This window comes from Pyxicephalus adspersus, chromosome 11 (genome assembly GCF_032062135.1).
Source record: "Pyxicephalus adspersus chromosome 11, UCB_Pads_2.0, whole genome shotgun sequence".
NCBI classification, from domain to species: domain Eukaryota; kingdom Metazoa; phylum Chordata; class Amphibia; order Anura; family Pyxicephalidae; genus Pyxicephalus; species Pyxicephalus adspersus.
This window is the reverse complement of record NC_092868.1, coordinates 24,963,132-25,078,478: the sequence shown is the minus strand read 5'-3', so window position 1 is coordinate 25,078,478 and position 115,347 is coordinate 24,963,132. Positions and strand designations below refer to the sequence as shown.

Genomic DNA, 115,347 nt, shown 5'->3' with positions numbered 1-115,347 from the left:
CTGTGTTAACAGACTTTTGTTCCCTTCAAACAGGTTTTGCATAACTGCACAAGTTTATGTATTGGTTTATTAGTATTATTAGGACCTCACAGGGGGATGAAAATTGAAAAATAAAAGGAGGCTTACTATTTACTGGTAACATAAGCCTCCACTGTAGGGGCTTCCATATACTATGTGTTTAAAGTAGTTGAGCCCACTCCAAGTAAAATTAATAAATTTTACTTCATTGGCACAGTATACCGAAGGAGACATCCAATGTTTTTGGGGAACTTAGTGTCCTCCTTCACCAGTCTGGTGTTCAACCTCAAATTTAACCACTTCAGGGGAGACGCTGAAAGCCTTCCTGTGGCAGCCCCCAGAGAATGAATGGGGGCCGCAGTGAGCGCTCACTCCTGCCAGCTGTGGTGGAAGTGACCAAGCAGTCGGCAAATTGCCAGCTGGCAGGTGCCACATAGAATTGCTCAATCCAAAGGCAGGTCTGAACCTGCTTAGAGACAAACAGCAAGGTATTCTCTAAAAGTCTATCCACAACCTTTCAATAGAAGTGTGGATGACTAGGCTGAAACTGTCTTACTCAGGACATAGTGCTTGGAAAAATTAAAGGTAAAGGAAGCAGATGACCAGCACTGGATGAATACAATCATAGAAACTATGAACATGCTAAGCTTTGCTAAAGCTGAAGTTAATTATGCCTATGCTCTGCCTTGCCAGAAAATGAGGTAAGTTTTATATAACTTGCTGCAACTTTTAATTCACACTTATATAAGCTTACAGAGTTGCATCAGTGTAAGCAATTTCAGTAAAAAGTAGCCTGTACAAGTGTTCTAGACTGAAAAAAGGCTGGAGTTCATCTTTAAGAGTCAAAGAGATGACAGATTGTATTGGAAAAATCATGTGTTCAGCAGTAATTTAATCAGAATATGTCAGGTCAGCTATATATTACAACATCATATGTAGCTCTCTGGGATGCCAATGCAACACTTGCAAAAGCAGTGCACCTGTTTGCCGAACCCTGCGGAGTAACACACCTTGTCTTTCTGGGAGTCCGACATGGAAAACCACAGCTGTACCAATTAGGCCTTCTTCATAGGTATGGTCTAAAACAGCTTGGTCAGACCACTTTTAGGGGCATCCAGGAGCAGTGTTTAGAGTCGACCTCAGCATTTGGTGAATACTTTGTCATGTGGTCCTGGTGCACTTCTCTACACTGCAAAGGGTTATGAGCTATCTCTAGGAACAACTGCAATGCAACCATGTTCATCTGCAGCTTATTGCTGTTGTAATGCGTTCCTGTTCACATCAACAAAAGTGGCAACCAGAAGCTACATGTTGTGTACTTGGGCCATGCTGCAAACCACTGCAATGCAATGTGTGCAAATGCATGGAGAAAATGGTTCTCAACTGCTCTGATGCATTGAATGGAAGCACAGTTGAGTGTATGGTAAACTGCTGTCTGAACATCTAAAATAACCTTAACAAACATACGGCAATTTCCCTTAGTAAAGTTTGTGATTTTTACATTTTTTAATTTTGTCCAACACACTTTCCCCTACGGTCTGCGCAACTGTAGCTTCCCTTTAGTTACTCTTTATACAATAAAGCCATTGAAATTCAGACTGAAAAATTAGCACACAGAATCTCAAATTATAATGAAATGATTAGTGCTCATTTGGGTATGATTTAATGGAATGTATAATAAGGAATGCAAAATGAATATGTAATTGCTGATTAGTTAATCAGTTCATCAACTGTCTTCGTTAGTCAAAGACCACCTCTGCTACAACTTGTTTATTCGATGTGCATATACTGAAGAAAAAGAGACTTACTTTATTTTCTATGGGGGTTGGTGTACCATGTAAATGAGTGTTTATTGTAGCATCTACCCCTCTGTAAGTTGTAGGTGGAGATCTTGCTTGGAATAACTATTCACAGCACAGATCTGTAGTAGATATGTCGTTTCTTATGCAGTTTAGAATTTTAAAGCTTTACAGCCACTGTATAATTGGATGCTCTGGGCCACAATTCGACTTTGCTTTTCTCCTATTTCCTATACAGAACACTTAATCCAAACCGGTCACAAGGACAGGCGTTTGACAATGAGCATAGGATGAAAGTATGTAGGAGCTGCAGTTTCCAAAACAATCAAAATGATCAAAACATCAAGAGATAACAGCAGCTAGATTTATATGAAAAGCATAACTTGTGCTGTAAATGTTGAACAAAACCACCCAAACAAAACCAGCAAACACCCGAGTTTCCACTACATTTCCAGTCTACATTTGGATATACAGATATTTTTTAAATCTGTTTTTACTGATAATAACCCTACTTAATATGTTCCAGTAAAATCAACAGTACAATGCATTTTACTGCAGTATTACTGCATTTTAATTCATTGTGTATGTGGGTGGCTATTTATTTTGTATGGGACACTAATGCATGCACACTGCACGTCTGTGTTACAATGCACCAAAATCTGCTTTGGAGTCAAAAAAAATTGTGAAAAAAAGTGAGTAAAAAATTGGAGCAGAAAAGATTTAGATCCAAAATAATGAGCTGTTATAAAGAAGTATGTTGTAACGCATAAATAAAATTTTCTATACTGTGGGAGGGCTACTCATTTTCTTTAGGAAGTCTAAAGAGAGACAAGAAAATGTTCCTTACACCATTAAACTGCCACTAAAACTATCATGAAGCACAAACACAAGGCAGAATGGATCTATGCCTTAAAGCTCAAATTCTAACATAGTGAATGTCACAGCAAAAATCTAAATTAATTAATTTAAGCAACATTTTTCTAGAGCTTCACTTGTCCAGTGTTACTCAATAGTTGTGCTTTACTGCTCCTTCCCATAATGGAAGTCTATGAGCCAGCTGACTCATTAACACTGTACATCCTGTAAACAGTCTGAGAAATTCCATTGGGTTACTAAGCGTTTCCTCAATTAGTTTTTCTACAAATATCTGTATTAGGTACAATACCAAAAATATGGTAGTCCCATAAAAGTTTTCTTTTAAAGAACAACGTCAATTCAAAACCCCTATCTACCCCTCCCTAGCCCCCTTACTACGCTACAATGAATATCCTCCATCTAAGTCCTTACTATTGTTTACAGGAAATCTAGTGCTCTAGATTTGAATGAGTGTTGCTCAAATAGTATGAATATGTCCTATTTTAGTCTACCGTGTTTCCCCGATTTTAAGTCATCCCCATTAAATAAGCCACCCCCGATTTTTGAAAAAATAATTAAAATAAGACACTCACCCGTGAATAAGACATCCCCGATATCCGATCCTGTGTGTGTCTCCTTGATGCTGGCTGCAGCGCGTGTCTCCTCCTGGCTGCAGTGCAGAGCCAAACTGAAAGTAAAAAGCCGGCACACGCGCCCCCGCGATTCTGAACCAGGAAGCACGCTGCTGATCCCTGCCCTAACGGACTTACCTGCCCTAACAGAGATCCCTACACTTAATTACCGGTAAGTGAACAGAAGGGGACAATCAATGGCATAGAGTGATCAGAAGGGGACAATCAATGGCATAGAGTGATCAGAAGGGGAGATCATGAGTGACTTTCAACAATAAATGTGTACTGTAGTCATTCATGGAACTTCATGGAAAAATAAGACATCCCCTGAAAATAAGACCTAGGGCATATTTTGGCATTTCAAAAAATATAAGACAGTGCCTTATAATCGGGGAAACAGGGTATGTAAAATGAATGCACTGGAAAGGGTGGGACGGCCCCAGATTTTGTTAGCTGGGATAAATTCAAGCAGAAGGCCATTACAATTGGGGAAGGTAAGGAAGCACCTGGGTGGAGAGGATTTCAATTTGTGATAGTTTAGGAAGTAGAGAAAGGGTAGGGGCTAGGGTAAACTTGTTCTTTAAAGTAAACAGTATAGTAATACTGTATACTAAAACATACATTCACGAAAAATAGACCAATAATGTCTCCTAATAAATTTCATAGATACCCTCCTCTACAGCACTTTTGTATAAAGTGGTTATTTGTGTAGCTATGTACTTCCTTTACCTTGAACAACTGACCATTTCCTTTGACCGCTTTCTTTATTGAATCATATTCCCTCAAGGTGCTGTTTAAATACTTTGTATTTTATAATATGCTCCTAAAACTCCAGTGCATGAAATGTATGGAATCTACAGTTTTGTACATTACACTGAATAGCAGAACTTGGGTATTAAGTGTACCAAATGAAGTGTCCACCAAGCAGTTTTTTTCCCTAAGAATCCTTAGTTTGTCTCCTTTGTTTGACCTTCATTATAAGATTTTCTATTTGTTTAGTAGACCAGGGACTGAAACCCACGATGAACTATTGATATTCACGCTTCAGTATGAGGGTCTTGCACTGTGTTGGACAGATATTTGTCTCTTGTGAGCATGCATGATGCAATGTCATTTGTCAGGGCACCAAACTGTCAGACAGAAACATGAGAGAAGAGATAGTACAGAAAAACTAAGGCTAATACAATGGGTCAATGTATATTCAACTGCATATGCTTTGCAGGTTCAGGTTCCTCACATGTACTCAGTGACCAAAAACATTTTTGTTAACATAAAGAAAATAAGAGTAAGTTTTATAGATATTATTTAGGTCATTTTCTAGAAAATAAAAAAGATTTGCGTTTCTTTTCGTCACTTAAAGCAGCATTACAAGGCCACAGCAATCAGCCTAGGGTTCATGTATACAAAGAAAGGGGTCTATTTTTTGTTGCTCCAAGGCAGGGTTATTGGTATTGCACAAATATTTATGCAGAGGGTAAATCTTCCCAGTGGGACACAGACAGCATTAAAAAAATGGACTTTTGGCCTCACCCTTCAATATGTCATCTAAAACAATTAAAACAATTTTTTTTAATTGCCTTTACATACACTCCTATTTTTCATAAAAAAGGGCAGTGGTACTGAAGAACTTTTAGACCCCCTTTTTGGAATGTACTTTAAAACTACAGTGTGCTCTAAAGGTTGTAGGTAAAAACAACTGATATACTGTATTTAGAATAATTATGAGGGCTGATGCCCCATTTGTCTTGCCACATCATTACATTTTATTAAACAAAACAAACAGAAGAAATTTTGAAAGAAAGAAAACTTTTCTGTATCAGAACGGTTGCTCTGTGGTGCTCCTATATTTAACATACAGACTCTGATTGCTTTTACAGCAATCTTTTATAAATAATTACACTTTTGTGGTTTACCCATCCTATATTTACATATCTACGAAAACCCTGAGATAAGGAAGAGGAGAACTTTTTTAGCCCCAGTGTATATAAACAAAAAACAGAACCCTGCCCACATTTTGGGGACCATAAAAATAAATACGCAAAAATCATTACTAAACAAACAACTATTTTATTCACAACTATTAAAAAAAAGTTGGTATGGATTTTTAAATTAACAAATTGAATAATTTAAAAGCTGGATGAAAGGTTCATTGCATAATCGGTCCTTCTAATTCAGCGACAGTTTGAAGGTATGTAATGACATCAGCAAATGTCGATACAAATGTCAGATAGGATGAGATTTGCTGTGCCACTGTTTTTTTAGTAGCTTTGCTATGACTATAAATATAACCTAAAATAGAACATGGACGTTTCAACATAAATTTCTCATGGTATAGGTTCAAGGCTTAGGGAAAGTTGGTCTGCATAATGATTTCTTTCAACTTTTGAGTACTTCAGAATGGGGAAACTACATCAGAACTACAAATCCAAATATTGGTATGATGCTCCCCTGATGAATTTTTCATAATCTGGGTCAGTGGTCTAGATATAAAGCAATAGGTTTCAAGAACTGTAACTGAGTTGTAATACCATGTTATGCCTGCAGATGTGGCTGTAGGAGATATTTCAAAACTTGGTCCCAATGGCCCTAAATCAAAAGAGCAGTGTAAAGTAAAATGAAGAATTCCCATTGTAAATAATTACAGAAGCCAGAAACATAAATGGCAATTCCTGACTGGCTTTCTAAATTATCGGTATAGTAATGCTAATCAATGTTTAAAGTATATTTAACAACTTACCTTTTATTTTTCTATTTCAGATACAGTTGGTAATAGATAAAATAATTGTTACTGCGCATCAAACTCTGACCCCCTATTATTTGCTGTTATGATCTCTTTTGACTTCCTTACATAGGGGTTTTCATTGGTCTTTATTGAAGTGTTTTTGGGGGGATCAATTGTATTGGTAGCCGTGCATTTTACTGTATTAACATTTTGCAGTGTATGTTATTAAACATTATTGATCTTTTAATATATACATGTTTGTCTAAAGTGTTGGTAAGCCACCAGAAAAAGTCCCATTATCCTAAGGATATTAGCATGTTACCATAAATCCTTTTCTTTTTACTTCTGTGTTCATTTAAGGGAATGGCTTTTACTGCTATTGGTGAGAACCACTCAATACCTTTGTAAAACCTTTATCTGTTTTTCTTTTGTCATATGTGTCCAGTTAAGGAGATTTCACTTCCTGTTTACTAGATGCAAATGAAAAAGTGTCACCATTGAAAGATTGGGAAAGTAGAGGATGGAAAATCTTGATTTAAAGGGGTGAGCACAAAGCCTTCCTTGTTCCTTCTTCCTTTGTGGTTGGTAGGCAAGGACTAAGGGCGCAATGACATAAGTATCATGTTCAGGAGCCATGCTAAATCATTGGACTACATCATCAGCAACTGCCACTGAGGAGGCACTATGTGAAGGGTCTCGCAAAGCAACTGACAGGATCAATAGGTGCATTTATTATTTTGTGTTTTGGTATTTTTTATAGTTCACTTCTTTTTCTTCTAGTGTCTCAGTTTTAGCTATACAATTTTAGGTCTTCTTTCTGATGGAGCGTGCGTTCTCCATGCCTGTACACTACAAGGCTGTACTTAAATTAGGAATGATGGAAAGGACAAAAAAAAAAGACAACTTTAAATTGGACGAACATGAAAAAGATTAACTGAAAATTAAAACCATAACATTTTTCTAGCGACTATTTTCGATAGATATTTGGATAGAATGTCAATCAAAACTTGATCAGGCAAGATGTTTTTTTGGTAGTTATTTTTCAATACAGATAAGTTACAGAACAAGTAGATGATAAATATTTGTAGTTGATCACAAAGGACTGATTTTTACACAAACCAAAATATATCAAACAAAAATACCATTGAGAAAAAATCTCATAGTATACACCTAACAAAACGATGGCAGAAAAACTAATGCTAGTTCTGACTTTATGATCTGCATCCTTGTTCCCTCAATGAGGAAAAGACACACCACTCACATTCTTAGCGGGTCACCACCATATTTCTGTCAGTAAAGGTTTCTTTAATAAAATATTTGTTCTTAATGTAAAATTCATTATAAATATCAAACCATTTAAATGAGGTAGATGCAGATCGATGTCCACTGCAGCACCATTTAGCCACCCTCACATACTTTTTGAAATCATTCTAATATAAAATTGTGCTGTTTTGTAAAAGTCCCTCTAGAAAATTAAATAAAAATATATTAGAAAAAAATGCAGATGTACCCTTTTTACAAATGACACACCATGTGAATGTGTGTAAAATATTTGCAGTTCTTCAGTGGTCAAACATTTGAGTTCCATGCCACTTCCTGTTCTGTGAATGTCAGTGACCAGTCTGCAAATGGACATTTGTGAAAAGTGTAATGAAGAATTAACACACCGAAATGATGTGGAGCACTGGCAATTATCTTAAAAAAAGACTTTTGCATTTCTGCTGATTGTTTTTTTAGTTAAATTGCAACAACTTGGAAAATCTGAGGCAAACCTATAACCATTTCACAAAAGGGCAGAAACAACACGTGCATGACCATACAACACATTTATCACATAAAATGAGAAAATAAATAGGACACAAGTCTGTGGCACATTTATGGATGCAGCTGATGGTTTATTGATAATAATTCCCCATTGTGTGAGGATCGGAAGTCAGAATGCCAGAGCAGAGGCTTTAATTTCAAGGAAGTCTGATTCAAAGTGAACCTGTCAGCTATTTTTTATATTAGAAACTAAAAGCCTTGGCTATGAAAAGGCACCCCATGGTATTTGTTATTACTTATTTAGCCTGATAGCTTTAACAAGTTAATGCTGTTCAAGTCACTGGTCCAATAAGTAACATTCAGATGAATATCCAACTACATGACCCTGAGCCTTACCAGCAGTTTTAATCCAGTACAGCAGCAACATTCTAATGTCTTTTGTTACTTCCCACAAAATGGACAACTGCATTAAATGCAAATGTAACAGATGCTCCATTACCTGATATTTATCCTACAACAAGTGGTAAGTGAAAAAAAAATATGCTACATGTCACAGTAGAGTAAATCTACATTCTTGACAGTAGTACATAATGATGAACAGAAGAATTTCAAGGTTGTGTTATGCTGCTGTTCAGGCTCAGACATAGAATAAAAAGCCTTGCTAAACAGTTTTGACCTTGAGGCCTTGCATTTGCCTGGAGGTCTGCTTCTATTATGAAAGTTACAAAGTATTACATGTTCTGAGGTATTTGCATTGGTAATTGAACCTATTATAGGTTACACATAAAAATGCACTCTGAATTTTACCAGAGGTCCTCATTAAAAAAAGAAAAGCGCGTTATTGAAAGCAGTCTTTTATCTCCCTTGGGGAAAACTGAAATGTACACTATACCAAGCACAGCAGTTTTGAATTATATGTATATCTTAAGTCTTCAGCATATTGCTTTTAATATTTAAAAAAGTACATACCGGCAGACTGATGTAAAAACCATCAGTTTAGCTCAAATGTGTTTTAGTGGGCAACTGCTTAAAGAGGTCCATTATAAAAGTTTTATACACTAACCACATACCTCACATAATTTTCTGCCACCCGCATTGCTCAGTGCTGCTCTTGTGCAAAGGACTGGTCTCCTGGATTGCACTGGTGAACCAACACTTCCAGGAGTTTCCATGCCCATGGTTCCTCACTGCTAAAACCTCAGAGCACCACAATATGGTCTGCATTTTGCTTGATAATAGACCCAGCTCTTGTTGTCTTTGGGAACTGGAACTGAAAGTAGATTTGACTTTCTACCCAATAGAGTGCCACCTGTAATGTCAAAGCTAGGGTGCAGATTCCTGATCGGAGTGTCACTTACATTATACTACATGTTGGAGGGCAATAGATAATTGTATTTTGCTTCACACAGTGTACCTAGGTTTAGGAAATGACAAATACATTACTATAATGTGACTTTGGATGTAGCTAAGCACATTTATATTAGCTATAGATACAATAAGTATAGTCCTACAATCTATTGATTTAACTTTAAAAAAAAACAATTACCTGGTCCTGATCCTAGCCTATTTTCACAAATTTGGAACTATTTGCCATGTTTCTCAGAGCCAACATTTGAAAGATTTCCATAGCAACTGACAAGATCAGCACAGAGAAATTAGTAACCAATGCTTCCTTCACAGAGCAAACCAGCAATTTAGCTGTACAGATTGGATCTACATACTGGGCCTCATGCTGGACAGCATAAATGGAGGTATTGCCCAAAATATTTAAGCAGGTATAAGCCTTCATCCTAAAAATCATTCTGCTACCACAAAAAAAGCATTGACGTGCAACAGTTCATATTTTTGCAAAGCCAAAAATAGTTTTACCAAATGCATTCATTTTCTTAGTAAACAAATCAGTAAGGTGTTTAATGATCTGTGTATTATTCTTGGCTTTTATCACTATTTGATCAGAATTTTAAGCCAGTTGCCTCCTTTTGTTATAGAGTTTAAAATGACCTAGTGAGTCAGTCCATTGTGGCCAATGTTTGCCTACTGACCTCCCCACTACAAGTGCAAACCTTATCTTTTAAAGAAAATACTAATTTCTAATGTGCTTATTATTCCGTAGATGGAGAGGTTTACTATTCTATTAACCTACTATCTGGCCGTCAATCAGTAATTAGACCACAGTAATAGAACAATCGGAGTAGCTAAAGTATGTAATTTTTAAATAACAGGTGGGCCAGTGTGTTCTCCTGCTCTTCTCTAGGTACATTGGCTTCAGTTGGACTGACCCCCCAAAAAATGAGATTCAATAAACACAAAACTTTGCTACTATATTGTCAGTTTTACACTACATCTATACCAGGTCAGCTGGTCTTATCTCTGCAGTCGTGTTACGTGTTTTAAGCTCAAAGTATTGCTTCAGGAAATCCATTTACCATTGCACCATGAGTTACTTGTACTAACCTGAGTTAAGGTTATCCATCTAGTTGTTATTGTTTAATAATAACTAGAGATATAGGAGATATGTCAACCACACAAGAGATTTTCATGTAAATGACACAGTGCTGCACAACCATTATATATTTCAGCCTATCTGGGCCTTTAATATGGAGAGACCACTATTGCTGATGTTTTTATGGTATACTTTATGAAAAAAATTGAGATATAGAAGTGGTAAGACAGACATGACATTATCTAAAACATGTTGGATACATCAGGTTATTAGTTAACAAGAAAATTTGACTTTGCACTTGCAGGTTGAACAGAACACGTTACATTACAGTGTGTCTCAGCATGACAGCGCGTACTAGCTGGAAAATGCATCATGTTTTCAATAGATGAGATGGTTTCTACACAAGTATGCTTATTCATATTCTGTTCCCCTTTTAACATATCTGAAAGAAAATCATGTTCCAATATAACGCAATATAAATACATTTTGAAATGCTTACACGGGCCTCGTGATGTCCAGGCTGTGATGTCCTCGTGGTAGCAGGCTTACACGTTGAGCTGGCCTTGAGAGAGGGGATTGATATTTTCTAGAGCTAGCCCTTATAATATGTAACATTTTTAATTGATTAAATGACTGACAAAACTTTTGATCAATAAAAACAATTAAGTTAAGAATAATATTTATTACTGAAATCTTAGAACAATGTTGATCAAAAATTGATTGGAAGGAATTTTTTGAAGCTATTGGTTAATTTTCATATGAAACCAAAGCAACTTTTTGTGCTACAAATGGTATTTTGATATATAACATAAATGAACAAGAGCATTGTACATCAAATACTTGTAGTCAATCACAGGGATTAATTTGGATAGATCATAGCTACAACTGTAATTTTATTCAAAATAAAACTGAGACAAAATCACATACATCATAAATCACATCATAAAATCGAAATAGATGCCTAGCATAAGGCCAGAGTTTAATTTCTGTTCTTTATCCCATACTGACATCTGGCTTCTTCCTTTTGCCTAAGTGGCTACTAACATTGATGCCAAGTGTCTTCTGCATAGGTGTGGTTACTGTTTCATAGTAGGGGATGGTTTGAACAGATCTTTAGACAATGTACACAGATGGCAAATAAAAAAACAGGGCATTCTGTCACTGAAGTTGTTTGTAATCTTTTTTGAAAATAGTTTTTAGATAACTTCAGTAAATTACTTGGTTCATGATCTATTCACTGGACCAGATAATAAAATATTTTTCCCTCTGGCCATACAGGTCAAGGTAAAGGTCATTAGCCTCTCTGCCCCTCCCCAGCATTACATACTTTCCTTACCTCACCCACATTACTCTGCTAAGGCTCTAGGAACAAAGTTAGTATACCTGGCATGTTAGGGTATGGGATAGTCTGGACATATCTGCTAGCAATGTGGAACTCAACCAACCAATACAAATGACTGCCCAACTGTAAATAAATTGGTCAGAAAACACTGCACTGCACATGTTTGTGCAACATTGTTTTCCCTTCCAGAAATAAAGGCTCTAACTGATAGGTCTGATGTGTGAGATCCTTTGTACAGATGATACAACATTTGAACTGATCTGAGTGACGGATCTGTTAGTAATAACTGTTTGGAAGTACATTTGATTCCATTCAAATTCTGATCCAATTGTATTATCAGATCTGAAGTTGACCGGAGGTAAAACATTTGCTCATATGTACCCAGCCTAATATGTACCCTCTCTTTTCAATGTGACAGGAACTGGCATCTCTTCACTGGCTTAGCACTACCACATACCACTAGGGAAGGAGTTCATAGCTTTGTGTTAGCTCCAAAATTTTAGTTTGGAGTGAAATGAAATATTAGTCAGTGCTGTTCAGTAGAGTGGGGGGTTAAGTGATTCTTAAATTTTTCCCTGCTTGGGTAAATAAAAAGGGTCTGCTAACAATGTACCTGTACTGAGTAAAAAGTACTCTGTAAGGCAGGGGTCGGCAAACTCCAGCCTTTGGACCAGATACGGCCTAGCCTACGAAGCCGCGGGTTGCCGGCGGATCGGCCAGGGGGCATTAGGAACTACTGGAGCTCCGGTGCCGCCCCCTTGCAGTGGCTCCCCTATTTAACGCGGTCGGCCTTGATACTTCCACCGTAGCAGTAAATAGGGAAAGCTCCCTGAAGGGAAATCAATGCAATGCATACAGAGGAGAGGGATTTAACTTCAGGGGGGGATCCCTGGTGGTGGGCGGAGCTATTAGGGCAGGTCTGGCCTAGTGTTCTCCCGCCCACCCCATAAATGGCCCAGTGGCCATAAATTTTTGCCGTCCCCTGCTATAAGGCATAAAAATGGTTAGTAGATCATAAGCCTTTCGACAGGGCTACCAGAGCTTCCTAAGGCTCCTGTACAACAGACACTTTCCAAAAACAGATATTTATTATATTATTTTTTTTAGAGCACACAGGCTATATGTTGTCAATAAGACAGTGGTAGGGATCATTTACGGAGGCAAAATGTGGTATTTCAGTAAGCAAAGACACACCAGCCATTCTACTTTTATCCCCCAGTATTTGACCTGGCAGTAGTAGAATATTTTTCATTGCAAATAATTAGTATAAAAATTTAGAACATTTGCAGAACAAGTCTCTATAATATAGGCATGTGCATGTTGTTATTGAATGCACATTAAACACATGTTGTTTTACATATTCACATCTGTGCACTTCTAATGCATTATAACATACGATCATTGCAGTGTATTGTATTAGTGCTTTGGGGTGTTACTGAAAAACTGCAGTACATGAGTTGCTGTGCTTTTGCACAAGGCATTAACAATACACATGTATGGGAAATCAGCCTTAGGCCCTCATTCTCACTATGAGCAGTGCAGTGCAATTCAATGTGCTTCACATAATATGCGATACACAAGGACATCAGACATCGCATGAAGAGCGTTAGATTTACAACACTGTTGCACACATTTCTGTCGATTTGTGTGTGCTTCCCCATTCAGTGTAATATTGGGGTCAGCAATACAATGGACAGCCACGCAGGTGCTGTGTGTTGCCATGTGTTGTGATGTAACGCTCAGCAAGTGCAATTATAATGGAAACAGGGCCTTACTCTTAACAACTTTGCATGGATCTCTTGCTTTATTTAAATGATTAAATTATAAAATTAAACTAATTTAAACTGAAATTTCTGAACTCTCTTTAAAGGTTGCTAATTGCCTGGATGTAAAGCCGATCTTTTGGATTCATAATTATCAATCACAGACCTGAGACAAGCATTCAACTAAATGTGTAACAAGCTGTGTGGCAATTTGCTGAACACCCAAGCTGCATAGTCATTTTGGGTCAGCGTTTTAAAAGGTACTGAAGGCAGGTGATTTGTGCACCAACCAGGCAAGCTGTGTGTGTCAGGTCAAAAATGAAAGTTTACATAATCTCCCAGTAAAGGGCTTCTTGAAATGACAAATTGTGATGTATTCTGACATAAACCACAATGGCTATCCTGGGTACAAACACAGAGGTTGTGACAGGGACAGCTATTTTTATTTATGAGCAGACCAGTGCTTGTGCAATAGCTTCAAATGTAGTTTTTCAGTGTTATGTGTCCACATGAGGTTGCTCTCTAACTTCAGACAACTGTGTATAAATGTGGCTGATGGAAAATTAGCAAATCTCAACACACTAAATATTTCACAGACGTGTACTTGCTCATGTAAATACATTTTAGTTGGTAATGTCACTGCATTCTTGTAAAAAACAAGAGGAAAGTGCTGACCATATGTCGGCCTACTGGTTAAAAGGACCATAGAAGAAATCTAATGCAGAAAGCAAAAAGGAACTACGTGCAGGGTAAGGGTAAATCATCAGGAGTACACAGTATTAGCAATTAATGTATAATGGTTCTCAATGGCTACACTAGTGAAAATAAGGAGGGAGAGAACATATTGCAAGCCTGAAATTTTACTTTAATGTAATTTAAAAGCCATTCCGTCACTTCCTATTATAGGGTGACAACTCCAAGTCCAAGTATTTCGATTGTGCTTGTGCATTGTCTTTACAGAAGATTACACGTGGCATTTTAACAGACATAGCCCCTGATTCATCATTAAAATCCGCGATCGCTGGAAGCGCGAACGTACGTGCGGCCAGCGATCGCGGATTACCGCGGTCCAGACTCGAGTATGCGCGTACACCCGCCTCACTACCAGCCGGATTCCAGCCTGCATGATCGCCAGTAAAAAGCTGTCGGATAAGCGCGGCTCCGTGCGCGAGCTTTTTCCGTTGCTGAATAGCGCGACCGCGTACGATTCCGGATCGCTAATACGAATGCGCGACCGATAATCCGATTCTGCTTGATGAATCAGGGGCATAGTCACCATCAGGGGATAAGTGACATTCAGATGCAGCAAATGAAGACAAAGGTGAAAAAAGCAAACTGTTTATGACAAATAGTGCTTTGGAAAACTTTGTTCATTTAGAGTTTTTCGTCTACTGTAAAGAAAACTTGTACTAAAATAAACGAAGAAGGCAATTCTAATGCCTGATTGATATAATTCAGTCAAATGCCACTTATTTGCCATCGATATTTGCTATCGACAAAATGACCCACCTCCTTCATGCCTTCATTTTAGGCTTTGCAGTTGTTTATTGTTTTTTGAAATTAAATTACACAATATTCTTTTTCTCCAAATTTAACTCCTTTGAAATTAAAAGTAGCAGTTCTGACATTTGTGCCCTGCAGGGGGATAAAGGATCCACAGCCTCTGCAGCCCCTAGGCACAATGCTACTGTGCCTTATGCTAGCTCTGGCCCAAATCCCAGCCTATTGCCTCACTTTTTTTTGGAACTTATACAAGTTTGTCTAAAACTCAGCATGAAGGAGTTTTTCTCTGCCACCCAGGCAGCCACAAACAACTTAACTGCACAATCAACCCACTCCATGCAAAAAAGGTTTCCTTTAAATTGTATAAGCTACTCAGCTCTCAAGGATATGAGTCACTGTATTAGCCCATTTTCTGTACACTGATGTTCAGTTATGCAACAAGACATGTTATAAATTCATAAGAAGTGCTAGAGAATCACTAGATCATTGTACTCCTCAATGAAGTGCTAGATTGAAAAATGTCTAGCATATATGTGTGTGTATATGGGGATGTACTGTTAACACTTTATAATAATGTCACATCCATCCCTGGTTTTCTAAATATTACTGCCACCTAACGCTTTAGGCAAATACGCATCTGAAATACATACTGAAAAGTGTCATATTAACCAAAGCATTTGTAATTGTGTCCAGCCACTTTACCTATATCAGACAGTCAACACAGCAAAAGAGTGAACACCATTTTCATTGTTGTGAAAAAGTAATTTGATGTTTGCAGACTAATGATTAGAAAATTAAACAACTGCAACATATTGATGTCATCTCCCTCCTGTCAGTGCGTTTCCTGACGGCATATCTGCATGCAACAGTCTGATTAGATCTAGCGCTGACCCTGCTGCTCCTCCCTCTCCAGTCTGAGTGCTTCTTTTTAGGCGATGTCAATACTTAATATCAAGAAAGATTAAAGTGTAAATAAATCCTAATAAAGTACCTTATACTTCTACTTTCCCACATTCAGTCTGTTAAACAGGAACTATACAATTTAAAGGTTTTTGTTGAATCTGTTGGATAAGTGCAGGAAATAATTCTTGATTATTTTAGAGTTTTCCTGTGTTCAGTGCTCAGTAGTGTACAGTTTTTTCGAGAGTATCTACTCTTCCGAGTTCTTTTTGGTACTACAGAATGAATACCCTTTAATTTGTGTAGATAGGAAATTAGGTGGGCCTGTGTAGTTTAGCAACAGAAAAATGGACAAACATAACAACACGTTGCAGCTTGTTGTCAGCCCAAAACTTAGAAAATGTGCATGTTTTGCAGATATTTACAGCATGTTTTTGTCTGGAATACAACTGATTCTGTACCCCCAGTGTTTTGGTCATCAATGGCCTAAGCTAGGAAGTAGGTTTGACCTTAGTGACTTGGTAGTGAGCCTGTAAAGGGCACCATCATAAAGGATGTGAGTATTGCAGCAGGTGTTTTCTTTGCTTGTACTTTTTTTTTTAAACCTTAAGAGCAAGCACCTCAACATGTAAGCATGTACAGTACCTGTAACTAGTGAACTCTGAAAGCTACATGCATTAACTTTGTTCTGATGTTCAAGCTTTGGCATGTAGCCCACTGGCAGTCTGATCTGCTTATAACTCACCTCTTAAAAATGCTGGAGATTTTCCAGACTTGTCTCCCACATGGATACTCTCTGGAGCATTGAGAAGCCACAGAGTGATGACATCAGTGCAAGTGGAAAATGTATGAACAACAGCAATGTGGAATTGTGCTTGGATTTCTCCAGTTTTTAACACAAAAGATTTGATCTAAAGCTATTTTGACACTATGAAGAAATATAATCCAGTCTAGTAAGGTCAATTCACAGAAATAACCAGGGTCAAAAGAGCATGAAAGTTGGAATTTTTATCCAATAAAGGTACTTTATTTAGTAATTTATTTAGGTAATTTAGTGTCTTCCCTTATGTAGGTCATTTAGTTTTTGAAACGGCTAACAACGTAGTATAAATATCTATTTAATATGTGAACAAAGCCACATTTATCATCAGTAAACTTCAGTGAACTGGATTTGATTCATGAACATATTTTATAGACATAGGGATAAGGAAAGTATCCTTAAAGTCAGGGCCTAGTAGTGCAACTTTGTCTGGCTAGGTGATGAAATGCTGGGCAACTTCCAGCCACGTGGGAATGTTGTAGTCAGTCTGTGGTGAGTAATAAAAGTTCTTTTACTTTACTATGTCACTCCTCTTCAATGACATACATATACAAGTATAACATTCATGAGCAAGATTGTGGAATTGTAAATTTCCTTTTATAACCAGAAAAGGATGTGACTTAGACATATCATTGTGTAATAAAGTAATATAAGCATAGTGATATTACTTTTTAGATGCTTGGTGTCTGATAAAATTATCCTTTTTGCTCTTCCCCTCATCTGTATTCCATGCCTGATGCACCCCACTCCTACGCCTCTCTTTTTCTCCAGTAATCTCATCTTCTATTAGTACTTCCACTACCAGAGGCCTTCCTCATACCTGTACTGTACATGCTATTTCCATTTCCCCACAAGTACTATTACTCTTGTCCCTTACCTTTCCCAAGTAATGCCACCCACATGGTTCTCCCTGACGTACTCCCACTCTAATGGTAATTCCTTTCACCAGTGACTTATTGACCTTTCCCAGCCATCACCTTTAGTACTTCAACCCCAAAAACCCTTCCATCCATCCATGACCACTATTTGTAATCACAACCTCCACTGACAATCATCACATACCCTTATTTTCCTATTTATGCCCCACACTGATAGTTCTATCCTCTCACCTTCATAAATGTTCCTGTCCTCATAACCCTTCCACCCAAGATCAGTTATTCCCCCCCTCTACTAATATTGCCCTTAGTTTTCCCCCAGTAATCTCTCCATAGTCCTATCACATTTACTTATCTTTCATGCTAGCAAACCACAAACTGAGCTGTATGGCACTAATATAATTCCCATTCCCCTCTGCCACACCTCAAATCCCTTGCCCTATTCCCAAGCACCATTCATTACTGTCACTATGCCAATTGGCTAAAATCACATTCAGTCTTTTTTCTCCCCACTAATTGGAACTAATCACTGCCATTGCTGTTGCTTTCACTACAGCAATTTTTTATTGTGCATGAACACAGGACAAAATAAAATGGAAAATAATCATATTACAATTATTTTCCACATGCTATGTACCTACAGAGTATGGTTTATTTAATTTGATATCCTCCTTGACCTGTGCAACTATTGATTAAGCAGGATATATACATGTGGTTTGTGTTAGCATTGCTAGTCAGTCATTACACTAGATTTTGAAAGAAGCTGTAGAATAATACCCTGTGGGCTCATCTAGTGGATGATCACTTGTAATAAATTGTCAATAATGTGGTTGATCCGTGCAGTGAGATGTTAGCATAAAATATACTGAATTTTTTAAAAGGAAAATTATTTGAGCATTTCTTCCAAACCTAAAAAGAAAAATTCTGCTTTAAACTGGAACTAAACAGAAAAGTAAAAAAATAGGAGGACAAATAAAATATAAAATAAAAATAAAAAAGTTACCTACACATTTGCAGTTGTTTAACTACATTCACTTCTGCTCACTCTGTCAACATCATCTTCACTTGGTTCTTTTTCCAAGAGCACCTTTCCAGACTGCGAGCTTTGTCTATCTTGATTACTCAGGCTGGAATGATGTAAAGATGTAGTTTCTGCACATGCGCTTAGGAGTTTATTCATTCCCGGCAACCATGTGTGCCAGGATCCTGGACTATGAAAAAGCGCATCCCCAGTACATTAAAAAGAAGATGGCTTGTCCTTTCTGTATTATCTGCTTAATACTTAGTTATATGCTTTATAGTAAACTTGTACAAATTTAAACATGAAGGTTGGCAAATACCTCCTTTGGCTGCTTTGTTTTCTGTCTCTTTAGTTCTGCACACCATGGAAAAGATATATCTGAGTGAGTAACCATTCAAGCAGGCAGGTCATCCAGGCAATAAGCATTTTCACAAGATGTCAACAATAGCAATATACATGCATTCCTTAGTAAAGGTTCCATTTACATGTATTTGTTCTAAAAAGACAATTTTATTAAACATAAACATGGGGTAACTATATTTGCCTATTTCTTATATGCTAACAATGGCTCCCTTAGGTACAAAATTATAAAGTTGATGTCATCACCACCTTCTGCACCATGGACGTCTGCTTATCACTGGGGAAGAGGTGAAGAGGACCCATAACTTCATGTGACTGCCCTGAAATAATTTGGATTGGCACAGTGGTTTAGTTGCTGGCATTTTTGTCTTGTTGGATAGTCAAGACACTATCTGCATAAAGTTTGTATATTCCCCCCATGTTTGTGTGATGATTCCTACTACATCCCAAAAACATGTTAGTTGGGTGATTGGCTTTCCCCCAAAAATGCCATTGGACTGTGGTGATGACATTTAATTGTTAGCTTCTGTAAAGGAGAATTAGTGACATTAATACTAGGGGATCCTAGAAGGGTTTAAGAAGGGGGTTGGGGCAGGACCTGGCATTGGGCGTTAAATAATGTAAGGTGTAGGTCTTTCCTAAAACCTCTATCTGAGCTAAATATGAATGCATATTTAGTCATTGGAATGGCTTTATCCACTCTTGAGTATTAAAAATTGCCTCAGAATTTTTGGAAAGTTTGATTTCCCCAGGCAAATCAGTTTCTTAGTAAAGCCACTTCTCTTCTTACTCATTATAGCCCGAACCTCTTTTGCAAGTGTCTAATTACCATCTGTGCTGGACCAGCTCCTAAACCAATCCCTGCAAAACCTTTCAAATAGCTTCTGAGTGCCACTTGGCTTACTTCTGGTGCTTCTGACATCATATCTGAAAGGTAAATCCAAGATGGCAGCATACAGCAGCAGTATCAGGCCTTTAAAAAGGCTTCATAAGAGGACATTTACAAGTAAATTACATACAAATATACAAAATAGCATACAATACATTAAATTAACATCAACCATAGGAAAGAGTTTTAATGAAATGCATGGCCTGGCAAAAGAGTCTCATTAAGCGATATTTATATATTTAGTGAAATATGACTAAGATTATTGTGTCACATTCCTGGTGTAGAGTGTGTGGCCCTGCCTACACCATCCTGTGTGTCACCTTGGCATGCCAATCTTTAAGCACAAGTACCTCATCTGCTATGTTGATTATATGATAAGTAATGTTTTCCTGTTTCTATGCTGCATAGACCCAAAGGGGGCTGCACCACTGCTGCATATTTGACATAAAACCTAAATCAATACCATTTAAACAAATAATTAAAATTTTACCTATCAATAAATCGCTACTAAAACTAGTGTACAGTGATCCCTCGTTTTTCGCTGTTAATGGGGACCAGAACCTTCAGCGAAAGCTGAAAAACCGCGAAGTAGGATTTTCGTGTATGCGGGTACAAGAATGTTTTACATACAGTAATAAACATTAATCAACGTTGCTTTCTGAGAGAGGCGAAGAGTCTTGTGTTGGTGGCGGAGGAGAGGTTCTCACTTGACTCGTAGAAGCTTTAGGCTCACTTGGAGACTCTTCTGCTGGAGGCGCTGACGGTAGAGCCGGGGGCTTTACCTTGGAGAGAAACATGGTGATGGGTAGTTGTTGTCTTTGTTTTTTCTTTTCCTTCAAAATTCCCCTGTACAAGGACATAACCCCATCAACGCGATTGCTGAAATCGACAGCTCGAACCATATTGTCGTCAATGTCTTGTGCAAATTGTTGCATCGCTCTTGCCATGTTGCACAATTGTTGCAGATTCTCCAGGGTAAGGCCACGCTTTTCAGTTTCTTCTTCGTCTTCCTCTTCGTTTTCTTCCTCACTTGCAGACTTTGTCATCTCAAGGAGGTCTTCATCGGTCAGTGGGTCCAAGTGGCAATCGATAAGGGTGCTGATGTCTTCTTCCGTCATGTCGACAAATCCTTCATTCCTTATGATGTGAGCCAGCCTCACCGCCTTCTCCACCGCTGAGTGATGAACTTCTTCAGGAGTGAAGCCTGGATAGTCGTGCACCACGTTCGGCCATAATTTCTTCCAGCTAGACTTTATGGTCTCACTCTTCATGTCCTTTAATGCTTGCTGAATATTAGACAAACATGAGGCAATGTCATAACTGCGCCAGTATGCTTTCAAGGTGAATTCGTCATTGGCATCGTCAGCTGCCGAGATGAGGCCCTCCATCGTGGAGCGAGTGTAGAGTGCCTTAAAGGCACGAATGACACCTTGATCCATCGGCTTAATTAGAGATGTAGTGTTCGGGGGCAGAAACTCTATCTGCACACCGTCATATTGCAGGTCCGCTGCATGGCCTCCTGCACAGTCCATCAGGAGAAGGACCTTAAAGGGGAGGCCCTTTTCAGCCAGATACAGCTTCACCTGGGGAATGAAGCAATGGAGGAACCATTCATGAGCTTTCGTTATCCAGGCCTTGGAATTATGCATCCAGAACACGGGCAACAGAGCCGTATTTTTGTTTTTTAATGCCCGTGGTTTTTTGGCTTTATAAATAAGACCTGGCTTAAGCATAAAACCTGCAGCATTGCCAGCCATGATGACAGTCACACGGTCTTTGTGAGCCTTGAAGCCTGGCCTCTTCACTTCGTCCTTGAAGAGGAATGTACGCGAAGGCATCCTCTTCCAAAAAAGGCCTGTTTCATCCATGTTAAAAACTTGTTCAGGGAGGTAGCCTCCCTCACTGATGAGGTTAGGAAACTCTTCCTCCACGTAACGACAAGCAGCATTGTTGTCAGCAGAGGAAGCCTCACCATACATCTTTTTTGAAATTTTTCGAACCAGCCTTTGCTGGCTGAAAAGCCTCGTCCTCGAGGAGGCGAATCACTCCTGGCAGCGCTAGTACTGGCTTGAGGTTCGTCAGCACCTTCTTTAGCCTCTTCATTGTCGTCATCGGGCAAGATTTGGTCATAGAGAGCTTTGGCCTTTGTCCTGATCATATTAGTGTCCAAACTCACTGTCGTTTTCCTGCAATCAGCAATCCACAATGCCAGTGCAGCTTCCATTTTTACAATTCTCTTATTACGCGGAGTTACCACACGTTTCGCTTCTTTATTGAAGGTTATTGAAGCAGTTTTGAGGATGTTTGCTTCCTCTTTCTTGATGTACCGCACTGTAGATTCATTCACCCCGTAATGGCGTGCTACAGATGCATAACTTCTGCCCTCTTTGATTATATCTAAAAGTTTCACTTTTTCGCTGATGGTCATCATCTTCTTCCTCTTGGGCGCCCCGGAGGAAGCTTTCGCAGGGGCACAGCGCTTAGGCGGCATTATAAGGGCTAAATTAATAAAAAAAGTTATCGCTTAAACAAAACAAGTTATCGCCAACACAACACTAAAATACAGTATGCGAGACAAGACTCGTACTCTCATTGGTGGATGTCGCACCGGAAACCAATCACGCGCCTTTTTGAGAGCCCGTGGTATGTACAGTATGTATTTTGGAAAAACCCGCGAAGCACTGAAGCCGCAAAACATGAAGCGCGAAGTGGCGAGGGAACACTGTATACTCTAAAGCCTCTTACAAAATTAATAAAGTCATTCATGTATGATTGTAGGTGAAAATCTTGTACATAGCTATTGTTTTCCATAGAACAGAACAGTTCTGTCACGTCTTCATACCACACTCTATCACTAACAATTGTGTCTAGCAACTGAGCATGTGTACCCAGCTAAAATCTTAAAATCACTAAAAATTAGATATCAAAAGAATTTATCACCATTGAAGATATCAGCAATAACAAGTCTATACATTCACTCTATTGGTAACAGACTGCCCTGAGGTTCTGCTGATATCTACCTCTATCCACCTCTATTCATATACAGTAATTTATATATATTTTGCATTGCCTCTATTATCATTGATGCTTGGTCGTTATGTAATATTTATAATTTCAATAAATATTTGGTGTTCATTATTTAATGTATAATTTTGACCCATGATGGTGAATATTTAGAATAGCAAAATATATCTTTTTATATACCCAAGCCCCTAAATGTATGTATATTCTTTAACATGGCAATGTCATTTAGAAATTAACGTTAAATCTTTTTGAATTTGTAGCTTTTATTACAAAAACCCCTTTGGTGTTTTATTTAACAAAGGTTCTTGTTATAATGTTTCCTGGTATAGAGTGACAATGTTCAGTCCTTGTCCCCTTGTTGTGTTCCTGTGTTGTCATCATATCACATGCTCTATCATTGTGGAATTCAAGAAATCCTTTTAGCAATCATGACACAGGCATGGTGCATGGTTGTTAGTATCAAGAAACCCATTCTAAGAAATGCAGCCATCACTGGAACTCATGTAAACAGAAAGTGGCAGCTAAAAACTGCAGGACATCATCAGCACTGGGAAGCGGCAATAGCTTATAAACTTATTTTACTTTATTGTTTCCATTTATTTATTGAAATTAAATTATGTTTGATATCTATAAACATGTTGTAACAGGTAACATCTTCTTTGTTTGTTTATATATTGTTGGTAAGGATCTGTATCTTTTTGAGCTGTGCAGTTTTTTGATTTAAAATCATTCTTTGGAATGATACCTCTGTGCTGCAGTAATGTCTGTGTCCCTTAAGCCTCACAATAATTATATAGTATGAGAAAAAGAGAACACAATCTCTCAGTTTATTGTCTGAGGTACAAAAATATGTCTGCTTCAGACTACATTCTACATAGCCTGCATTCTACACAGACATTGGGGTTGATTTACTAAAGCAATTGGGTCTGTTCACTTAGCAATGTGAATTATTATTTAGAAAGGGATCATTCACTTAGTTTACTAAATGTAGGAAGAATAATGAGTCAAGTGCAAGAAAATATAAAAACAGTTTGATATATGAACAGCCTATATGCCTGTCAATAAAAACTGAAGGTAAAAACACAGAAAATTAGGTATTTAAATTGCTTACTTGTAGTGTTTTACCTTTTTAATTATAATGCATGTAGCTGCTGTGTCATGTAGGCCAGCGGTCACAATCCAGTCGTCTGTGAGAAAATTTTGGTGGTCCGCTAATCTGGCCGGTGCACCCACCAGCGAGGTCAGGAGAAGGACCCCGCTGGGGGGCACACTGGCCAGAGCCGCGGTCCCCTGAACAGACGGCAAGCTCAAGGAAGTGGGCAGGTTGTGTTACTCTAAAATATCTTAGCTCAAGCACAAATTATTTTTTGGGAAAACATTTGTTAAAATGATTTTTTGGGTGAAATGTTCCTTCTAAAATAAAATAAACTTACCTGTCTGATCACAATTTTTTAAATGCACTTACCCGTTCTTACTTTATTGCAGGCACTGCCACTTTAACCCAGTCTTCTTCCAGGTTCAAGATCTTCAGCCATCTTGATTGGGCAGCCGAGAATGATGTAACTCTCGGACATGTGCACTGGAGTTAATTTGTTACTGGTATCCAGGGGTATGCTGCGATACCTAGCATAGTACCCTGAGCTTCATTGAAGAAAAAAATATAGACAGGCAGGTGAGTTTATTTTATTGCAGATGAGACATCCCATGTCCCTTTTGCAATAATGAACCTGCTTGTTTCCATTTTTTCCTTGTTATGTTTAGTTCCACTTTAATATTAGAAACTATAGCAATTTCAGTAATTTTTTTGCCCTATAGATTTTTAGACTATTTTACACAGTTTTTTTATAAAGTGTCTTTAAAAACATTTACAGATAGTTAATTTAACCCTTTTGTCAGTTTCTTAGTAGAGCCTCTTTTCTTCTTACTCATCATAGCCCAGTCCTCTTTTTCAAGTATCTAATTACTATCTGTGCTGGACCAGCTCCCAAGCCAGTCCCTGCTAAACTTTTCATGTAACTTCTGAGGGATTACAATGAGTGTCACTTGACTGACTCCTGGTGCTGATGATATCATATCCAAGATGGCAGCATACTACAGCAGTATCAGGCCTTTAGAAAGGCTACATAAGGGAACTTTTACAGGTAAATACATACAAATATTTAAAACATCATACAATACATTAAATTCACAACCAACCATAGGCAAGAGTTTTTCCTTTGCGAGCTCTAAGGGGGAGTGGTCTGGGTTTCACAGGTAATTTCAGTTCCTGGCAGACTCGCCTTGAGCTTGCTTACTGTTTGGCTGGTGAAACAAGTGTTTTTTTTATTCAAGTGGAGTTGGAAAAAACAGGAGTTTGAAAACAAAAAGAGGTAAATCCTTATAATAACCACAAACTGTAGGTAAACATTTATAACTCCTTGTAAACAAACAAACATTGTAAGTGGGAAAATGAGTGGTAGCAAGGTGGAAAGTTGGTTCAGTGCACATTCTGCCACTTGCACAAATGAAGCAACAGTTCCTAGGTGAATACCGCTGTGACAGATGTGAGAAAGTCACCCTTCTGGTATCTCGCATTGGAGAGCTGGAGAAGCGCATTTCAACACTGAAATCACTGGATCACCTTGAGAGGGGTCTACTGCTCACTGAGCAGGCAGTTACTGGCTTAGATGTGGAGGGTGGAGAGGTTAATCAGTATGAACACGTAGGGAGATGTAACTAGAGATTGTGGTAGGGGTTCACAGAAAAGGAAGCCAACTCTGTGTTTGAGCACCCCAACACGTTTGCAAAGTTATGTGAAGATGTGCAGGTGGAAGACCCAGTGGTGGCAACTACATTTGTTACTGCTACCCATAACAGCCGAGGAGCAGCCCATCTAGTAGTGGTGAAGAAAAACGCTGTGATCAGGAGGACAAATAGAATAGTTTGTCGCCTGGATCCCTTCAACTGAATGGTTTGCTGTCTCCCTGGTCCCAATCAGTTTAGGGAACTAGGTTTTAAGCTGAAGAAAAGGACCTCCAAGGCTATGTCCTCTGGAATATTGCCTGTACCATGCACAACACAGGAAAGCCTAGACAGTGGGAGCTTAGACAGCTAAACCCATGGCTTAAGTTATGTTGCAAAAGGGAAGGGTTTGGAATCATGGAGCACTGGGCTGACTTTTCATTGGCGTACAACCTGTATGTCAGAGATGGTTGCACCTAAATGAAAGGGGGTCTGCTGTGCTAGGGGAAAGATTTAGGGGAATGGTGGAGGAATATTTAAACCAGGACAGAAGGAGGTGGGACAGTCAAATAGGGTGGCAGAAAGGTTAGTCAGGGATCAGACACTAGTGGAGGGTGGATTGGGAATAGTTGGGGGGAGGGTTATGGATAATTGTAAGGTGCTTCCCATGTTACAAACAAACATTGGATTGTGCAGTACTAGTTGTACTAAAAAACAAAATTATTTGGCAAACAATGATGGTAAAAGCAGCATTGGTTTAAAAAGCCTGTTCACCAATGCTAGAAGTCTAACAAACAAGATAGGGGAGTTGGAAGCCTTAATGAGTGATGATAATTTTGACTTAGTTGGTATTGCTGAATCCTGGCTTTGTTCTTTGCATGACTGGGCTGTCAATATTCCTGGGTATACTCTCTTTCGTAAAGACTGTCAAACAAAAGGGTGGTGGTGTCTGTCTGTATGTGAGAAGTGATCTAAAAGTGAATGTGAAAGAAAACATTGCGCATGGAACAAGCGATGAGGTTGAGGCATTATGGGTGGAGTTGAATGTGGGGATGAATAACACACAATTAATTATTGGAGTCTGTTATAGCCCTCCCCCCCCTTAAGTTTAAGAGGCTAAAATTAAAACCTATGTGGCTCACAGCTGATTAGTTAAAAAAGCCATAAGGAACAAGAAAAGGGCATTCCAAAAAAATCAAAAATGAAGGATCACCTTCATCATTTGAAAATATAAAGAATATAACAAAGGAAATAAATAAAAAAAATAAAAGGAAATAAAAGGGAGATAAAATGTGCAAAACTTCAAAATGAAAGACAGATTGCAAGAGAAAGTAAGGCAAAAAATTTTTTCAAATATAATATCAAAAAGATCAGATCTGAGCATGTAGGACCCTTAAAGGAAGTCGCTGGGTTGAGAACTGGGGATAAAGACAAGGCAGATTTACTAAACACTTTTTTTAGCTCTGTGTACACAAAGGAAAATGGCAGAGCTCAAGTCCAAATTCATAATAACAATGTCAATGCGTTAAATGAGTCACAATGGCTCAGAATTGATATGATTGAGAAACAGCTGAGAAAAATTAGTGTTGACAAAGCGCCAGGACCTGATGGATTACATCCACGTGTCCTCAAAGAGCTGAGCTTGGTTATTTCAAAGCCATTATTTCTAATTTATAGAGACTCTTTTGTCACTGGCAAGGTACTAATGGATTGGCGTAAGGCCAATGTGGTTCCTATCTTCAAAAACAGAGCAAAGTCATTACCAGGTAACTACAGACCAATTAGTTTAACGTCCATAGTTGGAAAGGTCCTAGAGAGTTTGATAAAGAACCACATAGAGGAGCTTCTGCTAGAAAATAATATTATAAGTGATAGTCAGCATTGCTTCAAGAAAGACAGAAGTTGTCAAACAAATTTACTCTTTTTATGAGGAAGTAAGTAAACAGGTAGACAGTGGAGTAGCAGTTGATATAGTGTACTTGGACTTTGCTAAAGCATTTGACACTGTACCCCACAGACAGTTAATATGCAAGTTAGGGTCAAAAGGTTTAAAAAAGTCAATCTGTAAATGGATAGAGAACTGGCTTAACTGCATCCAGAGAGTTGTAATTAATTATACTTACTCTGAGTGGTCTAAGGTTATTAGTGGTGTACCCCAGGGTTCAGTTTTGTGACCTTTACTGTTTAAAATCTTTATAAATTATATAGAGTTTGGGTTTAAAAGTACCATTTCTGTGTTTTCAGATGACACCAAGCTATGTAAGGGAATTAAGTCCATACAGGATGTCTATAATCTACAAGCAGACCTTGGTGTACTGTTCGATTGGGCAGCCAAGTGGCAAATTACATTTAATATAGATAAGTGTAAAGTTTTGCACTTGGGAGCTAACAACATGCATGCTTCATACTGTCTTGGGGGAATACATTTGGGGGAGTCAGAAAAGGAAAAGGATCTGGGGGTTCTGGTAGATCATAGACTTAATAACAGCATGCAATGCCAAGCCGCAATATCTAAAGCTAGCAAAATACTTTCTTGTATTGAAACAAGAACAGACTGCAGAGATGGAGACATAATCCTGCCCCTGTACAAAGCATTGGTCAGACCACATCTGGAATATGCAGTCCAGTTTTGGGCACCAGTTCACCACGGAGTCACCCACCGTACCACCCGATTCGGGTAAGCGCAGGTATCGGTGGGTGGCTTATTTGCGGGGGGGGGGGCCTTATTTTACATTTTTCTTTAAAAAGGGGGGGCTGTCTTATTTGATGGCCCTGCCTTATCATCGGGGAAACACGGTAATAAAATAAACGGCCTAGCAAAAGAGTCTTATTATGCTAGTGATTATTGTCAAATTCCTGGTGTGTGTATCAATACAGAGAGTTTACGTGACCCTGGTGTCACTTCGCTTTAAGGGTCTTCAAAAGGAGTCAGATCTGCAGAGGGCCTTTGCTGATTTACTGGGCTGTTTCTGTACCTAAAAGTCTATACATATCTATGTGGAAGAAAGGAGATACATTATTCATTTGTCCTATTAAGCCATACAGTTTTGATAAATATTGAGTCCTTTCAAGCAACTTTTCAGCAAAGCAGTTAAGATAAGCCTGGTTAACACACACACACACACACACACACACATATATATCTCTAACTGTTGTCTGGATGAAAAAAATTGAAATTTTCAAATACATATTTACCTAAACCCCAAAATATTTTGTCCTTAATTTAAAAATATAAACTTAAGTTGCCCTACTGTAAAGTAGTAAAAAAGATTGGCAAGCAGCCAACCTAGCATGGATAACTTACCTTCGGTGAGCCTGGGTATCATGAATTGCTCCCTAGGCAGAGTGATCAAGCCATCATGGTTTCACAGCAGAATATTGCATTAACATCAGTTAAGTTAGTGCCATTCTATGCAGTATTCAATACTGCCCACTGCCATCACAGATTGAAGAATACCCAGGACATGATGGAGGCAATGTTATTTTTATATAATTGATTTTAAAAGTTATTTTATATACATTATAATTATAAAGAAAATGTAAAAAATAGGGTAAGACAGGAAGCCACAGAAAAAATTGTATAACGGGTGACTAGTGTCTTTCCTATATCCTTACAGGGCACCTGCAAAGTATTTTTTCTGCTTAAATTCCCCACTTCTATTTTCCCCACAGCCAAAACTCCATTCTCCATAATGTACAATAAATGAAAAATTCCAAGAAAGAATACATTACTCTTGTAGTGGAGGTGGAAACTGAAGTCTCCAGAAAATATTAAATAAATAGAAGCTGACCGAACTCTCAATCATCTACCCAAAACTAAAATGAGACCATATAAAAATCATGCTGTAATTAGATTTTACTTATTCTCTGCAATGCAAAGCTTTTCTATTAAGGATAAATTTGCTGCAAAGTGCTGCATTACAATGTTCTGGCATCATGGTACTCTTTATGCTATATAACTGCCCAGGTAAGGTCATTTTGCTTGTTTAAGGTTTCCTGAAATGAAATAATATGTGTTTATTCCAAGTGTTCAATCTGGACAAGAAATCAATATACATGTTCCATTAAACTTGTATATACATAGAATTCCCTAGTTTCATATTGACATTTCCATTCTCAGTCCATGAGATGATTACATCCCACACAAATTCTATAAACATAAATACCTATTTAACTTAAAATACAATAATATTATACATCTTTATAACAAGCCAAATAAAACACTCTTCTATTGTGATTATACTGATTAATTTACCTATTATGTTTAATAAAATCTTCAATAAAGGCATTGAAAATGTATAACCACTTTTTGTGTCTACGATGTCTACAGCACTTCACAGACATTAATAATGATGTATTTTATGTCCATTGCAGTTACAAACGAGACATCCACATAAATACCATCTTTCCTCACCTAGACACAACAGAGACCTGGAGCTCCCAACGGCTTCCTAGCCCAGTTCTGTTTCTTCCCTCTAGGGCTGCTATTATTATTATAGAGAAGCAGCTTGCCTCTCTACAACACAACAAAAGGAATAGGGATATACCATGCACAACTAAGCTTGTGAAACTTAAATTTAAAAGCAGGATTTCAGGAATATTCAGAATATTTTATACATTCTCTACTTGTTCTGTTATATATATATATATATATATATATATATATTACAACTATTTTTTTTTATACAGTATTACCAAGCAAAAAGTTAAAGCAATCAATGATGAACAACAGCTATATATGGCTACACTTTGTCTATTCTAAAGTCACACTCATTATTCATTTCAGGTCTTGTTGGACCCTTTTTTGTGGACAGTAAAATGAGAAATGGCAAATTGATGAGCCCATCTTTCATCTCCTATGAGCTCTGGAGCACATCAGCCTGGCTCCGTGGTTTACTTCTGGATTTCCCAAACTGAGGTCTACCATAGGTGTTCTGCAAGAGGTTTCTACCAATTTAATCCCACACGTGCAATTAAAAATAATTTTGGGCCACCTTTACATCTTTGCAGTGCTCTGTATTACCGCATACTCATTATTGGGCATTATGTTTTAGGCAGCCTCCTTTTGGGTGGACCTCTACAACAACCCAGTGTGTCATAACCCTGATATGAACTTTTTTTTTACTGGTGTAGCACTTCACAAAGAATGGTGGCACATTTTGCCAAAAAATAGTAAATTACTTTTAGGAAAGTCTATCTTCTCCTGTCCTGGTAAACTTTAAAAAAATTAAGCCCAATAAGTCAGAGTAAAGCTGCATACAAACGTGCAATAATTGTCATTGGAAAGGATCTTTCACGATCCTTTCCAACGATAAGAACCACACAATGCATGAACGAGTGCTGTACATACCGCACTGTTCTGCTCTATGAAGAGGGGGGGAGAACGACGCACCCTGCTGCGCACTCTTCCCCTTCCCTTGCATTGGGATTGCTCGTCATTCATCGTCCCTGGATCCACCAGAACGAATCCACGGACGATAAACGATGCGAGCTGTACACACTCCAGATTCTAGCCCGATATCCGTCGTGAGCCGAATATCGGGTGAGAAAAATTGGATGTGTGTACGTAGCTTAACTGTACTGAGGAATTAAGAGCTCCCTCTAGTGTCTAATATACAAATATCTATGTTTAATACAATGACAAAAACATGGAAGAGCCCATTTCAAAAACTCAGTTTAAGGTAAATACTACAGTAAAAATCTAAATTATAAAGGAAAGTACACTATATACTTAATATACTTATTATACTATACTTAACCATACTATACCTAATCTTTCATTGCTTCAGGGAGAACCAAGCACCTAATCTACGTCTCTTCCAATAATGGCTAATTCCAAATTATTGTATTTGCAAATAAAGTTGCGACAAATGGAGGTTGGAGACAAATTGCAACATACATGTGTAACATGGACCTTTTCATCAGCTATATTCAGTCTGAAGCTTTTTAAAAATGGGTAGACGTACTGTACATAAATAAGGCAATATTCAAAACAATAAAATATTTTCACAGCACCCTTTCCAGCTTGCCAGCAAAAAAGGTAATACTGAACTGTTTCAGCTTTAACCACCAGAGAAAGGTTTTGTTATTTTTTGTATGTCTCCCTATTTCAAACATTTCAAACTGATCAGAGCTATGACAATAATGCTTTTTTGGATTTGCTGCTGACACCTATGGAAAAGCCTTCAGCTGCCTTGGGCAATCCGGTGTGTTTCTATGCATATAATGGTGAAACTATTTGTATATAATGGGGAAGGTATAACCCTTGTCAGGTTTAAACTATGATGTAGGAGAATGTTGAAGAGATTATCTCTCATTTCCTGTCCTGCTAAGATAGTTTTACCAGACCTCTATAACTTTTTTAAAGGGAAACAGGCAAACTTGTTTTCTTTAGAATAGTAGCTGAAGTCTACAATCTCTGTCTGTGTCCTTGTCTCCTTACTTCCTGTCTTTCTTCCTCTTTCACGGAACCATGGATAGCTGTGAACATCCACAATGATTTCTGGTCTTGCACCACACTATCCAAAACTAGATAAATGGTTTTGGATTGATAAATACTTTAAGTGCTATGTACACACTTCAAATAATTGTCACTGGAGATGAAAAAAATGGGGAAAAAAGCTGACATGTGTACTGTGGTCCCCAACATTATTCATCAATCCACCATGACAGATTGACGAACAACCAGTTGGAAATTACCGCTGTTTACTCCTATGGAGGAGACCACAGCAAGGTTCAGCTTGCTTGTCCTGCCCCTCCACTTTCCATTGAACAGAACAGAGCTTTGTGTACAGTGCTCGTTCATTCATCTGTTGCTGAAAATTATCACAAAAGATTGTTTCAGGGACAATCCCCTGATGCCCACTGGATGTCTGTACAGGGTATAAGGGTTGCCTTCAGATAAGCCTGTTCTCATTTTGTGCATTGCTATAAATGCACCATACCACAGCATAACTTAGGAACCAGGCTTATAAGAGGTGCATTGACATGGCAATGTAAACAGCAAATGCTTAAAACATTATATGAACAATTCTTGGGGCCCCAACGAACCTGTCCTTTATTTCAATGATTAAATCTGTTTAATAAGGCACACTGTTATCAGAACAAAAAACAAAAAAAAGTCTGTGTCTATGAGAGTTGAAGTTTTACAAGCTCTGTCAACATGGAGATCCCCATTCTTGGGCAAACATGCTGTAGAGGGAGCCAAGGATTGCCACAATTGGGGAAAGATATTGGGCCAGCAGCTTAGTGGTGAAGAAAGAGCAGTAAGCAGCAGCACAAGGGCAATGGGCATGGATAGAGGGGCAGGGGCAGTGCAGGTGAAGCAATTTTGGTAAAGGGAGTGAAAAAAGCAGGGAATATATTGATGTAAAAAAGCCTTGGTCCAAAGCCCCAGTCAGATTCAGGCAACATTTAATGAAAGTGCCATTCAACACCTGCTAAAAGAATCTGTAAATATCTGGCAAACCTTTCAGTATGAGCAAGGCCTTTACCTAGACCTGAATTGAATAATGTGTTGTTAGCTAAAACACTTTGGGGTCTATTTACAAAGCAGTGAATCTAACGCCCACTGAAACATTGCCTGAATATCAGATTCACTGCTTTAAAAATACATCTCTTTGTGTAATCTTTCGCATTTTCAATTTTTTTTGAAAGGTTAAAATACACGTTTAACCTTTTGGTATCTATTTTCTGCTGGTCTGCAGCTCATTGCACCCTTTTGCTATTCACATGCATGAACTTCAGCAGCATCTACATGCTCACCATGTCACCATGCTACCCATTGTACCGACTTCCTTCCAATGGACCTCCTGCCTTGTTTGGGGTGAATGAGCTCCTATCCAATGGGCTGATTAACCTTCCATGAGCTAACCTCCTGCTCTGTTCCCCCCATCTCCATGTCAGTAGGATCAGCTTCTTGATGGTGGCAATAGTGAAACATGCACATACAATGATCATAGGGACATCAGATGTGTATATTTAAAGCAGTATATGTGACCTTCACCGGAAATTCCCTGATGGTAAATCACTCACTGTTGTTTAAAACACATGCAGCTGAAAGATTCAACACCACTAAATGTTTGCTAAATGTCACATTCACATCTTTGTTAAGTCTTCATTAGAAGCACATATAAGTGGGTAAATAAAGTGGAACTAAACCCGAAATACTCACCAGTCCCCTTTCTCTCGCAGCGCACCGCCATCTTCTTTCTTTTCTTCCTGAAGACCATTTTGATTGGATAAAAGAGAAGCCATGAATACCAGGTTTCGCTGACAACTGAGCTGCGCATGCCCAGCAAAATTTGACAACAAGGCGCGAATCAGGCAGGTTATTGAGAACAGTTTTTGCAAAAGGGACATCGCCTGCCCTTTCTGCAATAAATATCTGCCTGATTGTGGGTGTCCAAAGCGGGGCTTTAGTTCCACTTTAAATAAGAGTGTGTTTGGATGACAGGGAAGGAGTCTTCCAGTTCCCCCTGTTCTTTCATGATTGTGATAATGGGACCACCAGGTATTATTTTCAGTAAAAGCTGTAGAAAAAAAAATGCCTTTTAAATTTACATTAACATGTTAAAGATTAAATTTTAGTGACTGGGTTTAGATCTACTTTACATTGCATTTGTTTCGCATTTGCACCCCATTACTAATTAATGCATAATACATTTGCTTTACACTGATGATAGCAGGCTAAATGACACAAAAGGCAACATAGATAGGCTAAATGACCCAAAAGGCAACATAGATAGGCTAAATGACCCAAAAGGCAACTTTATTCATTTTTCTATAACATATAATACTGACATACTCCCTATGGCATATGATATCCAGCATCTATTAGCTACATATAGCATGCATTGTATTACTGGACTAGGCCTGCATGTTGTTGGTACATATCTGCAACTTGCATTTATTAAAATGAACTTTTTGCCACATATCCACAGCTAGAAGTTATTAAAAAGAGACAATTCCATCGATTTTGCTACACATCTATGGCTTGTATTTATTAAATTGATCATCTTGCATTATTTTTTTTACTAAATATGTGTGGCTTGTATTTATTAAATGGATCATGTTGTATTCTTTTTGTTGCATAGCTGTGGTTTGCATTTACCAAAAGTAACTATTGCATCTTAACAAATCTGTGGTTTGAATTTGATGAAGGTAACCAACATGTATCTTTGTTACATATCTGTAGCATGTATTTTATTCCTGGTCTAAGCCTACAAGAATATGCTACATATCTGTGGCTTGCATTTAATAAAAGGAGCAAGTTGCATCTTCTTTGCTGCATATATATGGCTTGTATTTATTAAATTGATCATTTTGCATCCCTTTGCTACTTATATATGGCTTGTATTTATTAAAAGGAGCAAGTTGGATCTTTTTTGCTATATGTCTATGGTTTGTATTTCTTAAATTGATCATCTTGCATCTTTTTACTACATATCTATGGGTTATTTTTATTAAATTGATCATCTTGCATACCTTTGCTACATATATGTGTCTTACATTCATTAAATGTATCATCTTGCATCTTTTTACTACATATGTGTGGCTTGTATTAATTAAATTGATCATCTTGCATCTTCCTTGCTACATATCCATGGTTTGTATTCAATACATTAATATTCTTGCATCTTTTTACTACATATATGTGTCTTGCATTTATTAAATGTATCATCTTCTATTCTTTTTGCTGCATAGCTGTGGTTTGCATTCATCAAAAGTAGCTATTGCATCTTTTTGCAACAAATCTGTGGTTTGAATTTGACGAATGTAACCAGCCTGTATCTTAGCTACATATCTATGCCTTGGCTTCAATGAAAGGAGCAAGCTTGCATAATTCCTGTGTTTACAGGACTGATTGTCTGATGATCACGTTTATGTTGATGTGTAGCTAGTGTAAGCAGAGATGGCACCTCTGTGTGTGCATAGTTTGCAATGTCTATTCTCCCAGTGAGGGTGAATGTGGTGGCTGAGATGTAGTGTAATTTTAGCCTGTCTCAGCCCCCTTCCTCCTCCTCCTCCTTCCCCCTGGCTCTGTGTGGTGGCAGGAGGGGAGGCTTACCCTCTCTGTCTGCCTTTCTCTCTCTCTTCTGCCTTCCTCCCCTCCCCCTTTGTACAGTTCACTGAAATGTATGCTGGGAAGCTGAAATAGACACATAGAGAGACTGCAAAAATGGCTGCACCATGAGAAAAAAAACAAAATACATCTGCCATCCAGAGACACAGGGGCTGCTCACTGAGCCTTCTAGGGGGCTCGCCTGTTCTCCTGCGGGGTCTGCACGGGAGGCACCCCGAAACAAACTGATTATTTGATTTCTTGTTTTTTTATTTTCTGGTTGATCACAGAGGGAGAACAGAGAAAGGAAGCTGAGGCAATTATCAAGCAGGAGGGCGAGAAAAGAAAAAAAAAGAGCAAAAATTGATAATAATAAAATCCAACAAAGAAATTAATGGATAGGAATTATCCAACGGCTGGATTTGGAGATCCTTTGGGGGCTGGTACAGGATGGAGTTACGAAAGGACGGCCAAAGCAAGGTAGGAGGAAAAAAATAATAAATAATAACATAGAAAGGGGCGTCTGGGTGGGTTAATTATTACAAAATATATTGCATGCTTGGTGGGTGTTTGATGAGTTATTCTTGTGGTCACATCGGGTCAGCTTTGTGCTGCTTTCATATTGCATGTGTGGATTGCAAACTGCACAGATTTTGGCCCTGGGTCTGCCAAAGAGGGGAACTAGATGAGACGATACAGGCAAAGCTGTGGCTGGATTTGCTGCTCTCATGTCACATTTTCTATTTTTCCTTATTTATTTAGGGTGCACAATGATTGCACCCAGACATTCCAAGTGCAAACAAGAGGCGCCCTCCCGCATCAAATTCCTTGATGGTTGCAAAAGAGACCAAGAGGGAGGGAGGGAAAAAAAGAATGAAGCCAGCCCTGTCTGTAACAGGCCTGCAGTCTGCAGCAGGGAGCACGTTGCAAGCAAAGGGATTTCCTTCCATTTTGCCTCATTCTTTCTGCTGCTGGGGAAGAGATGAGGGGGGATGGGACTGTGGAAACACAAAAAATGGGGGGTGCAATTATGGAAATAAATATAATAAAGTGGTCTCAGACACTGCTGCAGCTTGTAGGAGCTGTGTGATCCTAATTAGCCTCATTGTATGTTGGTAGTTTTGCATTTTTGTAGAAATGCTAGTGGTGTCCTAATTGATTAGCTGCAAGGCAGGAGAAAAAAAAAGGGGGGGGGGGTTGTTAAATCTCCTTGAGGGGTCTGACAGTGATGTGGGGCAGCCATGTATTTTGTGAATGCAAGGTTTGTTTATTTTTGCATATTCAGTGCAAAGGCCAGGTGTGAGGGGGGTGGGGTCTAAGTGGCCATGCTCCCTCCCCTTATAACTAAGTATTAATTGCAGGAAAAGCTCACATGCCCCCTGCTTTCCTAGCAGACTGCGGATTTGGGTTATAACAGGGAAGCTAGCTATAATGCTGATCTGCAGGAGGGAGAGGAAAGATGGAAGGCAGGAGGGGAGAATTGCAGTGGAGGCAATTAGTATCCTGAGATTGTGACAATGGATGCTTGGAAGGCAGACCGCTGCTATGTATTTTAAATAAAAATATTTCTAAAATATAAAATATGATGCATCAGAGATGAGTTTTACAAATCCCCTTCTTCATTAGCTAGCTGTACCCTGATTTTTTAGGCCTAATCTGCATGTGAAACAGTAAAGTGTCCAAGCACTGAATGTTCTGATTGCCCTGCACAGATATTTAGTGCAATGCTCACATGTGGAATAGGAAATGACAACATAAGTACTGGCGTTGGGGAAAATAGATTTTTTTTCCGGTTTGCAAATTTAGAGGATGTCTAATATTTCAGTATTGTCACACCTCTATTATTGGCTGTCTGCGTATGCCTGTTTTCTTATTCTTTTTTGCCCCGCTGTTATTGTTACACATTTTGATGGTTATTATGCTTGTTTATTGGCAGACTAAGCATGACTGGCTTTTTGCAATTTTAGTTTGAAATAAACATTTAAAAAAAAAAGAATATTTTCTTGTGTCTTGAAAGTAATATTATAATAATAATTAACATAGGGGTCATTTTTTAAAGCTGTGTTCACTAAAATATTCCCTGGTGGAGAATCTTCCAGGTCCATGTGTGTTAATGTCAATAATTGATTCTCCACCAGGGAATGTTTCAGTGAATGTCGGCATCATTGCTTTGTAAATAGATCTTATAATAAAGCAATTATGTAGCATGGTATTAATAAACCTCTCACATCTTAAATAATTAAGACCAAAACCTGGTTCCCATCATTGACAGACGCTTGTATAAAAGATCAGTAGATCAAAAGGGTACAACAGCAATAAATATATGCAAATCTCATATATTTACTGAAAAAGTTAAGCATTTTCTCACCTCTTTCCACCTTCTGAGCCTTTCTATTGGCCAAAATGGTTATCCGTCACATTAATGAGCAATAGGGAGGCTTAGGAGGTTGGAGTGGGTGGGACCAAGCTTTAATTTTACATGAAAACCGAAGAATTGCATACATTGTAGCTTACTATAAAATAGGATTGATTTTTGATCAACTTCTTAAAGTCCAGTGACCTGATGATTCCTACATATCTTCATTTAGTTTTCTTTTAGAATTTAAATATATATCTAACAGCTTTTTTGAAATCTCTCAAGGCTGCAGCTCCATAGTTAAATTTTTGGCCCAGCATCTACTGCATGTACTGCATTGTTAGCTCTTCAGGCCAGATTCAAGTGTATTCTCGTTCCAATGCCTGCAATTGCAGTTCAATACCTGGTGTGTTGCATTTTAGATGGCATCCACTAAATTGTGATGCAGGTACACTAAAACCTGCATTGTTATACATGGACGGCCTATTTAAAATGTAAATTGCTACATTATAAAATGCGCCTTCCTGGCCTCACTAATATTGGTCACAGGGCAGGATGTTGTTTCCATAATTGAGGTTCTATCTTTTGCCATGCTTTTTTTAGCACATGAACTGATTGGCTTCTTGTTCTGCTTCCTATACTCACTTGCCAAGCCCTGCTGTACAGGAACTGCAAAGGGCTGATACCAACTCAGTTGAGTCACTGCACTTCCTGCATTTAAAAATTATGTAAAAAGGTGAACATTTAGTCAAAGATTTAAAAAGTAAAAAGGCTTTTTTAATGACAAAAGAGACTGTAATTTTTTTTATGACATGAACCCTCGCACCTGCCTGTCAGCACTTTGTTGTTTCTGTCTGTACAAGGACCCCTGTATACCTGTGTATTGCTTTGTATTGTATGCCTCAACCTAATCCCTATCAAGTGGTATTCCAAATATTTTTATCTGGTTGTATGCAAATCTTCTGGTGTAGTTATATTAGCATCCTTCTTTCCCTGGCACTCTTGGTGACACAGTGCCACAGTGACTCAATATTTGATATAAAGGTTTTGTTTGGGGCTTTGCAAAAACAAAGATTAGTTTTGCGTGTGGGAAATGCATTCCATCGGCATCTAGATACAGTTTTATATTGTTCAAAAATTATATTCAAGGGTGCAGATAATGACACAGTATAAGGGTGGAGGTGTGGCAGTGGTTCTGTGCACTTAGGTACATATGGAATATATACTGATTGGGCTGCCTTCTGTTGATGTACAGACACCTTCCCGTTGGGAGGTTTGTTGAGGGAACCGTGGTGGTGAATAGGCCTGTGTGGTGAAAATGCTTTGTTAAGCAGTGGTGTGCACTGAGCACTTTGGCTGAATAAGTTGCTATAAGCCTGGTGTCTGGTGCACAATTGGTGGACATTGGGAAAGTACTTGGTGTTCATTCGGTACAATATTGATGAGTCCATTACTGACTTTTCAGTTTAAAAACACTGGTTTCTTGTGCTGTCATCATGATCCAGTGGCTTGAATATTTTTTGTAGATAGTGAATAAATAATAAGCTTCTCCTATTTTCTCCCTTCTTGGTCTACTAAATATGTGTCCGTCCTTGTTTTTTGTAAAAAATCTTGAGATCTAATAACTTCCTATATACAAAAAAGTGTACTAGGGATCTGTGTTTGTAATCCATCAGAAATGAATTAGACAGGCCTGACCTTATCTGCTTAGGAATTCAAAGCTGTGTTGTCATGTCAAAGAGGAAGGAACGAGCATACTGCAATTCTGGCACTATGTTAACTTTTGTACTCACATGGTATTTAAAGGTAATAAAATATGGAGATATACAAAAGGTGTTTAGAGTTACAGTTTTCCTTTAATATCTGTATGTACAAAATAGACTGCAGGAATTTAGTCTGGGCATACACAAAGAGATATGTAACCTCTCCATATATAATTTTAGTAGTAAATAGGAGCACCTGCTCTTGTAGCATGAGCTAGGTCTATTGCATAGGAGCAACAAAATTAAAGTTTCCCTCAGTACAGTAAGCATCAAGAAACAGCCTGGCAGCATTGCCCACCTCCTGCACACTCTGTGTATATTACCAGACATTCTAGGTCTAAAGAGCCAACCTGGTAAAGAGCCAACCTTTCAAGTTTATGCTATAAAGGTAAGCAGCATTGAGGGTAGTTGGATCATATCTGCATGTCTGACAACTGACATATATATATATACATTAAATGTGATCTGCCAGACAAGCAAAATGTGCCATCATCTACATAAAATTAGGGCCTACCTTATCTACTAATAACTGTTTAGTATTTTTTTAACCTTCCTAATCTGCAAAATCTTATTTTATAAAACCATCACAATCTTCCCTAGGTAAGATTTATGAGATTATGCACTTACATAATAATTCATTATAGTTCAATTATATTTTTTACTTCTACAACAATTTCTTAATAATCAAGAACTCTCCCATCCATTGCAATTAGAAATCATCATAGAAATCATCCATAGTAGCTATGACCTAAGATGTTAAGAAGGCAGAGAATTTTGCCTAAAACCCACCAAATTCTGCAGCTGACACATAAGACAATGTTATGAGTCATTATTATGTAATAAATTGAATGTACCTGTACTACAGAAGATACCACTGTTGTTCAGGAAACCTAGCAAGCTGTGACTTTACATGAGATCTGTGAATTACACAGTTATTTCATTTTTACTTTTCAATTTAAGATGCATTGCAAGTAATAAAACATACAGGCATTTCTTGTGTTAGCCAGGTAGATAGACAATATGGTGAATCTGGTTATGACAGCAAAATCTCCATTTGGAACCTCTAGCAGAGTGGCTTTGACATGGCTTAAGCTAATACTACACTATGCAATATTTTTAAATCTCCCATTAGGTAAAAATTGCCATTTTTTTAAATGCTTGAGTTTACAATTGGTTTGTGGGCAGAATGTTGATTAAAAAATCATTGGACAAGGCATTTTTTGTTGATTGTTTAGCCATCATATAAAAATCAAAATGACTTCAAAATCATCAATCAATATTTCGGTTAGGTATAGTGGTAAAAATAATTATTATACTGGTTGACGTGGATGGTACTTTGAATGTTTATATTCGATTTTACTGATTAAGAAGAAGCATTGAGTGAAAATTGCATACCTAGTGTTATCTGGTCCTGTTACTTTGGTCTTGATGACGCCATTCAGCAGGAGTCTGATCCATCCCTTTATTCTGAATCTGAATGAAACCATTTTTCAATATTTTATTTGATGCCATGTCACAGAAGTGAAGAGGATGAAATTCCAGTTACTTTTCTGTATTTTAAGGTACATTTTAACATTTCCCATTGCTAGTCAGATGCCATTGTCAGACTTTTACTCCTGTAGGGTTTTTATTTGGGTTGCCCTTGTACAATAATTGTTTGTCCACTTTCATATACTGCCTGACATATGGAATATGAAATATGTTTTGCCAAGCGCCCTGCAGTTGAGTGGCCTAATTGTGTGTATTGAACCAGACACGAACACATTCGGTAATATGGTGGTAATAGGCATCAGTAAGTGTCGTAGCTGCTGAAATGGTGGATGCAATTTTGGGGTTGCAGCATTGCCTAGTTTTTTTTCACTGCTTTCTAATATCTGTTTTTTTAGAAATTCGGAGCCATGTTCTATGTCGTTTGCACGCTTCCTGTTTGATAGGCCCTACAGATTCTAATTATCCCCCCTAGTTGTTGCCTTAAGCTACATACACACTCCAGATCATAGACGCCTGAAATGAATGATGTGCTCGTTTTGGGCAAAAACGTGTAGTGTGGACCCCCCTACCCCCCCCCCCCCCCCGATGTCGTTAATCAGTCTGCCTTGTCGGGTTGATGAACGAATGGGAACTAATGCTGTGGATTTCTATGGAGGAGAGCATGGCAGGGTGTCGCTTGTCCTTCCCCCTCCCTTCTCCATAGGACAGAATGGCGCTGTGTGTATAGCAATCATTTGTTCATCTGTCACTGGAAACCATCACAAAAGATTGACCAAAAGACTGCAGAAAAATTGGACCTCATGTTTTAGAGATTAGGATGGTGGAAGAGAATCAATAGTTTATGAATTTACACCTGGGTAGAACCTACATAATAAAGTTCACAAAATGCTTTGTTTTTAACCCACAGCAAGAAATTAGTAGCCAAGTGTACTGCTGATAAGTCTGGAGGTAATTTAGGTGAAATCTTTTATGGTGACTACGTAGATATAGGCTGAGCTGCAACTAAAAAGACACAATGGTTCAGTTAAAAATGTATCAGATTTTTGTACTATTACTACTATTAATACTATTAATACTATTACATATGTCAAAAATCATTCTTGGAAACTGCAGTAGGGTAAATGAATTTATGTTATTGTTTTTATTTTTATTTTGACTATTCATGTGAGAAAGATCAGTTTACTGCTTTCCCTTGGGTCTATTTACACCTATGTGGTTTCCCCCTTAAGGCAATTTTCATTAAAATCAATAAAAATGCATTAAAATGTGTCTGTGTGTTAACATGTGTTCTATGTTTTTAGCATGTGTTGCAGTGCATTTTTAGGGAATGTCAACACACACTCTAATATTATTAGTAGTAATTATTATTAATAATATTAGTAGTAAACAGGATTTATATAGCGCCAACACATTACGCAGCTCTGTACATTAAATACTATTCTGAAATTGCAGTTAAATACAAGAGGGCAGGCATGATGGTCTTGTTGATTTAGTTATTTTTTTCTAAAGTCTCCCAAATAGACTGTAGACTCTCTTAAGACATAAATCACCTAAAACTCTACTGGTAGGTTAGGCTGCTTTGGAGTCCCCCAACTCCCACCCTAGAGGGACATTGATAATAAATCATAGCCCACTATAGCATGAATTCTGGATTGAGACTTGCTGGATTGGGGTGTCTGGCCCCTTTGGGCTCCATGCAGGCTTGATGTTTGCCTGTCATTTTGTCCATCATGGGTTACAGCTGGTGGATGACAAGTTGAAGCCATTGATACACAGGGCATTCTCTGTTATCTTGCATATTATTGGTCCTGCCTTTAGATTCACCCAGCTTTTATTAGGGATGGGCAGAAGGAGATGAGGATAGAAATGCTGCCTAGTTGCCTAGAGCTTGGAGTGTGAGAACCAGGCAGGTCTCAAACAAGAATGTATCAATATTTACCAAGCACCTGACCAAATTACCATCTGTATAGGGTTTTATAACCTTTTAAAGAGAAACTTCAGCTCAAAAATAACAAATAAAAAGTCCATTAAAGAAACTGCAAAAAACATTTTTTTGTTGCAACTTTCATATTCAGTTTAGAGATTTTACCCACGGTACTTTTTTGTTTTCTGACATGAGATGTTCTCAGTCTGATGGACAACATTGTTCAACCCATTTTGCCAGGTGTTTTCCAAAATGTAATAATCTGCAAATGAATTATTATTATTAAATATATTACTTGTGTATTCTGCCATGATGGCTCTTGTTTAAATACCTAAAAGAAGACAACATGTTTCTGCTGTCCCCCAGTTACCCTCCTGCATAGTCATATAGGCTACAATCAGCTGCTTTAGCACACATATTAAACAAGCATCAGAAGCCATGCCCTGGGACTTGTATAGAGTGTAGGCTACAAAAAAGTTGTAGGGGATCAGCAACATCAAGATGCATAAGAATTTAAAAATGTGTATTTTAAATAAACATGCATTTATTTATGACCCACAGTACACAGAGAAACCTTTCAGAGTTACCATCATCTTTTACATGGCTGTTTTTGTACTTGTATGTGTAAAACATGGCTTTGTAGTATGGTCCAAACTCAAACAGCTCTGTGTGTGTGTAAAGTACACCTAGTGACGCTTATAACAAGCACTGTGTATAATGTGACCTTGTCTTTCTGACAATGTCAGGTTCCTGAGTAGGGCTGACAAAGCTGGTTACAAAGGCGAGGAAACCATATTTTTGGCTGTATGTGGTTATGTGCTGTAGAGATAATGGAAAGGAAAGCTTGTGGTTGTAGAAGAGCTAGCAGAGTTATGTTTTCATTATTGGTATATTACTTAAAATCTGTTTATTTAAATGGGGAGGGATGGGTGTTATGTGAGGCTTGGGTGCTCTTCTATAACAATTGCCTTCTTGGCAGTCATTGTATGGTAAGATTTTGGTTACCACAATTTTTAGTTTTGAAAAAACTTATGAGCACTAATTATAGATACTAAATGCTAAAACAATTGGTCTAGAGATATGGACTACTTGGATGCAAGTTTTGACTTTTCCTTTGGTATGTTTACTGTTCTTGTCCCCTCCTATCTTCTGAGACTTTCTAGCTCAGGTTTGTGGTAGGATTTATTTTTAACTTTTTTCTATTATGTCACTCGACATTTCACATGCTTGTCGTACCATAGTTCTATTATTGTCCCATGTGTACTGTATTGATTTGAGGATTGTCCCACCCTGCCCAGCTACTGTTAGGATGATGTCTCATCCACATAAGAGTGCATTGTTTTCAGGAAGAATAGTCTGGAGATACAGTACAGCTGGCCACACACCTTCAGCATACTCGTTCTCTGCCCGATTGAGCGCTTCTCTGGTCTGCTAGTCCCCAACTCCAACAGGCTAAAATAAATCAAATGGCAATGCTTCCTAATATTTACCAGCCAATGGAAGTTTTTGTAAAAGCTGTGCTGTGATCGTAAAAGCAGAGAACATTCTGATGAGCTATTTATTTTAGAACCCTTACCCACTGACTTACATTACCTTTTGGTGTAGGTGGCTGGTTGATGGTTGTATGGTGGTTTTGCCAGGTGGACAATCAATTCAATAATAATTGTTCAACCAGGTTAAGGGGGATTGTATGGTAAGATTGTGAAGTGGTGCGCTTTAAGATGCACTGTGCGAATTTCAGTAGTTGGAAATGATTGTTTCCAGCAACAGTAGATTGAATGAGCACCGTACAGACAGCACTGTCCGGTTCTATAAGGAGGGTAGGATGAGAAGGAAGGCGTCCCACTGTGTCCTCTCCTTTAGAACAAGGAGAACTGTAATTCCCACTCATTCATTTATTGATCGGCAAAGGCAAATTGCTAAACAGCATCAGGGGACTGTTGTACACTCACTAGATTTTCACTTGGAACTATCACAATAATTAGTCTTTGCCGACAATAATTTACCGTTTTGGTTTCTATACTACAATATGTTTAATAAATCTAAAGCTACGTACACACTTCCAATAATTATCGTTGGTAAATGAACGACGAACGATCCTGCACGATATATATATATAAATATACATACACACTCTATTGTGTATTTGAGTGTGTATATATAAATATATATATATATATATATATATATATATACACACACACACACTCATAAACACGATACAGCCTGTATCGATCGAACGTTCGTTAATCGCACATGCTCAGACCATGCACGATCACTGAACGACCGTACACACGATAGATGGTCAAGGATCGTCGTCCAATCCGATCCGCCGGTCCGGTCGTTCATTTCCAACGACTATCCTCGTTCGTCGGCGTCGTTGGTTACTTTTTTAACGAACGATTTTTGGCCAATCGGTCGTTCGTCGTGCATTTCCAACGATAAAAATTGGAAGTGTGTACGCAGCTTAAGGGAGATTGTTCAAAAGCAAGAGAAGCCTTCATATGTAACTTGTAAAAAAATTCTGCCCCATGTACATATATAGTTAGAAACTATAAATACATGTTTAAGTCATGAAAGTCACTATATCTACCCATATCCTTTATGCTAGTACAGGTTAGAAAAAAAAGGTTAGCACATAATTGGTTGACATGCTTTTTACCTTTTCTATTGTTCTAGCTCTAGTTGTTTTGTTGATTGCTAATGTTTATTTTCACTCTCAGTGTTTATTTTTACACTTCCGTATTGTAACAGGTGAACAGTTTGTATTTATTATTCAAAATAGGAACTCAAGCAGGAACTCCTGTGACTATTTCTCTGTGACTATGTGACGATTTCTCTGCTGTGAAAATTCTACATTTGTGAAATGTTAATAATTCTTGTTATACTTTTGTAGGCTTTTTTTCTTGTTTATATTATAGTAGAGGCTTTGGAGGCTCCTACCGTTTATCTAAATAATTTGTATTTCTCAGGCAGACATGTTAACTTTTTATTTGTGTTTTCAACTGTATGATTGTATGATGATTGTATGATTTAACGGGTTAGCTTACATTATAACAATAGCCTTTTCTGCAATCACTTGGACAGGAAGTGAAGGAAGGTTTAGTAAGTATGTAGCCTTTTAATGCTTCTTTAGATTAGATGTGCATATAAAAGGCTGTGATGTCACAAGCCTCATAAATATTTTGTAATGTTATATTTGTATTTATGTATAAGTGCTACACAATTGTTGTCTATTGCCACCCACAGTGCAGTGAATTAAAAAAAATATATTAGTTTAAATTTTATTTACTATATATTAGCAATTATTTATATGTTAACAATTATTCCTATCAATATTGTTCCTGGCCAATCGCGCTACACTTGGTTCTGGGGGAGCCAAATAATCTAACTGCAATGTTTTTGACATAATGGGGTCCTCGGGTAGCCCACATGAACAAGGTGAGACCATGCACTGTGCAGTAATGTAATGTTTAATCTAACATTTGTGCCTATTCAGACATATGCACTACTCTAGTGCATATATGTGGACTTGCATTCATGTCACACCTTACCATGGGCTGCAAAATAAGCTGACTAAAGCACCATAGTGGTTGAGAATCCAAACTTTATTTTCCAGATTCTAACCCTATTTTCAGTAGCACAGAATGCTGGAGCAGGTGATATTTAGAATAAATGGTGCATACTGTAGTAATGGATGTTAGGTGTATTCACATACAAATGTAAACAGGTCCATATAACTAACTGGTGGCAATAGATAGGACAGTTTCTAGCACTGACTGATATGTGAGGTTGGATAATAGAGCAGGTGTGTAGCAAGGGTGCAGGGCCAGGATCCCAGTGTCTGCTGGCTGGAGACTTGTCATCCTGACCCAACACTGCACGGTTGCTAGTAGATCTGGTAGCAGGAGGATTTGCAATGTTTTTTGGCAGGCCTATAGAACAGGTGTTCGTATCTTTCCTGATCTGCCATCACACTTCCCCCCCTGCAAAAAAAGATCCAGTTTCACTAACATATTACTGCCCACTCTGTTTTACAGATCAATCATACTAATTAATAAAACTGTTACCAGACCTTCCTGAAGCCTCATCTATACCAATACCAATGGAAAAAAATCAATTTATTGGCAACAGTTCAAGGGCCTTCATTATTGTATATGAAGAATTTGGGTAACATTTTGTACCCATCAAAGTGGCCATACTGACGCTTGCCACATAATATACCATAATAATCCTATATTTAATGAAATTATTTTTTGAATATTTTAAAGTACTGATTGACAGCCAGCCCGATTTCTATTGCTTTTATCCACCTCTGCAGGATTGAATCTACAAAAGATTCCTAAAGTTTTTATAGTTTATGAGCAATCCATTGATTGCAGTCCAATTCTTTTATTTCAGTTTTTGTTTACCCCTTTCAGTAACCTACGGATCATCTGTGTTCTCTGTAAAAAAAGATCAATGTTACTCTGGGTAAGATAAGATAATTGACCAAAAAGGTGTCAATGTAAAAATAGACAGATGTTATTTAGTACAGAGGTAATGACAGTTCCACTTTTTTGTGCTTACTCCATGCAGACTGGAGACACAGAGCTGCTTACCCAGCTAATCATCTTCTCATTGCTGTACCCAGTACTAAGCATTTCTGAATTATTCAGACTAGAAGAATCCTCAATGGTCCAGGGCCTACAGAAGAGCAAGATGAGCCTGGGACCCAGGAGACTGGAAAGTTGCTTTTTTCCAGGGAATTTTACAGTTCCAGTTCAAATCTGACTGACAAAAAAAGACATTTTAAGTGTTTTACAGCCAGAACTCTTTTTTTGTTTTGGATATAGTGACAGAGAAATATAATCTCTGTTAGAGAGTTTTGCTATCATGATGACAACAATTTCAGACAGAAAGTGAAAGCAAATACTTAACATCATCATCGACATCTATAAAAACCTGACTGGGGCTCCAATCCTGCCCTCATTAATTTGTTTCTGCCAGATTTGTGTTGCTGTTGATGATTTTCCCTATTCTTCCATCTTAAACCCATAATGCATGTTTACATTCTCTCATTTTGGACCTGATTTATTAAAGCTCCCCAAGGCTGGAGAGGATACAGTTTCATTAGTGAAGCTGAGTGATCCAGCAAACCTGGAATGGATCTGGTCCAGGATTCAAAATGTTTGCTAGCAAATAGCAAATAACTTCCATTCCAGGTTTGCTGGATCACCCAGCTTCAATGATGAAAGTGTATCTTCTCCAGCCATGGGGAGTTTTAATAAATCAGGCCTATTGCATCAGCTGATCTGCCAAACAAAAGACACAGAATAGGAATGCATAGTTTTGTAAGGGTTGAAAAGGGGGTTTAAATATTTGGATTATTTTGTAAGAAAATAAAATAAAATGGTAAATGTTGGTTTGCAGCACAAATTTTGAACATTTTTAGTACATCGGATATGTATCAGTGCCCACAAACCTTAATGTGACTTATGATTTGGTGTGCTGCTGCAATTCTTTAAGAATCATTTTGTCATTAATTGATTGTCCTATTCTCAGATTTAGGATTTCAGAATTATTTAAATGTTCCCCCTCAAATGATTTATTTTTATGTAATAATACTTGCATGACTTCAAAGACAAATGCTAAATGTTCACCCTGGACACTCATATCTAATTCAGTTATTACAGGATTTAGATTATAATCATTTTATCTCTTGTTCGGATTTGAACTCAACCTTTAAGTCAACCGGGGAGGAGACTTTCTGACATACTTTTCCATGCACTTTACTATCAGTATGAACAGTTTATAAAAAGCTAGCAGACAATTGTATGTTAGACTTCCTCACATTTTACTCCCTTGTTCCTTCTAGAACAATCAACCTGTATGACTGCTGTTAAACATTTAAGTATATTTATTAGTGTTTCTGCTCAAGATTCACACATTTTCAACTCAGATTCATTTAGTTGTGTAGCAAAAAGGATCCCATATAGTTCCAATAAATAGCCTGATATACAAAAGTAATACCTCCAAATTGGCCTAAGCTTGTAATATGAAGGCTGTAGAAGATTTAAAAACATTTTAAAAGCTTGTTGACCAATAAGCAATTGCCGTGTTTTCCAGTTGAGAAGGTGGCAACCCTTACATAGATTGGTCATGTATGATCTTGCTGCATTCTAAACGAGATTATAGGTGCAGAGAAGACGACCACTTATATTGATAAAGTAGGTTTAAGAGGCCAGTACAGCGAAAACTAATATTTCTGTATATTGGTGGTTTCTGGATGATAAAAGTAACTCTGTCATGAAAGAAGTATGCTTAGATGTCTGGCTGAGTCTGACCTCAGTATGTTTCATTCATAGCCCTCAAAAAACATGTGGTGATGAAATGTCAGGAGAGTGTTATAACTCCTTATTTCTTTACTTGTTCTGAGTCAGAAACTCGGACATCATTGAAATCTAAGTTGAGTTCAGTAATTGCAGCCTCTAAAGCTACGTACACACTTCCAATTATTATCGTTGGAAAACGAACGACGAACGATCCTGCACGATATCTACGAACGATCGTATAGCACCGATCCTGCACATACAGATAACGACACGATCGTTCGTAGATATTGTACACACAATAGATACGATCGTTTGAGCGATAGAGGAACTATGTGCACGACAGGAAGTGAACGAACGTTCGTTCATTACGCATGCTCAGACCATGGACGATCAACGAACGATCGTACACACGAACGATGGTCAACGATCGTCGTCCGATCCGCCGGTCCGGTCGTTCGTTTCCAACGACTTTCCTCGTTCGACGGCGTCGTTGGTTACTTTTTTTACGAACGATTTTTGCCCAATCGATCGTTCGTCGATCGTTCGTCGTTCGTTCGTCATTCATTTTGAACGATAAAAATTGGAAGTGTGTACGCACCTTTACTCTCCCATGACAGTGTCCCTTTAAACCACCTGATTGTTATTCCTATTGCTCAGGGACTCTCTTACCAATATATCTGCAATTTTTCTCATATTGGTTCCCCTCTGCTTATTGGATTTTTTTATTCATTTTATATTGTATAGACTGCAACCAGTGATGCTCAAACATGCAAAGGTATTCAGGAACACCCAAAACAGGGAGAGTCAGGAATTATCAAAGGTAGCTCTTACATTTGAAGCATTCAATACTTTTTAAAACACAAGGGCTTACTCAACCTGGAATTCTGTACCTAGGGGTAAAATTTTACTTTTGGGTTAAATTACCCTTCCAGGAGATTTACAGACTTCTTTTTTATGGGTCAAAATGTGGTCTTATCTACTCCATTTACCCGAGGCACAAAGAAACAAGCAAATGCTGTTCATGGTTGAATTTTTAGCAAAGATTGTCCACAGTATACTGGATGAATGTATGTAGACAAATGAGTGATCAACATGCTGGCTATTGTTTGACCTAACAGGCATAATATTTATGCTCATAGCCCTCAAAGGAGGGCAATGCTGATTCTTATGTAAAGGTAAGAATTTGGTCTCTGGTGGCCCTCTAGAGGGCAGAGAAAGAGAGTCAAGGCTTTCTCCATGTTTCATGTTCTCAGCTGTCTCTTTCTGCCCATGTAGAAGTGCCATGATTTGGAGGAGGGAGTCATCTACCAGTTTAAGACTGTCTCTATTGTGATGCAGAAGCAGAACCCATTACCATTTTAACTCTCTTTTAACACACCCATGTTCCTTTCAGGTGCACTTTGCAGAAGTTAAATGCATTAGTGTATACCGCACTTTAATTCACAATGAAGATTAATTACCCTTTAAGTGCCCCACAACAGGTTTAGTTAAATGCAAATGCAGTCCAATCACTAGTGCACATAATACAAAAGGAACTTAGACACACTAGATAATCCTCATTTAAAAAAAGACTTTATTAAATAAGCATTTGAAAGATGAAGATCCACCATGGTGCCCGGGTTCAACAAGTGATCCATCTTAAAGGATTTGTTCTGGAGATCATCTGTCATCCTTTGTCATGTGTGTAGATGTCATTAGACAATAAAAACGCAAACAACTATACATGTGGGATTGGGAGGTGTGTGATCTTTAAATGATTGCTACAGTCTACAGTCAGTACAGTGATCTGCTGGGCCCTGCACATAATCCCATCATTGACATATGTATGGTCTTGTGAAAGGTTGTTCATCAAGAATCAATTGTTTTTTATTTTAACAACAAATATCTAAAATGCTTTTGTAGCTTTAGGCTTAGTCTACACGGACTGTTTCCCCAGCGTTTAACCTGAGGCTTATAAAGCCCTTGTTTGAAATCCCTATGCATTACTATGGGTTATTCTACACCAGGACGTTTCCTTGAGGTACGTATATGACATGTATCTTAAACGTTGCTTGCAATGTTTAAAAAAAATAAAAACGCTGGAAAAAGTCCATGAACGCGGGTAAACGCTTGTGTTGATTTCAATAGGACGTTTTCCCGCAGTTTCCTGCGTTTCCGAGCACTTAATATGCAAATTAGTTAAAACGTAGCATGGGCATTTTCCAGCATTTTAAAGGCAAGCTTTAAAACGCTAATAAAAGTGCATAAAAACGCATATAAACGCAAAAGGAACCTTTACATGCGTTTTTAAAAAATGTCCATGTAGACAACGACTGTTAGTTGGCCAAAAAATAAATGCAAAAAGAAAATATTGTGTTCACATTTTTTTTACCTGTTCACCTATTAACATTTGTTCACCTAATATAGCAGGTGTCTTAAAGGACCTTCATAGCAGATTGGCAGGTGTTATTTTATGAGAGCTGTGGATTTAAGTGTGATGAAAACTACTTTTGAAATTACATAAACACAATAAAGAATATACATAAATTTAGTGATTGTGTCTGGTCATAGGTCTGATGAGGTCTACATTACCCCTAGATGTTGCGATTCCTTTAAAGTCTAAACAAAACTATTATTTTAGGTATGTATTGGTAGTTTATTGCTTTGCTTGTGATGGGAAAGGTAGAAAGAAAATTCGGAAGGTTTGATGTGAAGAGGATAATTCTACTAGTGGTAAATTTAGCAAAATAAATTAGTGGGTGACTCAGCTCTCCAACATCTGCATTACACCATCAAACCTGGAATGGATTTCTTTAAAATCATTTGCCATTTGTTAGCAAAAAGGTTTTCAATCCAGGATCAGATCCATTTCAGGTTTGCTGGATCACCCAGGTTCACCAATGAAAGTGTATCTTCTTCAGTTTTGAAGGCCCAAAGTGTCTGCCTGCCTGGAATGAATGACCTAAAGTTAAAAAAAAAGTGGAATAGACAAAAATTAATTACATGTTAAAAATAAAATGTTAAAATGACTACAATGAAACATTAAAACAGAAGTGTCCAGAAACAGAAATTTATGTGGGAGACGAATGCCTGCATTTCCACAATTTCAATTTTCAGGATTAATTATTTCAGAGTGAAGAAGAAGAGCAGCTTTGACACACAAACTAATTAAGACTAATACCATGCGAAAGACAGGTTATAGATCCACAGGCTGGAGATTTGCAGTAATGCACAGTGAGAGAGCTCTTCCTGATCACTGAAGGCTGTAACACTCATTTACACACCATGGCTTTAGTATCCAGAAGTGATCCCAGTAAATAGGCTGGAGGCCTGCATCAAGGGACTACTAGCACAGGCTGGAGTAGAAAGATTTGGGTTTGCTTTTAAAATAAAAATCCAATCAATACTGTTATGTTTTCATTGTAAATATGTTAAATGTTTTTTTAAATCTGTGTAAGCATATGATGTAAGAAACTTATCATCTCCTGCACCTCACTCAGCACCTAGGCTACTTCTAGGGAAAAAAAAGGCTTTGCTGATATGTATCTTTGCCAACAGTGAGGGGAGAATGTTGTACTGACCTCATTGCGTGGGAAAACATGTTTGTGATGGCAGAAGTAACCATTACTACTCTTTAAGTGTACCTGTGCCCAGACTATGTGCATTAAAATAGTTACCTATTCTTATCGAGCTGTAAAAAAAAAGCTTAAAAAACAAAAATCACTGACCTTTGTAGCTGTTTTTATTGTGAAGTTATTAATTTAAGATTAAGATTATACATGACATCTACTCCAAATACAATACACACTTACTATAAATATGTTATCTTCTCTTTAAAGGTATCTTGTACTGCACCTGTTTTCACAATGGTTGTTGTTTATAAGGTTGTGTCCCATAACAAGCACAAAAGGAAACGATGTAGAATTAGTCCAAGTATTCATGATGTAGGCTAATAGGTCAGAGTAATTATTTGCTGGTGTAAAGCAACGTTTGCTGAGTGTGAAAAAAAATGTTTTGGTTACCAGCATTTGTAAGACGTTAAATGCCACTTAAGACATTAGAAGTACAAATGTATAAGGAATATATAGGTAGGAAAATAAAATTAAAAAATTATGACAAATATTTTAGGATCTCCAGGTAAATTTTAGTTCACCATTATTATTACCTTGTATTAGCACCAACATATTACGCAGTGCATTACAAAGTCATATCACTAACTGTCCCTCAAATGGGCTCACAATCTCATGTCCCTACCATTGTCTTATGTTATTAACACCGTCTAAGGCCAATTTTGAGGGGAAGCCAATTAACCTAACTGCATGTTTTTAGGGTGTGAGAGGAAACCTGCAAACACCAGGAGAACATACAACACTCCTTACAGTGTCCTGGACAGGATTCAGACTGAATGCTGCAAGGCCAGAGCTCTAGTCACTCGGGCAGCCATGCTACTTGTTTCATATTAGACTTTTATGTTTATTTAGTGTATATTTATATATTTCTCCTTGTGGCTCTATAGCATCTGTGTGTCATGGGAGAGAGACTGACAGAGAACATTGGAGCTTGTAGTTCACAACAGCTGCAAAACCACAGATTACCATTCTTGTGCCCGTATTACCCACAAGAGATGCCACACCCCTCCATGCGGTGCCAGCTTTCTCGATGACATAATGCTATTTACGCATGCTTGAGTTTTCAATCAGATAAACAGTAGATAATCTGGAAGATGATGATGATGAATATAAAGAAATGATTCTCAGTGGGCAAAAGGGACATGTTGCAGTTCATTCTTGTAACAAAAAGTTTGCTAAAGGTCAAAAGTTCTTCAGTTGTGACACATCAAGCGCATAATAAATAATAAAAGTATTTTTCTTCATTGCTTTACTATGGTCAGGTAGATGTGAGATTATTATTTATTTAGTAAAGTCAAAATAGGTTTGTTTTTGTTTTTCTTGAAATACTTTCCATTGATTGAAATGATCAAACTGAGTGATTGCTAAATTACTTAATGACACAGTGGACAAGAATAGGGGTACTCAGGTTCTTTAGATGTGGCGGGATACCTAATCAGCTGTCAAGAAGTACTGCTGGTCAGAAAGTACTTGTTACCTGACCCTGCTCTGGCTTCAGTACCTCTTAATCACAGAACACTCCTATAATACAGAAGTATCAGAAAAAAGTTGAAAGTTTGTTATCTCTACACTTGTTTTACGTCAGGGATTCAGAAAGCATTAAGGTGCGTACACACTTCCAATTTTTATCGTTCAAAACGAACGACGAACGAACGAACGACGAACGATCGATTGGGCAAAAATCGTTCGTAAAAAAAGTAACCAACGACGCCGACGAACGAGGAAAGTCGTTGGAAACGAACGACCGGACCGGCGGATCGGATTGGACGACGATCGTTGAACATCGTTCGTGTGTACGATCGTTCGTTGATCGTCCATGGTCTGAGCATGCGTAATGAACGAACGTTCGTTCACTTTCCTGTCGTGCACATAGTTCCTCTATCGCTCAAACGATCGTATCTATTGTGTGTACAATATCTACGAACGATCGTGTCATTATCTCTATGTGCTGGATCGGTGCTATACGATCGTTCGTAGATATCGTGCAGGATCGTTCGTCGTTCGTTCTCCAACGATAATAATTGGAAGTGTGTACGTAGCTTTAGGCTACGTACACATGTGCAATATTTGTCATTAGAAAGCGAACGAATAATGACTGATCAACGATTATTCACGATTATTTTGAACAATCGTATAGTGCACGATCCTGAACATGCTGTAACGATACGATCTTTCAAATATAATCCACCAATAATGTACACACTTTATTGTGTTTGAACCATCCACGATCACTGAACGACACAATCACTGTCACAATCACTGTACACACAATAGATAGCAAAAAATCGTCGCCCAATCAGACCTGCCAAGACGGTCGTTCGTATCCAGCGACATTCCTCGTTCATCGGCGTCGTTGGCCAGTTGTTGTGCACTTTTTTGGTTAACGATTATCGGACAATCGGTCATTAATCGTTCGCTTCCAACGATAATTATTGCACGTATGTATGTAGCCAAAATGTCAAAACATCAACATAGATAACAATGCATTTCAAAAGATCAAGGTCAATGGTGCCTTACATAGCAAGCGTCTGGGAACACCTAGATAGTGGCCATGCATGCAACACAATTCAGCTAGTGAGGCTCTTTCTTACAATTATCAAAAAGTGTGCAAAACTCCAAAAAATGTTTATTTCGGGTTATAAAGAAGGTTGAATAAGGAACATCTAAGTGTTGACATGTCTTGGAAGGGTATGGGGGTACAATAATGGTCAACTAGAAAAATCCATGTCAGTTGATCGCTTATCCCCTTGCAGGTTCTAGAAAAGGACGTACCAAAAATATAAAGTTAGGCTTGATTTTACCAGTTAGGTCTCCAAGTATTCTAGCTTTTAAAGTAAGTGAAACCCAAAATATTTTAATTAAGCTTAATTAAAATAAAAATACATTTCTTCCTGAAACATTTTCTTTTCCTTGGGTGACAATGCTTACAACGCAGCTTGAAAAAGCTAAAAAGTCTTCTCCCTTCCACATCTCTGCTCTCTGCATAGGCTATGTACCGTACATCATGCTATTGTTGTACAAGGTCATATTTTGGTTTGCAAAATGTATGGTGCACACAAGGTTGGCTTATATCTATGTGTGGGTATTGAGGAATATAAATGGCTTTGTGTACAGGGCATCCAATAGAAAATCTGGCAAAAAAAGAAATGCAGGCAGAGTCCTGCAGTATAATCATTAAGCAATAGTGTGATTCTACGTGCTGTGTCGGTGGTTTGGCTGAATTTTTCCAGCCTGTCCAATCTTATGTCTGTAAATCGGATAAGAAATTCACCTAGAAAGAAACAAGTATGTTCCTTAGCTGTGTGGGTCACGTCCTTATGTGGTCCCTGTCTGCTCCATTAGGCCTCAAGCTCAAATGCCAGAAGGAGAAATTCATTGCAGTACTGATTACCAGCTGTTACCTTTGATTGGCTGCATATCCAGGCCGAGCAAACCTCCCCTCCTCTCTGTGGCTGGGATGTATGCAGAATAGTGATAGGAAACGCAGGCAGACAGGCCCGCAGTACCGTCACCCAGCAGTACTGTAATCCTGCAAGCAGCAATGACTGATCACTTCTGTGTAAACAGAAATATGACCTTAAAGACGCGTCTACAGGAATTTTCCAGAGAATTCTGTCCTATTAAAGATGTTACAACAGCTTTTAATTTCAGTAGTGGTAGAACATAAAGTACAGTGGCAGCAGGGGTGTAGTTGGGTTGGCACGGCCGGTAACGTCGTGCCCTCACTTTTTTCAGGAATGGGCAAGCATGCCCACTCTTATTTTGCAAAGAATTCTTTGGTGGTCCACAGCTCAGGCCAGTCCGCCCTTCTGCGGGGTCAGGAGAAGGACCCTTCTGGGGGGCTCATCGGCCAGAGCCGTGGACCATGTCTCGCTTATGGAATTGCAGGCTCAGGGTGGTGGGCGGGTTGTCTCTCTGAACCCAATCTGTCCACTATCCCATCGCAGGCTCAGACCTGTGATGGGAGAGTGGGCAGGTTCTGGTATCATGACGTCACCCTAGGGGAAGTTTCTACCCCTCATAGTGACACATAGGCCGGGGTGTAGTGCGGCGGGCACAGCATCGATAGTACCATGCCCCCTGTTCTTTTTTTATGACTACACCCCTGAGTGGCAGTCTTTGTGTATTGTGGTAGCCTTGCCCAAAAGTTTAGTATTTATATAAAAAACGAACATAAACTAATAACAAAATGTATAATCTTTGATCTGATTTACTTACAGTATATTCTGTGATTTCCCTTGATACCCCTCCTCCACAGTAAGCCCCATTGAGCGGATCAGTAAATCTACCAAGAGAAAATCATGCGTTGCCCTTGCATTTCTTTTTTTTTGGCTAGGGAGTCAGTTTTTTTCTTTTCTGGATCAACTAATATTAATTTATATTGCATTGCTTATACCTGTAAATGGGAATAAGTCTTCCTTTGGATGTCCCCATATCTGTCAAACCAAGTGAGCAATTAGTGACAAGTCTGTCCGGTAGTATTTCACCCTGAAAAGCAGAACTCTGCCCTGAACTCCCTAAACATCCCGCATATCTGAGCTTTCTCTTTGCTCCTCACACAGGTATTGTGCAAATTTTTGACTTGGAGAAGCTTTGATATTATCTATTTCAGATTTTGTTGCAATAGACCTTTATTTCTAACCAATATTTATATGTATAACACATAGCTGTAACCTGTTTAGGTGTTTAAAAAAATGTCAATGTTGTCTATTAGAAAAAAAATATCCAAAACCATATCTGTTTTAACATGCTTTGTTTTTTTTCAGGAATAGGCTCTTTATTATATTTCTATTATATATTTTTATCTACATCTGAGCATCACAGTCTATTCCAGTATATTGGTTTGTGATGGCAAATAGCTATAAAGTAAACTTTATGATCATGCATTTTACAATGTGTATACATATACGTTTGTAGTTTTGCTCGAAGTGTTTATTTTTAGGTAAATAAGAGTTTCCTGGAAAGTGTTGGTGTTTCTATTACAATCCACTTTTTCAGCTTGTCAGGCAAACCACAGTGGCATTCCATCAGTTAGAACTAAATTATAAAATGCAAGCAGACGGGTTCTTCATTGCAAAATGGACTGGTGATGTCTCATTTGCAGTAAACTAAACTTACCTATATGATCAGAGTTTTTTATTTACACTCACCTGTTCTTGCTCAGGCACCACCATCTTTATCCAGTCCTCTTCTGGGTTCCCAATCTTTGGCCATCTTTATTGGCTAGGCCAGAATGCTGCAACTCCTAGTATCATACACTGAGCTGAGAAGTTTTGTAAATCATAACTAGCTACAAGTAGAAATGAAGAAGATTGTTTTAAAAAATACTTGATAAAACTTGCACAGACATTTTCAAGGTCTGTAGTGTGGGAATCATGGTGAAAGGGGTATACAAATGGTATTGACTTCTTTTTCTGCTATGAAGTGAGATGGAGTAGCAACTATAAAATGTATATTTTTGGAGTTTTGGTATATGCGGTACGTGATGTTCGTCACACTGTGGGTTTGCGGAATTAGTCTTCTTTGCTCTGAAAAATGACTTGTCTGACAATTCTATGCATTTAGATTGTGTGTGTAGAAGGCAGAGATCAGTAGGAACACTGATTTACTTGCACATGTGCTCACCATCTGTCTGTTGTGGAGCCTTTCAGCTTTTTTCCACATAACCTCTGTATACTTCTTGACTATGTCGCCCTTTCAATTGAATACGGGTCCTGGTATTTCTCATTTGCAGTCCTATTAGTAGGTTTATTTTAGCAGACATTTTAATAGTAAGAAAAGATCGATGTAAACACTTCCAAAACCTACTTCTTGTTTTGTACAGATACTAATTTGAAGAAAACCTGGAATCCTTTATTGAAAGGACTTGAAAGGAGTTTGAATTTTAGGATGTTCTAGATATCTAAAATATTTTAAAACTTGGCCTTTGTACAGACTGGTGTACGTACGTGGTGTACGTGTGTTTCTGTGCCTGTGTCTTCAGATTGGAGCCTAGAGGTGTGCGCTATACTGGGTAAACATAAGGGTACACATGCACATGCAATAATAAAGTGGATTAATCGATATAGAGTTCTGTGTATTGTTAAACATGCTGTAATATTTGCCAGCCCTGTGCCAATATGGCAGATAAATAAATAGAAATATAAAAATACCCTACTGCTCCTCCAGTCTTTCATCTGACCTACTTTACATACATGCTATATGGCTACCAGTAATATTGTATATGTTTTAAATAATTAGAGATAGAATGTTGGGCCTAAATGTAAAGCTGAGAGATAGCAATGACCTATTTTTACATTTGCACTGAATACAAGCTGTTCACCTGGTGTGGGGGGATCAGGTCCCTATAGGAAGTTGAGGACTTGTTGGTGCTTCAGAATTCCTCTCGGTATTTAGGGGATACATAAAACCATAAAACAGGTTGGGGTTGCCTTCCAGGAACCTTGTTTTGGGTCTAGCATACAGAGGCCGAATGTTATATGATTGTACTGCCCTCAAGACAGGATACAGATCACTCATATGCAATAATAAAGAAGGCTTTTCCTAAGTACGTTTTTGCACAATTGTAAATAAGAAGTAAGTAAAAGAACTACGACCCTAACCTCCTAAATTATAACATCATGAAAAATTCTGCAATCTGTGTAGGAACTGACGGTAGCGGTAGAGTTGAGAACTCTGGTGTTTTAGATCCTCTAAGGAGCCAGTGGATTATTTAATCCATTTGAGGGGAGCTCATCATATATACTAGAGGGGAAAGCAATGATTATTCCTTGCTCTCTTTTCTCTGTATAATTTCTTGGTTTATCAGGCGTTGTCAATTTATAGCAACCCAGCTGTTTTGGCATCCATTCATCTACAAAGGCATCATGGGAAATTTAGTTTGGCAGCATCTGAAATGCTAAAGAGCAGCCACCCCCTACTAGACATTTCACATTGAGCTATGATTAATATCTCCAGAATTACAGGACAGGGATTGCTATAATCGTTAGGGGTGTGCAGATGGAGAATGCTTATTTTTAAGATTTTTCATTTCTCCTTCTCAGCAGATCACAGTGCACCTCTTGCCATCTCCCCATCAAGCACCACTGGGCTAAGCAAAAAAGCTTTTTCTTAAGAGCCCGACTACCAACTGGCACCGTAGAAAAGCAACATTCCATCTGTTGTCAGTTTATCCACTAGCGGAACGCTTATGTGCACTGGCTGGCTCTCTCCTGCCCAAGCCAGAGTTCACATGCTCACCTTCTGATGTGCTGAAGCTGGAAATCAGGCATTGCTCACCAGGGACTTTCACTCACCAGGGACCAGTCACTCTTAACTAGAGATCGCTGGAGCTATTTGCAATAAAGCAGACATATAAATAATGATGATAAAAAAATTGAATACTTTTATTTAATAAAAAGTACCTGCATTCAATGCAGACAGTGGTATTATATGAATATGGATTTTGGATTCTTGTAATCTCCAGTACAGCTACTGAGAGTCAGATTCACTAAAGCTGCGTACACACTTCCAATTTTTATCGTTCAAAATGAACGACGAACGAACGATCGATTGGGCAAAAATCGTTCGTAAAAAAAGTAACCAACGACGCCGACGAACGAGGAAAGTCGTTGGAAATGAACGACCGGACCGGCGGATCGGATTGGACGACGATCGTTGACCATCGTTCGTGTGTACGATCGTTCATTGATCGTCCATGGTCTGAGCATGCGTGATGAACGAACGTTCCTGTGGTGCACGTAACTTCCTGTATCGTTCAAACGATCGCATCTATTGTGTGTACAATATCTACGAACGATCTTGTCGTTATCTGTATGTACAGGATCGGTGCTATACGATCGTTCGCAGATATCGTGCAGGATCGTTTGTCGTTCGTTTACCAACGATAATAATTGGAAGTGTGTACGTAGCTTAAGAGTCAATTAAGTGAAGGTATGCTTACAGTACTAGAGAACAGAGAAGTGACCTTCTCATCACTTGGCTGCTGCTCTTTTACTGTACAGTCACAGGCTAGGGGTGGAGATATGACCTGCGTTGTCTACAGATAAAAGTCAGGTCACTGAAAGTTCAGAACAGGATGGACAGAAATACAAATCCTTTGGCAGGTAAAACTGCACTCATATGTGTATTTCATTTGTGTATTAAATAGTTGTCTGGCACTGAACTTTAGGACCATTGTACTAACATTGAAAAAAAAGAAATTTTGTGAAAGAGTTGCTAATATTGAGCAGTATGTGTAAAATTTGCATTTTAAAACATTCCTAAAGTTGAGTAACATAACATACCTCTTTTATGCATCACCTTTAGTAAATATTTTTGAACACTTTGCACACTCTATGCTGCTGTACATTCATACAATGCAGAACTGATAAGACATCACACTGCTGACAGCTCCTAGGCTGCTAGTTATATGTTATGTGTTTTTGTTCCCAGCAGCCTGATCACTAGCAAAACTTTATGGTCTCAGTTCACTAAGCTATACACATGTGTATCCTGCAGATCAATATTTTTTGTACTGATTATTTTCTTAGGCTTGTTATGGCATTCCATGGCAGCTATAGCTTAGTAAATTGGGACTTATGTATCTGATGTTGCTAAACGTAAAAGCTTTCTTTGTATATTCTGACAAGTAAGGTCACATATATTGTTTATTTTTTTCCCTTGCATTTAAGAATGTGCTTGACTGTTGTGAATGAAGCGTGATTATCAATTCCCTGGAGTTTGGATAACTTTAGTCACAGAGTCACACCAGTTCTAAGTTGGCTCATAACCCTTCCACAACCAAGGCCTTCATCTTAGGAAACATTTGTGTATAATGAAATAATACATTCTGTGTGAAGTCTTGTGTTAATTTAAGAATGCTTTTTGTGCTGAGGCCACAAAGTGCTGAGCTTGTACATCTTCTCTGCTTGTCAAGCATTATACACAGCAAGAGCACAAGAAGATCTTATGGTGTGTCGGAGGCATGTGGGGTCTGTTCAGTCTGCGAACACTGACAATAAATCTCTATAAATCTGGGCATTGGAGACCGTGCAGCATGATTGGCCTGCAGTGTGTTATAAAGCCCCATGCGTTCAGAATAATTGTACTTGTGGAAGCAGATTTCCAAAGTGTGAGTTTTGAAGTAAATCGATGGGCCTTGTAACATGTGCATGTAAAAGTGATCTGCTTAATTTATTAATAGTTAAAATATTCCCAGGCCTCTTTAACTACAGAACACCTCCTATTTATGTTATGGAGACAGGGGCTGTTCTGTCCAACTGTGTTCAAAGGAAAAAAAAGCCTGAAAAAGGAAACCAATGCAGCCACACATTTTGGGATTTATAGTCTGTCGCATATTCCATTTTTGGTATTGGATACAACCTAGCTCCATATCTAATCCTTATAAGTAATCCTGGTATTCTTGGGATTTGAAAAGTGTATTCACAATTATACTGCTGTATTTTTGACTAAGCAGGATATGTGTTGGACTGCTACTTACAAGGAGACTGCAACTGTGTTTTGCACCACTCTGTCCTTTAAGGTGCTGACAATATGATGTATAATCTACTGCAAGCATTCTTTAGGGACATAACTTGGCCGTTCACGTCACAATCTCCTTTAAATCTACCAACAAATATGTAGAATAAAGGATTATCTGTCTGAAAATCAAATTGGATTGATTGTTTAGGTTGGACTTCTGCTATGAAGTTTTTGTAGACCTAGGTGAGACTGTACAATACATGAATATTGCACCGATACATGAAAACCACAGGGGCTTGTTCACACTGTGACTTTAAGGTTGTGTTTTACGGTTATGCCACACATCATACACCCTTAGCGTAACAGGTATAACTGCAAGCATTTAGCCTAAGGGCTCAGTTTGTACAATAGTACAAAGTCTTCATTACACTTGTCTGATCTTCTGCTGCCTAATTTTTGTTTCATATATGGATGATCCAAAATCACACTAGGTTTCATTCCCTTTTACTTGCAGTGCAATGTGAATGTATCTTAATGTCACTTTTCAGGGCATATGCAATACAATTGAGAGCAAGATAAACACTCTACTTTTATTTTTACAGATCTACACATTATTACACATGGAGAGGGAAGAGATTGGGGTTCAAAAGAGAAACACTTGAGAGAAACTACCTTAAGCCTAATTCTTCTGTAATGCCACTTGAAAAACTGTAACTTCTGTGGGATGGGATTCAAAAGAAGTACTATTCATTTGTGATTTTTCCTATGGGCAGGGACCTTTTTCTAGTCTTTTCCATTTGGGGGTATGGTCGAGTAGCCTAGAGGTGTAATCTGCTAAAGAATGACATCTGGATTAAATCAGGAATGTTGGGTGTAAGTTATTTCAGCACATCTGTGTCCGTTAAAAGAACAGGAGCTTGATGAAACCTACTGTAGTTGGGGATTCATGTATAAAAATAAAATGAAAAAATGTAAAGGAGCACCAAACATTCCCTAGGACCATGAGTTGCCAATAGCAGTGATTGATTCTCAATCAGAGATTGTTTGGTAATTGTCAGAGTCACTGTTTTAATAAAAGACTCTGTATTGTATACAAATATTGTACATTCGGTTTGTCACTTTAAGACTTTCTCTCAGAAAGAAATTGGACCATAAGGGCTAAATATTGCACATGTTTGGGGCATTTTATGGATTAATTACCACCAAATAATTAGATTGTTTGTTCAAGTTCCAACTTTTTATCAAATCAGCCCATGTGCAGCAGCCTAGGATTTTTAGTTAATACGTACACATTGGGACTTCTGCAGTAAATGCTAAATTCACACAAAAGCAATATGGTATCATGCATTTATATGTGTGTTGCTATTTATTTTGAGTTGCCTTCCAATGCATGCACAGTAAGAAAAAAAAAGGACCTCTGCTATAGTGCATTACGACAGATGTGTTGTATTGTGCTGCATTGCCAAAAATAGTGCAAGTGCATTAATTTTTGTTTATGAGCATGCTGACTGTCCATATAAAATAAATCTCTCTAAATAAAACTAAATAGAAGTAAAATGTAACAAAAGTTTACCTGTACTTTTGAAACATTTAATCCTGCTTCATCTTGTATATTCTGGGAAAATGAAATAGGAAATCTGACTGGTCAATTTATTTCACACATAAAATGTTTAACAATTTTTACGTTTCTGTGCAAGTTTTTGGGTATCCTTAGACATAAATTAAGGCTATCTTTCTTTTCTTCCAACACATGTATAGTGTGAATGATTGTTTTGTAAAAGGAACCAGGGAAGTAATATTGTATTAATGATTTTTCCCTATTTAATGTACAGCAATGCATAATATGTTGGGGCTATATAAATCCTGTTCAATAATATTAATTATAACGAATATATAGATTAATTCATCTGTTCATTAATATCTTCTTTGTTCTCAGCTCTTTAAGAAGAGATTCTCAGCCATTTATCTCTCTCTCTTCATGTTTTGATTTGGAATAGAATGTGCACTGTTCCAAATGCATTTGGGTGTATCGAAATATATTTATACATATATATATATTTATTTATAAACGCACATATATCCACTAAAGGGAGCCTGTACTGCTCTAATTATAAAAAAAAATAATAAAAAAATGGAAGTCTTCAAATAAAAATGTGAGTCACCTAAAAATACTTGTAGGTAAATGTAATAATTGCTTACAATTCCTAAAGTTGTTTTAAAGTTTCCATCTAATCCTGTTTACAGGTCTACATTTAAGTTACCTGTTCAAGCCGGTGTTGAATGTGTTGGAATTTGTTGTGGCCCTTCACAGACATTCCTGAAGAATGCAGAGATCACATCTCTTCATGACAATAGAGCATTTGTCAGGGAATTGCTCTGGGCTCTACAGAAGTGACTGAAAGTATGCAGATATGTAATATTTTTTAAGCTGCTGGAGAATTTAGGGGGATTACCACAAACCAATGGGTGTTTTGGGAGCACCTACATACATTCCTAACTGTGCAGCATTGTTAAAAAGCAGAGGAGATTAGACAAGGAACACTGCAAAGTTATTCTATAAATGGATCACATAGCCCCTCCACAAAAATAATGAAAATAGAAAGGGAAGGAGGTCAATGCTAGCATTATAAAATGTTACATGAGGGGGAAGAGAAGGGTAAAAGGTTACTTTATGGCACCTATCCTATCTTAAAGATCCTTTTTTCAGGCAATACTCTTATAGGGCGGAATGTTCTATTTTTATTATTATTAATATTACTACACAGTATTTATATAGCGTATTTATATAGCACCATCATATTACGCAGCGCTGCACAAGTCCAGTTGTGTCACTAGCTGTCTCTCAAAGGAGCTTACAATCTAATGTCCTTAACTCAGTCAAATGTCTTTTTAATACAGTCCAGTGTTCTCCCCAGAAATTTTTTTCAGCCGGGTGGTAGGAAGCTGTAGCCGGGTGGTAAAAAAGAGGGTGTGGCAAAACACGGCAAATTTAGTGCACCCAGTTGTTTATGCCATGGGTAGCCAGTATTACTTATTGTTTCAGTGTTCTACCTTCTCCCAATTATTTGTTACAACTTTGTAATGCCTGCCCCGTTAGTATATCCAATTTTTCAATTCTATGTATTTTGCCACAACTGTCCTATGCCGTGTATTGTGACCCAACTTACTAGTGTTCTAAGTTTCCCCACTTTCAATTTAGGACTCCTAGTTGTACTTTCCGCTGAAACAGCAACCCCAAACTTCACAACCCATTTGTGACCCCCATATCTTGAAATTCTTTGAACCTGGGGGGCTGCAATTGTAGTAACTAGTATCTATGAGGGTCCCCTGTGCATCCTGAAGATTACAGGTCATTGTGACATACATATTAGGAGATATGGAGGTTTGTATACAGAGCTGTGAGGATGCAGAATGACATGCACACTATACACACTGGATACATTTAATTTTTTTTTAAACAGTAATTCGAGCTCTGTGCTATGAGATGGGGGCGGGGCTGCCTGTGTCTCTTTCACATGAAGGTTTAGCTGCGTGCTCACCTCTCCAGCAGCAATCCTCTGAACGGATGACACACAGCAGCCTGAGATCCGTGCATCCGAGGATGAGAGCTGCCGAGAGATGGGCGGGGTATTCAAATCAGCCGGGCGGAGCAACCGGCTAAAAACGTCTGGGGAGAACTATGCAGTCTAAGGTCAAATTCGGGCGGTAGCCAATAAACCTAACTGCATGTTTTTGAGATGTGGGAGGAAACCGGAGTACCCGGAGGAAACCCATGCAAACTCAGGGAGAACCTGCAAACTCCATGCAGGTAGTGTCCTGGTCAAGATTAAAATTTGTGAGCTAGCGCTGCAAAGGCCAGAGTGCTGGCAAGTCTTTATTATACATACCGTAGCACTTCAGCAAATGAATGTAATTCAATTTGGGTTTCTGTACATCTATTTTAAAGCACCCCTGTGTTTTTTCCTTCTTGATTGCCTCTATTCTTGGAGTACTGGGAAGGGTTAAAACCCTCTATCAAGTTTTTGATGTCTGTATCCTGCTGGGGAGACTTCTGTATTTACCAAAAGACAGAACATGAAAGGCAATACTAAATTTTACAGTTATCACTAGAAGTGTAGGAGAGGGTAAACTTTTAAATGGAGACACCTGTTTTGGTGAAAACTCTTAAATTACAGACTTGTTGTCATTTGCTTTTGTATGTATAGTATAGAGTTATATAAGATGTATCGGAGAATACTATCAGTTTGAGTCTGAGCCCATACTTTCCCTGTGTGCTGTCCCAAAAGCCCCTGCACTCCCCCATTGCAGCCGCTGAGCCATGTATATCCTGCTCATAGGCCTGAACTGAAGCAAAGTGAACAAGACAAAACCCCTTTGACAAGGAATGGAATTTGATCCCTGGATAATTTAAAGAGGGAAGGACAGAAGTTCTGGATCACTCTGCAGCATAAAGGGGGGGAAGTTGCTCTATGTAAACCAAAGACCCTCCTGGGAGGTGGGGAAGGTTTTTGTGCTTAGAAGCACCTTTGGCATGTGCAGTGCTTCATGCAGGAATTAAGGCTTTCCTCAGAGTAAATTGCAATATTTGTACTTATTCTAAGCATCAGAGTATGAAAGTAAAAAAAAAAACAAAATTTGAATAAGCTAAATCCCTGGTTGTCCTGAAATTTTGGGATATACGCTAATTTATATCTGGCTGAAGAAAAGTATTAGTATGTGTGCACTAGATTAGTCACTAGAAATATTCACTTATGATTCAAAAACAAGTGGAGGGAGATGCAGTGACATATTGTCTAAAGTGCTGAAGATTTAAGGGGCATTTTAGACTTGCGTATAACTGCAGCATTCTATTGCAGGCCTAATGCTGCTACCAACTGCTCCTATTCAAGTGAATAGAAGCGTATGGGAATCATGTTGTGCACTTGTTTGCATGCAGTCTTAGTGAGGGGGGTGACGGAGAGTGGCTAACAGTGGGGTTTTCAATCGCAAAATCTGAAAGGGGGTCTCCATATGCCATTGTGCAGCAAGTGTATTCTGATTGTAGGATATACTTTGAATATATTTGTTAAAATTTAGATGTATGTATGCGTGTACAAGCTATATATGTACATTTTTAGCACCTTTTTAAATTGCCCTAAACAACATTCCATCTCTGTGACAGCCTTCTGCAGCTGGATATACATTAAATATTATATGGGCATTTAGTTCTTTTAGGAGCTGTATTTGAGTGTTCTTTTACCTCTTCAGTTTACAACCACTGCCAAAGCCATTCACATAGGAGCCTAAATAAACTGGGCTGGTTCTATTTTAAACTCTACACCTTTTATATCAATGATCTATGTGCAAATAAAAACAAGAAGCCATAAACAGGTATAAAAAGTGCAAGTTGTGTAAAAAATGACTGCTATGTAAACACTTAAATAATAATTCAACATCACCATTCACATTAAATACACACTGCCTATCCTATTAACAATGGAAATAATAAATTATATGCCATGAATAATATTTTGCTTTGCATGAAATATGCTTTATATAACAACCATTTGCCTACTCACCTAGGTAAATATACCTCCCAGGAATAATCAAAGCCAATGTGCCAGATTAATTGTGTGTTAAGGAAATCCAAGCAGCCTGCCTTGTCCTTAAGAGCCACTCTTGGCCTCATCTGTACTTTTATGCAATGGAAAAATATCCCTAGTCTCTGGGTTAGGCAGACTCTGACATAAACAGAATATTTAAAAGCAGGATAGCGGTATGAGCTGCTTCCTGCAATTCACGGCCTGCTGAGCCCTGGGCTGTGGTGTTATGTCCATCTGTTGCTGTGTCCGGCCTTCTGCTTGTTTGCATTTAATATATACATAATAATTTGTCCACAACTGAGAAAATCATTTTGTATCCAACACTTATAATTGCATGCACCGCTGCTTTGCAGCAATAGATTTATTCACTACTAGGGATATTCCACCTTGCGTTTCTCTATTCTCTCTATAAAAAATGTGTGTTCCTAAATGATACAGTTTGCTGTCACTTTTTGGAGGGGAGTAATAGATCGGTAGGCTTTACATTTTGCTTGTGTCATCCATTAGTGAAACTGTGCCTAAATTCAGTTAATTTTATATCCATTTGTCCTGACCTTTGTTAAAAAAATTACAGGTACCCTTTGAAGTGGTTCTGCTCTTGTTGGTTATACACAATTTAAGGAGAATATATCCATCTTCCCAGCTGCTGATGCTTCATTCTTATGTAATAAACTTCTTATAGCTTGAGGTATGAGATACAGAAGTTGGTTGCCCTGTTTACAAAAATATATCTAGTATATCAGGTGCAGATAGCGCTATACTAAAATGTTAGTGCATACGTTCTTCAATGACCTGGGTTGTCTTGCTATACACAGACCTTTGCATTGTATTTGGGATGTTGGCATTGCATAGCAATGCGTCAAGAATAGTTTGGTGACTAGAGATAGATGACAATAAAAACACTTATCGAGGGTTTATTATTTCCCCACTGTAACCAGAAATATGTTTTTTTTTTAAATTTGGCTTTTCATTTAAATGAGACTTCAGACTGTAGGTATTTAGAGAATCTGTGTTTAAAATTTACAGATCACCAGGCGTAAAGTAAATGAGTGGCTCCTTATCAGCATACTTGTTTGTCTAATAAGTCATTGGTATCTATATATAAAGCAGTGAATCTGACATTCACTGAAACATTCCTTGGTGGATAATCTTCCTGGTCCATGTGTTTCAATGACAGTAATTGATGTATGAAGAACGGGAGATAAGCTTTTAATTGCCAGGCAAATTTAGAAAATCTGAAATTCACTGAAATATTCCCTGGTGGAGAATCAAAGTAAAGTTCTCCTTACAGCAGGGAGCTGATTGCAGCCCATGCAGGCTTCTGTTCAATGTGAAACAAATCAGTTTAGCCATAACGTGTATACATTTTTAATAATAATGATGTGGTAAATCCCAGCAATGAGTAATTTTGACTTTACATATTCAAATGTCTTGAACTTTTGATATATGCTCTTTCCACAGTTTTTGGAGGCATGATCAGAAATTCCAGTTTCAATTGATATCTGTACTAAAATCACTTAAAATGTATCATTTTTAAACACTGTAGTAGATTTTCATTGTGCACTGTCCATACTCATTAACACAGTGAAAGGAATCACAGTGCTTTGTAAGCGGAAACATGGACATATATATGGCTATCCCTGTGTACGACCCAGTAACTATAGTTTAAATGTTTGATGCTACAACCCTCAACAATTCCTATTCAGGTAAACATAGTTTTGCTAGCTAACCTACTTTCTCCACTGCTTTAACTACCTTCTATTTGTTTCAAGAAGTGGGATGGTGAGCAGGACACAATGAGCCTGATTAATTAAAGCTCTCCACGACTGGAAAAGATAGACTGTCGTGGGGGAAACTGGGCGATCCACCAAACCTGGAATCGATCTGGTCCAGGATTTGCAAACTTATACCAAAAGCTTTATGAGAAATGAATTCAATGTTTTCTGGATCACCCAGATTGAACCATGACAGTCTAACTTCTTCAGTCTTGGAGAGCTTTATTAAATCAGGCCCAATGTAAGAAGGGGAGACACAGATGTTGTGTGAAATTATACAGGCTGGATGATACAATTGTAGGAGTGACGATAGTAGGACTTGGAGGTCAGTGATAAATGGTCTTGGGAAATCGAGGAGATATAGTAAATACCCATACATAAAAGAACTTGAAATCTGGAATCTCCACCCTAGTTCCTGGTACGTATTTTAACAACGTTGAGACTTAACTTATTGAGAAGAGGGTAGCCTGGTTTACACTTGCAGGTGCACTGGGGTGCAATGCAAAAATTTTAGCACTGCAATGCATAATTTTGAGCAATATCACATGTTACTCCAACACAATAGTGTAATTCTAGTTATAAGGGTTCAAAGGTTCAGCTGTTTATCAATTTCAGTTTATGAAAATATGTACAGTACCATACGTGTTTGAGGTATACGATTTTTAAATATGTGATATCTTACAAAATTGTACCCAAACTTGTCCATCCGGTAATACCATGATTTAAAGCAGGTATCATTTTGTGCCTCTGTTTTATTTGCACGACTAGAGCCATTAATAAAAGTCCTGTTTTATAATGAACCAGAGAACAAAGGAAGCAATGTTTGATGTGCCATAAGTTTAATTCAATAAATGGCTAAAGAGGGATTTTCACTCAGGTACTGTCCCAGCTCTTTGTAAAGTTTTTCTGCATTATTCAGGCATGAGGTCAAAGCAAGGGGCGTATTAGTAGCACGGTGCCATCCAGTGGTCAGACTTTACAAAGGCACTACAGAACAACTGCCATGTAGAAACCACTAAATCTAAACAAAGAAGACATACTTGAAGCCAAGAATATACTAATAACCGTCACAGTTTGTGTATGAAATGTTCCAAGCCTGCACAAAAGAAATATGCATTTGCTTTGAAGCCAGTTGGCTGTCCTTTTAGGCTCTAAAAGCGAATATATTCCATCTTATCAAGGCTTTGTATCTGTCTGGGGCACTAAATCTAAGGTAGGTGCACACAGGCACAACCAAGTAATAATCATTTTCAAGGGAAGGATAGCAATGACAGCCTATTAAATACTGTAAGGCCAACTCCAGAAAAAAAACTATGAATCTGTTCTTTTTTTTCCTTAAGTTTCACTGTGGATATTTTCCTTCACTTCCTATTCCATGATGCTGACTACATTCTTACACATTTAGTGCTGGCAAATAGGAAATTCTATATACAGTGGTACCTTGGTATAAGTCCTTAATTCGTTCCAGATCCTTTGGAATACCAAACAAATTTTTCCCATAAGAAATAAAAGGAAAATGATTAATCCATTTCTTTGAAAAAAAATCCTATTGTTATTGGCAAATTATACATTGATGGGACTGTATAAAATAATGTAAACACTGCTTAATACTAAAATACATAAATACAAACGCAATTAGATGAAATAAATGAAAATGTAACCTCACTTTACCTTGCTGAGAAGAGTGGAGTGCCTACTAGGATGGTGCTGGGAAGGGAGGAGAAGGAGATGCTATGTATATCACAGAGAGTTATAGCGCGGGTTGTTCACTAAATGGTGGCAACTGGTGTACTGACGCTCATAGGCAATCGTGGCTTTGTCTCGAGAGAGGTAAATAAGGGTAACGTGCGGTGTTATGACTCATTTTGACCCATACAAGTTCTAGCAAAAAGGTTGTATACCAAGCAAAATTTTTTGTGTCCAAACAGGACTTATACCAAGTCGGACTTATTCCAAAGCAGACTTATACTGAGGTACCACTGTATCAGTATTCAGCCTATTCATAAATCCCCACCCATCAGTACCACCCAGGGCTGTTATATTAACAGTGAATTCATAAATTGTTCCTTTGGTGCTAACATTTGTGGGAAGCATCTACATTCCTTATGCTTGCTAATGTGCATGCATTTGCATTAAAAGACGTAGGAGCTATTCACTATAGGGGATGTACTTTAAAAAGAACAGTGTAAATGGCTACAACGTGTGTTTACTGCTCGTACTTTGAAGGTGGAAGTTGGAGAAAAGAAGCTCTTTTGAATCTGTGCTATGGAGAAATTTTGTAAATATATATGATAATCTAGCATCATTTTGGGAGAAAAAAAGGAAAAGTTGTTTCTTGAATCAAAGTTCTTTAGCAAGTAAGGTTTAGCAATTCTTAGAATAGCCACTTGTATTATCTCATGCAAGTGATGACGATCATGTGTCACTAGCAATTTAAAGCTGCACAGATGAGCATTGAATGCATTTTAACTAGTGATTTCTTGGTCACATAGGAAAGACGTGATTGACATTGTTGTTATTATTATTATTATTATTAATAATAATATTAATAATAAACTGGATTTATGTGGTGCCAACACATTACGCAGCGCTGTACATTAAATAGGGATTGCAAATGACAGACAGATACAGACAGTGACACAGGAAGAGAAGAGGGCCCTGCCCCAAAAAGCTTACAATCTAGGAGGTGGGGGAAGTATCACACAATAAGAGGGGAGATATGAAATGGTGGGTAAGTAGTGAGGGTTTTAGGAGACAGAAGAAGATGGGTAGGCAAGTTATAAAAAATGTGTTTTGAGTGCTCTTTTAAATGAGCAGAAAGTAGGAGGAAGCTGAATAGGACGAGGAAGACCATTCCAGAGAGTCGGGGCAGCTCTAGAAAAGTCTTGGAGCCAGTGAAAGCTATCTATGAATGGCCATACACAGGTCAATTTTCTTGTTTGAGTTGCCTGTTTTATTTTCATCAAATCAATTTCATGAAATTGAGCTTAAAAAGATTCTTTGTTTTTCTTATTGAGATTGCTGTCATTTTCTGTCCTGGTAACTTTGGCTGTGGTTTGGTCTTGGTCAGAATGAGGTAAAGCAGTGGTCGCCAACCTTTTCGGACCGTCAGACCACTAAACTTACTGGCTCTGGACCGCACATGCCTGGTGAGCCTGGGTGTCAGAAGACACTCCCCTTTAGTGACATCATGATGCCAGAACCCACCCACTCCCTCACCCACTTCCGGGAGTCTGCAATCCGTATGGGGGACATGGTCCTTGGCTCTGGCTGGTTCGTCTCCCCAGCGGGGTTCTTCTCCTGACCCCGTGCCAGAGCCACAGACCACCGGTTGGTGACAGCTGAGCTAAAGCAAATACATCTGGTAAAAGGAAGACCACTAACATTTTATAAGTTCTACTTGCCTCAAATAATGTCATCTGTGTAAACCTGATTAGAGATTATGTTATGGAAATATATTGCTGGATCTTTTATCTTCAGTACTGCTTTTTGTGCATTTTGTGCATGCTTCTTTATGATTTATGGATATTTCTAGTAGCTCTTTCATTATAAGGTAAGATTTGTGTTAGGTTTATTTACCCTTGAAGTGTAAATTGTGTTCTGCGAGAATTGTGTACTTTCTACTGTACACAAATCGGATAAGTCAAAGAAAATTAGTTTTATTTGCAAAGCTAATAATAGTATCTAAAGAAAATCTGAAAATTAAATTCTCTATTATTTATTATACTATTTTTAGGCTTCCTATGCCACTCACAGGGTAAGTAAGAAAAGCATGCTTTTCTTTGTTAATATTACTTGAGTTACTGTACTGCAGTTACATGAAGACACTGGTCAGCCAGATCACATGATAACTTCTTATATTCCTCAAAACTCTTTAAATAAGGTGCTTAATACCTAAGTACCTGGCTCTGTGTAGACCCAACATTAGCTCATCTTCATTTGTGCTACTTCATTCTTTGTAAAACACTGAAAACTGTAACAAGGGCTGCAAATTCCCATTAAAGATAACTGAAGATAGCATAAGGACCTCGGATGCCCTAAATGCCAAAGAGCAAAGCAATACAAATTACCGGTACATGCTGATATCTACCCTAAAATATCTGGTTTGTCAAACCAATGGTTTTAATTTACGGAAAACGAAATAAATAGAGAGAAGGAAACAAATTTTTTTCATAGGTAAGAAAAAAAAACTGGCAGACATAGTAAATTCAGATTTTTGGGGTAAACAAGTTATGACTAATTGAGATATTGTGCCAAATAAGCTTTTATGTGGTTATCTTTCTTGGCAGGTCAGCAACCTTTTGTGCACTACATAAAGTCCTTATTGCTCTAGATGTATTTATTTATTTTGCAGTCCTTGTGGTCATTTGCTCACTAATGTAATTGACAGAGATAATATAGGGTACAGTATTATTCATGTGACGTTTTTAGGGTTTCGTTTTAGCATGGGAGGTAATTATTATGAACTTATTCACAGGTTCACATAGCCTAATAATCATTTCCTCCCCTTTGTGAATCCTTGGGGCTGTGATTGACCATTGGGCCTTCGTGTTCTACATCAAAACAGTTAAAGAGACTAAATCTCCCCTGTACCTGAAAGTGCTGAGCATTTTTATTCACACATCACCGAATACTGTTTTTAACTTGGTTGTTTTACATCTACATTTTTATGATTCACATCAAATTGTAAGAGAACGCCTCATTCCTAAGAACATCAGTGGTATATTTTTGGCATCTGCCTTTTGTGAAAAGAAATTTAATTTGTTTAGATATTATGTTCTAACCTTTTTTAATGTGTTGGTTTTTAGATAAATTTTGGCTGGTGTTAAAGGGATGAAAGCAACTTTCTCAGCTGTACTTAATAAATTGTATAATAAAATGGAATATAACAATGGCAACGTGCTAATCAGCCCATTAATCGCCGGCTGACCTTTGACCATGCAAACTTTCAAACTTAAAGGATGCCCTAATGCTATGCATGTTAATATACATGCATTTATTGCACTTCCTCAAACCAGGTGTTAATATAGCCTAAGACTTCCATGGCATGTTCCTGGTTTATATTCTGTTCTACCTAAATTCCCTTACTTGTGACTGCTCTTTTAATGTGCTCTCCTTGGCTTGTATAAGGCAGTCCCGCAATAGGGAAATTTAATATCTTCATTTCTGCAGATGACCATTGTCAACTGGACTAAAAGTAAGGGAAATCCTAAAATGTTGAGGTGTCATCAGATGAGGTATATATCTATATATATATCTATATATCTATATATACACCTGATCCAGGGCCAACTATCCATAGGTGGCCATACACAGGTCACTTTTCCTAATTGATTGAGCTGTTTTATTTTCATTAACCTTTATTCTATAGTCTTTGTTTTTCTTTTAGAGATTTTGGTCGCTTTCTGTCCTGGTCTTTGGCTTGGGTTTGGTGTTGGCCAGAATAAGCAAAAGCAGATACAACAGCATAATAGAAGACCACTAGCATTTTATAAGGTGGTCATTAATGTATGCAATTTTTCAGTGATGATAGAGGTTGTATTTGTAATTTAGTTTGTAGCATACTATAGTGGTCATTGCTACCTAAATAATCTGTTTCTGTACTGCCGGTTACAGTTATCTATCACTTTTTAACATTGTCAAAAATTGTCCGATTGCTAAAATTTAGGCCGCAGTATAGCCACATGAACGCTGGGACTTTTAGTCGCTTTGTAGCTGCAAGCCATAGATTGGTATATATTCTGACTCTCCGTCTGTCTTATTATCCAGGCTGTCTTTATCCAGAAGTCTTTTCTGCCGTTAATTTCCCAGTCATTGTCACGCTGCTGTAATAATGTCAAGCGCAGAGTGTGTGATGTCTCCCTCATCCTCATGCTGACACATAGCAGGAGAATTGTGATTGTGTGTGAAAGGCCAGCCTCGGCCCTGTCTCCACATTCACTGATTATGTAAACATTGTGTTTTCCGAACAGCGCGGCCTGCTGAGAGAAAAAAAGAAAGAATAGGGAAAAATAATGATGATGGCAAGCATATGGGGAGGAATACAACTCCATAATCCTTCATTATTACTGTAAAACGTCGGTCTAAAAATAGCCTACGCGGTGCTGCGGGTGAAGCTTCTGTGAATTAACAGCTGCTTCACGTATATATTTAATACGTAACCTCATGTTTTCTTGTTTGCGGCTGAGTCAGAAATCTGTTTCTCTGTTAGAATTCCAAAGAGCTCTTGTCTAGACTCCCACCTGTGTACAGATGGGACATACACATTCAGTGGAAGCAATATATAGCATATATATATATATATATATATATATATATATATATATATATATATATATATATATATATATATATATATATATATGTAAAATGGTAAAAGAATATTATTAGAGCATTAATGCCGGTGTAAACCTGAACTGGATGATATTGACTTGCCACCAAAAGAATAGGAGCCTTCACCCCACTTCCAAACAAGAATTTTTTAAAAAATGGCTTTTTATCAGGGACATTTGTAAGGTTTGTAATTGTAAGTTCAAATAAGGGACATTAGTTGACGTGACTTTGGACTCAACAAAGTCCTGCATAATTCACTGCCTGTTCCAAAAGTGTTTGGCGACATAGTTATGATAATGGCTTTAGATGTGGCTCCAATGTTTTTATGTGATTGTACAAGTACAACTGACTTGATCTTAAAGGGTGTTACAATATATTGGCTGAACTGGATCTCAAGTCCCGACGTATTTCGCCAGTTTAGGCTTCCTCAGGAGATTAGTGGGAAACCAGTGACCAGCCAGTATATTGTAACACCTTTTAAGATCAAGTCAGTTGTACTTTGTATAGTATTGGCCTTGTCAATCTCTAAATTTTTGAGGGTTATGCACATGGTCTCTGTCTAGATACAAGTAGTTCATGTTTGTTTTACCACTGTACCACCAATCACATATAAACATTTGAGCCACATCAAATCCCCTGCTGTTTTCTCCTTTCTGTTTGTTATAATAACCCAAGGGGCCTGGCTCTCAACAATAGTCTTCTGTGGTTTGGGGACACCCACCCTATTTACCAGTACTGTTCTTTTTGGGATAGTTAGTGTATGTCAGTGCTAAATAAATACAAGATAACAAATAAAGGCAGTTCATTGAAAATGTCTGATTGTGACTACAGTGGACCATACCTGTTAGTACTTTTGAAATAACTACCTTAATTTCACATGATTCTGGGATGAGAAAGCAGGTGACAGAAACAGGGTGCTAGTACCTTTTACCAGAAAGTGTGTGGGCAGTGTTGTCCAGGGCAGTATCAGCAGGCGCAATTATATTGATAGTTAGATTAAAAATTGCATGTTAAACCTATTTAAAATTTTAGTGATTGGATTTACCTATACTTCTATACTTTACTTTAGGAGAACCTCAGCCAGAAAAGCCCTTTAAGAAAAGCCTTTTAGGGAAGAAATCATATATTGCATGCGGTACAAGTAGACAAAACAAATTTTTAAGTGTTAAAGGCTTCCAGTGGGATATAACTATTTTATTCCAACTGACTTATTAACGTACACAAAACTTTATTAATTTGCAATATTTTTGGATGAGGGGGGGTGGGGGGGTATGTGGGTCAGCTTTAAGGAACTCTGTGTCCTAAAAATAATCCTTAAAAAGCAGGCTGCAAAAGAAGACTTTCATCTATAGCATGTAGTCCTCACTTTACACTCTTGCACAGAGAATTTTCAGCTTCCAACGTCTAGTTCCTGCTTCCCCTTTCTAAGTGAGGTTTTCAGTACAGGAGACAGTAGTGATAAAGGGACTAGTGTGAAAAACTGTAGGGCACAGAGACCAGGTCTCTAAAGCTGCGTACACACTTGCAATTTTTGTCGTTGGAAAGGATCTTTCACGATCCTTTCCAACGACAAGGGGCTGCAAGATGCATGAATGATGCTGTACATACAGCACTGTTCATGCTCTATGGAGAGCGGAGGGGGGAGAGTGACGGAGCGGCACCCTGCTGCGCGCTCTCCCCTTCCCTTTCATTACGATCGGCTGTCGTCCATCGTCCGTGGATCCGGCAGGTCGGTCGTCCGGACGATGGACGACACCGACTGTACACACGGAAGATTTTCGCCTGATAATTGGCCGATGCCGATTATCGGGCGATAAAAATCTGCCGTGTGTACGTAGCTTAACACACCTAATTTTAAATTGGATATTTCCATACTAAGATTCAGGGTCGCCACTGGTGGAGGGGGGTAGAACAAGGGGTAACTCTGTACCAGGCCCTAAATAAAATAGCTTGACTTCTACAATGCTGGAGCTTTGCTAAAGGGACCCAGGAAGTTTACCTAGTATGGGGCCCAGACATTGTTGATAGCAGACTTGCTAAGGCCAGCCATGACTTGGTTATGGATGTATCAGAAAAAAGTTCTTTCTACAAAAGAATATTAGCATGTTCAACAAATAAGCAGCGCTTTGACATAGTTCTGTGTTCTGAAATTTTTGTGCATAGATTAAAATGTCTTGTTTTCCATTTATTTGGTGGCACACTTCGATATGTTTCCTGAACTGGGAGTAATATTTTCTACACATTGTTTTGGTGCACTGGGAAATAAACAATTGATTAAACTATATAAAAATCAATAGTTGCTCATGCTCATGAGGAACTTAACAGTTTGTCTACAATATGCGCTTCAATTTAACTAACGGCAAAAGCTGAAATAGCAAAAATAATTGCCCTCGCAACTTATGTTGTGGTTTATGCTTTGGTTCAGAGATGTCTTAAAGACATCCCCAGACAGTTCTGCATGACAGTTAAAGTAGGTGTCAACCCAGTAAATAAAATCTCATGTGAATGTTAAAGTTGCTTTTAATGTTTTACATTTTTAATGCATCTTTTAATAAAAGTACCAGGTAACCCTGCCGTAAAGGTCCTTGTTGAAGAATGGGTATTTTTGTAAATTAAAAAAAAGGTCAACATGATGCAAATACTCTAAGCAATGTGCATCAAACCTTCACAAATCTAGTTTTTGGTAAATATCAGTGCTTTCTAGTAAAATGTCAAGGTGTAAAGAGCCTCATGGCACGAATGGCCCAAACAATTTCTTACAATTGGTAGTGTGTAAGTAGATTTTGTGTAGGTTAAAAAAACTTCATTTTGGTAAATGTCACCCTCCGTTGGGGCTAATAGAATGAGCCTAAATAAAAGATAAACTATATAGATGTTCACTTTTGCTTCCCGTGGAGGAAAATTAATAGGCTAGAGGTTTAAGAGTCCTTTTTTTTTAGACAGCCTTGGCCGAACTTAGAACTTCATGAGATGAAAGTAGAAAGGTTTTATTTAAAAATATCATTACCATGTTGATGAGTGTGGGCAAAAAATTAGCAGATTAAAATTGTGTTTCAATATATGAATTCCATTTCCGCAAGAAATTCTTTTCAGCAATGTAGCTCCTCCTTAAGTGCCCTTTTGTTTTCGCAGGTGCAGCACAATACCTTGGGCTATAAAGATTCATTTATTTTTCTTTGTCACAAACATTTTAGGAAGGGGCACAGTGTTTTTGTACTTGTATTCTTATACATATTCTTGGTATGTTCACCAGGTATACAGCATATTGTGCATTATGAATGTCACTATACCCCTGCAACTATAGCTTTTAAACCTGTCATGCACACATGTTATTATTATATATATATATTTTTTATTATTATTATTATTATTGTTTAAGCTGGATATCTGCCTGGTGTTGTGAGTTGCAGTCATGGACAGGCAAGTTTATATAGAATTTAGAGGCTTATTAGACCTGCAAGAAGCAGCAGGTAATTTCATGGAGCAAGGGCATATGTACCTAACTTCAAAAGACAGCTTTTGCATAGACTGTACGTCTTCAAACTACCAGGTTTTGCGATTTTGATAAATTTTACCCAGAACAATAAGTTTCTGGGTGAAATAATGTTATTCACAGGGCTTACAGTAAGCCATGCCATAAATGCCAAGTTCCTAGTTGATTTCAATCTCTTTTATTGTAATGCAAATACTTGGCGTGTGTTTTTCATGGGTGTTTAGCTGTCCCTGCTTTGGTGCTTGGATGGCACTTGGCAGACATCAGGAATTCAAATCCACCTTTTAAAGCCTGTGCATATAAATGTAGGGCAAAGAAACAAGTTCACCATAAAACCTGGTCCCCCTACAGCACATAACCTTTACATTTCTCCCCTCCATTGGTATACCATGATAGGCAGTAGTGGCATAAGCCTTTTTTTTTAAATACATGTCTTAAAGTTGCATTTGTGATCAGCTATGAAAATCCAATATTTCCAACTACATTTTTGCTAAGAATAAGGTTCCGTGATGTACACTCTATCTTATGTAATAAACTCTTGTTTACAACAATCCTATTAATGCTTTTGGTGCATACATTTTATTTTCTTTGTTAGATTGTTTATGGGAGGCACAAAACATGTAAGAATGTAATTCTTATCATTAAAACAGTCAACAAGAAAATACAAGTTTTTCCTAAAGCACATGTAGTTTGTTCATTTAAATTAATTCTAAATAATACATGGGAAAATAGAAAAGCATGCATCATGAACAAAAGGGAAAATAAAGATCAAAAAAACTTCTAGGTCATTGTTTATCGACCTTCAATGAGGAACTATTGAACATTTTCAGGTCTTCAGGGAACCCTTGCCATAATTAATATATCCACAAGCTCACAGCACAATGACTTTGTGGTCATTCGGATCAAGCTTCCTACATTGCTGCCCAGTGGGAAGGCCACCACCCTAACAGATAGCCAAAAAGATAATTGGTGCTATTAAGTGACCTGAGAGTCACAAACTACCCATTGTTTAATTAACTCCTTGCAACCTCTGGAGGAACCTTGGTTGAGAAACACTGTTCTAGGCGGTCGGTGAGAAATATTTATTTCCTTTTAAATACAAAAGATGAACAGAAAATAGAGGACACCCAGCAGACTAAGACTGGGTACACACCTTCAATGGTTTCAGCTGTATAATCAGCTCAGGGCTGATATCGGACGGGAATCTGGTGTGTACAGCTCCCGTCTTCCATTGTCTGAACGACCGTCCTGGCGGATCCACGGACGTTGGTTGCCGCTCCGTCGTTCTTCTCCTCCCCTCTCCAAAGAGCAGAACGGTGCTGTATGTACAGCACTTGTTCATGCATTGTGCAGTCCTTAGTCATTGGCAAGGATCATGAAAGATCCTTTCCAACGACAATAATTGCACGTGTGTAACAATGCAGGTGTGTGACAATCTGTACAGGACTCATATTTCTATAAAATTAAAATCCTTATCCAAAATGTATATATATTGATACTTTGTTCCTAAATATGGTTCATTGGGAGATGGCTGAGGGTTGCATTTTTTAAATGTGTAGTTGGCACCATTTACCACCATAATGGAATCTTATCATCTTATCATGACTGAAATCTTAGGTTATTAGAAAAAAAATTTAAAGTTCTATTATATTAAGTTATATTAAAAGATAGACAGATAACGGTGACAACATTGTGCTTGCTGGGCAAAACAGCAGTCAGTATTGTCACTCCAGAGTAAGGGGTGATGAAAAAATTTTTAATGGAAAAAGAGCAAATAATTCCAACCCAGTATTTGATTTTATTTTGTTACTTTAGGTACACTTTTAATCTTTAAAAGTCTAGAAACCCATGCCTTTTAACTTCAGTTTAGTGCTAAATTGTCAACTGTGTATGACTAACGTGTCCTGTTTTGTAAAGTATGAATCTAAGTAAACATATTACTTTTACCATTAAAAATACTGCCATAAATACAAATATATTAATGTTTTTTCTCTGTTTTTTTTATTAGCTTGGTCTATGGAAGCTCAAGAGGCTCCCACCCAGAAACCGACATTTTGCACAGACAGGCGTATGCAACACCTCACCCTCTGCAGGGCTACGCTACGAACCACCATCCAGCAGGTAAGGTTACTTTACGTTGTTTGGATCTCTTGTGCTTTGCCTAAAATACGAAGTAACACTTCCTATTTTGCTAATCAATTAGTTTGCACTGTTAAAGTGTGATTATGAGTAGTACTGGGGCTTTTATTTATTTATTTGATTTTTAAATGTAACTGTTTGGTTCTAAACTTGATGAATTAGTCCACCTGAAAGAATTTTGCTATTTGTGTACATGGAGGCATCATCAGTCATGAATTGGCTTCTGAGTCTCTACATGCTTTGTTTCCAAATGTGACACAAATTTGGCCTGTTTGAGAACACGTTTTAGTATTCTCAGAGTTTAGTAAACTCTGACATTTGTACCTCACATATTTTTCTTAAGCTTTTATGTTATGTAGCTAGAATGCACTATTTTTCCTTTAATTGTAATTTGGTGTAATATGTCCAAAATGGTGTTTTTTCCCAGAGTGGAGTTATTAAAGGTCCTGTTCACTTTTCTGCTTTTATTCAGGCTGACATAACTGAACAAGTATGTCAAGATTGAACATCATATTATCTAGAATGCATTTTATTCATGTGGCCAAAAGTACAGAGTAGGACTTTTATCCGTTATTGTTTCTTTTCTGCTATTAGTTAGATATTTAGTTGTTGAGTTTCACTGAAAAAACTTCCCATTAATTTCCTGCATTTTATGTCCAAATTACAACTAGTTAAACCGGTATTCTAATTTAAATTTGTAAAATGTCATTTTATATACAAGCTAAGATGCGCAGCACCATGTCAAGTGTCAATTGGAATATATTTGGGCTTTTTTCTTTCTTTACAGTTTTTATTTTATAAACAAATAGTCTTTCCATATACCATGCATCTGTTTATTTTTCTTGATTTTTCTCTTTTTGTGTTTCTAATGCATAATTATTTTTGTTAAGTGCAATCTGTCCTTCCTGTAGGATTGTCGGGATTGTTTGAGACTGGCCTCCATCATGCCAGCAGCGCCACCCCAGATGCATCAGTGATGAATCTAATCTCTGCCCTTGAATCCCGAGCTCCCCAACCTGGACCCTCTGCTTCTTCCCTTCTTTCTCAGTTCCGCACACCCTCATGGCAGACAGGTATGGTCTGTGAGGTAGTCCCAAAATTTTTATTCAGACAGGACTGTTGTATAAAATGTTTATTGAAAAGTAGTCCTGAAGAGTGACTCTAGTTTTTTTTTTTTAATATACCCACTCTAAATTAAGGTCTTTATCTGATTAACTCCAGTTATCTAGGGCCAGTTGGTCAACAGTAAATTTAGTGTGCGATATGGTATATAAGTGCTGTTGTCTTTCAAAGTGGAACTAAACTCACCTAACCTTGCTTGCATAACTAAAGCTGGTGTCTTAACCTGGTCATTTCTGAGGTTTGGGATTTTTGGTCATTTTAAATGACCATGCGGGAATGACATTATTCTGCTTGTGTGCATGATACTTAATTTATTCCTGGCACCCACGTATGTCGTGATTGCAGAATAAATATATATTTTATAAGTTTTGTAAATTTAGTTCTCCTTTAAAGATCACAACAAAGACAAGTTGCAGTCAGTTTCTGTTTTTAACATCTTAGCATATTCCAGATGTGATCTGACCAATGCTTTGTACAGGCGCAAGGTTATGTCTCCATCTCTGCAGTCTATTCCTCTTTTAATACAAGAAAGTACCTTGATAGCTTTAGATATTGCAGCTTGGCATTGCATGCTGTTATTAAGTCTATGATCTACCAGAACCCCCAGATCCTTTTCTATTTCCGACTCCCCCCAACTGTATTCCCCCTGGACAGTATAAAGCATGCATGTTGTTAGCCCCCAAGTGCATAATGCAGTCCTTACGCCAGTTCTCTATCCATTTACTGATTTACTTTTTTAAACCTATTGACCCTAACTTGCATATTAACCATCTGTGGGGTACTGTGTCAAGTGCTTTAGCAAAGTCCAAGTGCACTATATCAACTGGTATTCCCTCTCTACTTGTTTAATTACTTCCTCAAAAAAGAGAGTAAATTTGTTTGACAACTTCGGTCTTTCTTAAATCATTGCTGACTATCACTTATAATATTATTTTCTAGAAGAAACTTCTCCATGTGGTTCTTTAATAAACTCTCTAGGACCTTTCAAACTATGGATTAAACTTACCGGTCTGTAGTTACCTGGTAATGACTTTGCTCCCTTTTTAAAGACAGGAACCACATTGGCCTTACGCCAATTCAGGAGGTGCCCCCCATGAGAGGTAATATCCTGCATACTGCTTTTTTTTTGTAAACCCAAAGAATCTTATATTTTGGTTGCATTCTGTCTCCAACTAAAACTCCAACATTTTTTTGTTGCCTTGTGGGAAATTTCGTGCTCCTAAATGCTTTGGAAGACAGTTTAAAATATTACATCTAATATTTTAGTAAAAATTAGTATTTACATTTTCCCTACAGTTTTGTATTTTAATGTATTTATAATTTTTATTATTATTCTACCACATTGATGCAATTTTCTCTTTTTTTTATTATTATAATTTTAGCCATGCATACCCCTGCTCCTGCAGAACTCTTCATATCTGGAGCCATTCCAGGATCCGGTACATTTCCATCATCTTCTGCTCTTTCAGCTTACCAGCACCCAGCATCGTTTAGTGGTAGAAGCTTTCCTGTAACCTCTTCATTGACTCTTCAAGACGCCACCTTTAGCCCTACTTCTAATGGACTCCTTTCTCCTCATGATCCCCTTCTACATATAAAGTCATCGCAGTCCTCTGTTCCATCTTCTCTGAGTTTTGATCGGCTTGGCAGCACAGTATTGGGCACTGGATTACCATCTCAAAGTTCTGCCTATCGTAGTGCTCAAGAATCAGCTTCACGCCACCTTCCTTCCCAGTTCAACCTGTTGTCCTCTTCTCTTGGACCTTCTGAACAAACATCCCAGCTCTACAATGCCTCTGTGTTCTCAAGCTCTCCGGCTTCTTCAATCGAAAGAGCAATGCCTAGACAAGATAGCGTTATTAAGCACTACCAGCGGCCCTCCAGTGCACAGTCCCAGCTCCCTTCAGCTGCAGCTGCTGCCCACTCCCTGCAGCACTATCTAAGCTGTGGTGGCAGTTACCAGCAAATGCAGCACCGTTCTAGCTTGTCCTGCAGCCCATTAGGGGACCAGTCACCTGTCAGTAGTGAGGGTTCACAGCAGAAAAACTCACAAGCACGCCAAGAACAGTCCCAGAGCTACAGACCAATAATTCAGTCCCCAGGTTATTCAACATCTTCCTCTTCCAACAAATCCAAAAGCTACTCGGCTTCTAGGCAGACTCCTCGATCCACTGCCACTCCAAAGTGCCAAAGCATCGCCACCACTGGACAGACACACAACTACTCCTCCTCCACTCCAAAGCCGAGCTCTGTTATTGCTAGCCAATCTCAAGCTTACTCTCCTGGACAGCCACAGAATCTTTTATCCATGTCCCAGTCACAAAGCTATTCTGTATCTCAGTCACAGAACCTTTCAGCAGTAACTCAGTCACAGGGCTTTACATCTAGCCAAGCCCAAGACCTGACCAGCGTAAGCAAATCCCAAAGCTTTACTAGTCAGTCTCAAGGGCTGCAGACTTGTGTGAGCCAGAATCAAACCTACTCACCGGAGCATTTGCAGGGGTTGTCTTCAGTAGGACAGATTCCAAATTACAGTGTGCAAACAGATTCTCATGTTTCTGCCAGTCAGGCACCCAGTTACGTTCCTGCTCATTCACAAGGCTTACCAACTGCCAGTCCTTCCCTAAGTTACAGCACTGGCCATTCGCCAGCTATGTCCAGTCATGCACAATCTATTGGCTATTCTTCAGTCAGCCATTCCCAAAATTTATCAGACTCAAGTCCCTCTCAAATAATCCGACCTCTCCAGTCTCCTACATCAAGTCGCTCTCAAAGTGTAGCTTCTCCTGGTCAGTCTCAAAAGTATTTGACTTCAGTACTTTCACCCTCTTTCATGCAGGCTTCCCATTCACAAAGCTATCAAAATTCCCAACCTACCTTAGAAAGAACATCTTCCTATAGCAAACCAAAACCTGATTCCGATCTTCTCTCCACTGAAAGGACAGATGATGAAGAATTTCTTATTCAGCACCTATTACAGTCTCAAAGTCCACCTCGAGTCTCCTCAGAAAGTCTAGTTGAGTGTGAGGAAAGATCAAGTAAATCAATGGCCTATGAAATGAGCAAAACCGAGGAGAGATATCACCTACAAAGTGTTATAAGGACTAATTCTAATTTGGACAACCAAGGCTTGGAGCTGTCGCTTCAAAGCTTAAAAGATAAGAAAAAAGCTGATCGCCATAAGGAATACGCCAACACAAGGTCAACTCCAGAGTCTTTGGGAACATCTGTTGTTCATTATAGTCACCAGACTGGTCCCATGGATTCCTATACTCAGGACATGAAAAAGTCAGTAGACCATTTACCACACATGGACACCTCAAGTAAAGACTTATACTCTGCTCATTCTAACCTTCAAAAAACTCCTGAACATGCCTCGCAAGCTCACAGAATGGTGGCTGAAAGTCAATCAATGGAGACTCACAGTATGCTTCAAAGCCAGCAAGGCACACCCATGATGATGGATACTTCCCCGGATCTGCCACTCTCTCTTACCCACCAGTCGACCACTCAACAACCACAACTCTTGCAGTCAGTTCTCACCCATACTCAAAGTCAACTGCAGGCACACCAGAGAAAAGTACAGACTCCCATGGATGTTCACCTTTTGGAATCACAAAGAATTCAAACTGAAGCACAATCTCCACAGCTGCAGATGCAACTGCAGTCTCAGGCTCTGGAGGCCCACTTACAGTCCCAGCAAATGCAAGCTCATGTCCGTTCACAGTCTATGGAGGTACACTCACGTTCTCAGTCAATAGAGGCACAGCTGATGGAGTCTCACCCATTGCAAACAGACCAGCAATCTCCTCAGCTACAGGCACAACTCCAGTCAGAACGCATGCAAGCAGAGATGCAGCCAGAAAGAATGCAAGCATCGCTACAATCTGAGGGCATGGAGGTACTTCCCCAGACTGATGCCATGCAAGCATTATCACGACCTCAAGAAATCCAGGACTTCTTGGAACCTGATTTGAACTTGGAGACACATTTGGGCCAGACTGGACCCGTGCAGTCCCAACAACACCTTATGTCTGATGCAGGAGATCCCCTGCGATTAGATGGAGAGTCCTCCCAACAGGTGCCTCAAGCTCAGATGGAGCCTAAGGACCAGTTTGATAGTCCAAGCCCGCAAGGTTCCAAGCAAAGGTTTGTTCCTTTGACATCTATTTGTTTTCCTGATTCTCTTTTGCAAGATGAGGAGAGAAGCTTTTTTCCTGGAATGGAGGATATGTTTTGCCCACCACCTTGTGGAAATGATGAATTTCCCAAAGCAAGTTGTGCAGATGATGGATCTCAAAGCATGGACAGAAATGAGGCCATGAAAAACAGCTATGAAATGATGCAGTCTAGCCAAGGCTATTCAGGTTACTGCACCTCTGAAAGTAATGACAATCAACAGAATGTTCACTTGGGGCTTGATTCTGTATCTGTAAAACATGAACTACCATCAACTGTCAACACAGAACAGTTAGGTCTAATTCAGTCTGGTCATGGCCAGCAGTCTTCAGAAGTAAAACCTGGCCTGCAATCACCCATCTTCTGCTCTTCCAAACCTAAAAAACTACTCAAGACATCATCGTTCCATCTGCTCAAGAAAAGAGAACCGTCTTTCCAGCCTCCTAAGAAAAATTATGCCCAAGAGTATGAGTTTGAAGATGATGAAGACAAGGAGGATGTACCTGCAGATATTCGATTAAATAGTCGTAGACTACCTGATCTTCTCCCAGATCTTATTTCTAGCTGCCGTACTCGTCCTAACATTAGTCCTATGGGAGATATTGACTTCTGTCCACCAAATAACATGGATGGTCCAAAGAGACGAGGCCGTAAACCCACAAAACCGAAAAGAGAAGGTCCTCCAAGACCCAGGGGAAGACCAAGGATCAGGCCCCTTGTAGAACCACATGTATTGGGGCATGATGGTATTAGAAGGCCACGAGGAAGAGGTAGGGGGAGAGGAAGGAGACTGACCGATGAGGGAAGAGCGAGCATGCCAATGGAACCACTAAAACCACTAAAGGTACCTATATTGTTATTTTACAAAACAGATGGGTGAAGGAAGGGCAGTTAAAGTGGTGGACAACAAAAAAAAAAAAATAGTCAATCCACCTATTTTATCAGTAAGGAGCCAAAAATCATTGACAAGGTGAATTTTTATGCAAATTGGCTTTCTGGCTTCAGTGATTCAGGCATCTTTTTTTACATCTCTCAGATTTTCAAAGTAGATGCAGAATGACCTCCTGAATAACCCTACAATAAAATGCTTATATTTATTGGCAAGGCTCTAGTCCCTAATTTTTAAATAATAAAAAAAAAAATGGGGTATACAAGGTATGTTAACCTTTTATGTTACTACATGTAAGGGCGTCATTTAGGTAATTGTTTTGTTTTTGTTTTTTTTTGTTTTTTTAAAGCTTTTTTTTTTGGTATTATATTTAAAAAATGTTTCCTGGGAATAGGATATCTAAAACTTTATTTATATCTAATTTAAAACAAACTGGATATAAAAATGTACATAGTTTCCAAGGATCTAGAAAGCTCAAAGTGTATCTTTTTATCTCCTTGGTCAGATCAAGCTGCAAGTGCCAAAAGGGAATGACGCTTTGCAGATGGATCAAACTGAGATGCTGCCTCCTCCCCAGGAGAATACTTTGGACAACAGCCAGACTCGGGAGAAGATCAAACAGAAAATCAAAGAAGTAGAGGAAAAGCAACCAGAAATAAAGTCGGGCTTCATGGCCTCTTTTTTAGATTTCCTGAAGTCGGGCAAAAGGCAGCAGCTGCCTACAGCCAACACCAGCCCATCAAAGAACCGGCCACCGTCTGCCCAGCAGGCCTCACAGGCTTCTTTCGGGATGGCGTCCCAGATGCTTTCTGGAACCTTGGACTCTACAGAGAGTGATAGCCTAGTTATGAGTTGCACCAGTCCCTGCAAGAGGTTGGATGATGAACTGAAGAGGAATTTGGAGACATTGCCTTCTTTCTCGTCAGATGAGGAAGACTCTGTAAGCAAAAACCAAGATTTGCAGAAAAGCATTTCTTCGGCTATATCTGCTCTGTATGATCCCACTGACCGCAAGGAGCCAGAAAGTGCAGGTTAGTACAACTTTTAAAGCAGGACTATAGGCAAGTATCAAAATATTTTAAAACACAACTGGGAGCTGCTTGGTGCCCTAAACTGTTATATTTCTGCTCAGCAACTCTTGAATACTTACTTCTGCAAGACAGCGTAGCTATGTCTCTGACCTCATTAATCTCCTGCAATAAAGCTTGGTCATGGAGTTGCTACATTTTGTGATTTGTTAGTAAAAGCAGTAGCACACTGATGAGGTTATCACTTTTCTCTCTTCCTCCATTAACGACCTTTCTGTGTAAGAAATACATCACTGCATGTAAAAAGTATAACATTTGAGGAGTAAAACAGCAATATATAGCTTGGTTCAAATAAAAGTATCAGAAATGTAAAGGTAATCCTGGAATTGTTTCATTCCAGTGTGTATATATATATATATATATATATATATATATATTATCAATATAATAGAAGCTGCTCATGGTGCAATAAACATGCATACGGGGTTGGAAAGCAGAAAAAAAAGGGGGGGTTAAGAAAATTGTGAACCCAAGGGAATCTGAACCCAAGGGGGCCATATAATCGATCCAAGGTTTCATCTCTGTCCAAAGGAAAAGCCATGAGCATTTTGTGCCAAACACATCAGTCTATATTTAACTTCCTATAACTTAAAAGTGCAGTACTTGCAGTTTAGCAGCAAAAATAAGGGAAATTAAAATATGGGCTTGTTTAGGTAACACCCTCCAGGAGCTGAAAAAGAAAACATCCTTTTGGTTCTTGGGAATATTGATAAAAAAATAACTGAGTTTAAATATTGGTATACTATGGTCCATAAGTGCTAAGCCTTGGGGAATGTCCATTAATAAGGCATGCCGTGAGACTGTTATCTGTGGAAACACAATGGCCCTGATTTATGAAAGCTCTCCAGGCTGGGGATAATACACTTTCAGAAGTGAAGCTGGGTGATCCACCAAACCTGGAATGGATCTGGTCCAGGATTCAAAACATTTGCTAGCAAATGGCAAATAATTTTGAAAAATCCAGTCTATGTTTTGCGGATCACCCAGCTTCACTTCTGAAAGTGTATTATCCCCAGCCTGGAGAGCTTTCATAAATCAGGGCCAATGGGTAGCAGGATGCAACATATTTTGAAATCCTTGAAGACTTCAAGAGGACTTTGAGTTTTCCATAAACACAATACTGATAGAAGTACTTGCAACTGGGCACCAAATTCCCTCCCACTCAGGGAATTGCAAGATTCTTCTCCCAGCTTAAAAAATAGGATGGTTAGTGAGGTTAGTGGACAAAAACACATTGTTTCTCCATACAGAAAAAAAAAAATAACAATTAAATACGTTAGTTACACCTTCATAGAAAATATAAAATCCTTGTGGTCTATATATTGGCTTCTAAAATACATTTCCTGTTATTTTAAGCACCCACCATAATTGAGGAAAAGGTTTCAAGCCCTGTGCCTTCTGAGCCTTCATCACAACCAGAGCCTTTAGTGGCAGTCTCCCCACCATCTCCACAAGAGGCTCCTGCTCCTCTTCCACTAGAGGAGCCGCCTTCCCAGTCATCCCCAGAACAAGAGGAACCAGAAGATTCCAGACCTCTCCATCTGGCCAAAAAGCAGGAGACAGCTGCTATTTGCGGAGAGACAGATGATGAAGATGTAGAGAGCAGTGGGGAGGGTATTTTCCGGGAGAGAGATGAGTTTGTAATTCGAGTTGAAGACATCCAAGCTTTAAAGGTATACAGTTTTGTCAACAGTGCCTTTGTTTTGTTTAAATTAAATCTATTGTTTTTCTAGTAGTTAACCAGCTAGTGAGATGAACATACTGTGAGCATGTTGCCTGCAAATACAATAAACTGCATCATTTAATGAATAGAATGTTCAAAGATTGTAATTTCTTCATAATGTAAGTTCAATTTAATTATTAATTAACTTGCTTAGTATTATTAGTTCTGCTTTTGAATTAAATTAGGTATAGTTTATTATATTCTGGAATTATTGTTTACCCTGCATGATTTCTCTATTCAGTTCAGGGACCAGGTACTGTGGAGCAATTTAGTTGTTGTCATTACGTAAATCAAAAAGGCAGAAAGTACATTTTACAGAGTATTTTTCAATCCTAAATCTAATTTGTTTCTTATGGAAAAAAAATCATGATCCTTAAGCTCCTGTCATATTTTGAGTCATAGGCCACATGGTCTGCTAATAGAAGCCATTGAGCCTCTCTAGAATTTCTTCGTATTGGCACTAGACAGTCATGTCCTAAGACTTTAATAATACCAGTGCCTCATAATGTACCAATGTCACAGGACATGTGACAGAAACCAAAACACTCTAAAATTATTTTATTACAATAGAATACAATTTTAGAATACTTGAAATACATATTTGCGTTGTGTATTATCTTTTTCAAATGTTGATGTTTTAAAAACAGCTGTACTTTATTGTAGTTATTCACTGTATTCAACAACAAAAGAAAAAAAATATCTGTTGCTTTACCCATTGATTCCTTTTTATGCAGCTTTCAAGAGGAAGCTGATTGTCATAATATTTCTTGTCTCCACAGCTTGCTCTGCAGACGGGCCGTGAGCCTCCTCCGATTTGGCGGGTTCAAAAAGCTCTATTACAAAAATTCACCCCAGAGATCAAAGATGGGCAGCGCCAGTTTTGTGCCACCAGCAATGTAAGTAATTCTGGGTATATAGGGTGTTTTTTTGTTTTATAGCAAGTCGCTTGTTAAAGAATTGTGAGAAGGCAGGTTCCCTAATGCAGAAGAAACAGGCTATGTCACTTCTGCAATAAAACAGATATTTACCTATTGACAATTTTCTTTATAATTGTACACTGAGCTGTGCAGAAAGCTGGCTACTGGAAAAAAATAATGATTTCCCATGTATCTATGGCCGAAGATCCCAAAAAAGAGGCTTGGGTGAAGATGTCTGTGACAGTGAGGTGATGGGGGTTTAGGTTTCCTTTGGGTACTCCTGTTTCCTGCCACATCCCAAAAAACATGCAGGTAAATTAAGTAAATTGACCAAAATTGACCTTAGACTGTATTAAAGACATTTGTCTAGTGTAGGGACATTAGATTGTGAGCTCCTTTGAGGGACAGTTAGTGACATGACTATGGACTTTGTACAATGCTGCATAATATGTTGGCGCTATATAAATGCTGTGTAATAACATTGTTTATATTTTTGGTGATGAGACATCACTAAAACCTACCTACTTGCAATTATTTTATGTTAAGATTTATTTATACTTTAAATAGCTTGTTGCAGCATACCAGTTAATAATGTTTAAATATGGAAGCTTCAGCTCATCAAATGCACAATAAAGCTAGTAGTGGCTATCCTTCAGCCAAAAAACAAACCGCATTTAAGGTTTAGCAACAACTATACACCACCAAATATCAGGACACACTCTTCAGATCCAAAGGTTTACAATCCCTGGAAAAGGGTTTACCACAGTCGCTATCTAGTCTCCAGGCGGGCCAAGACACATACTTGCTGAGCAGATGAGCTCTGGGCATAGTGGCATGTACACCTGTTCTAATACAACGCACTTATCGCCAGCACTCCCTAGAAAGCCAGATTACTGCCCAGGGACTGTTTTTTTCTTCTGTTTCTGAAACAGACCCAACCCAAAACTTTGAGTTATATATGCCCCCTGCAGCACTTACGCCCAGAGGAATGTTCAATAGTCAAAAAAAATTATGTTGATGATACAGACAGATCAATCTAACATTGTGAGGGTAAAATGGAGATAATAAGCAGTTCAGCTTTCTCTGCCTTCCAGATGCATCTTGGGAGGCTGATGTCATTGCTCTCTCTATTCAGTTCTCCCCTCCTCGTTAGCTTTATAAAAAAACATTTTTCATAAAACTTTGACATAAAACATTATCTGGGTAAATGTTTTCCCCTGGGGTTTGTGCTAATGAAATAAACAAAAAATCCAGCATTAGAAGTTAGAATGCTGTCAGTAATGAGGTAAGTAAAGAAACAGAAAGCTTATATCTTACCAAGACAGTATTACAATCTCATCTTTTAAAGCTGCATCTTTTTATCGTAACCCCATTTTTTACAAGTGAAAAAGAGACCTTTGTCATGTTGTCCATTACAGGTAAAGCTTAAAGTAAAATGCACACTTCTGCACAACATCCACTCATCTTTTTCACCCCACACTAACCCAACCCACCTTTAACCTCCAAAGTTGTCTATTGCTATTATCTGAAGGGTGATATGAATGGCGCTTGCATTACATTTCTGTAAGTCTTTCACTGCTGCCTGCATGGTACACCCATATTGGCTTCTGTAGGGTTCCTCTGCATTGTGAAGAAACAGTCATACAATTCAATGGGATTGAACCATGTGGGCAGTGAAGAGAGACTTGTGGCCCCTTGCATGTTAATTACACAACTGTGGAGGGGAAGATCGGTTAAGGTAAGAGGGGTTTATAAGTGTTCATTGTGGGAAAGTGAACTTTTATGGTACTATCTTGCTAGTTGCAATGTCAACTCTTATTTATTTATTTGCAAGTTACTCCTATTTATTTTAATATCAATATTGTGGTACAAAATAGCTGGTACTACTTATAATGTCTGTGCAGCAAAGGAAAATATTCACTGATGGCAAAAAAATATATTTCTCATTGTTCAGTATTTGGGATACTTTGGCGATGCCAAAAACCGCTACCAGCGCCTGTATGTCAAGTTCCTTGAGAATGTCAACAAAAAGGACTACGTAAGAGTTTGTTCCAGAAAACCATGGCATCGTCCTCTTCAGACCATGAGGTATTGTGGCACTTCTGGTATACTCTCTAAATACTTTTCCTAACAGATATTTTGTCTTAACTGCAAATTTATAGGCAAACTAGCACCAGTAGAACTCTCCCCAGAGTGTTCAGAGTGCCTTCTTCTGTGCATGTTTAAGACTAATGGCTTGGTGTTTTTTTTTTTACATTTGAGAAAAGAACCTGATGATTTAGTGTCCATTCTCAGACATGCACAGAAGAGAGCGGCCTGCAGTCCCCTGGGGTATGTGATGTGGGTGTCCCAGGAGGCTGTGGGTTTCCAGTTCAGTTTTCACTAGTGCAGCAGTAAAGACAGTAGGGGGGGGAGTTTAAAAAAAAAAACAAAACATTTTTCATTATGTAAAAGGGGGTGGCACCCCTTTACATATTTTTGAAAATGTGATGGTCGGTCCACTCTAACAGCAGAGGTTTTCCATAGTGCAGTCATAATCAAATTGCACAAAAACTCCTAGTCCTATATGATAGAACTTTTTAAAATGTACCGTTTAACATATAATGCATTTTTGTTGAGATTTTTAATTAGAAAGTCCATCAGTCTGCAAACAAAGATTATGAAGGGTTAACTACAAAACTGGACAGTAGACAATGATAATTTAAACATATTAAATATAGGTTTAGAAAAATGTTAAACCTTAATACAATAAAGATTTGCTAAAACCAATTATAGTTTCAATTTTTTCCCTCCTAAAAAAATTTACAGCAATGTTTCCTGCCTTTATTCCATATGTACATTTAGCACGTTTATTTTTGTTGCATAGGAGACAAAGTCAAACAAAAGCCCCTGGAGCTAAAAGTCCTGTGGCAGTTTCTAAGCCAGAGAAAAATGAAAAACAAGATCGTTCAGTAAGAGTGGATACCACTCAGAGACCCGAAAAACCAGAGGTAGAGAAAGTAGAGAAGACAGAAAGTGTTGAGAGACCTGACAACCTGGAAGAAGAGGACATGACTACTGAGAAGCATGAAAGTATTCTGCAACCTGAAAAGTGTATTACAAATGAAGAACAAGAACAGCAAAATGTTGTAACCTGTGCAGTAAAGGAAGTGGCTTTAGGAGATAGTGAAAAGTTGGAAGAAATTGAGACAATTGTAAAGACTGATTTAGTGATGCAAAATTACATAGAAGATCTGGTCCATGAAGGAGACAACTCCGAGCTTTTAAATAGGAAAGACAGAAATGGGCTTGTGGATAAACCCGAAAAGGTTGAGCCAGTGATCAAGCCAGAAACAATGGAGCTAATACCAAAACCAGAAAAAGCAGAATCTATGACCAATCCTGACAAGATCGAACTAGTGTCAAATGCGGAAAAGCTAGAGATCGCCATGAAAACAGAAAAGAGTGCCCATGCTGCACGACCCGAAAAGCAAGAGTTTGCTGTAAAGGCAGATAAGGTTTCTGTGGCTGGAAAGGCCGAAAAGTTGGACGTTGATGTAAAGCCAGAAAAAGTTAGTTCTACAGCCAAACAAGAGAAGTTGGAACGTGTTGTAAAGGCAGAAAAGGGCTCCTCTGCTGCAAAACAAGAAAAGTTAGACCGCATTTTAAAACAGGATAAAGGTAGTCCAGCTTCAAGGCAAGAAAAGATAGATTCTCTCATAAAACCAATGGTTCCAGTTAAACAAGAGAAGAATGAAAAATTGGAAAGAAACAATCTTGCTGGTAAACCAGAAAAATCAGAAATTGCTTCAAAGTCAGAAAAATTAGAAATTCCTTTAAAGGTTCAAAATGCTGAAGTTGCTGGTAAGACTGGTTTACAGCCCGAAAAGCCAAAAAAAGAAGAAATCTTGGAGTCACCAGACAAAAAAGAGGAAACTACGAGGAAAGTTGAAAAAACTGAGACACCCAGTAGCATGGAACATAATGATTCAATAAAGAGGCACCCAAAGCCAGAATCACTGGAGCACACCCCAAAGGTGGAAGCTATAAAGAAACCTGAGAAGGAGCATACAGAAGATAAGGTATCAAGGACAGAGAGAGCTGAAAGAACTCCAAAGTTGGACAAGCCTGCAAAGGCAGACCGTGCGGACAAGGTTGGAAAGGTAGAACGTTCAGAGAAACCAAGCAGGGTTGAGAGAATGGATAGATCACCCAGGGCAGAAAAAGAAAAACAAATGAAAATGGAGAAGCCAGAAAAACTTACCAGAGCTGAAAGAGCATCTAAGACATCTAGAACTGATAGACCATCAAAAATGGATAAGTCAGAGAGACCCGAAAAGATGCCCAAGCTGGAAAGGATAGAAAAATCACCAAAGCTGGAAAAAGTGACAAAGAATGACAAGGTTGATAGGACTGAGAAGCCAGTAAAAGGCGAAAAAAATGAAAAACACCCAAAGGTTGAAAAAGTGGATAAAGTAGATCCACCTACTCATAAAGTTGCACTGAAACCTAAGCAGAAGCCCACAAAAGTGAAGGCTGAACCACCACCGAAGAAGAGGAAAAAATGGCTTAAGGAGGTGGTATCATCTTCTGATTCAGACTCCTCTCCTGACCAGCAGAGTGAAGAAGGTGAGAAGCTAATTGTGTGTTTTTTTAATATTTTTTTTAGTAAGGCATTTTAAAATTGGTGTAGTGAAAATTTAAAATGTAGAAAATTTACATTAAAATTTTAAATGTAGTGATGCTTGAATTAATCAACTGAGTGCTAATACTTGTCAAAGTCCTTACCTGCTGTTTACAGTGGCCCCTGTCCAATACTTCTATCCTTCTCCATACTAGAGAAGAGGGCTGGGACCTGCTCTCTTTACCACGTAGTACACTTTTTAGAAGGGTAACCAAGCTCTCACATAGGGCCTGATTTATGAAAGCTCTCCAAGGCCAGAGAAAATACACTCTCATCAGTGAACCTGTGTGAATCAGCAAACCTGGAATAGATTTCTTAACCCCCTAGCGTTCGAATTCTGTCTGTATTTCCACGCAAAAAGCGTTACATTTTTTTGCATGGAAATTTATTTTACATTGTAGGCCTATAATTTTAGGCATAACTCACCGAAATATGTCCAATAATTATTAAATTTATTAATAAACTTTAAACCATAAAATCTGCTAAAATAAAAAATAATAAAATAGTGATACATGCTAATATAACTGTACAGTAGCATATATAATATATATATAATATAATTATAAATATATTATATCAAGATTTCTTTGTATTGGTCTCAATACAGCTATTTTGTATTGAATCCAATACTAAAATTATTTGAATTTCCCGCCTTCCCTCCTGCCCGCACCGACGTCACTGGGAAACCCCGAAGATCGTCTCTGCATTCGCGGGCTGGATATTGAAGGTAGAAGACGTGTCCCGAAGACCTGCGGGGACCAGCAGGATGCCGGGGGACGACAACAGAATAAGGTAAGTGTTTTTTTTAAAATCTTTTTAGCAACCCCGAGTGTGACTCAGGATTACCGCTTTTTGCATGGTAAATCCACCCTGAGTCACACTTGGGATTACCGGTGGGGGGGCATTTGCTATTTGTTAGCAAATGTTTTCAATCCTGAACCAGATTCATTCTAGGTTTGCTGGTAGGCCCTTCAAATCCAAAAGCACACGTTTTGTTAACATTTAAAGTAGCAGCCCAATGACTTTTTTTCATTTGGGCTAAAGTGAAAGGAGGACGCAATAAAGGTAATTTAGATGATCTTATTAATCCACTGCTTCTTTAGTAAATTAAATAGTTAACTATAACTATCAAGATTGCATTCCTATATACAGTAGTTTTTGGACTTTAAAGGTGCATGTCACACATAGGATTCAAGTGTACTAAAATGTATTTCTCCATTATTGTTAGTCTCTCACTGTCTGAAATGCTGCTGCAATAATATTACCATATGTCATTTGCAGGGGAATTGGCACAGGTAGTGAGTGAATGACTCCAAAGTCTAATTTTCTATTTTTAACCGGTTTATCGCAGGGCAGCCAAACCGGCAATATATTACACGGGTCTGTTTTGTGGAAAGGATTACCTAGTCAAGTATTTTTATTAGGATGCATACAACACCACCTTTTGGCCATTAAGTAGTAATGCACTAATGGCACTACATGAAATTTTGTGATAACATAACCTCAAAAAGCTTTTGAAAAAAGGTTTTCATAGATGGTGGTCCAATTCTGAAGAAATCAGAAATACAGTACCAAAAATAGCCATTAGCAAGGAACACATTAGGTTTAAATTGTGCAAATAGAAATAATATTCAGGAAGGGCATTCATAGTACACAGGCTTCCATTTTTGTCTGAAAGAAGACATCTTTAATTTGAAACAATGCATTTAAGTAAATATCTCACATATCTATTTTTATGCAAACTAGATAAAACTGAACTGTACTTGCTAATCCTAAAACATGGGTATTTGTATGGATATATAGGCTTTATATACTACTCTTGTCTTTCCAGAACGTGTTCCTGTTGGCCGGGTGCTAAACACAAGAGCAATGAAGGAGATGTACCGCAGTTATATAGAAATGCTGGTCAGCACTGCATTAGACCCAGATATGATCCAGGCATTGGAAGATACTAGTGGTGAGTGATGAGCTGTCCATATGTGTATTCCTGTTTCTTGATTACATACTGCCTGCGGATTTGCTTTTGAGATAGGCAGCATAACTGGTAAAATTGCAGTTTTTGCTCTCCACAAAGGGTATATAGATGTTTTCCACATTTTGAACAGGTTTATCCAATCTCTCTTTGTAAATGCAAACTGTAACTAACATGTATAAGTAAAGCTGACCTATGCTGTCATAACACCTTCCCTATTCAGATTTACCCACCCTGGTAGATTCATTCTTGTCCAAAAAAATAATTTGAGATCACATGACCAACATCCCTTTATACCATTGGTTATTTGATCTAACCCTGAGTAAAGGATTGGTGTTCAGTCTGAGCTACTATTTGGTTAATACTATCTGAAACACCTAATGGTGCACATTTGTGAACCCTACAGCATGAAGGATGCTGTAGATTGCAGATGTATTATTATTATTGCTAACTTTAAGATTGTTACATAGTACAAGAGGGCACTCTTTGCATCTGGAGGAAAAGTGGTTTAAGCTCCAGATAAGGAAGATGCAGCAGAGGTGCTGTGTGAAAATGCAAGGAAGCTTCCTTGGATCTTCACACAGTGCCTCTGCTGCACACAGTGCTGCATGCTCACCAGCTCCAGATTTCAGAGATATGATTAAACTGGTGTCAATATGTATACACCCTATTTTCTGCAATATCTTTTCATCATTTCAAAGACCAAACCTGACGATCGAAAGTTTCTTACCAAGTCCCCTGAGGAAGCCTAATAGGCGAACCGCGTCGAACACAAGATTCTCAGTCATTTACATCAATTCAGTAGAAACTTATTGATAGGCGAAACGCATCGAACACAAGATTCTCAGTAATTTACATCAATTCAGTAGAAATGTATTGTCTAGCATATGGTCTTTACCCCCCTCCAAAAAATTAAGCAGCAAGGAGGACCGTTAATTCTGTGAAAACTGCATTTATATGCACTAATTTTTGAACTGTTTACCCAATATAATTCACTGCATGTAAAACACCCTGGCTTTCTTTTCAGTCTTTTCTCAAATTATATGTACACTTATCAGGGTGAGCAGTTTGATATTGCATTGAGATGTGTGAATAGCACTCCCCTTTCAATTGTTTACATCAGCAGGAAATCCAATTAAAACTACCTTACGGACTATGAACAAAATTAGGACAGCATGCAACACAACAAATCCCACACCAATGCCAATTCTCCCAAAATAGAGTTAAACCTCTTTAGTAAACCAGCAATCGTAACCTCTTTTTAAGTGAGAAAATTATCTCTCAGCCTCATCCTCAATACATTTTCTAATACTGTTCCTCTATTCTCCTTTACAAGGAGCTCCTCTAGGATAACCTCTCACTAATGTGCCCCAGTATACAGTTGTAAAGGACTGAAAGTCAGGTCTCTACTTGAACTAGTGGACACAGCATTTTGTAGATTCGAAGGACATTCAGAGGACAAAACTGCAAATGCAGAGATTTCATAACTTGGTAGTCAGGTGCACAAAACATAGAACATAGAGTGCACTGTTTGAAGTCAGTTTAAATGGGGGCAATATTTGATGCCCGATTGAAGTGCACTTGTAGGGTCAATTCACATATGACCAAAATTTTAGGTGGTTTGAAAAAAATGATTAGTTCTGATTTGGAAAAATAAAAGTTACACTTTAACAAGTCTGATAGTGTCAGTAACATGTATTGAGCAGTAAAATCAATATTGCATTTCCTGCTGACACACATGTGCTTTGCTGCATTGCTGACTCACTGAACAATGTCAGACGGGTGTCCTTGTGTTATTACACTATCCCAAGGTCACTGACTGGCAGGCTTTTTCATGTTTGTTTGTTTTTTTCTTTATCTTTTTCAGATGAACTTTACCTCCCACCTATGAGAAAAATTGATGGCATTGTAAATGAACATAAGAAAAAAATCTTGAAAAAGATTTCACTGAGTTCATCTGTACAGGTAGGATCTCAACCAATGTACGTATGTCTGAACATCTCCTCCAAAAACATAATACATTATATAACAAGTAATAAATCAATGTGTTAGTCAGCAATTAAATAATTTATTTAAGCACTATAGATATCTAGAAAGAGGAATTACATTTTGTAGCTAACAGAAAACGGACAGCAAACAACTATTAGTTCTGTCTGGGGTCTCCCCAAATAAATCTGTTTTACTGACTTGCCATGCCTTGTTCTTCAATGTTTGTCTATTTGGAGGTGACCATCTTAGTATTAGTGAAACTGTCCATTCTCATGTTAGAGCCTTTAACAATTAGAAGACTGAGCAGCACAGTAGTGACACAAAACATTGCTAAATACACATTTAAAATACATTTACAGGTATGTAAATGGTTTTACCTGCCAAAGTATTTCTTACACTTTGCAGCCATTTTTGTGATGCAGAACACCCAGCTTTCTGATTGGATATAGAAGCAGTAGTAGACTGATGTTCCCTCATGTCAATGCGACATTATCACATGTGCAGTGGGGAGAATTACAGGAGGCTGACACTAAGATACTGGAACCTATTTTAGTTGTGTTTAAGAATACATAATTGTTTTTTATTAAATAAATAACTGCACTCATTTGGGTATTTTATTGATGGCTTGATGTTCAGCTTAATATCTTAGTACTTGGAAATATATATTTATTTATGCTTTCTCATTACCTGTAGGAGGCACTTCACACATTTCCACAGCTGATCACTGAACCGGGAGAGTCTACTCTGAGGATGAAACCTGGTGGAGAGCCTTACAACCGAAAAACACTCAACAAGCTAAAAAAGAATGTAGCCAAACCACAGGTAGGGAGAATGTTGGACAGCCCTGGTGATAGTAGAAAAAAATTGTATTTCACAAAAAAATCTATTGCATCAGTCAGTTTCCGGTCCAGTTATCCCAGTAGGAATTCATAAGGATAGCAGGTTGGTCCAAACTTTCATATACCAAACCAAAAACTACAGAGGGTTATTATTATTATTATAAATTAACAGGATTTATAAAGTGCCAACATAATATGCAACGCTGTACATTAAATAGGGGTTGCAAAAGACAGACAAATACAGACAGTGACACAGGAGGAGGAGAGGACCCTGCCCCAAAGAACTTACAATTTAGGTGGTGGGGGAAGTAACACACAATAGGAGGGGAGATATGGAGTGGTGGGAAGTAGTGACGGTTTCAAAAGACAGAAGAAGATGTGTAGGAGGTTTGAAAAAATGGGTTTTGAGTGCTCTTTTAAATTAGCAGAAAGTAAGAGCAAGCCAAATAGGACGAGGAAGACCATTCCAGAGAGTTGGGGCAGCTCTAGAAAAGTCTTGGAGCCATGCTTGTAATGAGGTTATGAGTGAGGATTAATGACTCTTGAAAGCCAGTAAAGAGATTAAATCCCACCAACATGTTCATTGTTTGTTCCAGGGTTTTTTTTTACCTTGTGGAACATGACCTCTTGGAGTGGTGCCCTGACCACTCATGCATGTCTTAATTCGAAGGAGCAGAAACTCTAATTTAAGGTGGTCCCATAAAACCATACTTTATACCAGCATAAAATAGTTAGGAGAAGACTCGCACATTTTTTTCCTAGATAACATCTAGGCTGTTGGAAATAGAAGTCTGTATAACACGTATGTTGCATTTGTGTTCCAGGAATTCAAGGTGGATGCTCAGAAGTCACTTTATTACTCCTTGTACCATTCCTTGCATCACTACAAGTATCACACCTTTCTACATTGCAAGCAAGAGGTTAGTGGGTGAACCATTTATTAGGTCCAGTTCAAATACATTTTGGTGTGGTAAATCTTTAGTAATTTTTTTTTAATTTAATCATTACCCCCCTAGCGTTCTTATTCTCTCTGTATTTCCATGCAAAAAGTGTTACTTTTTTTTAATAGAAATTTATTTTACATTGTAGGCTATAATTCTTAGGCATAACACACCGAAATATGTCCAATATTTCATAAATTTAATACATTTGGTAATAAACTTTAAATAAAAAAACACAAAAATCTGTTAAAAAACTAAAAATAAAAAAATAGTGAAACATGTATTATAACTGTACAGTGGCATGTATTTTATATATAATATAATTATATATATATAATATATGAAGATTTCTTTGTAATGGCCTCAATACAGCTATTTTGTATTGAATCCAATACAAAATTATTTGAATTTCACGCCGATCCTTACGTCGGGAAACCCCAGAGATCGTCTCTGCAGTCCACGGCTGGAGATTGGAGGAGGAGGACATGTCCCGAGGATCTGCGGGGACCAGCAGGACCCCGGGGGGGTCAACAGAGCAAGCTAAGTGTTTTTTAAGTTTTAGCCAACCCCAAATGTGATTTGGGATTACCGCTTTTTGCAGGTAAAATCCACTCCGAGTCACACTCAGGATTTCCGCTAGGAGGGTTAAAATCCTTATTTTGACCTGTACTTATTTTTAACCTTTGGTAAAGGTCATGAAAACTTGCACAATAATATTTGTAGGGGTAAAATAGTAATAAAACAAGTCTATACCACAGGCAACCCAATTAAAATTGATGTAAACCCTAAATAAATTACATTTAATTATAATTCTGTGTATCATAAACAATTGTTTTGGTAAAAAAATGTTTAAAAATACTCTTCATTATTTCTCATTTTTTTGGATCTTGGTTCTACTGATTTTCTGCATTCTCTTTTCAGCCACTTCTGTATACATGCATGTTCTCCAGCTACTGCTGTTTAACATTTGTGGGGTTCCTGATGGTGACTACAGTGGAACATGTCTGTGTAATATGTATCGGCATGGCCTTCTGTAGTCTCCACAACGAGAATGTGTGACAGAGTGAGCATTTGAGAGACAGAAATAGCCTATACCAGAAAGTGCCTGAACAAGGACCTTCATAGGGGGATCACATATTATTTTAATGTAAACTGTACATTTAAAATATTGCAAATTACTTTTTAAAATAAATCAGTATGTTCAAATATTTTATAAACTTTTAGGTATTATGTTTACAGATAGTGTAACATCATGATGAAAATAACACCATTAAAAATCAATTATTGTAAATAATCTATTGGGGAACACATTTTATTAAAGGTTAGAAGTTTTTAGTTTGCAATAAGACACTCAAGATATTGTATAGCCATGTTTGGTTTTATGGTTGTAAAATTCATAAGACATTATTCAAAAAAAATGTTTGCAGTAAAAATGTTATGGTAAATAAAGAGAATACCAGCTTTGCCTAAAAATGGTAAGATATTCTCCTGTAGTGTTTTAGGTATTTTTTTTAACTTAGAACTGGTATCATTTAATACTTTATTAAATTTCACATGAGTTCTTTTTGTATATCTGTAATATTTGATGTTTATAGCCATTTTTGTGATATGCAAGAAATATATGTAGATATGTAGAAATTACAACATTATGTGGATAATTCTTTAGACTGGGTTACAGTTTATTTTTTCTTATTGCCTGCAAAGTTTTTTTTTTTATTTATTTCTTAACCAGTAGGTTCATACATATTTAGGGATATGTTGGATGTTTAGAGTATCAGGATCTTAACAATCAGGAATACATTTTGCCAGTGGTAAGCATTAGTGAGTGAGAGTACATGTGATAACAACTGTCTTCCACTTATATACAGACCAACGCAATAGAAGAGCAGAATGATGATCTGGGGCAAGAAGAAGTTGTTCAACAGTGCATGAGGAACCAGCCTTGGCTTGAAAAACTTTTTGACTCCTTCATTGACCTACTCACGCAAGCACAGAACAAGTGCGCGTGACTGAACACATGACTGCTATCAAAGTTGACGAACAGAAAGAAACCTGTTTAAGGGGAATTAAATCACAAAATAAAAACAAGTGACTCAAGAGAGACATGCCATACGTAAGAGGCAATGTGTTCTGTCCTGGACTTAACTTTTGTTGCCATGGCAACAAGCTATAAAGGGGAATGGATGACGTAAGTTCTGAAGGCCTTAACTTGACTCTAGGCCGCAGGCTTTTGAACAGTGGCACCTATTTGAATCAAGGTGGTTCTCTCTTTCTCTTGACTTCTGTCTTCTTCCTTTGTTATTTGTCCTTCTTCATCTAGAGAAGGACTTGCTAACTGTGCATCGTTTCATTTTTTATTTTATTTTTTCATTTGCTCTTTGTGCCGTCCCCGTCATACTGTACAGAGGATTTCTGGCTCTGTCTTCTGTTCAGATCTGCTTCCAGTGACTGATATATTCTGACAGGAGCAAGCAGCCCCAACATTCTGTCCCTTGTTATTTATTGGGAAGCATGCGTGTATGTGTTGTGCGTGTGAAAGAGCCAGATTCCCTGTTGTTCGGGGTGGCGGGCATTTAGATTTTGGATTAACAAATCTTTTTAGCTGTAGGGGCAACTTGCCACAAAAAAAAAAATACATTAATAATTTGCCACAAAATAATGCTCACCGTTTATTGCCATTTTAATTTTGGTCATGCACAAAAAATTATTTAACCTTACTTCACGACCCTATAGTTTAGATTTTTTTCAGCACATATAAATATTTTAACCTAGCTGATACCATAATTTAGTTTTTGTCGAAAGGTAAAATTTTAGTTGCCCCACAAAAAAGATTTTTTGACAGAAAATTGAAAAAATAAGCATGCTGGTTAGAGAAAAATACAAGATTTGCTTGACCTAAATAATGCAATGGCTTGACCACAGCCAATGGCAGTGAATGCAGCAAGAAGAGAATTGGTGCACTTCCGCATTTCAGGTATAATGAACAGGGTAGTAAAAATATAATCTACAACTATTCTTTTCAAAGATGTTCATTATTATGAAAAGTTTCATGGTACATTATCTGTGTTCTGGTATATTGGACATCTAGGTATTAATTTTAACTAATGCAAAGATCTTCATATCCTTTTGGCAAACAGAGTAATAAAGCTTTGTTAATCCAATATCAAAGAAACATGTTCCTTTTATTCCCTATTTTGAGTAATTAATTGTACTTACATTCAGTATTTTTAATGTTGTGGGGTTAATTCAATATATATAAATATATTCTTTTGCATCCCTTAACATAAAAATGGTGTTATCAATTTTTTTTTATTTTTATTTCAATGTGGGAAGAAGCTTTCTTTTGTGGCTTTTATTCACCCTCTGTGCTACTGGAAGTCTGTAAAAAGTGTATTGTTCGGAACCTTGATTGTGTTTTGCTGTTGTGTTGCACTGCAAAACATTTGCTAACAATTCCATTAGCATTGAGCTGAATAAGTAATTTTACCTCCTCTGTCACATTGTAAAATCCTCTCCAGTCATTTCAGCAGTATGACATATAGGTATTGGTAAAAGAAAAAAACTCATTCTTTTAACATTGTGTGCATTTTTTTTAAGGTAGTCACTGATGGTGTGGAGATAAACAGCTACTTTAGAGGAGTGTAAAAAGAAGTAGAGTCTTTTACATCATGGTTCTTTTATTTAATCATTACTACATGGCAGTTGTCACCCTTTTGTTTTTAGATGACAATTTAAAATCATATTTTCCCAGCTTGTTTGAGAGATGACGTTATTGGGGAGATAAACCGTATGCGTGTGGTTTTTTTTCTACATTTTTTTGTTTCTTTTTCTTTTTTTAAATTTGATGTAAATATTGTATAGGAGAAAAATCTATGTACAATATTGTATTTGACTATATCTAATTGATAATGATGATGTTGCCTAGATGTGAAGTGTTCAGTTTAACTGAACTCGGATTAGTATTTTGCTCAGAAAAAAATAAACTTAGAACAGAGAGAAAAAAATGGGGTATTCTTAAACAACAACCTCTTTTATCCTTTTCACATTCACGTTTTTTTTTTTAATATAAAATCATTTGGATAAGGCATTGGAAAAAAATTTGACACAAACTAGTAAAAATCCTGAGCACAAGCCCAGCTATGTATATTTTTTTTTACTGTTGTCACAAAGTTTGGTTATAAATTCTTATGTTGCCAGGGTTTAGAAAGGTGAGGCAAATTTAATTTTGACAAACTTTTTTACCAAAATTAATGTAATATTATAGTATTTCTTATTCTTTAGAGATAACGGTGGCATCTTGCATTCATTGACAAACCCATTTTGTAACATTTTTGAACAAGGATTATGGTGCTAAATAATCAGGTCAAACTGCCTTGACAAATGATCTGATTGTAAAACACAAAATATTCAAATTTTAATGTATTGACAAAAAATCACCTAGAATATGACCTACTTTGTTTATTTGTGTATGGTGCACATAAGGATTAGTTTTGTTGTTATATATAACTTTGACTGGTAGTTCTTTGGTTTTTATACAAGGGATATGGATGCTTAAGGTAGGGCTTGATTCATATAGTATAAAGGGACCAAAGGACCAAAAAGTGCACCGTGAAAAAAATCCAAAGATTTAGAGAGGAAGTGGAATTACACACTAATATTATTACAGTCCAAAATAATTGTAGTTCATTTATAAATCCGCTTGACACGAGATATTACTGGTATCATGTTTTGGGGGGTTAAAACGGTCCTTATTTAACAAAATCAGACAATTCACACTGCATTCTAACATTTTGGCTGTAATGTTGTGTTGTCCTAATTATAAATGAACCAGCAATCTATGATTATTATTGTTCTTAAATTGTTTCTTTTTCTAGATTTTTATTTTGATCAGTAAACCAATATTTGAGATTTCAGAAAAATGGTGCACTGACAATGAGGTTTCCAGGAAAAAGCTGTTTCTGAACTGCCTACTGCATTCTTAAAAATCAAAAATGGTTTTGCTAATACCTAACTGTCTTCCAAATCTTTAGTAATTTCATTCAAACACATAAAAAGGGCCCATTGTTCAAAAATTTGTTGAAGGGTTTTGTTGCTATTATGAAAAACAAAAACTGTTGTCGACATTAATATAATAATGGTAGAACTTTTTTTTACCTAAATGGTTAATTAAGACAAGACTATTGACTTCATTTTGTGGCAGAATGGCTGATTTGAGCCAAATTATCTATTTATAGAGTCAAGTTTAAAATACCAACTATTTGGTTGTCTAGAATTGTATAGGACACATTCTTTAAATCTATGATGTTTTGTTTTGAAGATATGAGGATAGATAATATAGGTCTTTTTTTCTTTTTTTTTTCTTTCTTTCTTTTTGCCCTTTTTGTTAAGTGGATTCAGTTGAGCACCACTGTAAAAACAAGAGATACAACTTAGCTTCACCTCAAATCTTAAAAAAAATAAAGTTAGTTTGAAATTGGCAGAATGGTAGTATAGAAATCCAGTCATTGAGTTTTCAAGCTTTTATACTAATATTAGTAAGAAAGAAAATAGCTTTAGCTTAAATAAAGTCTCCATTTTGTTTGCGTTTTTTAATTGAACATCAAGTACTTAAAATAAAATGTTTAAATGGATTTTGACAATTTTGAATGTCAGCTATCCTCTAGGAGGCTTATAAAACCACACTGGTCCTTTAGTGGACTCTATATAGGAATGTTGAATATTGAAAATATGCTACTGAGAGACAAACAAAGAACTACAGCCCTCAACAGTTGTAGCTGCTACAGTTGCCACTGCAACCCCCCAACAATGTGAAAGAACATTAGTACATACCATACAACCAAGAAGAAAATAGATAATTCTCCTTTTTGTTTTGCCTTAATCTGTCTACATCTGTTCCAGACTGCACAGTAACACACAAATATTAGCCAAAAAGTCCTTGTTCTTGTTAACCAGTGTTTCCAAATGTCCAACAATTAGGAAACAATTTGTATTTTCTGAAAATTGCAGTTTGCCTATAGAATTGGTATGACACAAAAATATTGGTGATTTTTATTTTTCATGTTGTTCATAAATTAACTATAAATTGGATTCAGAACTTTGCCTTTAGGAATATAAGTAAAAACCACCTGTGTATATATAAGCTTTTTTTTAATTAGTGCAGTTTATTTGATTTGTTTTTTTTATTTGTTATAAATACATTTTGTTTAGCTTGCAGAATATTTTTAAGTACAATTTCAACTAGGTCTTGTCATTTAAAAAAAGTGACAATCTATTGCAGTATATAGTAGCACTTTACATCGGAATTGGGCAACCCAAGTACCCAACAGCAACAAAAGAAGAACCCAGTCATGCCCTCCTTCAAATTACAGGCCTAAGTGCGTACTGGGGCATTCACATTTCTGTCAAAGAGGTGAATGGGTTGGTCATAGCTACTTTAGAGTAAGGTTTGCAGGGTTTCTTTTTATACTTGTTTATACATGGCTAACTTGGATGTAAATATATTTTAGCAAAGTATTGATTTGGTTACCCCTTTCTCTTTTTAATACTTGCTTGATTTTTGTTGTATATATTAATAATATTGGGCTTATTAAATCTAGTGCGTAGAGCAGTAACTCAGAGATCTTTGGACTTTTGTAATCAATGAGGGGGTGGCTTTATTAAGTGCTATTCGGACTGTGTAAATGCTGCTTATGGAGTAGTTACTCTATGAGCAAAACCACTGTAGTGTGTGTTGACACCTAACTTGACAGTTCAGTGTAACGTAATACAAATGGATAGAATAACTTGTGTCTAATAAAAGAGGATTTCCAGTCTTTTTTGAGGTATATATTATTATGGTAAAAAGGTTAGAACTATTCTCTTATGTTTTCATTGCTATCAGTGTCCCTGCTGCATTGATTTCCCTTTACTTCCTGCTCTGGTTACTATCAGCTCTGCAGTAAGTGTTTAGTTTTACAAAAGGGGAACAGCATTCTGTTCATTTCACTCTATGCTAATATTCATCTTCTCTATGTCCAGTGTGCTGTGATGCCATTTATTGTAAAATACTTCCAAATGCATTATACAGTGGAGTGTGAAACACCATAATGCCCGTGCCATACAATGTGGTACCCTATGTTGCTAAAACGGGTTATGTGCATTTTTTTATTCATTGTGGTGCATTGGCAAATACTAAATGGGCTGCCCTTATGTTAAACAGTAAAAGTAAATGAACACACCTCAAAGTATCACTAATGTGTGAAAGTGCTATCTGCATCCCCATTGAAGATTTTTTTTCCATGCCTGTACTAGTTACACAACAGGAAGGAGGGAAATTACTCATTTTTGCTAATGCCTGCTCTGTTAAATACAATTTTTTGCAGAAATTCATGCAATGAATTTCTTTAATCAAAGGGCTGGTGGTAAGAAAAAACTGTACTGGAAAGGTTAATACTGATCTTAACTAAAGTTAATACTGATCTAAACTCAAAAACGAAAAGTCACCAGAAGGTAGTACCAGTTAGGAAAAGTTACATGTAATGTCTCTTTTGTCAAAAAACAAAAGCCCTGGCTCCTGGTGGCTTTTTGTTTTAGCTCCATACTGCAGAACGCATGTGTTGTGTAGTGTTATCTTTACAGAAGTCCACCATGGAGCCGGCAGTAAAGATGGCGCCTTCTAAAGTTGCATTGAAGACAGGTGCTGGTAAGGGTAAGTATATGTCTTAATTGTCAAGAATGCTGTGCTGATATGCTGATTGTGGCAGAAGCTCACAACCCAAAAATGAGTTTAGATCTGCTTTAAATAGTTTTTTGTTTTTTTAAATATAGGGTCTACTATTGCTGACTATCTGCAAATGCTAGTTATCTTGCTTCGGTAATAAAAGTTAGAAGGCCTTAGCGATTTTTTTGAGTTCATCAATGACAGCCTACATGTTCCCTAACAGGTATTCTTTAAAAATGTTGATTTTGACTGAAAAACTTCTATATATACAGCACTGGTTACAATGCCCAATACAAAGCAGCTTTGGACCGCTTCAAGATGCTGAGGATCCTAATGCTATCCTGGTCCTGTGTAGATGAAACTCCTTGCAATCTTGGTTATTCAGCCTGCCCAATGATAAAAATATTGTTGATTAGCCGCTAAATAGTAAATTGTACTTTTCGTCATAATACACAAAAGTATTTTTATTTTAATTATCAACATTGTTGAATTGCTTTTTAAAGTGCACCTATTGCCTATAACATGTACAAGGTGTCATTTTGTGACCCAAGCAGGAAAAGTCTGGTAGGCAGCTCTTAAAATACAAAATGGCAGATCATTGTCAATGGGCTAGATCATGATACCCACTACTTTGTCTGAACAAGCTAGGGGAGTGATGTGATGGGAGGATATGGTCATGCTTACCATCAAAACCACAGCTAAGACTTTATTCACAACATTATTTTGGAGAGATGAGGCTTAAGGGAAAAAAATGAAGGTTCTAAAAATCCTGGAGGATTTGGGCAGAGCGTAAAGCCAAAACAGGTCTTGGAGCACAAGTATATGCAAATTTGACCAGGCATTTTTCTTGGAATCTTGGGATGCAAGCTGCTTATTTAATACCTTCTATTTTTAAATGGCTGCTATCAAAAATATGGGTACACCTTACCCAGTCATTCTTTCACTTTTTTACCCAAGTTTTTCACTTCCTTTAAAGCTATAGTAACAACAATTTATTTTTAGCAATAGTATAAAGGGTGATAATCCACAGTATTTACCCAGGTTAATTGTATGTAGTAAACATTAATGTTTGTTGGTTACTATTGTAAGGTTGAATACTTTTAGCACTTTTCACCTGATCTTATTAAATAAAAAATCACATAAATTGTCATGATTTGGAGAGAATACTGTATGGTATGATATGGATTGGGTAGATACGTGGATAGAAATGAAAGTCTAAACGTGCTTAGAGTAACAAATTGACTGTTGGTATTTGAAGTTACAAACTGTTGAAAAATTAACATTTTCACAACTGACATTGTAGCTAGTTGTCTGTAAAATTATGTAGTTCTGCCTGTTTGATTTACCTTTCTTTTCATTTAAATTACTTCTGTATATTTTGTTTGCAAAAAAAAATAGTTTATTAAAAAACTGATCCCTACTTTGTTTTTTTTAGCCTAATGGATCACTGCACAACAAGTACAGTTATCTGCCCTCTAAAGTGCAATAAAAAAGCTAAATATAACTCCTCTAGGATGTCTGAATACCACAATCTTGCCATTGTGGCCTAGTGTACTTCCAATACACACTGAATATTGCAAACAATGATGACAGCTGGTGGAGCTTTTGGTGTCCAAGGAATAGGATTCTGCATAAAAAAGAGGGGCTCCCAGCATAGACTGCTAGTGCCCTGCCCCCTGCCATCAGAAGCCCCACTTACTGCCTACCTCCTTTCTGTTTTGTTTTTTTTTAGATAGGAAATAACATCACTATTGTTTACAACTGCTAGCAAGGATTGGAAGCGCACTATAGGAGAGTACTTTGTGTCAGGTGTAAGGTCCGTCTAGTAACTTTTTTAACACATTTTTTCGTTGCCAATTGTTGTTACAATGTCAATTTCAACTACCGTTTAGTAACTTTTGGTCACAACCTAACCACTCATAGTGACCAAATAAAAAGAGATGGTAGGCTTATGGTAATGGTTAAAAAGAACTCAGCACACAGTTAAATTCCATCAATTGACAATAACTAGAAAATACAGGCAAATGCCTCCCTTCATTCTTGTATCTTCCCATTGCAATATAGAGCTGTTTCATATATATATTTTTTTTTGCTGAAAACTAATGACGGTGTTGCCTATAAAAACAGTGCTCAGGCACATCCTTTGTACATCAGAAAAAAGAGACTGTTTGCTAGGAGAGACAAATACCCTGCCATTGTTTTATTGTCTTATTCCCCAATTGTGTTGCCTGGAACAAGCATTTACATAAGGGTGTTATATATAGGTCTGTACATTGAGGTCCTTGTGATGTCTTTAGGATGACAAGCTGGTAAGAGCCATGTGGCTATCATGAAATTAAAACCTCTGGCTGGTATGGGCAACATAAGCAGTCTTAACTAGTACAGCGGTGATCAGACTAGTAATCCAGTTACCAGTCAGATGTTAGTTTCCTGACAACAGTAAAAGAGAATTTCAAATTTGTGTTTCTGGGTTTCTACACTATGCCCTTTGCTTCTCACTTCTTCATGGAGATTTTATTCTGTACCCTGCTCTCGCATCATGATTTCCTCTTGATGCGGAGCCCAGCTGTCGATGACCTTAAGTTCTCCCACCACTAAAGGTCATTTTAATGCAGATTTTTGACTACTCTAGCAAAAGTGGACCTATCGCTGCAGCAGCAGGTTTCAGTTTCTAGGAAACTAAAAGATCAAATCTAATGGGTTGCTGTATGCAACAGTTCTACTTTTGCTGATGGATTTATGTTAAAAATCTTTATTTTCATGTGCAGCAATTTGTAGGGCCATTATGCCCAAAATATATAATTTACCTAAAGCTGTTTTTTGTAACATGTCTTTTCAACTTCAGATAATATATACATTACATTCGCAGTAGCTTTTCAACCAAGGGCATATATGCAACCAAGGTGACACAGGGAAAAAGGGTGATGTTTTCCAACACACTGCTAATGTCATTGGCAACCTACATGTACCTATCATTGTACAGATATTATCCATTGCTTCATCCTTGGTGTATTATAAATACCTGAAATCACTTCATTTTTATCCATGAGTATTATGTTTGCATAATTATACTATTTTTAATGTGTCCCTCCAAATCCAGCAACTGACGCATCTCTTTCTCAATTGGCATCAACTTGGCGAAGGTTTGCTGTGTCTTTGTTTTTGGACTTTGATTGTAATTATAAAGCATCATGTGAGGTCAAGTTTAGCCAAAATATGAACCCCCGGTGGTTAGGGGGAAGAGGGACAACTGCACATTCCAGTTTGTAGCCAGGCCTGGGACTTTCCTCAGCTGCTGGAGGCATTTAGGTTTCCATAACTCTGCTAGGCTCTAATATATTAGTTGCAATAATCATATGAATGGCATTTGTATCATAGTGTAAAGTATAAGCCACCACTTCAAGATAGTGCTGGGAGATTCAGACCATACGGTAACAACATTGTATCTGAAACATTTTGGTTTTAATAAGCAAACTGACTTTGTAAGTAGAAAATATGGGTGTATAAAGTATTTAAATAAGTAAAACGAAAAAAAAGAAAAAAAAAAAGACTAGCCAAATTTCCGTGGAATAATTATTACCCCTACTGTTGTTCCGTAGGGGTGTGTTTTATTTTTAATTCATTAGCTTGGTTAAAAAAAAAAAAAAAAAAAATTGTAGAGGAAATAATGTAAATTCTATTTCTCTGTCCATGTTACCAAATGTATTTCTGAACTAAAACTCATAACCGCTCTCTGGCGCCCCCTATCACTTGCTCCTTTTTATGTGTCCTAATCTAGAACTTTTTTACACTGTGTACTGCGTGTAACTTGTTCTTGCCTCAAAGGTATTGTTACAATATTTGAATTTGTGTTCCTGTATGGATGTTATTATATATTTTTATCGTTAATTAGTGTCTGTTTTCCCTCAATATGTACAACTCACAGTGTATAATGTGTACACAAAAGAAAAAAAACACTTTTTCTTTGCATACTGTTTGTACTTGTTTTCTTTTTTTGTGTTTTTCTCTGTGGAAACTCAGTGGATATTCCAACCACCAATATTTTTATTGTTAGATTAAACGTACACAAACATGCTATCTAAAAGCCACACTCTAACCAAGACTGTTCTTGGATTTTAGGTAAATCCTCTGCTCTTATTTTCTTTTGTTTCTCAGTGATCTCATAAAATGATCAGATCTGAAGTAAATCCAAAGTAAACTCTGTATCCAACTGATAATTTCTAATCGATCACCATTCCTCTCCTTACTTGGGTATGAAGTGGTCAGACGTGTTGGGACATCTCAATTGAAAGCACACATTTTGTGTCGTGTGTATAAGTGATTGATTAACGTGCAACCTATATTCTGATTACTTCCCATGAGGAAAAAAAAGGGCAGAATATTGTACATGGGTGTGCAGTATGGGGGGGCTTTTGTCTAATCAGAAAATTGAGCAGATAGATCACAATTATTAGTAGTGGATCTTCTGGTGTGCAACTGGTCTAACACTGCAAAGCATAAAAATATTAAAAGAGTATAATAGGCAAATACAAATGCTCCCAAAGTAATAAAACATTACTTATGTTTTCCTTTTTATATCTGTCACCTTGAAAACATTTACATCAAGCTCTTTCATGTTATGTTCACTCTTTTTGGCCTTCACGAACAACTCCCTTCTAGGAGGTGGCTACACATGGAAAATTTTATAGTTTAGCATAGTTGAAATATTGCATGTAATGTTTAAGCATGGCATTAGTTCTTAGGGCTGGTCAGGAGAGCAACGCTTCTGGCTTCTTAACCACTGGTAACCACCTAAAACAGCATCTGGCCAATGAATTCCCATGGAAAGGTGGAAAGGGGATGGGGGTTGACAAAAGCCCATTAAAACCATCTGGATATCCTTGTTCAGTTTTGAATAAATGGGGGGGGGGGGAGGGTTAGTGGCTGGCCATCTTGAGACCACCTGTGTAATTAAAGCTTAAAAAATACCCTGTCAATTTACCACCACATTTCAATAAAAGTCTTACCATATGATTCTTTTTGCATTCAAGATATTTACCCGTAAAAGCCTTCCTTGTGCTTACTTCCAAAAAGACCTAGGACTTCTGCTAAATCCTGCCATCATGGATTTGACATTATCACCACCAGCAGACTCAGAGCTGTCACTCAAGTGACCCTTTTTTCTTTTATAATTTATACATTTATATGGAGCTGACATCAGTGTGACACACAGTGCTTTACAGATTTGTTAGTCATGTCACTGTCAGAAGGAGCTCACAATCTAATCACTACCATAATCATGTCATTGCGTCTACATAAAAAGTTATCTAAGGAAGGGTGTAGCAGAGGAGCCAAAGCAGCACATACAATAATTAGACTCAATTATTAAAACTCTCAGAAAAGGATAGATCTATGATGTGCAAGGAGGAACATCACCTGGGGCAGAAAAATGTTTTACCTGTGACATTAACATGGGGGCTGAAAATGTTTTCTTAGCACAAGAGCACTGTAGGGTCACTCACAATACCTAGGACCAAGTCCTAGCATTGACAAGAAGGAAATGGTTGTTAACAATGCTATTTGAAAACAACTA

At 37.8% G+C, this 115,347-nt stretch overlaps 1 protein-coding gene across 1 annotated transcript; it reads left to right on the top strand.

Moving 5' to 3' along the window:
- The first annotated feature begins 35,527 nt into the window (after positions 1–35,527).
- Positions 35,528–113,744, top strand: PRR12 (proline rich 12). Its single transcript, XM_072427309.1, has 14 exons — positions 35,528–35,994; positions 81,624–81,736; positions 82,666–82,827; positions 84,259–87,899; positions 88,450–88,975; positions 90,389–90,705; positions 91,535–91,651; positions 93,627–93,760; positions 94,539–96,280; positions 98,167–98,292; positions 100,175–100,272; positions 100,990–101,118; positions 101,960–102,055; positions 103,945–113,744. The coding sequence occupies exons 1-14, from the start codon at positions 35,909–35,911 to the stop codon at positions 104,083–104,085; spliced, it is 7,428 nt and encodes a 2,475-aa protein (XP_072283410.1). The 5' UTR covers positions 35,528–35,908; the 3' UTR covers positions 104,086–113,744.
- Positions 113,745–115,347: the final 1,603 nt, after the last annotated feature.

Bases quoted from the DNA above. Each gene is read 5' to 3' on its own strand.
- PRR12 (XM_072427309.1), top strand. From the start codon at position 35,909: ATGGATAGGAATTATCCAACGGCTGGATTTGGAGATCCTTTGGGGGCT. The intron at 91,652-93,626 runs GTAAGTAATTCT...CTCATTGTTCAG, and splicing joins AGTTTTGTGCCACCAGCAAT to TATTTGGGATACTTTGGCGA. The intron at 101,119-101,959 runs GTAGGGAGAATG...TTTGTGTTCCAG, and splicing joins AGAATGTAGCCAAACCACAG to GAATTCAAGGTGGATGCTCA.